This window comes from Hemiscyllium ocellatum, chromosome 11, assembly GCF_020745735.1.
Source record: "Hemiscyllium ocellatum isolate sHemOce1 chromosome 11, sHemOce1.pat.X.cur, whole genome shotgun sequence".
NCBI lineage: Eukaryota > Metazoa > Chordata > Chondrichthyes > Orectolobiformes > Hemiscylliidae > Hemiscyllium > Hemiscyllium ocellatum.
This window is the reverse complement of record NC_083411.1, coordinates 66626391-66770569: the sequence shown is the minus strand read 5'-3', so window position 1 is coordinate 66770569 and position 144179 is coordinate 66626391. Positions and strand designations below refer to the sequence as shown.

At 42.0% G+C, this 144179-nt stretch overlaps 2 protein-coding genes across 2 annotated transcripts; one reads left to right on the top strand and one right to left on the bottom strand.

Moving 5' to 3' along the window:
- The first annotated feature begins 17193 nt into the window (after positions 1 to 17193).
- Positions 17194 to 53993, top strand: LOC132820051 (sodium- and chloride-dependent neutral and basic amino acid transporter B(0+)-like). The gene is made up of 13 exons (XM_060831969.1): positions 17194 to 17326; positions 30529 to 30660; positions 32111 to 32278; positions 37824 to 37962; positions 41186 to 41318; positions 41885 to 42025; positions 43880 to 44108; positions 44981 to 45106; positions 47179 to 47297; positions 51775 to 51874; positions 52592 to 52701; positions 52799 to 52969; positions 53856 to 53993. The coding sequence occupies exons 1-13, from the start codon at positions 17212 to 17214 to the stop codon at positions 53991 to 53993; spliced, it is 1821 nt and encodes a 606-aa protein (XP_060687952.1). The 5' UTR covers positions 17194 to 17211.
- A 7305-nt stretch (positions 53994 to 61298) lies between these two features.
- On the bottom strand, positions 61299 to 114790 carry LOC132820049 (sodium- and chloride-dependent neutral and basic amino acid transporter B(0+)-like). Its single transcript, XM_060831968.1, has 13 exons — positions 114670 to 114790; positions 113836 to 113967; positions 108742 to 108909; positions 93990 to 94128; positions 93073 to 93205; positions 91125 to 91265; positions 89231 to 89459; positions 87321 to 87446; positions 80572 to 80732; positions 75871 to 75970; positions 70289 to 70398; positions 70030 to 70200; positions 61299 to 61436 (listed from the first exon to the last, which is right to left on the bottom strand). The coding sequence occupies exons 1-13, from the start codon at positions 114737 to 114739 to the stop codon at positions 61299 to 61301; spliced, it is 1818 nt and encodes a 605-aa protein (XP_060687951.1). The 5' UTR covers positions 114740 to 114790.
- Positions 114791 to 144179: the final 29389 nt, after the last annotated feature.

Here is a 144179-nt window from a genome sequence, read left to right as displayed (position 1 = left end):
AAGGGGAACTGACAAAAAAAAATACAAAGAAGGCATGTCAAATGTATATATCATTTCCATGGCTGACATTGCGCCATTTACACCTCTGGTTATTGAAGGCCTCAAGTGAGTCAGCAGATACTGTATGCCCCCCTTTGAAGGACACCTGGCCACGATGTAACCACAGAAGAGATGCAGGCTGTCGGTCCGGGAACAAAGACTCAAGAAGCAGGTGGGAATCAGGCAAATGGCAGACTTTTATTCAAGCAAAAACTGGTTAATGCAGGGAGAGGGCCAAAGGATCTTCCCCGAATCTGACCTTGGTATGAGAATACGATTATTCTCTTAATCGTTGACTCAGATTGGAAAGTAGATCAATGACACACTTTGATTTTTACAGGGAAATACAGCATTTTTATACATTTTGTGTTACAGTAATCACATTTGGTGGTCCGCTGTGTTCTTCCCCTCTATTCCATGCACCCAATCCTGAAAAACACGTAATCAACGATGGACATTCCTATGGATGACCTCACGTTCCCATGATCTCATGGAGTTTAACAGGCATTGTAATCTTCAGGCCTTGGGATCTTTATATGCATCCTATTAATTCACATTCCAAAGTTATTGGTCATATGCCTTCAGGTCTGTCCCAGACTTGCTTATCTTTCGGACTGCTTGAATTCTGTTTTTCAATATATTCCACGTCCTATCTTTATCAAATTCTGTTATTCCTCTTATATTTTCCACGATCCCAAGTATGCATGTAAAAATACAAAAGACAGCTGGATTTATCTAACTGCTATACGATTCATAATATTAATTTCTGTTGTAAGGTTATTTAAAAAGTGTAACACTTTCCAGCTACTTGTTTGACAATGCTCCTGTTCACTTGATCGGACAACATCCTTTCATTAATGAGGCTGGAATCAATCACTTGTCTATCCTTAGGCATCTTCTTATTAAACTGTCATGGATGGTTGCTTGCAGGGCCACTCATTGACCTTAGAGTAGCCCCGTTCAAAGGTACCATTATCTTTCACTTAGATGTCTCATCCTGTTTAACCATTGTCAGCCATTTTGCATTTCTCAAACATAAGCCGCCCTTACAGAATGCCTGGACTTGTTAATGGCCAGTTTGGCTGGACCTGGACAGAGGCAGGAGGAATTTTTCTGACACTCGATGGCTTATGATCAGGAGAAGGAAGAAGATATTGAAGTGCAAACAAACCCTAAAATGGCTGCGCCCAATGTACACCTGAAACATGGACCCATCAAGGTGACAGAAAATATAATTGAGCTGAGAGCTCATGAGCCAGGTTGGAGTCCTATTGCAGGACAAGGGGAAGATCCAGTGCAAAGATAGCCTTCTACAAGAGGGTCCTGTCATCTCCAGATAGTAAGATGGAATGCAAGACATGTCTGGAAGGTCAATAAGGACAAGAAAATGAAGAGTCTTTAGCGACAGCTCATGCATAATATTCTGTGCACATTGAATGGCACAGAAGGAATTTCTATGCAACGGCTCCGATTGCAGGACTGGGTTCCTAAGGGAGAATTTGGGAGCAGAGATCTGTTAGAAACTGATTATATATGTTGATATACACAGATATAAAATTTATGGATTATGAGAATTGGAGAATGGCAGATGTAGACAATTCCTCGATTGCAAATGATTTATCATGTGATTTTTTGAAATACTAAAACCTAAAAGACAAAAAGAATAGTATAAGAGATTTAAACCGTAAGGATTTGTGCTGTTTTTTTGCCTAGCAGTACCATCTGGAGTGAGGTGTACTTTCAAATAGAGTTGGAAGCTGTGGTTAATTGGAATAAGTTGGTGAGAGGGAAATTAGATCCCTCTTCTCTTTCTGTGAGTAGTACCATCACCCTCAAAGAAAACCAGTTGAATAACTATCTCAGTGAAATATTTCTTGAGAATTAGAGAGAGCTCCAGGAATCAATACCTGTGATCTGTTCATAGAATTAAGGAGCTGCAGTTGGTTAAAAAAAACAAAGAACCGTGAATCCTGGAAATCTGAAAGAAAAACAGAAATTGCAAGAAAATCTCAGCAGGTCTGGCAGCACCAGTGGAGAGAAAACAGAGTGAATGTTTTGAATTCAGTGACACTTGGTCATATGTGGTTAGTCATTTGTTTCTGTCTTTGTGTGGATGTGCTGAAGTAAACTTGAGACACAATGATTGATTGTGTGAACCCATGAAGGAGGGAATTGGTGAAGGTTTACCATGAAGATTACATTTACAGGCACTTCTGTGCAAGTGGAGAATATTCCATCAAACTCCCACTTGTGCTCTGCAGATGGTAGACAGATTTTGTAAATTTAAGAGAATTGGAGTATATATGTGCTCTTATTGTTTTGTGTGGTGAGGGGGAAAGGTAGGTGGAACTTGAAACTAGGCCTTTAACAATTCAGAGATAACAAACACTACCACTATGCAAGAGGAGCTTTCTCTGGTAATGTATGTGCTATCTTAAATTTGAACTCTCAGTGGATCGGCTCTCATTATCTGTTATTCATATAATCGTTCAACATCACAGGAAGTGATGCAGCATCACATGAAAGTGCAAGCAGCAAGATGCGTTCTGATGTGTCTCTCCTCACTCAACCAAACATTTGTAATCAGACATTTAGCTGTAGTTACTGACCTGAGAGCGGTTGATATCAGCCACAAAAAGTCAGTGAAATCCCTTAGAATAAAGGTAAACATTCTTACGTGTAATGAAAATTATTTTACACAGAGAAGCTGAAAGAAAGCTTAAATTGCTTTATTTGTCATCATTGTAATGATTCAAAACTGGTGTTCACTGAAAAAGTACTGTCATTAACAAAATCCTCAATATAATTTGATTAGTTGTGAGTATTTTTATAAAATCTGGATGTCTAAATGATCATGTAGATGATACAACACAACATACAAGAGGTAAGCAGCTCTGACAACATTCTAAGAGCAATTAACAAATACTTCACCCCAAGTACCAACCATAATGTAGGAAGCAAGGTTTATCAGTAAAATACAAATTCCATGAGAACTTGTTGACAATATGATTAATAATCTTTATAAGTTATTAGAATTTTCTGACCATCATGACTTACAAGCACAGTGATTCGGGAAATGTTTCTCTTTGGCACTTTGGATACATTTATTTCCTTCTATCTCATTAAGCTCCTTGTGAGTGTACCTATTTGATGTCTTGCATTTCTGAAGCAGTGCCCAAATTCCAACTGTCCAACTCTAAAATGTGACAGGTAAGTAATCACTTCTAACAGCTGGGCCCAACTCTACTTGAGGTTTCTCTGCTCTGTAATGCAGATGAGGAATTTTGGTGCTCAATGCCTGCCCTCATTGCTGCCAAGGTCATCCAAAATGTGCCCAATGTTGTTTTGTACCTTCAAACAAAGGTTCTGCCAATCTCCAATGTCAGACTTGATTGTCCCCTCTTAAGACTGATCTGTATCGCTTCTGAATGGTCTGCTCTGGAGTCTCGTCTTCTTTAGGTTGTCATAAAATTGTGAACCCTATTCACTACATATCAACAAGTGGAAACAGAGTATCCTCATTTATCCTATCGAAATTGTTCACAATTTTGAACAGTTTAATAAAGTTCCCCCTTATTTTTTTTCTGCTCCAAGTTGAATAAGCCCAACTTTTCAAACCTTTCTTGAGTCAAAAATCCCTCATTCCTGGTACCATTTGAGTAAATCTCCTTTGAACTTGAGATCTCCAGAGCTTTAGCAAGGTGCCTAGAACTTAATACAATACTCTAAATATCGTCTGATCAATGATTTGTAGAGATTGAGCATCATTCCTTGGTTTTATACTCTGTGCCTCTACTTATGTACCCAAGGATCCTATATGCCTCTTAACTGTTTCAACTTGCCTGACCACCTTCAGCGAATTGTGCACTTGAACCCTGAGGTCCCTCTGCTCCTGTATTCTCCTCAAAGTTACGCCTTATGCCTGCATTGTCTGTGATTCTTCTACCAAAATATATTCCCTCACATTTCTTTGCATTGAATTTCATCCGCCAGGTGTGTGCCCATTTGGCCAACTCGTAATTTGTCATGTAATGTGTTATTAGATATTGAGTTTTTAGTGTGCTAATTGTAATTGTTCTGTATACTAACCAAATACAGGAAATGATGCAAATTCACATAATTTGGTTTCTTATACTGAAAGGCTTCAGAAAAGATTTTGCCAGTGTTGGAGGGTTTGACCTATAGGGAGAGGATGAATAGTCTGTGGCTATTTTCCCTGGAGTGTTGGGGACTCAGGTGACCTTAAAGAGGTTTATAAAATCATGGGGGTTATGGATAGGGCGAATAGTTAAGGTCTTTACCCTGGAATGGGGGAGTCCAAAACTAGAGGGCATAGGTTTAAAGGTGAGAAGGAAAAGAGTTATAGAGAACCTAAGGGGCAACCTTTTCATGTAGAGAATGGTGCATGTATGGAACAAACTGCCAGAGCAAGTGGTGAAGGCTGGTGCAATGACAACATTTAAAAGGCATCTGGATAGGTGAATGAATAGAAAGGGTTTAGAGGGATATGGGCCAAATGCTGGCAAATGGGACTAGATTCAATTCGGATATCTGGTCAGCATGGATGAGTTGAACCAAAGGGTCTATTTTTCTGCTGTACATCTGAGTCTATAACTCTTAAGACTTTGCAGACTCATGAAATATTTTGTAGCAATTCAAAAAGTATTGTACTGAACTGCTCTTGTAACCACAGTGTTTAAGTAACTGGCCCAACTAAGTTTTTGATCAATGGTAACCCTGAGGATGGTAATGCTGACTGCAGTGTAGAGATTGGGAATAAGTTATGCAAATGCATAGTGGCATAACAATTATAGTCCAAAAACAAAACGCAAACTATTTAACTTTGCAGTTTTCTTTCAGCAGAGCATGAATGCAGCTCTCATGACTGAGGGGGTTCCAGAAATCAATAAAATTTTAAACAGCAATTTAGAAATGTACAACTTCCTCTGAATTATTCACTGCTGTTTAAACATTCTGAAAGTCTTTTTGTCTCAGCTATCTTTCACTTGTAAATCCTTGTGCAAACAGGAGAAAAATCAATGAAAGGACTCAACAGCAAAGGAAAGTTTCTTGTTACTTTACTTTTATGAAATTTGTATAACACAGCTGTTTGCATATTGCAAACCAGTGAAGTACTGGTCACAGATGGTGCAGAGACTTTGGTATAGAAATGAAAGATGATCTTGCATGATGTCAGTGTAGAGTAATGGGATTAACATCAGCAGCACATAAACTGATGGTATAGCTGTGATGAAAGCCACATGTTTAAGTATTGAGCACTAGGAGGAAGCAGAAGTTTGAACCTAGCATGAAGATAACTATGTATGGGGAAGCTTTCTCGTAGGTTGAGAAGGCTAATAGTAAAGGTACAGTGAACATAGTCCTATCAGACCATTTGGCTGCTTTCTGGTGATGGCTTAACCTGAGGCTGACCATGCCTCAGGTGAGGGGAGAGGTTGAGAAGGAGAATCATTGAATTCCTATTGCATGAAAGCAAGTGCACACTGACCCTCTGAAGAACATCCCACCCAAACCCACCTCGCTACCCTATCCCTGTAACCACATTTCCCATGGTTAACCCACCTGACCTGCACATTCCTGGACATGAAGGGACAATTTAGCATGGAGAAAGTGAGAACTGTAGATGCTGGAGATCAGAGTCGAAAAGTGTGGTGCTGAAAAATCACAGCAGCCGAGGAGCAGGAGAGTCAACATTTCGAGCATAAGCTCTTCATCTGGAATGAGGGGATGGTCCAAGGGGGCTGACAGATAAATGGGAAGGGGTGGGGCTAGGGGGAAGGTAGCTGGGAATGCGATAGATAAGTGGAGGTGGGGGCGTGATGGAAAGGAGGGTGGACCTGATAGGTAGGAAGGAAGAAAAACAGGTAGGACAGTTCAAGAGGGTGGTGCCAAGTTGGAAAGTTGGCTCTGGGATAAGGTGGGGGGAGGGGAGATGAAGAAACTGGTAAAATCTACATTGATCCCATGTGGTTGGACGGTGCCGAGGTGGAAGATAAGGCATTCTTCCTCCAGGCATTGGGTGGCTAGAGTTTGGCAGTGGAGAAGGCCCAGGACTTGCATGTCCTTGGCAGAGTGGTAGAGAGAGTTAAAGTGTTCAGCCACAGCGCATTGGGTTGTTTAGTGTGTGTGTGTTCAGGAGATGCTCTCTGAAACATTCCCCAAGTTGGTGTCCTATTGCCGCAATGTAGAGGAGACCACACCGAGAACAATGGACAGAGTAGATGATGTGTGTGGAAGTATAGGTAAATCTCTGATGGATGTGGAAGGATCCTTTTGGGCCTTGGATGGAGGTGAAGGAGGAGGTGTGGGTACACATTTTGTAATTCTTGTGGTGGCAAGGGAAGGCGCCAGGAGTGGAGGGTGGGTAGGTGGGGGCCGTGGACCTAACAAGGGACTCGTGGAGGTATTGGTCTCTGCGGAATGCAAATAAGTTTGGGGAGGCAAGTATAGCCCTAGTGGTGGGTTATGTTTATCAGTGGCGGAAGACTAGAGGTTGGCTCACGTGATGCCACTGTTTAAGAAGGGTGGTCAGGACAAACCAGGGAACAATAGATCAGTGAGCCTGACGTTGGTGGTAAGTTGTTGGAGGGAATCCTGAGGGACAGGATACACATGTATTTGGAAAGGCAAGGACTGATTATGGACAGTCAACATGGCTTTGTGCATGGGAAATCATGTCTCACAAACTTGATTGAGTTTTTTGAGGAAGTAACAAAGAGGATAAATGAGGGCAGATTGGTAGATGTGATCTATATGGATTTCAGTAAGGCGTTCGACAATGTTCCCCATGGGAGACTGATTAGCAAGGTTAGATCTTATGGAATACAGGGAGAATTAGCCATTTGGATTCAGAACTGGCTCAAAATTAGAAGACAGTGGGTGGTGGTGGAGGGTTGTTTTTCAGACTGGAGGCCTGTGATCAGTGGAATGCCACAAGGATCGGTGCCGGGCCCTCTACTTTTTGTCATTTACATAAATGATTTGGATGCGAGCATAAGAGGTACAGTTAGTAAGTTTGCAGATGACACCAAAATTGGAGGTGTAGTGGACAACGAAGAGGGTTACCTTAGATTACAACAGGATCTTGACTAGATGGGCCAATGGGCTGAGAAGTGGCAGATGGTGTTTTATTCAGATAAATGCGAAGTGCTGCATTTTGGGAAAGCAAATCTTAGCAGGACTTATACACTTAATGGTAAGGTCCTAGGGAGTGTTGCTGAACAATGAGACCTTGGAGTGCAGGTTCATAGCTATTTGAAAGTGGAGCTGCAGGTAGATGGGATAGTGAAGAAGGCGTTTGCTATGCTTTCCTTTATTGGTCAGAATATTGAGTACAGAAGTTGGGAGGTCATGTTGCGGCTGTACAGGACATTGGTTAGGCCACTGTTGGAATATTGCTTGCAATTCTGGTCTCCTTTCTATCAGAAAGATGTTGTGAAACTTGAAAGGGTTCAGAAGTGATTTACAAGGATGTTGCCAGGGTTGTAGGATTTGAGCTATAGGGAGAGGCTGAACAGGCTAGGGCTGTTTTCCCTGGAGCGCGGAGGCTGAAGGGTGACCTTATAGAGGTTTACAAAATTATGAGGGACTTGGATAGGGTAAATAGGCAAGATCTTTTCCCGGGGTGGGAGACCAGAACTAGAGGGCAAAGGTTTAGGATGAGAGGGGAAAGATATAAGAGACCTATGGGGTAACTTTTTCACACAGAGGGTAGTATGTGTATGGAATGAGCTGCCAGAGGAAGTGTTGAAGGCTGGTATAATTGTAACATTTAAGAGGCATTTGGATGGGTATATGAATAGGAAGGGTTTGGAGGGTGATGGCAGGTGCTGGCTGGGTGCTGGGTGCTGGCAGGTGGGACTAGATTGGGTTGGGATATCTGATCAGCATGGACGGATTGGACCGAAGGGTCTGTTTCCATGCTGCACATCTCTGTCACTCTATGACTCTAAATGTCGGAGGATGATGCGTTCTATCCAGAGGTTGGTGGGTTGAAGGTGAGGACCAGGAGAGTTGTGTCCTTGTTGCGATGGGGTTCAAGGGCGGAGGTGTGGAAAGTGGAGGACATGCGCTGGAGGGCATCATCGACCATGTGGGAGGGGAATTTGCCGGCTTTGAAGAAGAAGGTCGTCTGGGATGTTCTCTGGTGGAAGTGGTCATCCCGGGAGCAGATGCGGTGACAGTGGAGGAATTATGAGTAAGGGATACCATTTCTACATGAGATAGGATTGGAGAAAGTGTAGCCCAGGTAGCTGTGGGAGTCAGTAGGTTTGTAGTGGATGTCCATGTTGAGTCAGTTGCCAGAAATGGAGATGGAGAGGTCCAGGAAGGGGAGGGAGGTGTTCAAGGTGGTCCAGGTAAACTTGAGGTCAGGGTGGAAGGTATTGGTGAAGTTGATGAACTGTTCAACCTGCTTTTGGGAGCACGAGGTCACGCCAATACAGTCATCGTTGTAGCAGAGGAAAACGTAGGGAATGGTGCTGGTGTAGCTGTGGAAGATGGACTGTTCCATGTATCCAATGAAGAGGCAGGCACAGCTGGGTCCCATTCGAGTGCCCATGGCTACCCCTTTTGTCTGGAGGAAGTGGGAGGATTCGAAGGAGAAATTGGCTGAACTGGTCTTCACCATGAACAATCAGATGAATGTGTCAGTTGGCGGGAGAGGGAGAAACGGAGGGCTTGGAGGCCTTCGTTATGGTGGATGGGTGTGTACAGGTTCTGGATGTCCACAGTGAAGATGAGGCATTGGAGGCCAGGGAAACGAAAGTCATGAGGAGGTGAAGGACATATCTTGAACATATATCCCAAACAATTTAGCATGGCTAATCCACCTAAATGACTGCTGGAGGAAACCAAAGCACCCAAAAAAGACCCATGCAAACACAGGGAGAGTGTGCAAACTCCACCCAGTCATCCGAGGGTGGAATCAAACACGGCTCCCTGGCAATGTGAGGCAGTGAGCCACTGCACCACCTTTCATGGTAACTTCAGCTGGTGTGGGAATTGAACCCATCACTTTGCTTCAGAAACTAGCCATCCAGCCAATTTCCTGTATAGCCCCCTAGTACGCACCACTCTGATGCCAGTCTTCAAAAAGAGGGAGTATGATGGAGGTGGTCAGTAATGATGTAGAGGTAGAAGGTGTAGTAAAGTGCTCTCATTGAATGAGAGGAAGTGTAGTGGGCAGATAGGGAGAATAGACTGGGCGGATAAAATCACATGTGGAATATTGTGAACAGTAGAAGTCATTTATTTAAAAAAAATATAATTGTATCGGAAGCAGTTTAGAAAAGGTAAATTCAACGAATTTCTAGATTGAGTAGATTGCCTTATGACAAATGGTTGTTAAAGCTGAACTTTGATGGAAACATTAGGTCCTGAGTGGACTTGATAAGGTAGATATAAAGACAGAGCTCCATTTATGGGAGAATCGAGAACTAGGTGCCACTGCTTAAGGATTCTCCATTTAAAAAGAAATGAGGCAAGTTTTCGAAAGTGTTGAAAGCACAATTCCTTATTTCTTTTTAAAGGCAGATGTAGAAAGATTCTTGTCTAACAAGGGATGAGAGGTTATCCAAGTAGCTTGGAATGTAGATTTGGGGGTAAAATCATATCAACCATGAATGGTGGAGCAGTCTTAAAGCATTGAATGACCAATTCCTGCTCTTTTTCTATGTCTTTATGTATCTTAAGTACAAAAGAGCAGAAAGTGTGCTATGACTCTGTAATGAGACCATCAGCAGGCTGATGAGCCAATGTTGAAGGGCATGAAGCAAGGGAGCTGAGCAGTTCATCGGGACCTCCATTAGTAGGTGGCAATGATGATGGAGATCAGCTGGGATAGTAGTGTGGACTCTCTCAGGAAATAAGGGTATCCTTGGTGGAGGGAAGGCTGATTAGAAGGTAGAGCAGACAAGTAAATGATTTCCTTAGCCTGATGAAATGTATTGTCTCTTTCCATGTAAATACTTGTAAACAGTTCTCCACTTTCCCTTAATTTTCTTTTTACTTTGTAATGACCTGATGTCAGTGGAAGAAAGAGTCTCTGCTTCATGATCTTTGGGCAGTCTGTGTTGAAACAACATGTTACAACTGTGGATCTCACAACCAATCACCTTCAGCTGCTTCATCAACAATCTTCACTCTATCCAAAGGCCAGAGTTTGGGATATTCAATGATGATTCCACAATGTTCAGCACTATTTGTGACATCTCCAACACTGCAACAGTCATTGTGCAAACGTAGAGGGACCTGGACAGCATACAGCTTCAGGCTGATACGTGGCAAGTAACATTTCTGTCATACAAGTGCCAGATGCTGATGATCTCCAAGAGAGAATGTAATCACTGCCCTTGACCAATTGCATTACCTTTGCTCACAAAATTCTTAGACTTCACTTTGACTAGAAAATCTACTGAACCAGTTGTATAAATAATATGGTTGCAAGAGCAAATTAAAGTCCAGCAATTATACTGCAAGCAACTCTCCTTTCTGTCGGTCCACCAGGCACAAGTCAGAAGTGAGTTGAAAAATACTCCATTTACTTGGATGAGTACAGCCCTAAAAAAGATCAACATCACCCAGTACAAAACAGCTCACTTGATTGGCCTCTCAGCTACCATCTTTAGCATTCGGTACTTTCACCAGCCAATGCACAGTAACAGCAGTGTGAACTCCAAAAAAAGATACTCTGCAGTAACTCTCCAAGGCTGCTTTTCCTCACCTTTCATTCCAACAAACTCAACCATCTCGAAGGGAAAGGTTAGCAGGTGCATGGGAATACCACCATCTGAAAATTTCACTCCAAGCCGCACACCAGCCTGACTTGGAATTACATCACTGTTCCTCATTGTCATGGGGTCAAATCCTGGGACTCCTGCCCCAACAGCATCACATGTGTCTCTGCACCCTGAGGAGTTCTGTGCTTCAAGAACACAGTTCACCATCACCTCTCCTCAAGACAATTAGAGTGCGTCAATAAATTCTGGCCTTGCCAACGATGCCCACTTGCACAAATGAACAAGAAAAAGGAATATCTGTCATTTTAAAACAGACTGTGTGGAAACGGTTACAACTAATAGCTGATCTGGAATGTTTGGATCGGTAGTAGAAATCACCTGGGACCTTGCATCTAATCCTGATGTGTGTAAACAGGACTATTTTCCTTTTAACAAACTGAGCACCAACTGCAGGGTCATTGGACCTTGTACTGCTCTCAGCCCTGATTCAGAGATGAAATTGTTACCCAATGCTGTTAACAATCCATGTGAGAACAGTTTACACAAAAGCTGCACAAGAGGAAGGCCTAAAGTGTGATAAAGAATGGAGGAGAATGAATTGACTTTACCTCCGAGTGACCGTCAAAAACACCCTCCTGAGGGCACTGTGATATTTGAGCAACGCAAGGCTGTAAATGTATGTGAAACTCTGTATGTAGAGATTGATGCTGTCGGGATTCAGCTTGTGATTTTCTGTCTGTGGGGTTTTAGTGGAGGGGGTGCTAATGGCTTGTTGGGAACCAAGGGATTGGATCAGTGTAATCATCAGTGAAATTTTTAACTGAGCCACTTTATTTCCGTCTGACTTGTAGGTTTGCAGACTGGCTTGAGTGGGTGGGTGGATGGAATGCCATTTTGTTTTAACTCCATTATTTATATTGACTATTTGTTCAGGTCAGGATCGAAACACTGCTGAAGGGTCATGGAGAGAGTTAGGGACGGAAGCTGAATGTGGAGGGCAGCTACAAAATTTTTCAATGTATCCCTGAGCAACCTGCTGCTGGCTGGAAGGTCTGTAAGGTTATCCTGTCCCTGTGTTTCAAGGATGGAAGCAGCCTAAGAATACACAGGCATGATTATGGAGCAGCAGTGTGTTGGATACAATGACATAAGTTACTTGATCAGAGCAGTAAAGGTGATTGTTATAGTATGTACAAGTGCAAACCCACTTATTCTGCCTTCCCCAGTCACATTGTGCACAAGACTTCCCTTAGCAATACAGCCTGCTGGGGCACAGTGTTGAAGCAACTCCCCCATATCAGTTTCCTTTCAATGCACTGCTGAGTGTAGGCCAGCATTTATTGTAAAGGACATTGGTGAGACCTGTTCTGGAGAACTGCGTGCAGTTGTGGTCACCCTGTTATAGGAAAGATGCTACTAAACAGCAGAGGATTGAGGAAGATTTACCAGAATGTTGCTGGGAATGGAGGATTTGAGTTATGAGGATATCCTGAGACTTCTTTTACTAGAGAAAAAGAGGTTGAGGGGTGACCTTATTGAGGTTCAGAAAATCATGAAGGGCATAGATAAGGTGAATGACAAGAGTCTTTTTCAAAGGGTGTGCAGGTTCAAAACTCGGGTACATATTTCTAAGATGAGAGGAGAAAGATTTAAAAGGACATGGGGCAACTTTTTTACACAGAGGGTGGTTCATGTGTGGAATGAACTGCCAGCGAAAATGATGGATGCAGGTACAGGTGCAACATTTAACATACATTTGGGTAAGTTCATGAATAGGAAAGATTTAGATGGATGTGGGCCAGGCATAGGCAGGTGTGATAAGTTCAGTTTGGGAACATGATTGGTATGGACTGGTTGGACTGAAGGGTCTGTTTCCATGTTGCATGACTCTGTTGCCCATTCCTAATTGCCCAGAGGCTGTGGGTCTAGAGTCCAGAGCAGCTGAAGGTAACAGATTTCCTTCCCTAAAAGACATTAGTGAAAGAATTGGGATTTTCTGACAATCAACAATCGATTAATGGTCATTATCAGACTCTTAATTCCCAATTCTTTATTGAGTTCAATTCCACTCTCTGCCATGGTGGGGTTTGAACCTGGGTTAGGTTTCTGGGTTAATATTCTGGTGATAATACCACCAGGTTATTAATCCCCCAGGTGATCAGTTTTCAGTGACAGTTATTGCAATGTCAATCCTGTCCCTTACAGTCACTCTCTATCACACACAACAGTTCGTTTTTTGATCTCTCCTGACAGCAGAAAAGAGCACAAAACATCAGAAGAAAACAGAGAAGATGATGTGCTCAAAGATCTTAAAATGTCACAGTGCAGAAGGAGGCTATTTGGCCCATTGTGTCTGCACTGATTCTATCACCTAGTGCTAACCTCCCATATTTTCCCCATATCCCTGGATGCCATTCCTATTCAAATAATCATCTAACATCCTCTTCAATGCCTCAAATGAACCTTTGCCTTCAAAGTTCCAGGCAGTGAATTCCATTCCCTAACTACTCATGTGAAAAAGAGATTCCCAAAGTCCCCTTGCTTTATTGCACATTATCCATTCTGATAATGGCAGAGTGGTTTCCAGGTCAGAACAAAAGTATTTGATGAAGCAGTCACCCAGTCTGCCTTGTCTCTCCCACCACACAGGAGGTCACGTTGTGAACAGTGAGTACAGTCGGCTTGATTAAGTGAACTGCAGATCAATCACTGCCCTCTGAGAGAAGAAATGTCTCCTTGTTTCTGTTCTAAATGTGCAATCCCTTATTCCGAGATTATGCCCCCTGGTCCTAAACCCTTGCACAAAGGGAAAAGCACCTATATTAGATACAGTATAAAAGTAATACTTCATGTGCAATAAGTATTTGGGACAGAACTGACAGCGCAATATTCATGGCTCGAGATGTTACAGAAAGGATAGTATGAAAAGCAAGAGAGGAGGGAGAGAGGTGTTTTTGATTCAGGAAAACATCACCTGAGTATAAGAATATTCCTGGGGGATCATCCGATGAAGTTATGTGATTGGAACTGAGAAATAAGAAATTTGGAGGGGGTTGATCACATTGATAGATTGTACTGTAGGCCTTCCAACAGTCAGGGGGAAATGGAGAAGCAAATATGTAGGGAGCTGTGAGAATAATAGGGTTGTAATCGGGGATTTTAACTTTCCAAATATAGACTGGAAGCTGCCATAATGTTAAGGACTTAGACAGGGAGGAATTTAAGTGTTTACAAAAATACTTTCTCAATCAAAATGTGGATGGACCTACTAAATGTGGGGCAAAACTCGACCTCGTCTTGGGAAATAAGGCAGGGAAAATGACTGAGGTGTGAGTGGGGAAGCACTTTGACCATAACTTGATTAGTTTTACAATGGTTATAGAAAAGACTAGGCCTGGTCCACCAGTTAAAATTCTAAACTGAAGCAAAGCCAATTTTGACAGTTTTAGACAGGAACTTTCATAAGTTGTTTTGGGGGTGCTGTTCTTAGTTAAAGGGATGCCTGGTGAGTGAGAGGCTTTCTAAAGTGAGATAACGTGAGTTCAGGGCCAGCATGATCTTGTCAATGTGAAGGGTAAGGCTGTGGTGAGAGTAAGGAACACTGGATGACTGGAGAAATTGAGGCTCTGGTCAAGAAAATGAAGAAGTCATATGCCAGGTATAGATAGCTGAGCAGTATGGGCGGTGTAGGAGTACACTTAAGAGGGAAATCTGAGGACAAAATAGGAATGTGAGACACTTTTGGTCGACAGGGTAAAGAAGGATACAAAGAGATTCTGCAAGTATACTAGAAGAAAAGAGTAACTGGGAAGAGAACGGTGGGTGGCACGGTGGCACAGTGGTTAGCACTGCTGCCTCACAGCGCCTGAGACCCGGGTTCAATTCCTGACTCAGGCGACTGACTGTGTGGAGTTTGCACGTTCTCCCTGTGTCTGCGTGGGTTTCCTCCGGGTGCTCCGGTTTCCTCCCACAGTCCAAAGATGTGCGGGTCAGGTGAATTGGCCATGCTAAATTGCCCGTAGTGTTAGGTAAGGGGTGTATGTAGGGGTATGGGTGGGTTGCGCTTCGGCGGGTCGGTGTGGACTTGTTGGGCCGAAGGGCCTGTTTCCACACTGTAAGTAATCTAAGTAATCTAATCTAAGAATAGGGCCCCTTAAAGATCAATGAGGCCATCTTTGTGTGGAACCACAGGAGATGGATGGGATCCTAAATGGATAGTTCATGTCAATATTCATTGTGGAGAAAGAAGGAAGCTAGGAAAATGGGGAAATAAATAGTGATGTCTTGAAAAGAGTCCACATTAAAGAAGAGGAAATACTGGGGGTCTTAAAATGCCAAAAGGTTAATAAATCCCTGGGAGCTGATCTTGTGTACCCCAGGACATTGTGGGAAGTAGGGAAGAAGTTGCAGGCCATCTTGTAGAGATATTTGTATCATCAACAACCATGGGTGAGGTGCCAAAAGACTGAAGGTGGGCTAATGTTCGGTCATTTAAGAAAGTGATAAGGAAAAGTCAGGGAACTATAGACAAGGGAGCCTGATATCAGTGATAGGTAAGTTGTTGGAGGGAATTCTGAGGGTCAGGATTTACATGCATTTGGAAATACAAGAACTGATGAGGGATAGTCAGCCTGAAATTGTGCAGAGGAAATCATTCCTGAAGAAGGGCTTATGCCCGAAACGTCAATTCTCATGCTCCTTGGATGCTGCCTGACCTGTTGCGCTTTTCCAGCAACACATTTTCAGCACAGGAAATCATGTCTCACAAACTTTATTGTGTCATTTTGAAGGGGTGACCAAGAAGATAGATGAAGGCAGAGCAGTAGCTGTCTATGTGGACTTTTGCAAGGTTCCACATGGTAGACTGGCAAGTAAAGTGATCTCACATGAGTTCCAAGGAGAGCCAGCCAACTGGATTTTAAAAATTAAAAATTAGCTGGATGGTCAGAAACAGAGGTGGTGGTGTAGGGTTGTTGTTGAGATTGGAAGCATATTGCTAATGGTGTGCCACAAGGATCGGTGGTGGGTCCAGTGTATTTTGTCATTTATATAAACGATTTGGAGGAAAATATAGGATGTATGGTTAGTAAGTTTGTGATGATACCAAAATTGGTGGCACAGTGGACAGTGAGAAAGGTTATCTAGGTGTACAATGGGATCTTGATCAGTTGGGTCTATAAGCTGAGGAATGGCAGTTGGAAGTTTAATTTAGATAAAGTCGGGCTGTTGCATTTTGGTAAGAGAAACTAGGGCAGGATTTACACAATTAATGGTCAGACTTTCGGGACTTTTGTTGAATAGAGAGACCCCGAGGTGCAGGGACATAGTTCCTTGAAAGTGGCATCATAGGTAGACAGGGTGGTGAAGAAGGCATTTCACACACTTGTCTTCATTGGTCAGAGCGTTGAGAACAGAAGTTGAAATGTCATGTTATGGCTGTAAAAGACATTGTTAAGGTCGCATTTGGAGTACTGTGTACGATTCTTGTCACCCTGCTATAAGAAGGATGTTATTAAACAGATAAGGTACAAAAAAGATTTACAAGGATGTTATTGGAACTGGAAGGTTTGAGTTACAAAGAGAGGCTGGATAGGCTGGGGCTTTTTTTCCTTGGGTGTCGGGGCTGAGTGGACATTATGACCTTATGGACATTTTTAAGATCTTGAGGGACATAAATAAAATAGCTAAGATCTTATCCTCAGAGTGGGGGAATCCACAACTGGAAGGTATAGGTTTTAGGTGAGAGGGGAAAGATTTAAAAGGGACCTGAGGGGCAACTTTTTCACACAGAGGGTGGTGTGTGTATGAAATGTGCTGCCAGAGGAAGTGGTAGAGGCGAGTACATTTACAACGTTTAAAAGACATTTAGACAGGTACATTGATAGGAAAGGTTTAAAGGGATATCAGCTAAAGGCAGGCAAATGGGATGAGTTCAGTTTTGGAAACCTGGTCAGAATAGAGAAGTTGGGCTGAAGGGCCTGTTTCCCTGCTGTATGCTCTATGACTTTATCTCTGAGCAAATTTGTTTGTCCCACAGGATTGGTGTCCTCAATTCTACCTTCCTGCCCATCTCTGGCAGCTGTTGACACAATTGTCCATTGAAAATCGTAGAGCCTTGAATGAATTCACTGACTCAACTCCCACTGTTTTCTGAGGATGAGAATCTAAGACATTGTTTCTCGATTGGTTCTGCTAGTTTTCTGAGACACCAGTAGTTTGAGCTGTTCAAATCTGCTTAGAAATGTACCCACCTTGGTAAGATGAATCTCCTTGCTGTATTTCTGTTGGCAGATGTATATAAGAGTTCTGGTCAAGGAAGTCTGATTTCTGAATCAGTCTTAAGCTCCCTCTTTCTTTCTCACCTCTCCTCCAGGCAGCCCCCAGTAAACATGTGGGTGAAGCTGATGAGAACATGGAACGAGGTAACTGGTCCTCCAAGACTGACTACTTTCTATCGGTGATCGGCTGTGCTGTGGGTCTGAGCAATGTCTGGAGATTCCCGTACCTGGCTTTCAGAAATGGAGGAGGTACTGTAAAGAAATCCAAAAAAATATAGCACTATAGAAAGCATTGAATTAATAAGAATATTGAGTCCAATGCATTGTCCGTGACAAACAATGCAGGCTCAAAATTTCAAACACCAGTGACAACAAATTACATGACAAATGGTGCCAGTTATAACATATTTATCCTGGAAAGTGGGCGATCTTACAGCATGAGGTGTTCTTGAGAAAAGGAAGAGTTAATTACATGATGCAACACTGGAGGCATACATCAACCAGACAGGTTAGGGATGGCATTGACCTGTTTAGTTGATAATGTTTGCGAAACAGTTGAAGTTTTATAACATTGTTATTTTCATTTTTGTTCCAGTCTGTAAGCTGTCAGATGTAATGAATTCAATTCATTAATTCATCTTGATTGGATTTGAATTTGGGAACTGATCAGTAAAGGCCAGTGGAATACTGATCTTTGTTTCAAGAGGGCTAGAACCAGAGGAGAAAGAAATGCTCATTTTCTTTTAGGGTATCTCATTTTAGCCCTGTTTGAGGTGCTAAATTCAATTAGGAGCATGGAGCAAGATAAGGCTGAAATTGTGTTGCTGGAAAAGCGCAGCAGGTCAGGCAGCATCCAAGGAACAGGAAATTTGACGTTTCGGGCATAAGCCCTTCTTCAGGAATGAGGAAAGTGTGTCCAGCAGGCTAAGATAAAAGGTAGGGAGGAGGGACTTGGGGGAGGGGTGATGAAGATGCGATAGGTGGAAGGAGGTCAAGGTGAGGGTGATAGGCCGGAGTGGGGTGGGTGCGAAGAGGTCAGGAAGAAGATTGCAGGTTAGCAAGGTGGTGCTGAGTTCGAGGGATTCGACTGAGACAAGGTGGGGGGAGGGGAAATGAGGAAACTGGAGAAATCTGAGTTCATCCCTTGTGGTTGGAGGGTTCCCAGGCGGAAGATGAGGCGCTCTTCCTCCAACCGTCGTGTTGTTATGTTCTGGCGATGGAGGAGTCCAAGGACCTGCATGTCCTTGGTGGAGTGGAAGGGGGAGTTAAAGTGTTGAGCCACGGGGTGGTTGGGTTGGTTGGTCCGGGTGTCCCAGAGGTGTTCTCTGAAATGTTCCGTAAGTAGGCGGCCTGTCTCCCCAATATAGAGGAGGCCACATCGGGTGCAGCGGATGCAATAGATGATGTATGTGGAGGTGCAGGTGAATTTGTGGTGGATATGGAAGGATCCCTTGGGGCTTTGGAGAGAAGTGAGGGAGGAGGTGTGGGTGCAAGTTTTGCATTTCTTGCGGTTGCAGGGGAAGGTGCTGGGAGTGGAGGTTGGGTTGCTGGGCCTGACGAGGGGGTCACGGAGGGAGTGGTCTTTTCGGAATGCTGATAGGGGAAGGGAGGGAAATGTATCCCTGGTGGTGGGGTCCGTTTGGAGGTGGCGGAAATGACGGCGGATGATACGCTGTATATGGAGGTTGGTGGGGTAGTAGGTGAGAACCAGTGGGGTTCTGTCCTGGTGGCGGTTGGAGGGGTGGGGCTCAAGGGCGGAAGAGCGGGAAGTGGAGGAGATGCAGTGGAGCGCATAGTCGATCACGTCTGGGGGTAATCTGCGGTCCTTGAAGAAGGAGGCCATTTGGGCTGTACGGTATTAGAACTGGTCCTCCTGGGAGCAGATGCGGCAGAGACGAAGGAATTGGGAATATGGGATGGCGTTTTTACAGGGGGCAGGGTGGGAGGAGGTGTGGTCCAGGTAGCTGTGGGAGTCAGTCGGTTTACCAGTTCCCAAGAGGACCAGTTCCAATACCGTACAGCCCAGATGGCCTCCTTCTTCAAGGACCGCAGATTCCCCCCAGACGTCATCGACCATGCCCTCCACTGCATCTCCTCCACTTCCCGCTCCTCCGCCCTTGAGCCGCGCCCCTCCAACCGCCACCAGGACAAAAGCCCACTGGTTCTCACCTACCACCCCACCAACCTCCATATACAGCGTATCATCCGCTGTCATTTCCGCCACCTCCAAACGGACCCCAACACCAGGGATATATTTCCCTCCCCTCCCCTATCAGCGTTCCGAAAAGACCACTCTCTCCGTGACTCCCTCGTCAGGTCCATACCCCACACCAACCCAACCTCCACTCCCGGCACCTTCCCCTGCAACCGCAAGAAATGCAAAACTTGCGCCCACACCTCCTCCCATACTTCTCTCCAAGGCCCCAAGGGATACTTCCATATCCACCACAAATTCACCTGCACCTCCACATACATCATCTATTGCATCCTCTGCACCCAATGTGGCCTCCTCTATATTGGGGAGACAGGCCGCCTACTTGCGGAACGTTTCAGAGAACACCTCTGGGACACCCGGACCAACCAACCCAACCACCCCGTGGCTCAACACTTTAACTCCCCCTCCCACTCCACCAAGGATATGCAGGTTCTTGGACTCCTCCATCGCCAGAACATAACAACACGACGGTTGGAGGAAGAGCGCCTCATCTTCTGCCTGGGAACCATCCAACCACAAGGGATGAACTCAGATTTCTCCAGTTTCCTTGTTTCCCCTCCCCCAACCTTGTCTCAGTCGAATCCCTCGAACTCAGCACCGCCTTCCTAACCTGCAATCTTCTTCCTGACCTCTCCGCCCCCACCGCACTCCGGCCTATCACCCTCACCTTGACTTCCTTCCACCTATTGCATCTCCATCGCCCCTCCCCCAAGTCTGCTGGACACACTTTCCTCATTCCTGAAGAAGGGCTTATGCCCAAAACGTCGAATTTCCTGTTCCTTGGATGCTGCCTGACCTGCTGCGCTTTTCCAGCAACACATTTTCAGCTCTGATCTCCAGCATCTGCAGTCCTCACTTTCTCCAGCAAGATAAGGCTGTTTGGCCCGCGTGCTTGCTCTGCCATTTAATGAGGTGATGACCTATCTATGGTGTCCTCAGTTCTACTTTCCTGCATATCTATGACAGATGTTGACTCAGTTGTCCATTGACAATCTAAGACACTTGAATGAATTCAGTGACTCAACCCCCACTGTTTTCTGAGGATGAACATTTCGCAGGATAATAACTCACGGAGAGATAAAACAAACTCTTCTGTCTGGCATCTTAGAAACAAGACTTATTATTCATTACTTTGTGTCCCCTAACCTAGTCTCTACCACAAGAGGAAACATCCTCCCAATATCCACCCAATCAAGTTCCTTCAAGACCTATAAAAAATTCACTACTCATTCTGAACTCCATTGTGTAAAGGCCTAACCTGTTCAATGTTTCTTCATGAGATAAACCCTCTTCCCTGGAATGTGTCAAGTGAACCTTCTCTGAACTGCTTCGATAACATTAATATCAGATAAGGAGATCAAAACTATACACAGTAGACCAGATGTGATCTTACCAAGGCCCTGTACAACTACAGTAAAATTTCTCTACATTTCTGTTCCACTTCCCTTTAAGTAAGCAACATTTCTTTTTGCCTTTGTAATCTTTTCCAGAACCTGTGTAATTAATATTTTGTGATTCATGATGCCAGGATATCTAGATCCCTCTATACTGCAGAGTATCATGCCTCTCCACATATAAATAGGGAGTAGTTGATTAGCTCAGTTGGCTGAATGGCTGGCGAGTGATGCCAACAGTGTGGGTTCAATTCCTGCACAGGTGAAGGTACCATGAAGGACTCTCCTTCTCAACCTCTCCCTTCACGTGAGTCTTGGTGGCCCTCAGGTTAAACACTAATGAGAGAACAGCCCTTTGACTTGGTAAGACTATAATGACTTTCCTTTTACATATAAATACGATGTCATTATTCTCCTCTTCCTGTCAAAGTAAACAAGCTCACACTTTCCCACCTTATACTCCATCTGCCACATTTTTGCCCACTCCGTTAATCTATCTGTGGCCTTTTGTAAAGAATTGTCATCCTCTCAACAATTTATTTTCTGACCTTATGTCATTAGCAAATTTAGTGACAAGATGTTTGATCCCCTCATTGAAGTCTTTGGTATAGATTGTAAGTATTTGAGTCCTCAGCACTGATCCTTGTGGCACTCCCACTAGTTACAGTTTGCCAACCCAACTTTTGCTCAGCTGACCAATTCTTTATCCATCTTAATGTATTAACACTTCCATTATGAGTTTTTTTTGTACAGTAGCCTTTCATGTGTCAAAAGCCTTTCGGAACTCCGCGTGCACCATATCTACAAGTTCTCCTTTATTCACTTTGCTTGTTACTTGCTGAATGAGCTGTCTTAACACATTAAAATAATTTCACTTTTACAAAGCCATGTTGACCTTAAGGGATTCCAAGAACTTCCCTATGAGATAAGTTAGGCCCAAAGTGTCCTGCTTTCTGCATCCCTTCTATTTAGAGCACGGGTGTTATTCGCTAACTTCCAATCACTTTGTATCTTTCGAAAATGTAGAAGTTTTGGGACATTACAACCCCCGTGTTTGCTGTCTCTATAGTTTGGAAAAACTATAGGTTATAGGTTATGAGATCCTTGGGGTTTTTATTAGTCGTTCACAGGCTGTGGACATTACTGGCTAAGTCACCATTTATTGCCCATCTCTAACTGACCAGAGGGAAGTTAAGACGCAATCACATTGCTGTTATTCTGGAGTTACATGCAGGCCAGACTGCTGGGTATGGATGCTTGATTTCTTTCTTAAAGGGCCATTTGTGAACCTTGTGTGTTTTTATGATGATCAACCATGAGGTGACATTTTAATTTCAAAACTTTTATTGTATTTTAGTTTTTCCATGGCGAGATTCGTAGACTCATACATCATGGAAACAGACTCTTTGAACCAACTTGTCCATGCTGACTAGGTTTCCCAAACTAAACTAAAACAATTTGCCAGCGTTTCACCTATATCCCTTTAGACCTTTCCATTCATGCACCTGTCCAAATGTCTTTTAAATGTTAAGACAGCACCTACCACACTCTCTGGCAGTTTATACCATATACGCACAACATCTGTGTGAAAAAGTTGCCCCTCAGGTTCCTTTTAAGTCTTTCCCTCTCATCTCAAACCAATGCCCACTCGGGAAAAGTCCTTTTTTATCCACATTATTAATGATTGGTAACATCCTTATAAATCTTTTCTGCCCCCTTTCTAATTTAATAACATCCTTCCTATAGTAGGGTGACCAGAACCATACACAGTACTCCAAAGGCAGCCTCACCAATGTCCTATACAGACGCAACATGATGTCCCAACTCCTATACTCAGTGTTCTGAGCAATGAAGGCAACTGTGCTAATTGCTTTCTTCACCGTCCTGTCTACCTGTGATGCCACTTTCAAGGAACTATATATCTGTATCCCGAGGTCTCTGTTTCACAGCACTCTCCAGGGCCCTACCATTAACTGTGTAAGTCCTGCCCTGGCTTGGCTTCTCCTGATGAAGGGCTTTTGACCGAAGTGTCGATTTGCCTGCTCCTTGGATGCTGCCTGACCTGCTGTGCTTTTCCAGCATCACTCTAATCTAGACTCTGATCTCCAGCATCTGCTGTCCTCACTTTCGCTTTGTCTTACCAAAATGCAGCATCTCGTGTTTACTTAAATTAAACTCCATCTGCCACTCCTCAGCCCATTGGACCAGCTGATCAAGATCCCATTGTGCATTCAGATAACTTTCTTCACCGATCACTGTCCCACCAATTTTGGTGTTATCTGCAAACCTACAAACCATGCTTTCTATATCCTCATCCAAATCGTGTATTTATAAATGACAACCAACAGTGACCCACCAATCCTTTTTTGAACTCATTTCTCCAAACATTATTCAGTTTTTTTTGGATTACTCATTCAATATTATTATCACTTTGTCATCATCTCACATACTTGTCCATTTTAGATTTAATAGTTTTCCCAACATGTTTTCATGATGATCACACTTGCTTTACTTTTTTCCCTTCCTTTTGCCCTGACTTTCAAATATCTTTGGAAGGTTTTTGTGGGGTTTAACAGTGAAGACAGACCTAAAAATGCTATTCAATGCCTCTACATCCTTGTTTTATATTATTAGTTCCCTAGACTCCTCCTCCAGAAGTCCAACATTGGTTTAAGATACTTGTTTCCTTTTAAGCACTGTAGAAACCCTTAAAATCTAATTTTATATTCCAAGCTAACTTTCTCTTATATTTAATTTCTTTACCTTCACTAATTTTTAGTCATTCTTGATGAAGGGCTTATGCCCGAAATATCGATTCTCCTGCTGCTCGGGTGCTGCCTGACCTACTGTGCTTTTCCAGCACCACACCCTTCGACTCCTTTGCGTATGTTCTAAAATCTGTCCAATCATCTGACCTGCCTGTAATATTCAGAGAATCGTTTAACAATTCTTTCAATTTAATACTATTCTTTACTTACTTATTTAGCAATGGATTTTTCTCACTTCATCCTTGCTAAGAATTATCAAGTAAATCCTTAAATGTCTGCCAATACACCTCTCCTATCCTAACTTTAAACCTTCTTTATCAATTAACTTTATCCAACTTTGCCTTCATGTCCTTTTAATTACCTCCAGCTGGATTTGCCATACCAGTCTCACATCCATACTTAGCTTAAAAACTGTATGTGAAGTACGATCTTTTGTGATCATATTACAGTCCCTTGCTATGCGCTGATTTGTCAATCCTATATCATTTGGTAAAAATGAGCAGAAACTGGAAATCCGGGTCTGGATTAGAGTGGAGCTGAAAAAGCACAGCAGGTCAGGCAGCATCCAAGGAGCAGGAAAATCGATGTTTCGGTCAAAAGCCCTTAATGAGGAATAGAGGCAGGAAGCCTGCAAGGTGGAGAGACACCACTCTAATCCTATTTCATTGCACATTGAGTCTAGAAGGGAACCTGGGACTTGAACCTGCGGATTCTGGTCAAGTTTTGGGGATGTTCCCGCTGCAGTTCAGGGCTCCAAAAGTACTTATTTTACTTAATAGGATCATAAAATCCCTGTAGTGGGGAAGCAGGCCATTTGGTCCATCGAGTGAAAACTGTCCCTCCAAAGAACATCCTGCACATATCCCATACCCCTCCCCATCCCCATTCCCAGAAACCCTGTATTTCCCATGGCTACTCCATCTAACCTGTACATCCCTGCACACTATAGACAATTTAGCATGGCCAATCAGCCTAACCTGTGCATCTTTGGACAGTAGGATGGAACTGGTGCACCTGGAGAATGTGAAAACTCTAATCAGACAGTTGCCCGAGACTGGAAATGAATCTAGGTCCCTGGCATTATGAAGCAGCAGTGCTATCCACTGAGCCACCATGCTGCCCCTTAACTCCATCTTTTATGATTTTGCAATCTCTGCCCTTGTCAGTTGGTGTAATCTTGTTTTTACATGTTTTGTATTGTTTGGTCACAAGCTGAATCTTCAAGTTGTTACTTTGCTCTAGTGCCCTGTCATTTCCCTTTAGTTTACCACATCTCCCCTCACATTCTGCTGCCCAACTATTTGTGTAAAACCCAGCACTCTCTCACTAGTGTTTGAGCCACACATTCATGTCTCTGTAATGGCTCTCTCTAATGAATTCACTGCCACAGAAGGCTGTGGAGGTCAGGTTATTGAATATATTTAAGATGGAGATAGATAGGTTCTTGATTGTCAAGGGGATCAAGTGTTAAAGTGGTAGAATAGGGTTGAGAAAATTATCAGCAGTGATTGAAAAGTGGAGCAAACTCAACTGAATGGGCTAATTTCTGCTCCGATGTCTCATGGAGATCACAGCTGTTCAGGCAACATCCATGGAGAGAAAGCAAGCTAATGTTTGGAGTCTAAATGACTCTTCATCGAAGCTGATGTGAAATGTGGAAGGGCAGCATTTACACAATAATGTTGGGGTTGGAATGCTGGGGGGGAGAAAGGATGTTGATAGGTCAGATTAAATGATTGGAATGGCAGAACCATGGTTTATTTTTACAATTCATTTTGTGTGGTGTGGGCTGGGGCAGTATTTATTGCCCATCCCTAGTTGCCCTTGAGAAGGTGATGGTGAGCTGCCTTCTTGATCGACTGCAGTTCGTCTGAAGTTTGAAGTTTGCAGTTGACCCACAAAGCCATTAGGGAGGGAATTCCAGGATTTTGACCCAGTGACAATGAGGGAACAACAATATATTTCCAAGACCTGATGACGAGTTGCTTGGAGGGGAACTTGAAGGTGCTAGTGTTCCCAATTATTTGCTTTGTCCTTCTGGATGGAAGTGGTCATGGGTTTGAAAGGTGCTGCCTGAGGATCTTTGATGAACTTACACAATGCATCTTGTTGATAGTACATACTGCTGCTGAGTGTTGTTGGTGGAGGGAGTGGATGCTTGTGGATATAATGCCAGTCAAGCTTCTTGAGTATTGGTGGAGCTGCACTCATCCAGGCAAGTGGGGAGTATTCCATCACATTCCTGACTTGTGCCTTGTGGACGATGGACAGGCTTTGTGGAGTCAGGAGGTGAGTTGATCACTGCAGTATTCCTAGCTTCTGACCTGCTCTTGTAGCCACTGTGTTTATGTGGTGAGTCCAGTTAAGTTTCTAGTCAATGAGAGCCCCCAGGGTGCTGATCGTGGGGAATTCGGTAATATAATGCCATTGAATGCCAAAGGGAGGTAGCTAGATCACCTCTTATTGGTGATGGTCATAGCCTGGCATTTGTATGGCACAAATGTTACTTGCCATTTGTCAGCCCAAGCCTGGATATTATCCAGTTCTTGTTGCATTTGAACATGGACTGCTTCAGTGTCTGAGGGTCGTGAATACTGTTGAACATTGTAAAATCAATGGCAAATATCCCAGTTCTGATCTTGTGACGGAGGGAAAGTAATTGATGAAGCAGCTGAAGATGGTTGGGCCTAGAACATTGCCCTGAGGAACCCCTTCAGAGATGTCCTGGAGCTGAGATGACTGACCTCCAACAAACACAATCATCTTCCCCCTGTTACCCATTGATTCCAGTTTTTCTAGGACTCCTTGATGCCATACTCTGTCGAATGCAGATTGATGTCAAGGGCAGTCCCTCTCACCTCACTTCTGGAATTCAACTCTTTTTGTCCATACTTGGACCAAGACTGTAATGAGGTCCAGAGCTGAGTGGCCCTGGTGAATCCAAACTGGGCATCAGTGAGCAGTGCTGCTTGATAGCACTGTTGATGACACCTTCCATCACTTTACTGATGATCGAGACTTAGACTGATGGGGTGGTAATTGGTTGGGTTGGATTGGCCCTGCTTTTTATGTACAGGACATACCTAGGCAATTTTCCACATTGTCAGGTCGATACCAGTGTTGTAACTGTACTGGAACAACTTGGTTAGGGAAGTGCCAAGTTCTGGAGCACAAGTCTTTCGTACTTTTGTCAGCATGTTGTGAGGACCCATAGACATTTTGGGGGAGAATATGACTGGAAGGAACAGATGACCTTTATATGCTTACCAAATCTCCTCGTGTTACTGGCAAGTCTTCCAGTGTCGTCTTAGGCAGTGACTGTGAACCCTTTTGGGATCCTCATCTCTTCTTCAAAGGCTCTTTTCTGTTCAGTCAGACCCTCACTTGCATGACAGAACAGATAGATTGAAGGCCAATGGTTACTGTGTTCCAGTCCCACTAGGTATTCCGTGGGCACTGTGCCTCCTCGTGTTGTCAGATAAATTTTCATGCCCTCTGAGCAAAATCATCTCATCCTGTTGAGTGAGCACTCCTTCCTCATCATCAGTGAAGAAGTGGCTTCCATGGTGTCTTGTGTGTTATCCATGTTCTCCACTGGGGTCAGGCTGGACTGTATGCTGCATCTCCTTGTCTCATACTTTTATGATATAGCTTTCCCTTACAAGTGATAGACAATGACCACAAGTAGTTTCCCCTTGGTGTCAAGCACAGAGCCTATGCCTGAGGCAGCACACAGTCCATACTGGGACACATGAATGCCTCGAGCAAGTTGCCATTCTTGAGGCTGTTCATGTCAACCTCCACACCCTCACTGGTTGAGCTCCACTCCTTTCTACTTTTCATTGCCGGCTCATGAAAGATTGTGAATAGTCAGCTAATCTCTGTCCAAACCTCTTCAGTTCCCAATCCTAGGATGTTTATTGTGTTACTGAGCATTTGTTTCATTTAACAGAGGCAGGTCCTGGGCTTTAGAATCAGGATGTAACTCTGTCAATATTGTTACTGAAGGAATATTTTCTGAACAGACTGCTTCATCGACCCTCCTCTAGATCAGCTCTCAGCAATCAAATCCTGGCTTGTTATCCATGACACCATGGGTGGACTGTCCTCCCCTTGGGTCTGTCAATGATGGAATCTGACGATTCCTTTTCTGTGTTTTTGCCAAGGTTCCAAGTTACGGTGTCAGCATCTCAGTGGCAAACCAGGAAGGTGGATGGGGAAGTCACACCCATTCTGTCAAACACAGCGTTTCTATTTAAGGAACTTGGACGAAGTTTGGAATGGCTCTGCTGGCTTTGGGGTTTGAGGCTGCTACCACCATAAGGAATGGGGGGAAGACCCAGGATGGCTATGTTTCTCACTCCTTGCTGAATATCCTGTTGCAGGATCTGAGGAATGACAGTGTGGAGTGTTCTCCCAACCACCAGAGGAACAAGACAGTGTCTTTGAGTAAGAATAGAAATCGGCAGCCAACAGTGTGCTCTCACCAGTTACCAAGGAGATCTGGGATCTCAGAAGGGAGAGAGACGTCAGTGGGACAACTCTTTCAGGTGCCATGCCTCTCTCACTTAATCATATTCCCCTGAGCAGTGATGTACTGAATAACACACCTTCCAGCTTCATCAATTCCTCTCTTGAGGTGCCTCACAGCTCCATTGAATCACTCTCTCCTTCATCTCATTGTCTTCTCATGCCCATGCCTCCCTCAGTCCTCTCTGTGCAAGTAGAGTACGTGATTACACAGTGGTTAGCGCTGTTGCCTGAACATCAGGGACCCAGGTTGGATGACTCTCTATGGCATTTGCACTTCCTTTCTGTGCATCTATGAGTTTCCTCTGGGTGATCTGATTTCCTCCCACAGCCTAAAAGTTAGGTGGATGGGCCTTGTTAAATTGCCCATAGTGTCTAGGGTTCTGCAGGCTAGGTGAGTCAGCTATGGGAAGTATGGTGTGGAGCAGTTGTGGAGAGAAGGCAGAGTTACAACTTCAGGACCAGTGACCCGTCCTCAGAATGCTAGATCCAAAATGTTAACTTCAGTTTCTCTCCACAGATACTGCCAGATTTGCTGAGCTTTTCCAGCAATTTCTGTCTTTGCTTCAGATTTCCAGCATCCGCCATTCTGTTTGCTTTGTGCTGGGAAATAATAGTTGGAGTGAGATGCTTTTGCTGTTCATGTTGACTGGATTGGACATGCCTTTACACAGTGAAATGTTTGTACAGTGGAAAATGACTCATGTGGATTCCAAGATGTACAGTAGAACAACAGCAAAAGCGTCAGCACCAAATAGTTTCTGCTCCCCTCGGCACTTCCTCTAAGTAGTGTTCGTCGGGGGAAACACTAATTTATCAGCTGGGCGATTAATAAACCGCAATTTCCTTGTCAAAATCATGAGGCTTGATGGGAACTGGCATCAATATTGGGTGAGGACTTCCTGGGCCACAGGTTGTATTTTCGGCTGCAAGGAAGACCAGATAATAAATTCCCTGACAGACACATGCCTGTGTTACACTAGAGCACCTCCTTTGTGTAAGATGAAATCTGAAGGTCTCAGATGAATTGGTATGCTGGGAATCTAACATTAGGATAATGGCTCAAACATTTATCTTGTACAAGGTTGAAGACAGAGGGTGGTGGTGGAGAGTTGTTTTTCAGACTGTGACTAGTGGAGTGACACAAGGATCAGTGCTGGGTCCTCTACCTTTTGTCATTTACATAAATGATTTGAGTGCAAGCATAAGAGGTACAGCCAGTAAGTTTGCAGATGACACCAAAATTGGAGGTGTAGTGGACAGTAAAGAGGGTTACATCAAATTACAACAGGATCTGGACCAGATGGGCCAATGGGCTGAGAAGTGGCAGATGGAGTTTAATTCAGATAAATGTGAGGTGCTGTGTTTTGGGAAAGCAAGTCTTACCAAGACTTATATACTTAATGATAAGGTCCTAGGGAGTGTTGCTGAACAAAGAGACCTTGGAGTGCAGGTTCATAGCTCCTTGAAAATGGAGTCGCAGGTAGATAGGATAGTGAAGAAGGCGTTTGGTATGCTTTCCTTTATTGGTCAGAGTATTGCACACAGGAGTTGGGAGGTCATGTTGCGGCTGTACAGGATATTGGTTAGGCACTGTTGGAATATTGCATGCAATTCTGGTCTCCTTCCTATCGGAAAGATGTTGTGAAACTTGAAAAGGTTCAGAAAAGATTTACAAGAATGTTGCCAGGGTTGGAGGCTGAACAGGCTGGGGCTCTTTTCCTTGGAGCGTCGGAGGCTGAGGGGTGACCTTACAGAGGTTTACAAAATTATGAGGGGCATGGATAGGATAAATAGACAAAGTCTTTTCCCTGGGGTCGGGAGGGTCCAGAACTAGAGGGCATAGGTTTAGGATGAGAGGGGAAAGATATAAAAGAGACCTAAGGGGCAACTTTTTAATGCAGACGGTGGTATGTGTATGGAATGAGCTGCCAGAGAAGTGGAGGCTGGTACAATTGCAACATTTAAGAGGCATTTGAATGGGTATATAAATAGAAAGGGTTTGGAGGGATATGGGCATGGTGCTGGCAGGTGGGACTGTTGCCTCACAGCACCAGAGACCCGGTTGCACATTCTCCCCGTGTCTGCGTAGGTTTCCTCCGGGTGATCAAGTTTCCTCCCACAGTCCAAAGATGTGCAGGTTAGGTGAATTGGCCATGCTAAATTACCCATAGTGTTAGGTGAAGGGGTAAATGTAGGAGAATGGGTCTGGGTGGGTTGCTCTTCGGAGGGTTGGTGTAGACTTGTTGGGCCGAAGGGCCTGTTTCATCACTGTAAGTAATCTAATAGATTGGTTTGGGATATCTGGTCGGTATGGACGGGTTGGATGGAAGGGTCTGTTTCCATGCTGTACATCTCTATGAATGTCTATGACTCTCAGTAAAGTTGCAATTTGAAGTCACACTGTTCTGTCAATTATGGTATTTATTTTCACTGGAGTCATATGAACTGAAATGTTCTGTGGTTTTAACTTGCAAGTCAAAAATGTATGATTAATCCTGATGTGTGTGCAATGTATTTCAGCTTTCCCTTGCTATTTTCCAGGTGTGTTTCTAATTCCCTACACCCTGATGCTCGCTTTCATCGCAATGCCAATGTTTTACTTGGAATGTTCCTTTGGGCAGTTTGCCAGTCTCGGACCTGTTGCAGTGTGGAAAGCTGTGCCCATGTTACAAGGTTAATGTTTATCCAGCACCGTGAGCTTGTTAAAGGTTTAAATATTGTGTTTAATTCATGTTAGTAAGTGAAGCTTGATGCCAGCCTTGCTTGACATCCTTGATGCAATCTGGTCTGGATTTGGTTTTGCAAAGACTGATAAAATGAACAGAGAGACGCAACAAATATAATGTTTTCTTCCCTCCCAGTTTATTGAGCGATCGAACCAAGATCTGGGGAATGTTAGTGGGAAAAGTTAACAAGTTAGAAGTTTTTAGAGCAAGAAGGGTACCTGGTATGCTACTTTGCATTTTAACAAATAAACTCCAAATCTCACAGGTCATTGACACAGTAGTCCCTGAAGAATCAAGATGGAAAATAACACGTAAAGATCCTGTCACTGATTGCCAACTCTTCCGACACTAGTGCATATATTGGTACATTGGGTAAGGACTGGACAGTCTCCAGCTAGGATGTCCCTCTGGGTTAATGATTAATGACGTTTTAAGGGTTGGAATCTTGGTTGTAAAAATTTAACTTGGACCAGCGACCAGTGGATGTACAACTTAGCTGGAAAAAATCCCGAAATTGGGTTCAAATTACAGGAAAATCAGAAAAAGGGCTAGAAGTGAATTTGCATCATTTCACTAATTCATTATTTGCTTTGAGGTTCAGAAAGTGATAAGGAATTCAGTTTTTTGTTTTAATTCATTCATGGGATGCAGGTGTTCCTGGCTAGGCCTGCATTTATTGTCCTTGCCTAGTTGGTCAGAGGGCAGTTTAGAATCAAACACATTGCTGTGCATAGGGTTTCCCATGTAGATCAGACCAGGGAAAGATGGCCATTTCTCACCCTAAAAGACATCCATGGATGAGATGGGTCTTTACAATTGACAATGGATTCATGGTCACTCTGACTTTGGACTGAGGTAAGGAGGAATTTCTTCACTCACAAGATGAGGAATGTTTGCAATTCTGTGCTTTAGAGGTCCACAGAGTCTGAGTTGCTGAGTACATTCAATACTGAAATTGTTAGAATTGTACATTTAAAAACATCAAGTGATATGGAAATAAATCAGGTAAAAGATGTTCAAATCGAAGATCAGTCATGATCTTGTTTCATGGAGCAGAATTGAGGGAATGAATGGCCTACTTCTGTTCCTGTTTTCTAAGTTCTCATATTCTTCATATGTTTTCCTTAGAAGTCTGATTTCTTACTAAGATATAAATGAAGCTTTCTTATTTTAAAATTAATAATTACAGATTTTAATCATTGTATTAAAATACTTGCCAATGTTCTTGATCTCGAAAATAATTTGAAAGCAGCATGGGGATGCCCCAGGAATACTTCGAATAACTAATTGCAACTAAACACAGTTGGTTTCTCTGACTAGCAGAATGCATTTGTACTAAATTGATTCAATTGTAAATAGTTTCAAATCAATATTCCTGCTTCTATTTCAAATTCAAGGTGTGGGGATTACGATGGTCCTGTTCAGTACCATTATAGACATCACTTACAATTGCATCATTGGCTACAGTCTGTACTACCTGTTTGCTTCCTTCCAATCACCCCTGCCGTGGGCAGACTGCTTCAGTTGGTGGGGAGCAGATGAAACATGCAGCAGGACTCCCAAAGGTACAGTGTTCACTTCTATTGGGAAAAGTATAGACATTTTAGGCTGATGGCTCCTTGCAGCTGTTTGTACTGTAACATGATCGCGTGTCATCAAACATTAGAGGCTTTCACTATTCATCTACCTGTTCACTGGCCTCCCAGCCAGGAACATATTTTCTTATTATTGAACTTTGATTGAAGAAAGTGACGCAACAGGATCTTTAGGCAGGAATAGCAGTCTGTCTGCACATTGAGGGACTTCTGACATGAGTTTCTCTCAGATCTGCTGCAGCAATTGTTCTGTGCAGTCTGAGGAAGCCAGCAAAGCTATTGTTCAAAGTGCTTGTCATTTCACCCATAACAGTCAAATCTTCCAGCCATTGCGTTGTCTGATGTACATGAGAATTGCACTTATGATGGTGATAAGGAACTGATGAATTGCTCATTGTATTGTCAGCTTTTGCAATATCTCAGACAATCTCAGTGTTTCTCACCACTGTCTCACAACACCAGGGACTCAGATTTAATTCTAGCCTTGAGTAAATTTCTAGCCTGTGTGGAGTTTACACATTCTCCCTGTGTCTGTGTGAGATTCCCCTGGGTGCTCTGGTTTCCTTCCACAGTCCAAAGATGTGCAGATTAGATGGATTGGCCATGCTAAACTGCCCAGAGTGTCCAGGGATGTGCAGGCTCGGAGGGCTAGTCATGGGAAATGCAGAGTTATAAGGATAGAGTAGGGGGCATGGGTCTGGTTGGATGCTCTTTGGAGGCCGGTGTAGACCTAATGGGCCAAATGGCCTCTTTCAGCACTGTAGGGATTTTATGAATCTATGTTTCTACGTCAAACACACCCGACTCCAACTATCCTGCCTCAAATATCCTCTCTGACCACTCTGTCTGGCTATCTAATACACCAGGAGAAAGTGAGGTCTGCAGATGGTGGAGGTCAGAGCTGAAAATGTGTTGCTGGAAAAGCGCAGCAGGTCAGGCAGCATCCAAGGAACAGGAAATTCGACGTTTCGGGCATAAGCCCTTCTTCAGGAAGGGCTTATGCCCGAAACGTCGAATTTCCTGTTCCTTGGATGCTGCCTGACCTGCTGCGCTTATCTAATACACCAAGCTCCAACAGCATGACTACCCCTGACCCAGCCTCTCTACCCCTCCTAACTACCAGACTAACCTCTCACCAGGTATAACTACATTCCCAAACTACCCTGACTCCCTGCGTGATCTGACCTAACTAATCACCTGGCACAACCAGGTGTGAGGCAAAAGTGAAGACTGCAGATGCTGGAGATTATAGTCGAGAGTGTGGTGCTGGAAAAGCACAGCAGGTCAGGCAGCATTCGAGGAGCAGGAAAATTGACATTTCAGGCAAAAGCTGATGAAGGGAGTGAATCTATATACCCATCCCTCTACCTATCCTCCTGACCGACTAGTCAAGTTACACACCTCACCCTCTACTCACTGCACCTACTCACTTAACTAATTACCCAATTCTATCCACCAATCCACTGACCTAGGTCGTCCATGTAACCACTTCCTCACTCAATACGCACCAATCCAACCAAATCTATTAACCAACCCACATACACCCCCTTACATATCAACCTACTTACCGAGATCACCTGACTACTCACCTTCATAGTTAATTTACTTATCCAGGTTGTCCACTGTCCACTTGGTCAGCTCTCACATCTACCCATAGCACTCACCAACCTATTGACTGAACTAGTTGGCAACTAATAGGATAGACAGCAGAAAAGCTATCTTCCATAAGGTTCAGTTGGGGCGATTGAGAGTTATAAGGTAGCCAGGAAGGAGCTAAAGAGGGAGCTAAGAGAAGCGAGAAGGGGACATGAAAAGTCTTTAGCTGGTAGGATTAGGGAAAACCCAAAGGCTTTCTATAGGTATGTCAAGAATAAAAGGATGACTAGTGTAGGTATCGGTCCAGTCAAGGATAGTAGTGGGAAGTTGTGTGTGGAGGCGGAGGAGATTGGAGAGACATTAAATCAGTACTTTTCATCAGTATTCACTCAGGAACAGGACACTGTTGCTGATGTGAATATGGAATCACAAATAATTAGAATGGATGCCCTGGAAATATGCAGGGAGGAGGTTTTGGGAATATTGGAAAGGATGAATATAGATAAGTCTCCTGGGCCTGATGGCATTTACCCCAGGATCCTATGGGAAGCTAGGGAGGAGATAGCAGAGCCATTGGCCTGGATTTTTATGTCGTCATTGTCTACGGGAATAGTACCAGAGGACTGGAGGATAGCGAATGTGGTCCCATTGTTCAAGAAAGGGAGTAGGGATAGCCCTAGTAACTATAGGCCAGTGAGTCTGACTTCAGTGGTGGGCAAAGTCTTAGAGAGAATGGTAAGGGATAAGATTTATGAACATCTGGGTAGGAATAACGTGATCAGGGATAGCCAGCATGGTTTTGTGAAGGGCAGGTCGTGCCTCACAAACCTTATTGAGTTCTTTGAGAAGGTGACTAAGGAAGTGGACGAGGGTAAAGCAGTAGATGTTGTGTATCTGGATTTTAGTAAGGCGTTCGATAAGGTTCCCCATGGTAGGCTAATGCTAAAACTTCGGAGGTATGGCATTGAGGATACATTAGAGGTTTGGATTAGGAATTGGCTGGCTGGAAGGAGACAGAGGGTAGTAGTTGATGGATTATGTTCATCTTGGAGCGCAGTTACTAGCGGTGTACCACAAGGATCTGTTTTGGGACCATTGCTTTTTGTTATCTTTATAAATGATCTAGAGGAAGGACTTGAAAGCTGGGTAAGCAAGTTTGCGGATGACACAAAAGTCGGTGGAGTTGTGGATAGTGAGGAAGGAAGTGGTAGGTTACAGCGGGATATAGATAAGTTGCAGAGCTGGGCGGAAATGTGGCAAATGGAATTCAATGTAGCTAAGTGCGAAGTCGTTCACTTTGGTAGGAATAACAAGATGATGGATTACTGGGCTAATGGTAGGCTACTTGGTAGTGTGGATGAGCAGAGGGATCTTGGTGTCCATGTACACAGATCTCTGAAAGTTGCCACCCAGGTAAATAGTGCTGTGAGGAAGGCATATGGTGTACTGGGCTTTATTGGCAGAGGAATTGAGTTCCGGAGTCCTGAGGTCATGTTGCAGTTGTATAAGACTCTGGTGAGGCCTCATCTGGAGTATTGTGTGCAGTTTTGGTCGCCTTACTATAGGAAGGATGTGGAAGCTTTAGAACGAGTGCAGAGGAGGTTTACCAGGATGTTGCCTGGAATGGTAGGAAAATCTTATGAGGAAAGGCTGAGGCACTTGGGGCTGTTCTCATTGGAGAAGAGAAGGTTTAGGGGAGATCTGATAGAAGTGTATAAGATGATTAGGGGTTTAGATAGGGTAGATACTAAGAACCTTTTACCGCTAATGGAGTCAGGTGTTACTAGGGGACATAGCTTTAAATTAAGGGGTGGTAGGTATAGGACAGATGTTAGGGGTAGATTCTTCACACAGCGGGTTGTGAGTTCATGGAATGCCCTGCCCGTATCAGTGGTGAACTCTTCTTCTTTATGGTCATTTAAGCGGGCATTGGATAGGCATTTGGAAGTTATTGGGCTAGTATAGGTTAGGTAGGATTCGGTCGGCGCAACATCGAGGGCCGAAGGGCCTGTACTGCGCTGTATCCTTCTATATTCTATGTTCTATAACTCCCCACATGATTAAAAGTGCGACATTGTCTATATATGTGACAGTACTAGATGCATGATATTCTGAAATCAGTACAAAATTACTCCCGGTTTACGACATGTTCTGTTCTCCCCATTTTGTTGAGTCATAAAGTCCAGTGTGCATCAGAAGTAATTTCAAACTGTCCTTCTTGAGAATCCTTGAATTGGCTTCCAGTAGCAAGGCACAAGTTAACAATTCCATCTCCCGGTCATGGCAAGGTGACTTGTCCATCATCTTTACATTTTTATCAGTTCTTTCTTTTTGAAAGAAAGTGCTACTGCATGCATCCTGCCTGATGGCTAATGGGAATAGGCTTTTTCCTCAGTGGCCACTGGAACTCCTGTATCTATCTGGCTCACTGTCTGTGTCTCTGTCTGTTTGTTTACTGCCTGCCTCACTGCTTGTATCTCTGCTTTTCTGGCTGCCTATCCATGCCTGCCGTCTCGATGCTTGTCTCTCTGCCTACCTGTCTGTACCCCCTGCAGTCTCTGTCGAGAGGTTCCAAGTCAGTAAGTCTGCAATAGCAATAACAGCTGCCTCTCCCTTTGTGTTCAACCATTAAATCTGGCACTTTCATTTCGAAATGACATTACCCAGATCCCCTCTTCCCAATAGCAACTAGATCACATCTGATTATGGATAACATAAGTAATAGGAGATGACATGCATCATTTGGCCTTGAGTTAACAGAAACAGTTTACATGACCATCTTCCAAATCCTCGCACGCAGGACAACTTGCTTTTCAATTGGACATTTAGATTAGATTCCCTACAGTAGGGAAACAGGCCCTTTGGCCCAACAAGTCCACACCGACCCTCCGAAGAGCAACCCACCCAGACCCATTCCCCTACATTCACCCCTGACTAACACTACGGGCAATTTAGTATGGCCAATTCACTTGATCTGTACATCTTTGGATTGTGGGAGGTAACCGGAGCATCTGGAGGAAACCCACGCAGACACGGGGAGAATGTGCAAATTCCACACAGACAGTTGTCCGAGGGGGCATTGAACCTGGGTCTCTGGTGCTGTAAGGCAGCAGTGCTAGCTACTGAGCCACTGTGCCACCCAGAATACTGTGGAGTCTTTGTTATAATGGATATATGAATTGCAATGGGATATGTGAAATTTCTAGTTTCGCTTCTAATCTTTAATTCAACTTACAACACAAAACCAGCGACCCTTCCATGAAATTCTACATCCATATTTCTTAGATTAGATTATTTACAGTGTGGAAACAAGCCCTTCGGCCCAAGAAGTCCACACCGACCCGTCGAAGCGCAACCCACCCAGGCCCATTCCCTACATTTACCTCTGCACCTAACACTACGGGCAATTTAGCATGGCCAATTCACCTAACCTGCACATTTTTGGACTGTGGGAGGAAACCGGAGCAAACCCATGCAGACACGGGGAGAATGTGTAAACTCCGCACAGTCAGTCGCCTGAGGCGGGAATTGAACCTAGGTCTCTGGCGCTGTGAGGCAGCAGTGCTAACCACTGTGCCACCGTGCCACCCACTTTAAATATATATTGATGACTCAATATAATCAGATTTGATAATTTGATAATCAGATTAAAGGAACTCTTTTTACTTTAATGTTGGGCTATGTGATTAAAGTATGTATCAAATAAGCTTTGCACTTACATGTAGGGAACAAACCAAAGCTGGACTGTGCTGTGTGTGCAGTGTATTGACTGTACTTCTCTGTCTGCCTCATCTGTTACCTTACTCATATGAGTGGAATGATTCAGTCAGAGTGAAACAGTGACCTTGATTATATCACTAGAAATGACAGCATTGTTCCTAGTGAAGTGTAATTCTAAAACACAGTCCACATTTTCCAGGCCCACTCTGCAATCTCACTCTGAATGATGGATGTTTTGAAATCGTTAATACAACATGGCTGCAGACAAACAATGAAACTTGTCCAAATGGATCAGAAATCTCCATTTCTCACCAGGGTCCGAGTGAGCAATACTGGGAGTAAGTACATTGTTGCAGAGAGCTACACCTATAACCTGCACAGCTGGGCCAGTAACTCCTATTGGGAAGGTCAGTTGGTGAACATTCTGTTCATTGAGATCAAAACTGTTTGATTTCGATAGAGATATTATTTACATTGTGCATCTCTTTAAAACAAATAGCAATGGTCGTTTCTTTAGGTAACTGCTTCCTGGTTTACTGCAGGTTTACATTAACAACGTTTGTACAGGCAAACAATTATTTTTGTGTTCTTCAAAGAAAACAATTACCACTAAAATTCCTAAATACTGAATAGTTGGAATTATCTATAACTGATACACCTTTTTCTGTGTTTTTATTTGAATGCAGTTTTATGTTTAACCCATTGTCCTGGGAAATGAATTGTGTTTAACAGTATGAAAAAGTTGAAATCATTAGGAGATACAGTGGGGATAACTGAACTGTTCTTCACAGGGATTAAGGGAAGGTTGCTGCTTATAGTAGATGGGGAACACAAGTAATGCAGCAATGAACTTTCTCATTGTTGTTTAATATACTACCTCTGGGTTTCATGACTGATCACTGAATGTGGGTACAACAATGAATTACCAGCCAACTGATTTATTTTCTTGTTAAAATGAAGGGGAATACATTGGGGTCCTTGTGATTTTAGCAGTTATGCCAATGAAAAAGAGAGTTTGCAAGGTTGCTCCATTTCTGCATCACACACACACACACACACACACACACACACACACACACACACACACACACACACACACACACACACACACTCTGACGGAGTATGAAGATATATTGCTTACTGTGGAAGAGGCCAGCTCTTAGACCAAGCATGTGGATCAAGTGGACAGAAGGAGCATTGTTACTTGAAACTAGATTCAGAGTCTTAAGAGATTCATAAATTTCATGGGGGTCACGGAGAGGTGAGCTCCATTACACTTTCAGTTGTTGACCTTTGCACACCAATTCCCAAAGTGTTCTGTCTCAAAGCATTCCCTCTCTCTCAAAGAACTTCATCACATTCTCTGACGTTTGCACTCACTGTGAGGTTTATGCCATCTCCCAAGCATGTTTCTTTGTCGTTTAGCACTTTGCTAAAATATCACCACGTTCTCCAGCTTTTGGCTTGTGTGGTAGTTACATGTGCACCATAAGAATTGAAATGGAGAAATGTAACATGGAAATTCGGCCTCTGCTGATGCTCTCACTTCCCCACCTCTGCTCCTACTCTGAGGTCACCATTGATACTACATACCTCGGAAAATGAACAAAGGTAATGTTTTGGAAAGGGTTATTGTTGGAGGTTGCAGGATACTCACTCCAATTTGATGATGCCATAAAGAAATAATTGGGGCAAAGCCAGAACGTCTTTGGACCTTGTTGTGTGAAGATCTGAACAACAATGTCTAAACATTAATCTAACTTTGGCCCGATTGTTATTAAGTAATAAATTGCATCTTGTTAAAAGGAAACCTCATTAATGTCTTTTATTTATCACTGTAAGCCAAGTAGGCCCTAGACCCTAGGAAAGAGGATGGACACATGAAACTATCACAAACACAAGCTGGTAATGGTTGACACTGCAGTCCATACAGAAACTCCAAAACCCCTGCCCTCTTGTCCAGTTAATGGTCTCTGGGTGGGGTGAGTGGAAGTCCCACAACTGAGGCAACAAATACAGAAAATTTCATTTTCTAAAATGTGGGGCTGACCAGACTGACTAAGTGCAGTAGATGCTGGGACAGTGAGTAAATTTAAAGAGGGGGTTAGACAGATTTTTAATTGGTAACGGGTTGAAGGGCAGTGGGGAAAAGGCAGGAAAATGGAGGTGAGGAGCATATCAGCCATGATCAAATAACAGAGCAGGCTCGATGGGCCAAATGGCCTAATCCTGCTCCTATATCTCATGAACTTATGAACTAAGGTTCAACTGAAACCACAGAGGTAACATCCCATAGGGTAATTGGAAAAAGGAAGGAGGGTCTTTTAGTTACACAAAAGAATCCATTTGGATGATTATTGAAAACCCTGTATTCATTTATTACAAAATGTAAATGAATCATGTCAGTTCAGGTTTCTATTGTCCAGTTGCCTTGATGCTATCAAATGTACATTTGCCTTCAAGAGAATGGTATGATCAGAGTGGAAGCAAAGGGTGTGAGTGAATTGGAGAGCTTACTGTCTGTGAGAATGGTTTGAGTTTGAGCTGTCTTGGTGACTATTGTCCTGAGTTTGATTTTGTTCATCTATTCATTTGAATGAGTTTGAGATTTTCCTGGCAGCTAGTTGACTGGGTATTGGAATCGGCCTCATCTGTAGCCTGACCATTACATTGCCCATATACATTGATTGACAACTGGAACTGTCCAGGCAACCCAGTCACTTGCTCATTGATTGTCCCTGTGCCCATGTGGCCATGGTACTGTCTCTCCAAAGTGCCAGTCATGGGGATTCTCAAGGCTGAATTGAACTACATTCTCAGTGGATAACCCTTATCACCAATGAGCTACACACTCCCAGCAAATAACTGAGGCACAGCCTGTAGGCCTCCATGGCATCTTTCAGAATATCTTGAACAAACATGATGAAAATGGTGACAGACCAGCTGAACACTGAGGGAGTGGAATCCATTTTGGATTATAAATACTCCTGAGGATGCCTTGATTGCTACACTTTTTCAGTCCAGTGACTGCACCAAGAGCTCTCTATGTCTGATTTGCCTCAGCTTCCTCAAAGTAGTCGCCTTGGTAAACATGTCTCCCAGGAGATACACTTGTGGGCTGTGGGATTGTGAAGTACTACGGATGCCATCAGCACATTCTTGGAAGGAGCTGGAGGTGATCCCATAGTTGTAGCTACGTGCAAAAGGCAGTGTTTTAGATCTATCTCAAACTTGAAACCTGCCCACTGTATGATAGGAGAGTGAACTTTGAGGTTCCATTCGGCTAGATGTGGCTTTCTGATGTCCAGTACTGAGATTTCGTGTTTGCTGACCCATTGATTTTCATTTTGTTAGTTTCTTCATAACATTTGGGACAAATGAGGAGTTTGTGATCACATCTCAGTAAAGAGGCAGCCACTTTGCTGTATAGAGTCACCTATTTGCCAGGCTGCATGAAGACAAATTTTTCTCTTAAAATACATTACCAAGCCAGATGAACCTTTGATGGCTGTCTAATGAAAATAATCCTAATAATACATTTCCTATTGTCATATTCTTCAGGAAAGTAGTTTTACGCCGTTCCAGTTCAATTGAAGAGACTGGGGAGATTGTGTGGTATTTAGCTCTTTGTCTGCTTTTGGCCTGGCTGATAGTTGGAGCAGCCTTATCTAAAGGAATCAAATCTTCAGGCAAGGTACATGATTGGTGATCAATCGAATTAAAACTGGTGACAAAATACAATTTTCTGTGACAATAAAACTAGAAATTATAAAACATTTGTGAAGTGTCTGGTTTATCTCCCAGGTGATGTTAATTGTGTCTCTTTGGGGAGTGGGAGATCCATAATTCATCAGTATTCAGGTCTGAGGGAGATCTGAAGATTTTTTTCCCTGACAGAAAGGACAGCACCAATTCCCCCAAACCCCTATAATGTCTCCCTCATTCTAAGGGTTTCAGTCACTGATACAGGAACTCTGGGGGAAGCTGCGTAGATCTGGAAAAGTGATTGAGAGCATTAATGTGTGCAATTTCTTTCAGTGTGAATGGGAAAGAGATCTGCAGATGTGAGGACTGAAATATCTTCATCTCACCCTATTCTAATCTCCTATTAAAATGAGTTTTGACCCCAAAGATTAGAAATAAATAGAACACTTCTGTCCTATTTAAATTCACTGTTATGCTTTACTGGGGTAGCTCACTTGAAATCAATTTCTCCTATTCCTAGAGTCTAAAATCTGACAAGCTTCTCTCCATGGTCAGGCTGTTTATTTTACTGCAACATTCCCATATGTGGTTCTGACCATACTCCTGATCCGAGGAATTACCCTGGAAGGAGCCTATAAAGGGATTGAATTCTACATCGGAAAGCAGTTGGACCTCTCAAAACTGACTAATGCTGAGGTAAACACATCTGAACAATCCATATGGTATCAACTGGAATTTTGTGTTAAAATGTCTGTTTATTTACCTCTTGGTGCTCAAGATAATTGAGAAAGGATTTTTGTTCACAGTCACAATTTCAGTCATTGCTTTTTGATGCAGGAAGTGAACTGGAGATGGTTATTGTCCTCCAGTTCAAGAAATTTAGATTAGATTAGATTTACAGTGTGGAAACAGGCCCTTCGGCCCAAAAAGTCCACACCGACCCGCCGAAGCGAAACCCACCCATACCCTACATTTACCCCTTACCTAACACTACGGGCAATTTAGCATGGCCAATTCACCTGACCCGCACATCTTTGGACTGTGGGAGGAAACCGGAGCACCCGGAGGAAACCCACGCTGACACGGGGAGAACGTGCAAACTCCACACAGTCAGTCACCTGAGTCGGGAATTGAACCCGGGTCTTCAGGCGCTGTGAGGCAGCAGTGCTAACCACTGTGCCACCGTGCCGCCCACCATATAGCCTTATTTCTTACTTAATGTTCATAGTCATTTGTCAGTTCCTCTATTTTCCAGCCCTGGATCCAACCATCCAAACCTTTGTCATATCTTATCAAAGGTCTTTGAAAGTCTTCACAGGCACTACTCTTGACTACTCTTTTAACAAGACCATCCTTTAAGAAGGATGGTCATGTTAAAAACATGACCAACTCTCAAACCTTCAGGCTCTCTGCCTTTATTCCTGATGAAGGACTTTTGCCCGAAATGTCGATTTTACTGCTCCTTAGATGCTGCCTGAACTGCTGTGCTCTTCCAGCACCACTAATCCAGAATCTGGTTTCCAGCATCTACAGTCATTGTTTTTACCATCCTTTAAGAAATCCTTACTAGCTATTTACATCATGTTTTCTTGTGCACAGATGTTCAATTAGTTCAACTTTCAGCAAATTGCCTTATATTCTTCTTTACACTCATCATGTGACCTGGGTAGCTATCTCCCTGATAGTTCTGTTTCCCTTTCCGGAAGACATTTGCTATTCACCATTTCTCAATGTGTTTTTCTTTGAAATTTATATATAAGTAAAAGTACCTCTCCTCTCTCCTGCTTTGTTTCTTTCATTATTTGATGATATTCCATCTAAACCTGGGATCTAAACTGTCTAAATTTGATCAGCTTCTCTTGTATATTATTCCTTGATATCTTAATATTTCTGAAATGGCTCTTCTCTTCAACTGTTGTCATTTCTTTTTTGTTTTCTTTTCAGTAAAAACCTTAGGCAAAGGCAAAGTTATTCCATACTATCATCCTCTCTTCTGTGTGTTCATTTGTTTCTGTAAATATCATCTAGCTTTGTTTTATCTCTAGGTCAGTATAGCTTCTTGTCTACCGCCACCCTTTCCCTTCATAGTTTCTTAAAATACCCACATTGCATGATCTTCATTTGTTACTCATTACCTTAATCCTTATTATAACACAATTGTTGTTCCGCACATTTTCTCAAATGCTTTCTCCCATCTTTGCTGCATCATTTATTTTAAAAAGATCCTTTTTGGTGATAGCAGCCTTCCATCCCATAAGATGATGGCACCATGTTGGTCAATCTCTCTCCCTGAATAAAGTTATTTTCTAAAAAAAATCACTTGTGGATTTTTGTTTTGTATTAAAAACCTGTTCTTAATTCCTGATTTAAAAAAAAAATAGAATGGGAGTTACCAGGTGTCCGTGCACACGTGGCTAGTAACGAGGTGAGTCATTCACTAGAAAGCATGGCTGATATTGATAACATCATATTGGGAAAATGAACAATTAGTTCACGGTATCAATTGAAATCTTTTTCCTGTGCTGATGATTTCTCCCTTCTATTTGCCAGGTCTGGAAAGATGCTGCAACACAGATTTTCTATTCTCTTGCAGTGGGTTGGGGCAGTTTAATAACACTATCATCCTACAATAAGTTCCACAACAATTGTTACACAGATACCATTGTTGTCTGTGTTGTTAATTGTGCTACCAGTGTGTTTGCTGGATTTGTCATCTTCTCCATCCTTGGACATATGGCTCATAAACAAGACAAGCTTGTTTCAGAGGTTGTCCAGTCAGGTAACTGCAGTCACACTTACTGTCTTCTGTTAAAATATTTCTGATCCATGATGTAATTTTTTGAGTTTCTCAACCTCGTATTATCTACTCTCTGAAAGGAAACACAAAGTCAATGTGTTTTTTTGTATTGCACTCATCAGGACTGATGTACTAGAAACCAAACTTGGAAAGTGAGCATTAATCTATATAGCATGAGAAGAGATTGATGGTAATGTTGTTGACAGCAAGAACTGTTAGCTGTCAATCTCAGCTGGAAATACTTGAACCAGATAGATAGACTGGTTAGGGTGTTGTCATAGGAAATTCTGTGGGGATTGGCAGTCTCCACCACCCTTTCCTCACTGGAAAGGTTACAATGTATGGCTATATTCCTTTTGGTGATATAAAAGAGGGTCACAAATTTCAGTTTAATATTCCATGCATTCCCCATAGGACTATTTTGCATGATATCAACTTGAACAATTAGGGTCGACCTGCATGATTGGCAGTTAACAGTTTCTGGTGTATCTCCATGCTGTACATTGGCCAACCAAACAGTAATATTTTCTCATGTGATAGAAAACTGGTGTTGTCTAACCCAACTTTGATTTCTTGCATTTCAGTCCTGATCTGGGCAAGACAAAAACCTTCCAATTTGAGTCCCTTTTAGATTCCATATTTAATTTCTGTATCGCAGAGGTGAAACTTCTGTCAAGAAACAATAATACTTTGAAAAGAACATTCTTTCAGTTCCATTACACATATACTGTGCAAAATGTGATATATTTCAACAAAACAATTTCTTAATTAATTATTATGTTAAACTTTAAAAAAAAGTAGTTTGTGAATTACTGTTTTAAGTACAATTAGTTAACTATTTCAATTGTACCTAGGTTTTGGTTTGGCTTTCATTGCCTACCCAGAGGCCCTTGCACAGTTGCCATGGGCACCTTTATGGGCCACATTATTTTTCTTCATGCTGATCACTCTAGGACTCAGCAGTCAATTTGTAGCTGTTGGTAAGAGCAATATTACTTTACATCCTTTCCACTTTGATTAAAAGGGAGCTATTGCAGTCTAGCCTTTGAGTCTGCACAGGAACACAATGCTGCACATATCACGCAGGGTTAGTATCAGGACTAAGGGAGTTTGGCCCAGATAAGAATGTTGCTTACAGCAAAATGGCACATTGCCAGGGAATCACTGTCAACATTAACAAAGGGGACTTGTAATAAACTTAATATAACCTCAACTGGGGTTATACCTATTTCAGACCCAGGTTCTGAAGCTCCGTATACAAGATTCACTGATATGGAAGGTGTCTCACTTCTCTCCTACAGTATGCCAATTCAGTACATACTTTACTGGCTGTTTGCACATTTACAAATAAGTTCAGAGGCAAAAACATTTTTAGGCCGGTGGAAGAACCAAGATCTTGCATTTCTCATATTTGCATATCGCAAGGCATTTGAAATGCCTGTGAACTGTAATGTAGGAAATAGCATTGGTGTAATGTAGGATATATGACAGCTAACTCGCATAATGCAAAACACAACAGCAATGTGGAAAAAGACCAGATGATGTATTTTTTTCATGTTGATTGACAGGTATCTCCCATGTCCATTTTCCAAATAGGATAATGAAATCTTTGACATTCACCCAAACAGGCAAATGTGGACTTGATCTTGACATCACATTAGAAGATGGTATTTCCTAAAGTGCAGCCCTACTGCAGTATTGTATTGAAGTAATTTTTGTGTTCCAGCCCTGTGTGAGAAACACTGGTTAGTGATTGTTGCTGACAGACTTATGGTGCAGTGGGTAATAAACCTATCGCTGTGCCACAGGCTCCAGATTTAAATGCCACATTGGGAGCTGTTGGTATTATTACCCTTAATGTGCTTAGAAACTTTGTACATATTAGTCCACATAACACATACTACAGAGAAGACAGACAGGAGGCTGGAGGAGCACAGCAAGCCAGGCTGCATCAGGAGGTGGAAAAGTCGACATTTCAGATTGAGACTCTTCATCAGCATGGGGGAGAGGGAAGGGAGCTCAGAAATGTATAGAGGGAGGGGCATGGGTCTGGGGGAAAGGCAGATGGGATAGCGAAAGGTTGATGCTAGTAGGGGGTTATTGCGATAGGTTAGTGGGAAGGGTGGAGTGGATAGATGGGAATGAAGATGGACGGGCAAGGTCAGGTCAAGGAGACAGGGAAGAAAGTAGGGGCTGGATATGGGACGAGGTTGTCTCTAACCAAGTTTATACCTAATTTGCAGTTATTTTGTCTCTAAGTTTACACCTACCACCCTTTCTAGTCCTGCCTCTTCCCTTCCATTCTATTAATTTCTCTATCTCCCCACCCCCAATGTTATCCTATGTTCAGCCCTTACTCTTCAATCCTCCTCTTTGACCTGTCCCTCTTCCTTCCCACCTCACCACTCCACCCTTCCCACTGACCTATCACAATACTCCCCTACCTGCATCTACCTATCACTATCCCACCTACCTTTCCCCCAACCCCACTCCCCTCCCTCTATTTATTTCTGAGCTTACTTCCTCCTTCCCCCATCCTGATGAAGAGTTTCGATCCCAAATGTCGACTTCTCCACCTCCTGATGCTGCCTGGCTTGCTGTGCTCCTCCAGCCTCCTGTTTGTCTACATTGGATCCCAGCCTGTGCAGTTTTGTTTTGTCACATACCCCAGAGAGACAGGTTCTTGTTGAAACAGATGTCTTGAAGTTCATTAACAATGCTATCTGTTTATAAGCCTACAATTCCAAAGTTACATACATGATGGATATTACCGTGGGTTATATGCACATAACTGATTGAATGAACACATTACCCTCACTACACTGACTTCATGACACAGTAGCTGAAGATGAAGTGGGTCCCTTTATACTGAATATCACATATTGTGCAGATAGTTTAAAGTACATCTCTGTCAGGTCTGGAATTATGCCAGATTACAACAGTCCTATCTTTCTTTGGTCTGGGGAGTAATGGAGTTATTGGGTGAGAGGGAGGGGACATTTGTTCCCTGGGACCACAAAGCTGATTAATATTTGACTGTTAATCTTACCAGAAGCCATTATAACCTCATTGCTGGACCAGTTCCCTACATTTCTGCGATCAAAGCGTCTTTCTGTGACAGCTGGTGTATGCTTGGTGATGTATCTCCTCAGTGTCCCATGTGTGACACAGGTATGTCATCTTTCGGTATTTTAGCTTTGATTTCACATGCAGTTATCATTAGGTTGATGCCTTTCACGAAGTGAAGCCCTTGTATTTTAGTTGTCTTCTTTTCTCCACCCACTTCAATGTTATGAAGTGCTGTTAGAGGCTGATGATCCTTATTCAATACAGAGCCTGGGTAAAGAACTAAAACTCATCTCTAATGGTCCTTAAGAAGATAGCAGTGAGCTGAAACATTGCAGTCCTCATGGTGGAGGTGCCTCCAGAGTCTACAGAATGCCACAAAATTACAGAATATTGATCCAGTAACAATGAAGGAAGGGCAATATACTAAGAATATTTTTTTAAAAAGCTGCATTGGGCCATTCAATCATCCACCCTGTTCTAAAATGCAATAAAATTACAGTTGATGTAATTATGGCCTGCTCTCAATTTTACGGCTCTCAACTTTGTAACTTTAGTCTCCTTTTAGTGTTAAAATTCAACCTAATTTAGCCTTCAATATACTCAAATGACTCAGCTTACACTACTTTCTGGGGATAGTGAATGCCAAGGATTGATAGCCTTCTGGAGTGAAGAAATTTTCTTTTTATCCGTTCAAAGGGTGTCACTAGCTAGGCCAACAATTATGACCATCCCTAGTTGTCCTTGAGAAGGTGATGGGAAGCTAGGGAAGTGATTGTTGGGCCTCTTACTGATTTCAAAGACATCGGGATGGATGGGTAAATGAATAGGAAGGGATTGGAGGAATATGGGCCAAATGCTGGCAAATGGTCTTAGATTAATTTAGGATACCTGGTCAGCATGGACAAGTTGGACTGAAGGGTCTTTTTCCATGCTGTATATCTCTGTGATTCTGAGTGAGACAATGGTTGAGTGAGTTCACTGGGAATGTGATTCAAAGTGGGAATATAGTGTAAAGGGGGACAGAGCAGCTTGAAGTAAGGTCTATTGCGAGATTTAAAGCCTGAAGAGTGAGTGATTAATGGCAGAGGATAAAAGACACAGATCAAGAGGCCTACCTGCAGTAAGAGCAGAGGCAGAACACCGTAACAAAAAAAAGGGGGAAGTCAGATTGGTGATAATGCTTAGTCATTGGTAGTGTTGGGAAACAAAATAATGGCTAAGGAACTGAATAAGTACTTCACATCAGTCTTCATGGTGGAAAACATGAGTAATATCCCAAACATTCAATAGAGTTGAGGGGCAGAGATGAGTACAGTGTCCATCTCCAAGGCGATGGTGCTAGAAAAATTGAAAGCTCTGAAGGTAGATAAATCACCTGAACCAGATGGACTATACTCGAGTTCTGAAGGAGATAGCTGAAGAATTAGTGAAGGCTTTAATAGTGACGTGAGGTATCACTGGAGTCAGGGAGGATCCCAGAGGACTGGAACATTGCTAATAAATTGCTAATTGCCCCCCATTTAAGAAAGGAGTAAAGCAAACAATAGGAAATTAAATGCCAATTAGCCTGACCTCAGTCATTGGTAAGATATTGGAGTCCAATGTAAAGGATGATATTTCTGAATATTTGAAAGTGCATGATCAAATAGGTCAAAGTCAGCATGGTTTTTCATCAAAGGGAGGTCATGCCTGAAAAATCTGTTAGAATTTGTTGAGGAGGTAATGAGCAAATTAGACACAGGAGAACTAGGGACATGAACTATTTGGATTTCCAGAAGGCCTTTGACTACCTCACTGACCTCTTATTTTATAAGGTGCTGCATAGGAGGCTGCTGAGTAAGATAAGGGCCCATGGTGTTAGAGGCAAGGTGCTAGCATGGATAGAAGATTGGCTGTCTGGCAGAAGGCAGAGACTGGGGATGGAAGGGTCCTTCTCAAGATGGCAGCCAGTGACTAGTGGTGTTCCACAAGGGTCAGTGTTGGAACCACAACTTTTCACTTTTGTACATTAATCATCTGGATGAAGGAACTGAGGACATTCTGGCTACGTTTGCAGATGATACACACATAGGTGTAGCAAGTGGTATTGAGGAGGCAGGGAAGCTGCAGTAAGACTGAGACAGGTTAGGAGAATGGGCAAACAAGTGGCAGATGAAATACAATGTGGCAAACTGTAAGGTCATGCACTTTGCTGGGAAGAATAGTGTCATGGACTATTTTCTAAATGGGAAGAAAATTCAGAAATCTGAAGTGCAAACGGACTTTGGAGTCCTAGTGCAGGTTTTCCTTGAGGTAAACTTATAGGTTTGAGTCGATAGTTAGGAAGGGAAATATAATATTGTCATTCCTCTGAAGAGGACTAGAATATAAAAACAGGGATGCAGTCCTGAGGCACTCTAAGGCTCTAGTCAGATCACGTTTAGAATATTGTAAGCAGTTTTGGGGCCCATACCTCAGGAAGGATGCATCGGCCCTAGAGCGGGCCCAGAGGAGATTCACGAGAATGATTCCAGGAATGAAAAGCTTAACACATGAGGAATGATTGAGAACTCTAGGTCTATACTCAATCAAGTTTAGAAGAATGATGGGGGAATCTGACTGGAACTTACAGAATACTGAAAGGCATGGACAGAGTAGATGTTGGGAAGATCTTTCCATTGGCAGGAGAGAGGAGGACCTGAGGGCACAGCTTTAGAGTAAAGGGAAGACCCTTTTGAACAGAGTTTAGGAGAAACTTCTTGAGCCAGAGAGTGGTGAATCTGTGGAATTCATTTCCACAGAAGGCTGTGGAGGCCAGGTCATTGAGTATATTTAAGACAGAGTTGGATAAGTTCTTGATTACCAAGGGGATCAAAGGTTATGGGGAGAAGGTGAGAAAATGGGGTTGAAAAATCAATCAGCCATGATTGAATGGTGGAGCAGACTCGATGGGCCGAATGGCCTAATTTCTGCTCCTATGTCGCATGGTCTTGTTAAACTTTAAATAAAGTCTTCCATTTGAGTTTAGGTCTCCTAAATTTCCTGAAAAATAGCTCAGAATCAGATTGATACTGGTGCTTTATTTCCAAAAGTGGGGGATTCTATAATAATTAATTAATAACTTAACTAAAATAGAGTGGTGATGGAGGGGACGGGTGATGTTTTGTTGCTGCAGTATGTGGAAAATGCTGGATACCAAGAGTTTTTTTGTAGCTAATATTTACAGCTCATGGAAATTCAGATCCATGTTAATGAGCTGGAGTCCAAGCTATATTAGAGATGGGAAAGCTACCTGAATATTGGTCCCAGATGGCAATCACACTGCTCAGAGACATTGAAACAGTCACGCTAAGAGACAGTGTAATTTGAGACCTCCTCCTTCCAAATCTATGACTTCCATCACCCCGAATGACAAGAGCAGGAAATACAGCAGCAGCAGCTGCAAGTTCCCCTGAAAGGCCCACACCATCCTGACATGGAATTGTATTCACTTTCCTTCAGTGTTACTGGCTCACGGTCCTGGAACTCCCTCCCTAACAGCACTTTCTTCCACAGTACAGACTCCAGTGATTTGAAAGGGCAGCTCAGCGCCTTTTCCAGGGCAATCAAAGACGGGCATTCAATGCTGACCCAGCCTGTGATGACAACATTCCATGAATGAATAAAAAAAATTGGTGATTTATTGCAGCATCTTCCTTTCCCCTGTCTCCATGAGCAGAGTGCAGAAGAGGATTGACCTTTTTTTCCATCCCATTTTACACAGCTCTCACTCCTGCTGCTATCTGGGTCTGGCCTGGCAGGGACTGGTGGAATGGTCTGTTTCTTTGATGATCACTTTATCTACTAGAATCTCAAGATCCTTTCCTAGGAAGTGATGACTGAGCTTGGCTTCCTTCTGCACCATATTTAGGGGTTAGCACGACACTATGAGGCATTATTCTTGGCTTTCAGCATCCAGCTGGCCTTTAAATATGGTGCCAGAGGTTTGGAAGCTGGAACATCACAGCAGTGGTGAGCACTTCCATCTCACTCGCTGCCAGATTCACCGAGTGAATCAAGGTGGCTGAGGGGTTCGCACTGCTGCCTCACCGTGCCAGGGAGTTGGGTTTGATTCCAGCCTGTGGAGTTTTCACATTCTCTCCCTGTGTCTGCGCTGGATTCCTCTGGATGCTGCAGTTTCCTCCCACAGTCCAAAGATGTGCAGGTTAGGTGGATTGGCAATGCTAAATTACCCACAGGATCCAGGGATGTGCAGGCTAGGTGGGTTAGCCATGAGGAATGAAGGGTTACAGGCATAGGGTGGGGCATGGGTCTGGGTGGATTGCTCTTCAGAGGGTCAGTGCAGACTTGATGGGCCAAATGGCCTGCTTCCACATTATAGGGATTGTAAGACTCCAATTGGTTATGAATATCCAGAGAAGTGGAAGATTGCGCAAAATAACTTCCTCTAAACCATGCCACCATGAAACTCCCTTCCACCACTCTCTGTTAATGGGAATTTCCTGACCTTAGTGTCCCAGGCATTGCTTATTTTGGATGAAGTGTATTTTTTTCCTTTTTCACATACAACTCATTTTCAACTATTTCTTTCTTAATCCAGGCTGGGATCTACTGGATCAATTTAATTGATCATTTCTGTGCTGGATGGGGACTTCTGGCAACTGCTCTGTTGGAACTGATTACTTTAAACTGGATCTATGGTTAGTAGAATCTGTGTTTCTAAAAGGAATTCAGACAGGCAGTGCTTTCTGCCCATCTTTTACTGGTCTAGCCCGCTTGGTCTGACTGAGTTGTCATTAGGGTCAGTTTGGCCACAGCCATTTTCCAGCTGGTTGCTGATAGGGATGTTGTATGACCCAAATGGAATGAAATGAGACAATGATCAATCCCTATCAAGGCAAATGAACCAACAGGCAGGTTCTGCTTCAGTTGTCTGCAGGATTTCTTAAGATGGTCAAGGGCCCATTTGCTTTTCTTCACATTAGGACAGTGGATTTACTTTGTCGTCCATCATGCCCCCGTTCTGATAACAGAGGCCTGTCCATCTCAGGTCAGGCAGCATCCAAGGAACAGGAAATTCGACATTTCGGGCATAAGCCCTTCTTCAGGAAAGAAGGACTGAAGAAGGGCTTATGCCCGAAACGTCGAATTTCCTGTTCCTTGGATGCTGCCTGACCTGCTGTGCTTTTCCAGCAACACACTCCTGACTCTGATCTCCAGCATTTGCAGTCCTCTCTTTCTCCAGATTGGTGACAGGGAAATCTCTGCTCATCTTATTTGAAACCTGGAGTGATCCCTTCTCTGGTTTAACCTGTTCATTAGTGCTGCCCAGAACAAGATGAACTTTGACAATTAACAAACTGCTCTGAAGACAGAACAAAGTGGCTGATGGTGTCTCTCTGCTTCCTTGTTCACAGGGCTGAACAGATTCATCAAGGACATTGAGATGATGATTGGGGAAAGGAATTGGCTCTTCTGGCTGTGGTGGAGAGCATGCTGGTTTTTAATCTCACCAAGTTTGCTCGCAGTAAGGAGATGTTACTTCTTTTAATGTTTTAAACAGAAAATGAAGTGCAGATAATCATTCTGTTTTTGATATGATTTTATACCTTCATTTTAAACAGATCATCTTGGTCTGGTCATTAGTAACGTTTGCTCCACCAACATATGGACCTGTTGAATACCCTGTCTGGACAGTAGCACTGGGCTGGTGTATGACCACCTTCTGTATTATGTGGATCCCCATTGTGGCCGTAGTGAGAGTTGTCCAAGCTGAGGGCTCCACCTTGTGGCAGGTAAGGAAATACTAAAATAAAACAAGAAACTGCAGATACTGGAAATCTGAAACAAAAACAGAAATTGTTGGAGAAACTCAACAGGTCTGACAGCATCTGTAGAAAGAAAGTGCAGTTACCATTTCAAGTCCAGTTCTGAAGAAGAGTCACTGAAGTTGAAATGTTAACTCTGATTTCTCTCCACAAATGCTGCCAGAACTGCTGAGTTTCACCTGCAATTTCTGTTCTTTGAAAGAGAATCTGAACTGGATCTTCAATGGGATAACACTGGAAGGTTGAAGAGATGCCATAAATAATGATTTCTTGTTGTGGTTCTGTTCGCCGAGCTGGGAGTTTTTGTTGCAAACGTTTCGTCCCCTTTCTAGGTGACATCTTCAGTGCTTGGGAGCCTCCTGTGAAGCGCTTCTGTGCTGATTCCTCTGGCATTTATAGTGGTTTGAATCTGCCGCTTCTGGTTGTCAGTTGCTGTCCGCTGCAGTGGCCGGTATATAGGGTCTAGGTCGATGTGCCTGTTGATAGAATTTGTGGATGAGTGCCATGCCTCTAGGAATTCCCTGGCTGTTCTCTGTTTGGCCTGCCCTATAATAGTGGTGTTGTCCCAATCGAATTCATGTTGTTTGTCATCTGAGTGTATGGCTACTAGGGATAGCTGGTCGTGTCGTTTCGTGGCTAGTTGGTGAACACCAACTAGAAATTTCCTGAGTGAGATCATTCCTTCTTATGAAATTTTGGGACTGCCCAATCCTCCCTCCACAACATATCTTTTTTTATATCTGTTCCAACTGCAGGATGACCAGATTCGGATCTGGATTTTCTGTCAGTGAAAGTTCAATGATGGATAGAAATCAGACAGAAATGATTAAACCTTTCAATTTTTCTTTCCCAGAAAATTTCTGCTGCTTGCACATCAGCTCCTGATTGGGGTCCGTACCTGGAAGAGCACAGAGGGGAACGATATAGAAGCAAGCTTGATTCTACGGAAGCCCCAAATTGTCTACAACTTCTGGCACCTCCTGAGATCTGAAAACTTCTCATATAATTGTAGTTCAAATCACTTTGATGATGTACCACTGATCCGGTGTACTCCCTCTGTCACATCAATGTGAGTTTTTCAAGGATAGTCAGCAAGTCAGCTGTGATAATCCAGATATGCTGTATGTCAGTTACTTCCTTGTAACTTGGCATTCCTTTGCCATATGTTTTATTTCAGTTTCTTTTTAAATCACTTGGATGCTGTTGAACTATTCTTCTTTTCTTCAGGGTTACGCTTGGATTCTCTTGTTAATTTGTCCCAATGTCGTCTTCATAATTACTGAGCTCCTTTCAGTTCTTGTTGGCATTGATCAATTGCTTTCGAGTTTATTTCTCAACTTTGACTAAATTCTTGGTGGAAACTTCATAGACTTGGGAATTTATTTCAAATTATTTGGAATAACAACACTTTGCAAGGCTGTCTTTGTTTAATAAACCATACGAGATTAAAATATAAACGAAAAAAGCAACAAGATCATGTTGAACTTTTGTAAATTATCAAGTTGTAAGTTTTCTCGCTGAGCTGGTAGATTTGTTCTCAGACGTTTTGTCATCACGCTAGGTAACATCATCAGTGAGCGCTGGTGTTCTGTCCCACTTTCTATTTGTGTGTCTTGGTCTGTTGTGATGGATGATATCATTTCCAGTTCTTTTTCTGAGAGGTTGGTAAATGGGGTCCAAATCAATGTGTTTATTGATGGAGTTCTGGTTTGAATGCCAGGCCTTGAGGAATTCCGATGGTGTCTCTGTTTAGCCTGTCCTAGGATGGATGTGTTGTCCCAGCCAACGTGATGTCCTTCTTCGTCTGTGTGTAAGGATACGAGTAATAGTGGGCCATGTCTTTTGGTGGCTGGTTGCTGCTCATGAATCCTGGTGGCTTGTTTCCTGCCTGTCTGTCCAATGTAGTGTTTGTTACTGTCCTTGCAGGGTATTTTGTATATGACATTCGGTTTGCTGGCTGTTGGTACAGGGTCCTTTAGGTTCATCAGTAGCTATTTCAGTGTGTTGGTAGTTTTGTGGGCTATCATGATGCCAAGGGGTCAGAGTAGTCTGGTTGTTATCTCTGAGATGTCTTTGGTGTATGGTAGTATGGCTAGAGTCTCTGGGCGTGTTGTATCTTCTTGTTTAGGCTTATTGTTTAGGAATCAGCAGACTGTGCTTATTGGGAAAGGAAAGCCCGAGAAGGACTCAGGAAAGACAGAAATATTGTAATCTTACTGGCAGATAAAGGGCACATGACCATCATCCCAAACAGAACACAATACATTGAAAAGGCAAACTTACTACTCACAGATACCAACACCTACCAACAGATGGCAATGTACCCAACTCCACAGCTAGAAAACCATATCACAGCATTGCTGAAGAGACTCCACAAAACAGGCAAAATTAACAAGACAGATCTCCAAAGAATGAAATCTGATGGATCCAACTCAACTCATTTCTACAGATTACCTAAGGTACACAAGCCAGTGTCCCCCCTCAGGCCCATAGTCTCATTTGCCAGCACATCGATGTATAGACTAACAAAGGAACATCACTGTAAACTTAAATACCCAGTAGAAAACTCATGCCACTCTATCCACTCCACCCAAGAATTCCTGAACATCATCAAAGATACCAAGATAGAAGCGGATGAAGTCATGGTCTCCTTCAACATAATGGTCCTATTCACATCAATTAATATCAGCCTGGCTAAAGAAGCACTGACCTCACTACTAGAGGTACCAAGGATACAAACACCAGACAGCACCAACTCCATCAGCATCCTCAAGCTGGTAGACCTGTGCCACACTACCTAATTCACCTTCAACAAGAAGACCTACAAATAAATCAACGGTACACCCATTGATCACCAATATCAGGACTCTTAGCAGAAGCAGCTTTGCAGAGAGTAGAACAAACAGCCTTCCCCATGATCCAACCCAAGCTTTGGGTCCATTATGCAGATGACATCTTTATTGTCACGAAATGGAACCAATTAGAAGAAACCTACAATATCGTCATCAACATCCTTGCTGGCATAAACAACAGACTCCCCTTCCTAGAGGTCACAGGAGAATGAACAGTCAACGGAGAACTGCAGACCAGCGTCTACAGGAAAGCAAAAAACACAGACCAGATGCTCAACTACAGGAGCAATCATCCCAACACCCACAAAGGGAGCTGCATCAGGACATTATTTAAATGAACTACAACACACTGCAGCATCTCGGAACTACGGGCAGCAGAAGAAAAACACCCATACAATCTATTCAAGAAAAACGGGTACCCGATAAGTACAGTTGGCCAGTTCTCAAAATACAAGTCTAAACAAGAAGGCACAATGTGCACAGAGACTCTAGCCACACTACCATACATCAAAGACATCTCGGAGATGACAACCACAAAACTACCAACACACTGAAATAGCTACTGATGGACCAACAGCCACCAAAATGAATGTCATATACAAAATATTGTGTAAGGTCTGCAACAAACACTACGTTGGACAGAGATGCAGGAAACTAGTCAACAGGATACATGAACACCAACTAGCCACCAAAAGACATGACACACTGTATCCTTACACACAGACGATGAAGGACACTGCTTTGACTGGGACAACACATCCAACCTAGGACAGGCTAACCAGACACACCAAGGGAATTCCTAGAGGCCTGGCATTCAAACCAGAACTCCATCAGTAAACTCATTGATTTAGACCCCCTTTACCAACCTCTGAGAAAAAGAACCGGAAGTGATATGACTCACCAGAATAGACCAAGACACACAAATAGAAAGTGGGACAGAACACCGGCTCACTGATGATGTTACCTAGCAAAATGTCTGAGAACAAATCTTCCAGCTCAGCAAGAAAACTTACAACCTGAACCTCAACCTGAGCTACACATAGAGTCATAGAGATATACAGCGCAGAAACAGACCCTTCGGTCCAACCTGTCCATGCCAACTAGATTCCCAACCCAATCCAGTCCCACCTGCCAGCACCTGGCCCATATCTCTCCAAACCCTTTCCATTCATATACCCATCCAGATGCTTTTTAAATGCTATAACTGTATTTGCTCACCACTTCCTCTGGCAGCTCATTCCATACACACATCACCCTCTGTGTGAAAAAGTTGCCCCTTAGGTCTCTTTTATATGTTTCCCCTCTCACCCTAAATCTATGCCCTCTCTTTGTAGGCTCCCTCACCCCAGGGAAAAGACCTTGTCTATTTATCCTATCCATTTCCCTCATGATTTTATAAAGCTCTATAAGGTCACCCCTCAGCCTCTGACGCTCTAGGAAAAGCAGCCCCAGCCTGTTCAGCCTCTCTCTATAGCTCAAATCCTCCAACCTTGGCCACATCCTTGTAAATCTTGCCTGACCCCTTTCAAGCGTTGATAAATCAATCCATTTGCATCAGTGCCAGAATAAATAATGGAATCCTTAGTAGAGAGAGAAGAGCAGGATATATGGAGTAGCTGTGAATCATTGGCATGAATGTCAAAGGGAAAATTTTGTTTGAGGAGGTCATAGAGTAAATGGGCAGTAACATAAGGGCTCCTGATATAGAACAGAAGAAGTAACAAGGTTGCTTGTGAACAGCCTGTTTTTGTACTGTGTCCCCCAGCAGGGATACGCCAGAGTGATTAACTCTATAGGAATAAATTGGCAAGGAATGGGGAGGTGGTCAGAGGGTGCAATGCGATCCAGTCCAATGATCCAAGGAGAGCAGGATCCAAGCTTGTGAGAATGGGGTGAGTGAGCTGTCAGAAGAGGCAGTTGGGAGGAGTATGCTGTGTGCATGTGTGAATGCACACTAAATAAATGGAAAACTTGAAGATCAAAAGGATATAGAGGATTGGGGATGAAATAAAATTATGGTCGCTTTTCCGTTCTTGATTTGGAGACAGTGAGGTATCGTTTGAGGTAACATTTTCCCTTTTTGTCCTGTTGTGAAGTAGGCCACAATGGGTTGCCCAAGCTGTACCTTTATTTTTTTGAGTTTCAATCTTGGAAATAAACCCATAGCAAAATCCTTAAAGATGAAAATAAAGATGGGGCTTGTTAACAGAATGTGCAAAACATGGAGGAACAAACTCTGCTACTTCGTTCACACACACAAATACAGTGAAGAAGGACAGAGAAAGGGAAAAAAGAAGTTGCAACTTGAATTTCTTAAAAAGTCATTACATTGGTATTAGTTCACATGGCTTAGAGTCCAATTGGTCAAGAATCAAATTGGGAGTTTTTCATTTGGTTAATCTTACTGCAATTCTTTTTCTGGGAAACAAGAGGATGGCAGTTAAGAGTGCAGTGGCATTTTGCATGCTCAGAGAATTAGTCCACCATGGCCAACTGAGTCTGCAATGTTTTTGTTTTCTGAAGAAGAGATTTTTGGGAGAGATAGAGATGGAGACAAGGCTTTCTCACTGCTAATGTTTGGAATTACTGTTCTTGTAAGATAACAATTGATATCAGAAGTCAAAACTGCATATGTAAAAAGGGCTCAAACAGCCCGGTTTCAGTTGTGTGATAGGGTGGTTTCTGCTAAGCCAGTCAGGTAGTTTGACCGTCCACATCAAAACTGTATGGGATGAGGGATGGATTCATGGGTAGATTCATTGATGGATAGTGTCACAGATGAAGAGAGCGATGAATGAATTCACATACAGACAGAACAATGATGTGATGGATTTATGGGCAGATATACAGATGGAAAGATTCACAAAGGTGTGGATGGATAGGCAGCTAGATTCATGGAGGGAAACACAGATTTAAGGATGGATTCACAGATAGGTGCATGAAATGAGGTACTGATTGATTCTCAGAAATTTCCAGACAGATGGACTTGATTCCTTGATGGACACTTAGTTGGATTCATGATCAGATGGTCAGATTCACTGACAGATGAATTCATTGACATATTCATAGATGGATGGGTTCATAAACTGATTCATGGATTGCTGGAATAATTATGGAGGGACTGCAACAAAGACTGCAACTAGACTATTCCTGGGATGACAGGACTGATATATGAAGAGAAAGTGGATTGCTTAGGACTATATTCACCATCGTTTAGAAGGCTGAGAGGATATCTGATAGAAACCTATAAAATGCTAACAGGATTAGACAGGGTAAATTCAGGAAGGATGTTCCCAATGACCAAGAAACCAGAACCAGGGCTCACAATCTGAGAATACAGACGAGGTCATTTAGGAATTAGATGAAGAGAAACTTCTTCACTCAGAGAGTGGTGAGCCTGTGGAATTCTTTGCCACTGACAGTGATTGAAATCAAACCATTCAGTGTATTCAAGAAGAAGTCAGATATAGTTCTTAGGACTCAAATGCTCAAAGGGAAAAGTAGGAAGAGGATACTGTCTGTGCCTGTGAAGTTTGCTTTCTCCAATGCATTGACATTCACTCCTAGTATCTGCTGTCTGGCCAAATCTCTCTACTGGTTATTCTACTGTCGCTTGGATTTTTGTACCACAGGAGCTGAAGAGAATCTGCTGACGTCTTGTGGTAAGGTTGATCCTCCTGTCTTATGTTGATCTGTTTTGCTTCCAGATTTTTGCTTCTCTCACCATCTAAATGGCTTTCTCTAAATTTTTCTTTGGACACAACAAAACTGAAAAAGACTTACCAGTAATCCATCAATAATTCTATCTCCAATGAAGGGTGATTTTGTGGCTTCACAATCACATTTTTCCACTAATATGTAGAGATCATTAAATAAATTACTCATACATTTCTCTGGATGCTGAACACATGATAAATATTGTGCTTTCAAGAATTTAATTTGTTAAACAGTGATTTTTAAAACCTTGCAGAATTTCATCAAATGTATCTGATGCAACTTTTATGAGCAACTTGGTGCAGTAGATCATTGAATATAAAAGTGTATTTGTTCAGTTTCTGATTCAGTGTCTAGTTTGGAGGCAAAAGCAATATCTTAAGAACGGTTATTGGCAAGGTGTCCAATTTTATGTACTATTTGGTCCATTTCTGAAATGACATCTTGCTGACAGTACTATTACTGCTGCCTTGTCTTCCTCATATGATTTTAATTTAATGATGCAGCACCTCAATGTCTCCTTAACTTAAAGGATTTCTATGTTGCTGTATAACAATGCTGTTATTCTGTATAGCTGTACAGGAGGATTTTCTCATGTTTATGTTATCAAAATAGATTATTCCCACCTTGTTTGCAAGTGCAATGAATGGGTCCCACTTCTTTGTGGCCTAATAAACGTTTCCCATTCTTTCCAGTGCTGCATGTGGGGTTAAAGACAAACCCACTCATTTTAATGTGTTCTACCAGATGAACCTCACTCTGTTGATTCCATCTTGTCAAAAATTGCCATAAGTTTATCTTCTTAAAGCTGTGTCTGAAGATACCTTCAAAACTCACCGGAACCTGCACCACTGCTCACCATGTTAGAGATTGCTTATACTATCAGACCTGAAAATGTGTTGCTGGAAAAGGAGGTCAGGCAGCATCCAAGGAGCAGGAGAATCGACGTTTCGGGCATGAGCCCTTCTTCAGGCCATACTATCAGACCGTCAAGGCAGGTTCACTGCCAACATATCCTTCCTGGCAGGGATTTGCAGGGCTCATTTTATCAAGTGTGGTCGATGAAAAACACTTGTTCCTCCAACAAGCACAGGCCCTTGTTGTAACCAATGTGTCATTCATTACATGTTAGCAATAAGCATGTATTCCACTGATATGGTAGACATTGTCACAGAGACTGTAAAGAGGATTTCAATGTTAGGTTTTATTAATCAAGCTCCTTTTCTTCCATCCAAATCAGAATGATGATATTGATATGGCCATTCTTAATGCAATCCTCAGCATTAACCCTTTCTGCACCTTCTATGACTAATACCATTTTGAATCAGATCCCTCTGCAACATACCTCCCCTCATCCTGTAGTTAATTGTTGGGAGCCCAGGCAGTACAGACTGTAAGTGGGGGCTGTGAGAGCAGGAGCTAATGTCCACAATGTACAGAGACTGGAATCCTGTGTATTATCACCAGGACGCAGGGAGGAACATGACTGAACACTCATGATGCAGGAACTTGAATGTTCAGTAATTCTCACCAGCCTCATCCTGCCCCAAATTGATGCCCATGTTTATAGTGGGCACAGGAAATTTCAGCAAACCTTATACCTGGGTCTTGGCTGAGGTGCTGCCTGACCAAGGGAGCACTCAATGAAGTTACACTGATTGTATTCCAGAATGGCTATGGAATTTCAGGACCATTGCTTATCAATTGAACAGGAATTTTCCTTTGAGTTGTCACTTCTCAGGAATGACCAGAAGGTGCACACAGTTTGGGTCTTCTGTAGAGTCAGGCTTCTTCCTGTATCTTTCCCCTCTGTGTTGCTCCAAGTAGGGACCCCAATCAGGAGCTGATGTGCAAGCAGCAGATATTTTCTGTGAATGGAAAAGTAAAATGTTTGATCATTTCTGTTGGATTTTCACCCACTGTTAAGTGGAAAAGAAATCTGGTTCCCAATCAGATTGTTCTGCAGTTTGTTCTAACACCTGGTAATTCACATTCTAGCAAACAATATTTCACATCTGTGTTCATGACAAAGATTATACTCTCATCCAGACACTTCAGTTGATCCTGTAATGCACTGGCAGTGAGACAGACTGAAAGAAATGGACATTGCATCAAAATGATTGCCTGTGAAATGACCTTAGTGCAATTCATTACATTTTAAAGGTCAGAGACATGGTGAGATGAAGAGGTTTAGGGAGGCAATTCCAACGTTTAGGGTTAACCCTGCTGAATGCACAGTTACCAATGGGGGAGTGAGTGAAATGGTGAGTGTTGCAACAAATGTCAGAATTGTAGGAGTGCAGGTATTTTAATGGTTCATACAGTTGGGGAGGGTGCAAGATAGGGACGATTTGCTCGATGATGCAGGGGTGAAAATTTTATAAGTGTGATGTTGGATTAGCATCTTATAGTGATCAGCAAGGACAGGGCTGACAGATGAACAAGGCCTGGTGTGGTTTAAGACACAGGCAGCCGTGCTGTGGAGGAGCCTGGGTTCACTTAAGGTGGAAGTTGGGAAACATGAGCCACCGGTAGCCAGGCATGTAACCTACAGATTACAAAGACAATGACCAGGATTTTTCCGATAGCAAGGTTTCCTGTCCCACAACCCGAAGACTTGGTGGGGAATATATCCCTGCAGATTATGGCTATGCCAGAGTCACTTCAAGCTGTTTAGAGCATCAAATGGCTGGAGATGGGATTTTTATCCTCCATTTCGTGCATTTTCCTTAAACAAAACTGCCTGTCAATCTGATTGACCAACTCTTTTGCCCCATCAGTGCCACAGGGAGTAATGGTCACTGGTGGCACCAGAAGCAACCCCCAGTGTCAGTGTTGGAGCTCCACAGGGGGAGCCAGTAGTGAGGTCACATGACAGGAAATGGGAGCTGAGGTCCAGGGAGAGTAGGGAGACTCAACAGCAAGGTCAGGAATGCAATGAATATCTGGATAGGCTGGGACTTTGAGCTGGCAGCTGATCTGGTCTCATTGATACAGGAAGCCATCTCCCTTTCCCAGCCTCCCTGTTCTCCCCTTACCACGAAAGCCCACAATTGCAGGGGAATATTAACTCATGCTCTCAGCTTTGCCCACACCTTATAAATATTGTAGACCGGATATGAGCAGGTGGGAGAGCAGCGGGACGGTATTCAAGGGGACGTTACGGGCCTTCCTGCCTGCAAAGCTGCTAGTGCAGGACTGTTAAGAACCTGCTGTTTACAACTTCCTAACTATTGCATTAGGGTTTTAATACCCTGTATTTAGGTCACAGAGCAGCTCTTCATTGGGAAGAGATGCCACAGTGTGAGCTGAATTAAAAGAAAGACAGAAATGCTTAGTAACTTAGGCAGAACCCCAAAATCTAATGTTGTCGATGTTAGAAACACTTGCAGAGAAGCATATGGAGTAGACTGACTAACATTAATGATACGGATTACAGAATAGTCTATCAAATAATCCTTTGGAAGTATTGTTGAGAAAAGACACATTTTCTCAAATCCTTTTGTCCTGTATTCATTGGGATATTTTGCAAGAATTCCAAATAATTCAAGATGAAAAGCAAAATTTGTACTACCTAAAAGGAGACTGTTGATTGGTTGCGAAATGAAGTCTGATTGGCAGAGGTGTTGCCATGGACAATGTACCGAGTAATGCTGATTGATAGTTAACTACTAGGTTTTGATTAAGGAATTTGAAATTTCACTCCATGGAGAGGAGAAGGCTGAGAGAGATTTCATTAAAGTTCACAAAATAATGGGAGGTCTGGGCAGAGCAAACAGGAACAATTAGCTCATACTCATTAAATCTGTGGTTTTCAGTTCTTGATCTTTTGAGTGATTTGTAAAAGTAGTAAATGGAGTCATAGAGATCCACAGAATGAAAACAGACCCTTCAGTCCAACTCGTACATGCTGACCAGATGTTCTAACCTAATCTAGTCCCATTTGCCAGCATGTGGCCCATCGAAACCCTTCCTATTCATATATAAGTGCAGATGCCTTGGAAATGTTGTAATTGGACTAGCCTCCACCACTTCTTCTGTCAGCTCATTCCACACACGCAACATCCTCTGTGTGAAAAAGTTGCCCCTTAGGCCACTTTTAATTTTTTCCCCTCTCATGCTGAACCTATGCCCTCTAGTTCTGGACTCCCTCCACCCCAGGGAAAAGACCTTGTCTATTTATCCTATCCATGCTCCTCATGATTTTATAACTCTCTATAAGGTCACCCCTCAGCCTCAAACGCTCCATGTTAAACAGCCCCAGCCTATTCAGCCTCTCCCTATAGCTCAAATCTTCCAACATCCTTGTAAATCTTTTCTGAACTCTTTCAAGTTTCATAGCATCCTTCCGATAGGAAGAAGACCACAATTCATGCAATATTCCAAAAATGGTCTAATGAATGTCCTGTACAGCAGCAACATGACCTCAAAACTCCTATACTCAATGCTCTGACCAATAAAGGAAAGCATACCAAATGCAAACTTCACTATCCTGACTCCACTTTCAAGGAATTATGAACCTGCACTCTAAAGTCTCTTTGTTCAGCAACAGATCCCACAATCTTCCCATTAAGTGGAAAGTCCTGCTCCACTTTCCAACATGCAGCACCTCACATTTATCTAAATTAAACTCCATCTGCCATTCTTCAGCCCATTGGCCCATCTGATCAAGATCCCATTGTACTCTAAGGTAACTTTCTTCGCTGTCCACTACACCTCCAAATTTTAGTGCCATCTGCAAACTTACTAACTATACCTCCTATGTTCACATGCAAATCATTTATAGAAATAACAAAAAGCAATGGACCCAGCACCAATCCTTGTGGCACTCCACTGGTCACAGGCCTCCAGTCTGAAAAGCAACCCTCCACTACCAACCTCTGTCTTTTACCTTTGAGCCAGTTCTATATCTAAATGGTTAGTTCTCCCTGTATTCCATGAGATCTAACCTTGCCAACCAGTGGGGAGCCTTGTTGAACACCTTACTGAAGTTTATATAGATCACGTCCACCACTCTTTCCTCATCAATCCTCTTTGTTACTTCAAAAAACTCAAATCTATTTAGTGAGACAGGATTTCCCATGCACAAAGCCATGTTGACTATCTCTAATCTGTCCTTGCCTTTCCAGATATGTGAGGGGCCCAGTAATCACTTCCCTGGCTTCCCATAAGTTTAGGGTACTGAATCCCACCTCCTAATGCCACAACCTTGTCACAACCAGACAAAAGCAAAAAATCTGCAATGTAGAAGACACCATTCTGAAACTGAGAGATATATTTTGAGACAGTCTGAACTCTTACTTTGTAAGGTATATAAATAGTGTGTGAATTAATTGAGAATTTAATGAACTCAACCTAACAATCTGTGATCCATGAACTGTAATACAAAACACAGAGTTTAGTGGACCTCTTGCTTATATTTGCTAAATTAAGGTGACCTGCATTTTCCAAGGTGTTGCAACCAGTTGCAGACTGATGTGTTCATATTTGTGCAATCCTTTTTTATTATTTTCAAACCTATCTTTGTTTTAATTGTGTCAATGTTATGAATTATGTTTTTTTTGTAACACTGAAGTCTCCATAGTCCTATCAGATCTGGGTCTATAGATTGTGAAGGAGCAAAAATGACCTTCAGTAGAGTGATATGTGCTTCTTGTCAGATGTGGGAGTTTAAAGGGAGTTTAAGGGTTACTACAGATTATATCTGTCATAAATGCTGTTAGTTGCGAATCTTATCAGATCGAATGGATCGGTTGGAGAGACAGTTAGAAGCAATGAGGAATTTGCAACAGCAACAGTATGTGATGGATGACAGTTATCAGGTGGGAAAGTCTCAGATACAGTCACATAAGATGGGTTAACGCCAGGAAAGGTAAGACAGGTAGGCAGTTAGTGTAGGAGATCTTTTGTGGCTATACCCATTTTAAACAGGTATGTTGTTTTGGAAAATGTAGGGGGTGATGGATTCTCAGGGGAACGTAGCACGAACAGCCAAGTTTCTGGTATTGAGACTGGTTCTAATGGAATGAGGGGTATGCCAGGTTCCAAGAGATCAATAGTGTTAGGGGATTCTCTAATCCAAGATACAGACAGACGTTTCTGTTGCCACCAGCGAAAAATCAGAATGGTGTGTTGCTTCCCTGGTGCTAGGATCCAGGATGTCTCAGAGAGGGTGCAGAAAGTTCTCACGGGGGAGAGGGGCCAGCAAGAGGTCATTGTCCACATTGGAATCAACAATAAAGGAAGGGAAAAGGTTAAGATTCTGAAAGGAGATTACAGAGAGTTAGGCAGGAATTTAAAAAGATTCTCGAGAGTAGTAATATCTGGAATACTCCTGGTGCTACAAGCTAGTGAGGGCAGGAATAGGAGGATAGAGCAGATGAATGTATGGCTGAGGAGTTGGTCTATGGGAAAGGATTCACATTTTTGGATTATTGGAATCTCTTTTGGTGTCGAGGTGACCTGTACAAGAAGGACCGATTGCACCTAAATTGGAAGGGGACTAATATACTGGCAGGGAGATTTGCTCGAGCTGCTCGGAAACTAGTAAGGTGGGCGAGGGGTGCGGGGGGGGGGCGGCGGAGGTGGAAGCCAGGGGGATAGTAAAGAGAGAGGTCAATCTGACACTTGTACAGTTAAGAACAGAAATGAGTCAAGCAGTTGGGGCAGCCGGGGACAAGGTAGGACTGATAAATTAAACTGCATTTATTTCAATGCAAGGAGCCTAAAAGGGAAGGCAGTTGAATTCAGGGCATGGTTAGGAACATGGGACTGGGATATCACAGCACTTACAGAAACATGGTTCAAGAATGGGCAGGACTGGCAGCTTGATGTTCCAGGGTACAAATGCTACAGGAAGGATAGAAAGGAAGGCAAAAGAGGAGGGGGAGTGGCGTTTTTGATAAGGGACAGCTTTACAGCTGCGCTGAGGGAGTATATTCCTGGAAATACAACCAGGGAGGTTATTTGTGTGGAACTGAAAAATAAGAAAGGGATGATCACCTGATTGGGATTGTATTATGGACTTCCTAATAGTCAGAGGAAAATTGAGAAACAAACTTGTAAGGAGATCTCAGCTATCTGTAAGAATAATAAGGTGGTTTTGGTAGGAGATTTTAACTTTCTAAACATAGAATGGGACTGCCATAATGTTAAGGGTTTAGATGGAGAGGAATTTGTTAAGTGTGTAGAAGAAAATTTTCTGATTCAGTGGATGTACCTAATAGAGAATGTGCAAAACTTGACCTACTCTTGGGAAATAAGGCATGCCAGGTGACTGAGGTGTCAGTGGGGGAGCACTTTGGGGCCAGTGACCATAGTTCTATTAGATTTAAAATAGTGATGGAAAAAGATAGGGAGAAAGTGAGGATTGCAGATGCTGGAGACCAGAGTTGAACAGTGTGGTGCTGGAAAACCGCAGCAGGCCATGCAGCATCCGAGGAGCAGCAGAATCAACGTTTCGGGCATAAGCCCTTCTTCAGGAATGAGGCGGGTGTGCCAAGCGGGCTGAGATAAAAGGTGGGGGGGGCGTGGAATTTGGGGGAGGAGCGCTGGGAATACGATAGGTGGAAGGAGGTGAGGGTGATTGGCCGGAGAGGGGTTGGGAGCGGAGAGGTCGGGAAGAAGATTGCAGGTCAAGAGGGTTCCAACCACACGGAAAAAGATAGATCAAATCTAAAAGCTGAAGTTCTAAATTGGAGAAATTTTGATGGTATTAGGCAAGAACTTTCGAAAGCTGATTGGGGCAGATGTTCGCAGGTAAAGGGATGGCTGGAAAATGGGAAGCCTTCAGAAATGAGATAACAAGAATCCAGAGAAAGCATATTCATGTTAGGGTGGAAGGAAAGACTATTACGTATAGGAAATACTGGATGACTAAAGAAAGTGCGGGTTTGATTAAGAAAAAGAAGGAAGCATGTGTCAGGTATAGATGGAATAGATTGAGTGAATCCTTAAAAGAGTATAAAGGCAGTTGGAGTATACTTAAGAGGGAAATCAGGAGGGCAAAGCAGGGACATGAGATAGCTTTGGCAAATAGAATTAGGTAGAATCCAAAGGGTTTTTACAAATCCATTAAGGACGAGAGGATAAATAGGGAGAGAATAGGGCCCCTCAAAGATCAGCAAGGCAGCCTTTGTGTGGAGCCGCAGAAAATTGGGGAGATAGTAAACGAGTATTTTGTATCAGTATTTATTGTGGAAAAGGACATGGAAGATATAGACTTGTAGGGAAATGAATGGTGACACTTTGAAAAATGTCCGTATTACAGAGGAGAAAGTGTTGGATGTCTTGAAACGCATAAAAGTGGATAAATCCCCAGGACCTGATCAGGTGCACCCTGGAACTCTGTGGAAAGCTAGAGAAGTGATTGCTGGGCCTCATCGATTGTCACAGGTGAGGTGCAGGAAGACTTGAGGTTGGCTAATGTGGTGCCACTGTTTATGAAGGGTGGTAAGGACAGGCCAAAGAACTATAGACCAGTGAGCCTGACTTCGGTGGTGGGCAAGTTGTTGGAGGGAAGCCTGAGGGAAAGGATATACATGTATTTGGAAAGGCAAGGACTGATTAGGGATAGTCAACATGGCTTTGTGTGTGAGAAATCATGTCTCACAAACTTGATTGAGTTTTTTGAAAAAGTAACAAAGAGGATTGATGAGGGCAAAACGGTAGATGTGATCTATATGGGCTTCATTAAGGCGTTCGACAAGGTTCCCCATGGGAGACTGATTAGTAAGGTTAGAACTCATGGAATACAGGGAGAACTAGCCATTTGGATACAGAACTGGCTCAAAGTTAGAAGACAGTGGGTGATGGTGGAGGGTTGTTTTTCAGACTGGAGGCCTGTGACCAGTGGAGCGTCATAAGGATTGGTGTTAGGTCCTCTACTTTCTGTCATTTACATAAATGATTTGTAGGCGATAATAAGAGGTACAGTTACTAAGTTTGCACATGACACCAAAATTGGAGGTGTAATGGACAGCAAAGAAAGTTACCTCAGATTACAGCAGGATCTGGACCAGATGGGCCAATGGGCTGAGAGGTGGCAGATGGAGTTTAATTCAGATAAATGCGAGGTGCTGCATTTTGGGAAAGTAAATCTTAACAGGATTTACACACTGAATGGTAAGGTCCTAGGGAGTGTTGCTGAACAAAGAGACTTTGGAGTGCAAGTTCATAGCTCATTGAAAGTGGAGTTACAGGTAGATAGGATAGTGAAGATAGCATTTGGTGTGCTTTCCTTTATTGGTCAGAGTATTGAGTACAGGAGTTGGGAGGTCATGTTGCAGCTGTACAGGATATTGGTTAGGCCACGTTGGAATATTGCATGCAATTCTGGTCTCCTTCCTATTGGAAAGATGTTGTGAAACCTGAAAGGATTCAGAAAAGATTTACAGGGATGTTGCCAGGGTTGGAGGATTCGAGCTATAGGGAGAGTTTGAAACTGTTTTCCCGGGAGCATCGGAGGCTGAGGGGTGACCTTATGGAGGTTTACAAAATTATGAGGGGCATGGATAGGATAAATAAACAAAGTCTTTTCCCTGGGTTCGGAGAGTCCAGAACTAGAGGGCACAGGTTTAGGGTGAGAGCAGAAAGATATAAAAGAGACCTAAGGGGCAACATTTTCCCACAGAGGATGATACGTGTATGGAATGAGCTGCCAGAGGATGTGGTGGAGGCTGGTACAATTGCAACATTTAAAAGGCATTTGGATGGGTATATGAATAGGAAGGGTTTGGAGGGATGTGGGCCAGGTGCTGGCATGTGGGACTAGATTGGGTCGGGATATCTGGTCGGCATGGACAGGTTGGACCGAAGGGGCTGTTTCCACGTTGTACATCTCTGTGACTCTATGACTCTATAGTGGTGATTTACCCCAGGGTCACCGTGCCTCAGACAAGGGGAGAATTCCGGGAGGAGAGTTCTTCATGGTAACCTCAGCTGGTACAAGAATTGGCATCACTCAGCATCACCAACTCACCATCCTACCAACCGAACTAACCACCCACCTTGTTTTAGTTGTTTTATCTGTCTTGTAACAAACTCATGATACCCTCAGATAAAGAGCCTTTGTAATTTTACTGTTTTTCCTCACTCTGACCCTAACTGGTGTGCATTCTTATGGTTATACGTTCTGTCTCTCACTGTCACACTTTGCAGTCATCCTTACCTGATCCTTACATGATCCAGGATCAATGGTGTGTCTTTTCTCTTTAACATTGTGAAATATACCTCAGTGAAATTTTCACACACACAAATCCCAGTGCACACCCATTACTCCAGCTTCAATCCCTAACCAAGATGGTATTCACAGTGAACTGAACTGAGCATGAGTGGAAGTAGAACAAAAGGATATCTTGACTTTGAAAGGATATGCTGTGTGTTGAATCTATTGGAACTCCACAGCCTAATTTTGTGTTCTCTGTTCCTTAATCTTTAAAATATTTCAAAGCTGTCCCTCACCTGCCACAAGGTGGGGCCCTCAGCTTGGACAACTCTCACCACGGCCACAATGGGGATCCACATAATACAGAAGATGGCCATACACCAGCCCAGTGCTACTGACCAGACAGGGTATTCAACAGGTCCATATGTTGGAGGGGTGAGTGTTGCTAAGGACCAGATTAAGACTGCCTGAATGAAAAAATACAAAACTAGATCAGAAACAGAATGAGAGATCGACTATTTTCAGTTTAAATCATAATGTGTAACAGCTCCTTACCACCAGCAAACACGGAGAGATCAGAATCCAACACATTCTCCACCAGAGCCAAAAGAGCCAAGTCCTTTCCCCAATCATCATCTCAATGTCCTTGATGAATCTGTTTGTCCCTGTACACAACAAGGAAGAAGAGAGACACCATCACTCACTCTGTCCTGTCTTTAGGGCAGCTTGTTTACTGTTGAAGTTCATCTTGTACAGGGTGGCACTGATGAACAGGTTAACCCAGAGAAGGGATTGCTCCAGATTTCAAACAGGATAAGGAAATTGATTCCTGTCACCAAATGATCGATCTTTCTCTCCCATTTTTGGGAACAAGGGTCTGTCCATACCAATACAAATCGGAAACATGAGCTTTTCCTGGAATGAGTTATTCTTGGGCGAAGAAGGTAACGTGGAATTTGAAACACAAACAGATCAATCATGACCGTATTGATGGTGGAGCAGGCTTGAGGGGCTGAATGGCTCTATTTCTGCTAAGGACTTGTAAAATATGAAAGTGAAGTGTTCATAACAAACCCTAAATATAGAAACATGTGAACAACAGCAAAAATAGGCTAATTTTCTTGGATTTGATTACAAATCACTTGCTAGGGATACGATTAATACTGATAGAAACCAATGAAATGTAAAGAGTTGGGTGTTTCCAATGTAAACAGCAGGGATATGAGTGTTATTAATTAATAACTTATAAAATACAACATTGAAATCAAATACAGTAGAGATGGCTACTTAGGCGATGGGTTGAGCTGTTGCATATGGGTGCTGCTGGACTCTTTACGAAATCCAGTTATATTGGATCAGCTCAAACGTTTGCTATAATTGAGTCGAAGAGTGTGGTGTTCGAAAAGCTTACCTGGTTAGGCAGCATCCAAGGAGAGGCTCCTCGAATGCTGCCTGACTGGCTGTGCTTTTCCAGCACCCCATCCTTCGACTCTGATCGCCAGTACCTGCAATCCTCACTTTCTCCTAAACAATTGATATAGTATCACACATGAGGATCCTTAATAACCTGAGAGCCCATTGTGCTGGGTGTACAGTATGACCATGGATAGTGGATTGGTGAGCTGATGGAAGACCAACAGCAATATCTTGTAGGGATTTGGGTGATATGGGCTTAGCAAGGTTTATTCTAGAATTGGATGAGAACTCTAGCCAGGGCCATCCTGATGTCAGGAGGATCATGTGTTTTTTTTATTCATTCAGTAAACAGTGAGCTGGGTCTGTTACTTGGCAGTGAGGAGTTCCTAATTAATGGGGTTATTGCCTGTTAAGCAGCTTGCTAATGGCACTACACACCTAATTAATATTCAGCTTCGGATCTTAAGCAAAAATCATCAAACATGCTCAACATTGAGAAAGCTTGACCTGGAGATTAGAGTGGGGCTCTCATGAATTCAGCTTGTTACCTGCTCCAAATGACCTAAATATTGGGCACTGAGGTCTCAGAGAATACTCCAAGGACACCAGTCACATACACTTCACATCTATGGGTATTGGATTTGTTATGTGCCAGCCTCTAAAACCCTGTTGGGCCATCTAGGAACATTCTTACACTTCAGTACTGCACCAGTCTGCCCAGTAACTATCATTGTAACGCTGCGGCCAGCACAGGGGCATGAACCCAGCTCATGGAATGGCTCAGGCTGAATCTTCGGGCTGGTCACTTGCTGTCCCAGTTCTCACTCATTCTGAGCTGGCCTGGATGCTCACAACACCTCTCCCTTGCCTTGCCTTTTGCCTTTGTGTGTTTGCTACCTCAGCCAGGGATATTATTCCAGTCGCTCCTTGCCATTTAGTGCAGACACAAAGGAAGGAATCTTGTTGTGGTTGTCAGCAGGACTCCATCAAATCAAGAGGTGATACATTACTGAAGGTATCACAGTAAGTCATGGGCAGCCTGGTACCAATCCCATGGGCTTACACATGGACAGCCAGCATCAGGATTTTGTCCACATAAGGGGTTAAGAACTGAATGTAGGTCAGCCTGGCTTGAGTCTCCCTTCTCTAGTGTGGGCTGTTTTTTTCCTGGAATGAGACAGAAGCAGGTATTAATGGAGATGAAAGGACATGTCCCAATTGTTACTGTTGGTGCAAGTGGGAGGTATCCTGAGTGAACAGGCAGTGCAGAGGGACTGCAGGATTAACGGTGTCTGGGATTGGGGTAGGTGCGAGTGAACGGGGGAGAGATTGTAAGCTGTAGTGAGACTGGTAGGGCATGAGTCTCAATGAAAGGTGGGTATAGCAAGAGAATTACACTGAGGGTGAGATATCGGAGAGAACATGGTAGCATCTGGACTGGCAAAGTGGAGAAGATCATTGACTTTCTTCTTTCACTGCTGGGTATTCCTCCAGATGGCTGAGATTGCACTGATCCAGATGGCAACCTTGGACCAGGTTGGCATGTCATGCCCTGATCTTACCAATCCAGGGGTAAGAAGAAATCCCGCCTCAACACCACACTATGCGTAGAACCTTTAGATCCCTACCCATCAGGCAGAACACTCCTTCTTCCTGCCTGCCTGCCATGTCTGGGATCAATATAAGTAACACTGTAGGGTTGTTCTAGACTGACAGTGTTTGCATGGATACTTAACGGGCTTTTAATGATGTTGTAACCACAACATGTGGAGCTGCCAGTGTTGCCCTGGGTGGACAAGGTCGGAAGTCACATGGCACCATGTTATAGTCCAACAGGTATATTTGAAATCAAAAGCTTTTGGAGCGCTGGCCCTTTGTCAGGTGAGGTGAAGCACACAGACACAGAGTTTATAATCAGAGAGATCAAAAGATCATACAAGTGGTGTGAGTGGAGTGTTGACAGGCTGAATAATAGGTCTCTGTATGTGATCAAGAGTGTCAGATGGTGTGAGTAAAGTGTCAATAGCTGAATATAATCTGATTTATTAAGGAAGAGAGATAATTACAAAACATTAAAAATAAGGTGGTTCTGGAGACAAACCAAATAACTGAAATAACATGGTAGGTGTAAGTGTCACATGCCAAGGGTCTAACCAAAGTAATCTAAAACTGGACAAACTAAATAAGGTAGAGAGATCATAATAAGTTGTCAATGTGATGGTGTCAAAACTGGACAGTAAGGAAGATACAGAACAGTGTAATGGGGTCACATGCAGTGCAACATATAACCAAGATTGTGGTTGAGGCCATCTTCATGGCTACAGGACTCAGCTATTGGTTTCAGCTCAGTAATTCTGTGCTATTGTGGTCCTCAAGATACAAAACAACGCAGAATTATTATGAGGTAGCAGTGCTAACCACTGAGCCACTGTGCTACCCAAGTGGGGGCATTTTCAGGATGGCAACCTGTAACTGTATCACAGGGATTACAGCTAGGGCCTCAATTGTTGACAATATATAGTTATGCATGAATGAGGAAAGTGAATATACAATCACCAAGTTTCCAGATTGCACAAAAATAGGTGGGAGGGCAAGTGTTGAGGATGACACAAAGATTCTACTGAGTGATACAGACAGGTTATGTGAATGAACAAAAACTTGGCAGGCAGAATTTAATGTGGGAAAATGTGAGTAATACACTTTGGCAGGAGGAATAGAGGGGTTGAATATTATTTGACAGGAAAGACTGCAGAAAGCTGCAGCACAGAAGGATTTGGGGTTCCTTGTGCATAAATCCGAAAAGCATGGTCTTTAAATTCTATGGGTAATAGGGAAGGCAATTGGACAATTGGCCTTTATTTCAAAGTAAACACAATACAGAACAACCTCGATTATCTCAACGAGATGGGCAGGGAATATTTTGTTTGGATAACTGAGAATTCAGATAATGAATAGTTTGGATAATGGATAACGTTTTTACGGGACTCGAGGTCTTATTTGAATAATCTGAAATTCAGATAATCGATGTTCAGTAATTGAGGTTGTACTGTACAAAAATTGGTAAACCTTGTTATGACTGTTCAAGGCACTAGTGAGACCATGGCTGGAATACTAGGAACAGTGTTCTATTCCTCCATGGGATGAGGATGCTGCTGTCTCGGTATCTTTTATTGCCCATCCCAGAGAGTAGTTAAGAGTCAACTATATACTGCTGTTGTCCAGAGTCACATGTAGTCCAGACCAGGTAAAGTTAGTGGTTTCTTTCCCTAAAGGACATTAGCAAACCAGATGGGTTTTCTTGACTATTGACATTGGATTCATGGTCATTATTAGAAATCTTAATTCCAGATTTTTCTTGAATTCAGTAAAATGGGGTGGGGGGTGAGGGGGGGGGCGGGTGGAATGGTGGTAGGCGTGGTAGTTCAGTGGTTAGCAATGTTGCCTCACAGCACCAGGGACCCAGGTTTGATTCCAGCCTCTGGTGGCTGTCTGTATGGAGTTTGTACATTCTCCCCGTGTCTGCATTGGTGCTCTGGCTTTCTCCACAGTACAAAGATGTGCAGCTTGGATGGACTGGCCATGCTAAGTTCCCCCATAATGTCCATGGATGTGCAGGCTAGGTGGGTTAAGCATGGAAAATACACGATTACAGGATTTATATCATCAGGCCGTTGTCTCCCCCTCAGGAAAAATATACTGGCTTTGGAGGCAGTCCAAAGAAGGTTCATGAGATTGATCTTGGATATGGAGAGATTTTCTTTTCAGGAGTGTTCGAGTAGTTTGGGATTGAACTCTTTGGAATTTAGTGGAATTCTATTCCTCCATGGGATGAGGATGCTGCTGTCTTGGTATCATTTTGAAAAGTATACAATTGTTAAGGTGCTTGATCAAGTAAAGGAATAGAGACTGTTTTCACTTGTGCTAGAGTCCCTGAGAACCAAGAGGTTACACATTTAAGACAGAGATGAGGAAGACATTTTGCTCTTATTGCGGTGATTCTGTGGAATTCTTTACCACAGAGTGCTGTCGAGGCTGGGTGTGTAAGTCTATTCAAATAAGATAGACAGATTATAATCAGTAAAGGAATCATAGGAAAATGGAGTTAAGGATAGTCAAATCAGCCATGACCTGGTTGAATGGTGGAGCAGACTCAATGGGACTGAATGGCCTACTTCAGCTCCTTTGGCTTATGGTCTCATTGTCTTAAGTACTTACATTGCTATAAAAACTCATACTTACACAGGCTGGGCTCTGTGCTGTGTCACTAACACACAGTAACTGCAAGCTGACTGCTAATATTATCACTGCTACTGAAGGTCAGTCAGGAACCTTTGTACATCATACATTTGTGAAGCAATCTAACAGCAGAAAGATAAACTGCCTATGTGATCTTGGATTTGTGCAATAATACAAGTATCAGCAATTAACAAGACAATGACTGCAGTAAGATTGACTCCAAGTCCAAACAGCTGAAATCCAGCAAATACACAGTAGATCCTGAGTGAAGGATGCAAAAAAAATGGTGCTACATGTTTCATGTTGGTTTCTGGAACCAATTAGGTTTAATAGTCAGGAAGAACAAGTGAATTCATATCACCTTCTGACACACTCAGCCAGCATCTGATTCATTTAGTCTGATTTTATTAAAGAAACCTTAATTTCCACAAAGTACTTAAATTTAATATGTTTATTTGTTTTGATATCTTTCATGATTGACTGACCATAGATCCAGCTGAGACCGATGAGTTGCAGGAGAGCTGTTATAACGAGAATCCAGTTCATAGCGTAATGATCCATAAAATTTAACCAGTAAATTCCAGCCTAAAATTAAATGGAAAATTAAAAAATGGTACGTAGGAAAATGATAATATTCTTCCTTTCAAATTCAGACTTTGATGAGATTTTAAAAATGTCTACCTGTGAGTGCGTATAAAAAAACACAAGTCTAACTAAAGAGGCAGTGCTTCGAAAGCTTCTGATTTCAAATAAACCTGTTGAACTATAACCTGGCATCGTGTGACTTCTGACAGTCCAACACAATCACCTCCACATCATAACAAAAGCAAAATACAGTGGATGTTGGAAGTCTGAAACCAACACAAACATTCCTGGAAAATTTCAGCAGGTCTGGCACCATCCATGGAGAAAGAAACTGATTTACTGATTCGAGTCTGGCACAACTCATCTTCAGAACCGTTCCAACACAATTCTAACTCAATGCTCAATAGCCCCTCATTCATTTATGTTATGGCACCAATTACGTTGCTGTGCTGTCTTCTCCATTCTCACCTGAATGTCATTTTTGAACTGAGGAGATCAGCATTTACCTGCAGTGTTCCAAATGTGATCTCACTTGATCAAATAAGTGAAGAAGCGAAGAAGGTTACCTCAGAGTAGAATTGGACCTTGATCAGCTGGGCCAGTGGGCTGAGTCATGACAGATGGAGTTTAATTTAGATAAATGTGAGGTGCCGTATTTTGGAAAGGTGAATCAAGGCAGGATTTATATACTTAATGGTAAGGTCCTGGGGAGTTTTGTTGAACAAAAAGACCTTAGTGTGCAGGTTCATAATTCCTTGAAAGTGGAGTCACAGGTAGATAGGATAGTGAAGAAGGTGTTGGGTATGCATGCCTTTATTGGTCAGTGCATTGAGTACAGGAGTTGAGAGGTTATATTGTAGCTGTATTGGTTAGGCCACTTTTGGAATACTGCATTCAATTCTGGTCTCCCTGCTACAGGAAGAATGTTGTGAAATTTGAAAGGGTTCAGAAAAGATTTACAAGGATGTTGTCAGGATTGAAGGGTGTGAGCTACAGAGAGAGCAGAATAGACTGGGGCTGTTTTCCTGGAAGTGTCAGAGTCTGAGGGGTGACCTTATAGAGTTTTATAAAATCATGACGGGCAAGGTTTAAGGTGAAGGGGAAAGATTTAGAATGAACTTTGGGGCAGATTTTCCACGCAGAAGGTAGTGTGTATATGGAGGCTGGTATAATTGCAACATCCAAAAGGCTTCAGGCTGAGTATATGAATAGGAAGGGTTTAGAGCGATATGGGCCAAATGCTGGCAAATGGGATATCTGGTCAGCATGGATGAAGGGTCTGTTTCTGTACGTCTTAATGGCTCTATGATTATTAAATACTTTTGAGATGTCAACATTGTGACCCCTCATGTACATCTTAACCCTTTGTCTCCAGTTTTAACTGCCTGGGAACATTGCGTTAATGGGATTTGTGAAATTACTAACTCTCCCCACTCAGTATCTGAACTACATTCCCATTAAACAGAAACATATGAATAAATGCACATAGCTCAGGAGTAGGCCATCCTGTCCCAGGGGCTTGCTCCATCATTTAATAAGGTTACTGCTGTTATGAATTGCTTTGAATATATTTGCATCCTTCTTTTCATAATACAAGCAATACTGTACACAGACTCTCTCAATATGGAACCACCAATGTCCTGTATAAGTGAAGCTTAACATCTCTACTTTTGTATCCACTCAGCCTTGCAGCAAGTGATACAATAAGATTAACTTTCCTAAATATATGCTGCAGCTGGACACTAACTTTTGATTGTCAGGCACTAGGACACCCATATCCTTCTGTCTCTCAGAGTTCTGCAATCTCTAACAATTTTGATATGATGTTTTCTTTTTATTCTTTCTGCTAAAAGGGAAACACTTCACATTTTCCTACATTGTACTCCATTTGCTACATCTTTGCCCACTTACTTAAACCATCTTTATCTTTTTATAGTCCCCTTATATCTTCCCGTGTCTTCTATTCCTTCATCTATGTCATTAATGTAAATTGTAAATCATTCAAATGCCAGAATTGACCCAGAGGCACGTCACTTGTTACATCATGAGAACCCTGAAAAAAAAACACATTTGAGTTTCTCTGTGCTGACTCTCTGTTTACTATTAGCCAGCTAATTTTCTGTCCATGTCAATATGCTAACGCCTGTACTATGAGCTCCTATGTTCTACAATAAATATTAATGTGACACTTTGTCAGATGCCTCTGGAAATCTAAGTACTGTACATTCACCATTTCCCCATTACCAAAAGTTCATATTACTTCTGAAATAATTCAAACAAATTGGTGAAATATGTTCTCTCCCTTCACAAAACTGTGCTGACTCTATCTGACTACTTCAAAACCTACCATTGTCATGCCACAAATTCCTTAATAATAATTGCTAGCATTTTAATTATGATCGATGTTAAGCTAACTGCTCTGTATTTCTTTCTTTTTGAATAAAAAAATTATATTTTCTAACCCAGTCATAGAGTCATTCAGCATGGAAACAGATCCTTCGGTGCAACCGTTCCATGCTGAACATAATCTCAAACTAAACTGGTTCCACCTGCCCGTGCTTGGCTTATATCCCTCCAAACATTTCCTATTCTTGTATTTATTTAAATGTCTTTCAAACATTGTAAGTGTACTCACATCCACCACTTCCTCTGGAAGCTCATTCTACACATGAACCACTGTGTGTGAAAAAAAATGCTCCACGTGTCTTTCATAAAATCCTCCTCCTCTCACCTGAAAAATATGTACCTTGGTCTTGAAATTCCCCACCTCAGGGAAAAGACATCACATCTGTACCCCTCAATTTTATAATGCCTCTATAAGGTCATCCCTGAACCTCCGATGTTCCGGTGAAAACAAATCCCAGCCAATCCAGCCTCTCCTTATAATTCAAATCCTCTATTCATGGCAACATCTTGGTAAATCTCTTCTGAACCCTCTCCAGCTTAATAATATTCTTCCCATAACAGGGAAACCAGAACTGAATACAATACTTTAGAAGACTTTCCAAAACCAAAGGACGTTTGATAGATTCAAACCAATGTATCAACTATCTGACTAACCATTTCTTTAAACACTATAAGATGAATTCCGTCAAGCTCCAGGCACTTCTCAGCTCCAACATTCCCTCAGTCCCACATCTTTGGTGATTGTACTTTTCCTGAGTTCCTTGTTCCCTTCTATTTTATGATTCTGAGATGTTACTTGTATCATCTAGAATGAAGAGTATGATTATAGCCCCTGGCTTTGGACAATCAGTCATATGAAGACATTACTGGATATGGCATGACATTTTGAAGGAACAGCAGCAAGCTTTGTTTTTAATTCATTGCCAGGATGAGGACAGCGCTGACCAGGTCAACATTTATTGCCCATCCCTAATTGCCCAGAGAGTAGTTAAGAGTCAAACATATTGCTGTGGGTCTGGATTCACATGTAGGCCAGACTATTCCTTCCCTAAAAGACATTAGTGAACAAGAGAGCTGTTTCCAACAATGGATTCATGGTCATCATTAGACCCTTAATTCCAGAGTTTATTGAATTCAAATTAAACCATCTGCCGTGACAGGATTAGAACCTGGGTCCCCAGAACATTCCCTGGATCTCTGGATTAACAGTCTACCGTTAATACCAGTAGGCCACTGTCTCCCCTAAGGCTAGGCCAAACATGTTCGCAGACAGTGAGGGAGAAACCTCTGATTCCAATAATTGCGTCATGATGCTGAGTTGCAGCAGCCAACATCAAGGCAACTGAGTTACCAGTTGAGAGCAACTGAGAATAACACATCTCTCTCCAAATAGGTATACAATACCAGGTCAGAATGAGTTGTGAAACCTTGAAAATGTTTTATTGATGGTTGGATTATCAAACTTCTTAATTCACATCTTTGTTGTTTGTTGTTAACCTCAGTCAGTGCAGAAGTTGAACCTGTGTTTTTGTGTCACTCTACATTGTAATCCAGCCATCCAGGAGACAGTGAGGATGCAGATGCTGGAGATCAGAGTCAAAGAGTGTGGTGCTGGAAAAGAATTATCGTCTTGCTAAAGAACTTATGGTCAAACCCTCGACTCTCCTGCTCCTCAGATGTTGCCTGACCAGCAGTGCTTTTCTAGCATCACGCTCTTTGAAATCAGTCATCCAGCCAACTGAGCCAAAAGATACCAGTGTGGTGGTGGTGGATAAGCAGGAATATCATAGGGGATAGTGGAGGAGCTGATCATCACAGGAGGAGACTGAAGAGAAACAGAAGGAACATCGGTGAAAAGGGAGAAGGCTAGGAGAGGTGGGGAGGGTATATAATGTAGAGGAGGAGGGTAGAGTGTGAACAAATCAAAGGAAACATTAACAACTAGCATCTTTCTCTTAACTGGCTCATACAGAGGGTTAGCAGAGAATGTGCACTATAATGGGAAGGGTTCAAGATCTCTTCCTGCACAACACAATTATACCCAACAGAAACAGAAATTGAAGAATATGATTGCACAAGGTCTTATTTGAAGGCTTGGCAATGAAGGGAAGCTTTTGCTACAGATTAAAGGTGAATGAACAATTCCGTGTCTCAAACATAATTTCTCTCAGAGAGAAGCACTCGGATGAACCAACAGTGACAATCGTGGTGGAGCTGATGGGAAGCAGAGAGTATTCCACATGCAGCCGTGCATGAGCGTTCACAGGTACATGTATCTGAAAGTTAAAGGCATAGGGATCAGGCTGTTCTGCCACCTGCGGAATTCTAAAAGCAAAGGAATGTGGATGCTGGAAATCTGAAATAAGAACAAAATTTGCCAGAGAAACTCAGCAGGTCAGACAGCTTCTGTGGAGAGAAAGCAGAGTCAACATTTCAGCACCAGTGATCCTTCTTCAGAACTCATTGTAGCTAGGAAAAGATGGGATATACACTGAAGACAGGGATTGGGAGAACGGAGTGAACAACAGGTGGAGATGGAGCCCATACAGAGAGAGAACACTTGTTGGGCAGACAAAGGAATGGATACTGTTGAGCCTGGGCGAAAGAAAAGTTGCTTATGGAGACCATTAGTGAGTGAAAATGGGTTAGCTGCAATCAAAGCAGCCCATGTGGTGACAAGGTTATCAGGAAACCCTGGCCAATATCTCCGTCACGGGCTTGATGTGAGACTTAATGTTAGCTGGAAGGACTGCATTTCATTCCATTTGGGGTCCCTGCAGTCTTCAGGACTCAATATCTAGTTCAATCATTTTAGGGCCTGAGCACCTTCATCCATGTCCTCACTCCCACTGGACCAGACCTTGTCAAAACAGTGTTAGGGGTATACATAATGCAAAATGGTAAATTCATTGCTTTTTGGATCCAATATTCTATGGTAATAACAATCTAACTATTTGAACATAGACCAGAAAACATTCACTCTGGTATGCACTGTCACAAGGTTCCATATGTAACTGTTTAGCATAATGATTCAGGAATATAACTTTGATATCCGTTATAGACTGGGCTACTTCAGACACAATGAGAGGGGTGTACCAAAGCCAAATTAGACCAAGGCTGTTTTGCTAGACATACAAAACGTTACATTAGGAAATATAATCAATATCAATCAGATAAGTGTTTGTCAACAGTAATGCAATCACTTTAAGAAAAAAGACAATGAATGATCCACAACTGAAGGCATTTTGGAAAGTTATTATAGAAGTCTGGCTTGATGTGATACAAGAGGTGCCAGAGACATTTCAAGATTTTGGCCATACAGAGATGAAGCAGATGCCTCTCAAGAGGCAAACAGATGCTTGTAGCTGAAGCTCTTTACCAAGATCAATTGTCTCATTATATCAGGGGCATATGGGCATAGGGTGAAAAAGGACCCTGGACAGCTCACTGTGTATTGCTCAGGTCACAACAGAAAAATCGAGACGACAGTGAGGGTGTATCAGGCATGTCAAAGTCAGACACCACATCAACAGAAAAAATCTCTCTACCCTCACAAGATTCTATTATATCTTTGGTTGAAGCTTGTAACAGATTTACTTACCAGCCACGGTGACATATTCTTCAAGTCACTGAGTAATTTTCCAATTTGGAGAAAGTGAGGACTGCAGATGCTGGAGACCAGAGTTGAAAAAGGTGGTGCTGGAAAAACACAGCAGGCCAGGCAGCATCCAAGGAGCAGGAGAATTGACGTTTCAGGCATAAGCCCTTCTTCAGGAATGAGGCTGGTGTGCTGATACCCGAAACATCAATTCTCCTGCTCCTTGGATGCTGCCTGGCCTGCTGTGTTTTTCCAGCACCACATTTTTCAACCCTAATTTTCCAATTTTCCAACCACTAGACATTGGAAGAATAGTTCAACTACACCCGTGGTAGTCACCACGAGTACAAAGTGCATTCCATTTGAAAACATCTGAAATTGTACCATACTGCACCGATAGATCCTTTATGGACCTGGGCCACGTCCTTGCATGTGTACTAAAAGGGGCCTAAATCATGTGACAGCCTCACCACACTATCCCAGACCCAATAGTTTTGCTGAATGAAATGGTTCACACTAACCAGGCATCTGACATGAAATGCAAGGCAACGAAACACCATCTCCATATTGCTATGTCACACTTCAGCACAATACCTCCAGGTATAGGCTATCCATCGCCAGCAACAATCATGTTAAAAAGCAAGTCAAGGCACCTTTGCCAAGTCATTATCAGTCCAGAATCCCATAAATATGGGATAAACATCTTGAACATCAAGGGAGTATTAAAAACAGCTCACAGTCGACATCTGGGTTTGGAATTGGTTCATTTATGCGAATGATAAAAGGTTTGAATCATACATCCCATCCAGGGAACATGGTCACCCACAGAAGAATCCGGAAAGTGCAATGAACCTTAAACCCGAGGAGTTGCAATATCCAATTGAACAATGAAAAAGAGGAATAGAAAATAATTTAGGGAATTGTACAATATTCTAACATTGAGCATTCTGACTGTGCATTGAACAACACCAGAGGTAAACTCAGGGAATGAAAATGTTGAACTCCATCATTAAAATAACCCCCCCTTTAACAAAAGGAAAGTCTCCAAAATATCAGTGAGCCAAGAACAGTCAGTTGATAAATCTAGACCTCAGGACGGAAAAACGATCATGAGATCTGGAAGGATTATTAAATCATTGATTCATTACACAACCACTTAAAGTCTTAAACTGTTCAGTTCTTAAACTCTTAAGCACAGTGACTTATTTTTGGAGTGTTGTTCTCACAACCAGCCTGAGATATATTTATTTTCATTCATGTATGTTATAGAATCTTGGAGAGAAAATGGAATATGGTATTATCACTTTAAGACAAGGGCGGCACGGTGGCACAGTGGTTAGCACTGCTGCTTCACAGCACCAGAGACCTGGGTTCAATTCCTGCCTCAGGCGACTGACTGTGTGGAGTTTGCACGTTCTCCCCATGTCTGCGTGGGTTTCCTCCGGGTGCTCCGGTTTCCTCCCACAGTCCAAAGATGTGCAGGCCAGGTGAATTGGCCATGCTAAATTGTCCGTAGTGTTAGGTAAGGGGTAAATGTAGGGGTATGGGTGGGTTGCGCTTCGGCGGGTCGGTGTGGACTTGTTGGGCTGAAGGGCCTGTTTCCACACTGTAAGTAATCTAATGTTGATGAGCAAGTAGCCTTGATGTAATATATGTCACAGACTCGTTCAGTTGCGAAGGGAGAGCAGCTATGCTTCCCTGTAACAACTAACCGTGATAACAAATGTGTCTGCTGAGCAATTTTATGACATAATGAACCAAATCATGGTCATGTTTCCCAGCCCTAGTGTGAGATTGAATTGTCTGAGAATGAACTCAGAATCATAACTTGCACAATGACAGGACAAAACACCACTGGACACACCAAAGCCCTGGAGTTTGGGGCAAAAGGTTTCTGTATCCATTTCTCTAGACCTGAGACATTTTTTTTCCCCCAATTGTGTTCCTGTTGCTCTGATGCAGAGGAAAACTGCATCATCGTTATCCTCAAATATCATGTAGGGTGTTTCAACATGAGTGAGTTTCAACATGAGTGAATAAGTTTGCTGACCATCCTGCTCCCTGTAAGGCAGTTAATAAAAATTCCCATCTCTTGAGCAGCAAGATCTGTCTCAAACAAATGTGATGGGATAAATTCTAGGCATGAGAGCAAAGAAAAGATATAGAACATGAACATCGAGATTGAAAATCACCATAATAAACATTGGGCAGAAGAACATCAGAATTAGGAGCATGAGTAGATAATTCAGCCCTTCAAACCCACTCCACCATTTGACATGTTCATGGCTGTTCTTAATCTGGTCGCAACTCTGGTCACCATTCCTGCCTGCTTCCCCTAGCTCTTTGTCCCATTTTTCATCAGAAACAACTCTATTTCTTTCTTGAATCTGTTGATTGATTCTGCCTCCTGTGCACTCTGGGGCAGTGAGTTCCACAGATTCACAACCCTCTCAGAGAAATAGTTTCTCCTCATCTGAGTTTTGAACCTACCTCCTCTCAGGCTATATCTATGAGCTCTGTTCGAGACTGTCCCACAAGGAGGAATATCTGTTCCACATCTACCTTATCAATCCCATTTTATGTATCTCAATCAGATATATTCTTCTGAACTCCAGCGAGTACAGGCCCAAGGTATTCAACTGTTCCTCATATGCCCTTTCATCCCTTGAATCAACCTGGAGACTAACGTTGGAACTGCCTTTAGTGCCACCACATCCTTCCTCAAGTAAAGAGACCAGAACTGGACACAATACTTCAGGTATGATCTCAACAACATCTTATATAATTGTGACAACATTACTTTACTTTTTATAAACCAGTTCTTTTGCAATAAATGCCAAGATTCCATTTACCTTTCTTATTATATGCAGCACCTACATACCCATTTCCTGTGATTCATACTCATGAACACCCAGATTCCTCTGCACTGAGGTACTCTGAATCTGCTTCTGATTTAATTAATAATTTGCCCTTTTCTGGCCAAAATACGTAACCTCGCACCTATCCACATTAAATTCCATCTGTCAGATTCTAGTTCATTCTCTAGCTGTGGATTTTGCTTTGTTACATTCTGTCCCTCCTGGCAGCTCATTGATATAGATTGTCAACAGTTGATGTCAGAGGATTGAACCCTGTGCTACCCCAATAGTTACAGTTCGCCAGAAGGACCCATTTATCCCACCCCTCTGCTTTCTGTCAGTCAACCAATCCTCTATCCGAACCAATACTCTACCCCCAAACACCCTCCAGTCTAACCTTTCGTATCAGTCTTAATGCAGCACCTTATCAATGTCTTCTGGAGGTCTAGATATAACACATCCACTGTGTCCCCATTATCCAACTTGTAGTTACATCCTCAAAAATTCCAACAATTTTGTCAAGTTCAACTTGTCCTGTATGAAACCATGCTGCCACTGGGGAATTGAGCTTTGTTGTTCCAAGTGGTCAGTTCTCTCCCTTATTACTGACTCCAGCAACTTCCTCACAACCGAGGTCAAACTAATTGATCTACAATTTTCCACGTTTTGCCTATCTCTTTTTTCAAATACAGGCTTCACATTAAAGTGTTTCCAAAACACTGGCACCTTTCCAGAATCTAGGAAATTTTGGAATGTAGTAACTAATATATCCACTATCTCTGCTGCCTTAGGGTGCAGGCCATCAGGTCCTGGGGACTAATCTGCCTTTAATCCCATCAGTTTACTTAATACCTTTTCCCTAGTAATTTCATCAAGTTCCTCTATAGTAACTGCAGATTTTGGGAAGAAATTATAATCTTCCACTGTAAAAAGACACAAAATACTGGTTTAGTGCCTCTGCCATTTCTGAGTTTCCCATAATTACCTCACCATTTCCACCCTCTAAAGGGTCACCATTTACTTTCAGTACTCTCCTGTTTATATACTTATAGAAGCTTTTGGTGTCAGATCTTATGGTTTCTGTTAGTTTTCTTTTATAGTTCATCTTAGCTCTTTTGATTTTGTCTTTAGTAACCCTTTGCTAATGATTAAAGCTCTCCTGATCCTCCAGAATGTCTCTAACATTTGCAGTATGATATGCCCTAGTTTTTTTGTCTTTATGTTCTCCTTGACTTCTTTGTTAAGCCATGGATGATTTTTTTAATCTTTCTATAATTCCTCTTTCCCTCATGAATAGACTGTAATTGACAGGTATTTAGTATCTCCGTGAGCATTTGCCACCATTCTTCAAATGTCCTGCCCCTTTAATATTTTTCCTCAGTCCCCCAGGGCTAACTGTTTTCTCAGGCCTGTATAATTACCTTTGGCCAACATTAAAACTCCTGTATACGACTCTGTCTTCACTCTTTCCATCTGAATTTGAAACTATAGAAGGTTGTGATCACTGCTTCCAAGATGATCCTTAACTACATGATCATCAATTATTTATCAATTCTTCCTCATTACACAATACCAAATCCAAAGTAGCTAGTCCTCTGGTTGGCTCCATGACACATTGCCCAAAGAAACAATCCCTCAGACACTCTATGAATCTTCCTTCAAGGCTACCCTTGCCAAGTTGATGAATCCAATTAATGTGTATGTACAAATCACCCATAATTGCTGTTGTGGCTGTCTCATAAGCCCTCATTTATACTCAGCCCTACTTTGGAAGTACTGTTTGAGGGTCTGTAAATTATTCCTACCAAGGGGTTTCTTCCCTTGCTTTTTATTTCAGATTGATTCAACATCTTGGTTCGTAGTGCCAATATCATTTCTTAATGCAACCTTGATGTATCCCTTAACCATTAAACAACTCCACGTCCTGTTCCTACTTGCCTATCCCTTTGGAATACTCATTACCCTAGGACATTTCACTCCCAGTACTAATCTTCCTGCAACCACATTTAAATAATCTTCACCAGGTGGTGTGACTGGTCTCTATTTGTGTTGTCAGCTCATCAACTTAACTCTGAATGTTGCATGCTTTTGCTAATAAGTTCTACTGGTTTGTCTTTCTCTTTTAATATTTGCTCATGCACTCTCCATCCTTACCTACTAATAACACTGAACCTCATCTCTCTCATTTACTCCAACTCACATTTTGATCTTCTATGATGCCTTCCGTCACCATCGCTGTTAGTGCAAATTGTATTGTGAAATCATTTGGATGTTGATGCAACTTTTCCCCAATTTTTATTTTGATGCAGGTGCTAATCATTTAAGACAAATAGCTGCATTCTTCTTTCAGACAATGAGGGAACAATTGTTACAAAGAAATGTTATGCATTTGTCCACTAACATCACCAGCAGCACTTTTTTTTGTCCAACACTGTCATAATTTCTTCAACAGAAATCATTTGTTTAAGTGATGCAATGCCATTTTTACCTAAACCTGCAAACTGTGTGTCAACTCCCAGAGTGAGCAGCATGAAGAAAAATGAAACAGACCATAATGGTGCCCACGGTAACTGTGCAAGGGCCTCTGGGTAGGCAATGAAGACCAAACCAAAACCTGAACAGTGAATAGAATAGAAATGACACAATGAATGTTGCTGTCAACTGCTTGTTGACTTAAATCCATTTAATTGATTACAATTGTCAATATTAGCCAACATTTACCAAACTACTCATGTCACCAAAATTCAATGATGTGCTGATATGTGTTTCCAATACAAAATGCTAGCTATATGGTGTATTTATAATATTAATCACTCTCAATTAAGAAATTATATTATTTAGAAGCAGTGAACACTAAGTTCAGAGTGACATTTGCAATCTCGGCAAAAAAGAAATCTCTCTGATACATTGGTGAAACTGGCATTTTAAAGCAGGGAATAATGTTGGAGAGTAGGGAATGGGGAGAAATAATTGAATAGATAATTTAGAGTGTTTCTTAAATGGTTGGGGATTGTAAACTGTAGTTGTACAAAGGGACCACAGTCTCCTTGGTGCTAAGTCACTGAGGGTTAACATGTGTGTGCAGCAAGCTATTAGGAAGCCTCATGGAATGTCATCCTTTATTGCAAGAGGATTTGAGTACAGGGATAGTGAAGTCTTGTTTCAGTTGTATAGCAGTTTGGTTAGGCCACACCTGGAAACTGTGCACAGTTTGGTCACTTTTTCTCAGGAACAATGTCATTGCCATAGAGGGAGTGCAACAAATGTTCAGCAGACTTGCTCCTGGGATGGTAGAACTGTCCTATGAAAAAAGATAGGGAAAACTGGGCTTTTATTCTCTAGAGTTTCATAGAATGAGAGGCAATTGTATTGAAATTTACAACATAGTTAAAGAGAAAAACAGAGTAGCTGCAGGTAAGACATTTTCTATGTCTGCAGAATCTAAAACCAGGGGCCACAATTTAAAACTTAGGGCCAAGATGAGGAGAAATTATTTTATTCAGAGGGTTGTGAAACATTGGAATTGACCAGCACAGAGTGCTGTGGAGGTCAAGATTTGAGTAGATTTAAGGTTGAGATTGATATATTTCTGATTCTCAGTGGCGAACAAGGTCAGGGAATGGAATGAGTAAAAAACATTGAAATGTTTGATCCTTCATTATTACATGGAGTGGTGAGGCAAACTAGACAGACTGAGTGGCCTACCCCTGTTCCTATGTTCCTGCCTCGGTTCATGCTGTCAAACCACTCAGTGCTCAGACTATTGGAGTAATCAGACTGGTGTGTGAACTGTGTTTTATTGTAACTTTACCTGGTCATTAATTACTTCTCACAGCATCATCAACTGATACAAGTGGCTTAGCACAGAATATTTCCATGTCTCTTGCTCTTCATATTAAACATATTTTAAAATGTACTATCATCAAATTTACTATTTGAGTGCATAATATGACCAGTAACTAATGTCATAAATAAATAAAAGTTGTCTCTGATTCAACTAGAAACATGATATTGTGTAATTTTTTCAAAATTTTCTTCATAAAATATAAAATGTGGCTCATATGAAATGTAATTCTAAGATAAATAACAAATCTTACAGTGGATTATAATGTTAACTGAGTGCTTTGAGATTTACTATTCTGTGATTATTTCAAAAGCTCACTTTTAAGAATTAAGGTCCAACCCCAGGCATTCCATTGCATTATTCAGATCCAATGCCTGTTCAGTATAACCAAACATCATGGCAATGTGTCGTTCTTCAGAGCCTGGTTATCAGTTTGGATCTGAGGATTGATTACTGTGTCTAGACACTGGAATCACTGGAATGTTGTGTTGAATCACTTCAGAGAGAACATTAAAGCTGTCTGACCCTTGACAATTTTAACAGCTCTAGTTTACCTGACTGGGCAACCTCTGAAACGGGCTTATCTTGTATGTGAGCCATGTGTCCCAGGATGGAAAAGATGACAAATCCAGCAAACACACTCGTAGCACAATTAACAACACAGACAACGATGGTATCTCTGTAGCAGTTATTGTGGAACTTGTTGTAGGACGACAGTGTTACTAAACTTCCCCAACCCACTGAGATAGAAAAGAAAATTTGAGTCGCAGCATCTTTCCAGACCTGGTAAATACAAAATAGAATAGATGTCTGGAGAGAAATTAAACACAAACATGTATAACAGATAAACGACATTAATTGTGAAGATAATGAGAACTCGTGTGATTAATCCATGGTGAACTGAGCAAAGTAGCTCCCTCTGGTCAACAGTAATTCTTCTTAAACAGAACAGTCATCACTACTGTCGATCATTTAAGTCAAATTCCCTCTGAGATGTCTGATACATGTCTTTCTGGTATAACGTATGTTTCATCAACACAAATTAGTCGTGACATGATTGATGAATGGGGACGCTATTTCTAAAGCGCAAACTTCTAAAATGTGTGCTGGCTATAACGCAATTACATCGGCAACACTTTAAGTGCTATTTATGTTGCGCGATTCTTGCATAGCGCAAGGTCACACAGTACGTGACTATCGCTCTATCGAAGAAATGACAGTGTACTCTTCCACCGGCCATGGTTTTCAGTCACTGATTCACTTGCAGCATGAGACTGACCCCAGTTAACTCCATTCTTTTCATGAAATTAACAACAGGGGACACCTTTCATCACAAATAATTTTTCATTTTCAAATTGTAGTAATATGACAGCAACTTAACCATTTCAATCTCAACAGGAACCAGTAAAATTAGACTATAATCTCCAGGCATAGGATTAATTTGGATTATGTAAACAGCGGATAAATTAAATAAATAGAAATCAAAATCCACTTGCTGTCAGAATAATTGAGCGATAAATAGTGTTCATGATTATCTATTTGCAAATGCTGCAGTATCTATAGACTGAATACAAAATTCCAGCCATCATTATTAAGACACTGTCAGCTTCACAAAGGTGGTGTTGCCCAGTCTGCCTATTTGTATTCACTGGGAACAGTGAATGTTTCTGTCCGTACTCTGTAGACTGAATCACCTCAAAAATTTATTTCAAGGAACATTACATTGAAGGAGCCTTTAATGACGTGCCAAGCATTTACTTACTACCAGTCACAATCCCTGGCACTTAAACTACCTACTGGAAGAATGTAGTAACAGCATGGAAGTCACCCACTCAATTGTTATATTCCAAATACGATAATCTGACTGGTTCAGGATACAATCAGTTACTTTCCAATGTTCACTCCCATGTAGATTTCAGATGTAGACAATGTTCTTTCATTTCCATTTCCCACTTCCAGATACTTGCAGCACCAAATCTCATTGACATGGAATAGATAAGGACAAGCGTCATCCAGAGTGGCCCTTTCTATTGCCCTGATACCGCAAGATGTGGGTCAGTATTTGCTTTGTAGGTCAATGAGGCATTTCACCTAAAATTCTTAGACCTGAATCAGTTCCAAGATTTCAGAAAGAAGGAGGCATGAAGGAGGAATTCTATTGCATTCCAATCCCTATCACCATTCCTCATTAATTTCTGACCTCTTTTCCATCATAGCTGATGCCTGACCCTCTTTTCTGTTAATGGGAGGATGATAATGACCTTAAACTGACTCTTTGAATTCATCACAAGCTTTGTTAAAAATTTGCAAGAATTGAATTAAGGACTCAAAAGTGATACATTGATTTTAAACTGATGATGACAAGCTAACAAAGTAATTGTGCTGAGGCACGAATCGATTCAAATAAAAATACTAATGAGACTCAATCATTCATATTGCTGTCTTTACCTCAGCATCAGCCAGTCTGGAGAAGTCTGACTGGCTTCCGATGTAGAATTCAATTCCTTTAGAAGCTCCCTCCAGGGTCATCCCTCGGATTAGAAGTATGGTCAGAACCATGTAAGGGAATGTCGCAGTGAAATAAACCATCTGAGCATGGAGTGAAGCTTATTAGATTTTCCTGTATTACTGGTACAACAGAAGAAAATAAAATCTCAAAACAGTAAGAGGCCATGCGGCCCCACCATGCAGTAAGATTCTGGCTGATCAGGTGTTAACCATACATTTCCTTTCCTGCCTGATTGCCCTGACACTTGCCCTCTCCAGAACCTTTGACTCTCTTGTACGTCAATAATTTGTCAAACCCTGCCTTGAATATATTTAATGAACGAACCTCTACTGCTTTCGGAGGAAGAGTATTTGGAAGATTAAAAACACTCTGATAGAAAAGATTCCTCTTCATCTCTACCTCATTCGGTGACACCTTATTTTATAATTGTGCTCCCTGTTCGAGATTCTCTGAGAAGATAAAGCTTTCTAAGACCATTCAGAATCTTTGAAGATCATTTCTTGATGTCCTAAATTCCTGTGAGTACAGGCTCAAACTTATATTGTAATAAAATATTTTCAAAGGAATTAATTCAGGGAAGTTCACTGAACTTTCTCCAAAACAAATACACCCCTAATTAAGGAGATCTAAACAGTAGCTGTTGTACCTTTGTAGCAAGATTTGTCTACTTTTATACCTCATTCCCCTTGGAATAAAGACAATATTATCCAACCATATGGCAAACTACATGGATTCTCATCAATGCATGGAAGGGAGCAGGTGACAAACTGAAGAGGAATAGTGACATGAAGGATATACGCAGGGATCGCATTTTCATCTAGTTCACAGGGTTTGCGTCTTGAGACTTTGTTTTGTGATACCTTGATATAATGTGCCTATTTAAAGAGTGCTAAACCTATAGACATAATAACAGGAATTACACAATGAAAATAACCAATTGAAGGTAATTCTTACCCAAGAAACTCACCTCCTCACTGGGCAGGTACATAAAAGACACAGCAATTTGTTGCTGACATCGAGGTGGACCTTGTCAGATTTTTCACCTGATTCTGCATTAAATCTCACCATAGCATAGGCTGCTCATGTCCCTTAGAGTTTCCACCCATAGTAACTGCTGCTTTTTCCTTCAACATTAATAACTACTAAAGGCACATTAGACTGGAATGTCACATGTTTTGATATCTTCGAACAGTCTTAAAATTACATTTGCTCTTTGGTTTGGAAACTATCCAACAATAGAACGGGGATGAAGGTCAGAGCTTTATTAGTTAACCTCTGTTGTCCTCAACCCTATCACAGAATCTTCTTTTTGTTTACTGACCCATATTCCCCACGTTCATTGTCTTAAGAAACCTTTTAAACTGCTATTTATCTCTCTCGGTCAGATGAAAGTCCATGGAAGTGAAAGATTAGCTCGGTTTGTCTTGACAGGTGCTTCATAAGCTGTTGAGCATTACCAGCATTTTATTGTTTTCACCTAATGATTGTTTCTCAGGTCTCAGTCCCATCCTCATGTCAGATAAATCTCATTTCATAAAACTCTAACCCTAATCTGCTCAATCCCTTCCCTCAGTCCTGCATAGCCTTCCACTGCAATTAGAATTCCCCCAAAGTTCCTGTATCAGTGAGTAAACTCCTAGAATGAGGGACACATTGCAGTGGTTTGGGGAAGTTGCTGTTCTTTCCCCCAGGAAAAAAGTTTTCAGATCTCTCTCAGGCCTGAAGTGTTGATGGATTCTGAATCTCCCATTTCCCAGAGACACTGTTAACATCACCTGGGAGATAAACCAGACACTTTATGATTTCTTTTTATAATTTCTAGTTTCACTGTTACTGAAATCTGCACTTTGTCATTAGTTTTAACTCTGTTTATCACCAATCATTTACCTTTCCTGAAGATTTGATTCCTTTTGATAATGCTGCCCCAACTATTAGCCAGGCAAGAAGCAGACAGAGGGCTAAATACCAGATTACCTCCCCAGTCTCATCCATTGAACTGGAACGGCGTAAAACTACTTTACTACAGAAAATATGAACAAAAACATGTAGTAAGTTAGGACACTCTTCATTGCACACATGTTTTTAGACATAGTGCATCAGTGTATTTGTCAAACATAGAGTTGTGTAATATCTAAATTAATTTTTGTTTTATAGAAGCTTTGATTCTTGCACTCAGAAATAATTTTGAAGTTTGATATTCTGTATGACATTTGCTTCTACGTTTATTGATATTTTTCAGTGTAAAGCTTTGTTCAAACAAGTTGATGAGATTCCCTGCAGCTGATTTGATGTGAAAGAGTTTCTGACAATGTTTCACTGACTGCTTCACATTGCACTGTGAAACCTACCCGGTTTAGTCACTATGTCTTCCAATGAATCCAGCTAAACATGATATCTGCCTCCAGACAGTTAACCTAAATCCAGTTCTCAGGACTGTATGTTAAAGGAATAATTTATCACAAATAAAAACAGAGAAAGGAACATCAGTCACAGATTATTCTAACCATTACATGTTTAGGAATTCTGGTCATGAGTATTTTCCTTGATGAGCAAGAAAACAAAGAAAAATTATTGCTTTATAAATATTGTCAAAGTTACAATGCTTAGAAACCAGAGGGATGTTAAACAGTAAAAGTTTCCTTCCCATGATGTTATTTTGTAATGTACAATGTAAATAATACCTCAATCAAAATGAAACAACTTCTCTCTCATTAAACACATATAAACAAACTAACCATCCCAAGAGGAATTACTGGTCCAGCTGTGCAAGTTATCAGTGCAGCTATCTGCAGCATTGTACTTACTCCCAGTATTGCTCGCTCGGGCCCTGGTGAGGAATGGACATTTCTGATCCATTTGGACAAGATTCATTGTTTGCCTGCAGCCATGTTGTATTAACGATTTCAAAACATCCATCATTCAGAGTGAGATTGCAGAGTGGGTCTGGAAAATGTGTTTCAGTATTATACGTCAATTTTCCATTCCATTTCAATATAACCAGGGTCACTGTTTCACTTTTATTGAACCAGTTAATCCTTTTGATTACATGGGTAAGGTTATGCATGGATAAGAATGGAGATCTATGACCCCTCAAGAGGGGTCTCTTGGTTCTAGATTGGTCAAAAGAATCAACGAATATGGTCTGTTCAAAAAGCAAGGGTCATTAGTTTATTGAATTAAGGTACCTTGACGCAATTCTATCCAGCAACACAGAGGTTAAAGGTTCTGTGTTCTGTGGTGAAGTTGCGCAGTTACATTTGAAAATTATACATTATTTATTTTTTTTTAAGAGATAGGTCAGCTTTAATTACAAGAAAGACCAATCACAGGTGACATGATTGACACAAGTTAATCCAATGATATTTCCCAGGAAAGGGTTCTTAATTGCAAGAAAAGTACAATTAACTTTTGCAGGAAGTGCACCCATTCTTGCAGGAAGTGCACCCATCTTGCAGGAAGTGCACCCATCTTCAGCTCCTCCAAGACCATGTTAGGGAACTGGAGTTGGAGTTGGCTGAACTTAGGATCATTCGGGAGACAGAGGGGGTCATAGATTGGAGCTTTAGGGAAGTAGTAACTCCAAGGATTGCAGACAAATGGGTGACAGTGAGGGAACTGGGAGGAAGCAGCCAGTGCAGGGATCCCCTGTGGCCGTTCCTCTCAAGAACAAGTATACCATTTTTGATACTTGTGGGGGGATGACTTACCAGGGGTAAGCAATGGGGTTCAGGCTTCTGGCACGGAGCCTGTCCTCGTTGCTCAGAAGGGAAGGATGTAGAAGAGCAGAGCAGTAGTTATTGGAGACTCAATAGTTCAGGGCACAGATAGGCAGTTTTGTGGGGGTGAGAGAGACTCACGATTGATATGTTGCCTCCCAGGTGCAAGTGTACGTGACGTCTCTGATCGTGTTTTCCGGGTCCTTAAGGGGGAGGGGGAGCAGCCCGAAGTTGTGGTCCACATTGGCACCAACGACATAGGTAGGAAGAGTGATGAGGATGTTAGGCAGGCTTTCAGGGAGCTAGGTTGGAAGCTCAGAGTTAGAACAAACAGAGTTTTGTCTCTGGTTTGTTACCCGTGCGACGTGATGGAGAGTCAAGGAATAGGGAGAGAGGACAATTAAATGCATGGCTACAGGGATGGTGCAGGAGGGAGGGATTCCGGTATCTGGATAACTGGGGTTCTTTCTGGGGAAGATGGGACCTCTATAAACAGGATGGTCTACATCTGAACCTGAGGGGCACCAGTATCCGGGGTGGGGGGGGGTGGGAAGGTTTGCTAGTGCTCTTTGTGGGGGGCATGGGAAACTAGACTGTATCTTTAGGGTGCTGGACCTGGAGTGTAGGGAGGTTAGGAACATGGCATCAATCTCGAAGGAGGGTGCCTGTAAACAGGAAAGTGGCTTGAAGTTTGTATACTTCAATGCGAGACATGGGTAGAACAGGGACAGGATTGCCTGTTGCAGGTTCCAGGGTTTAAATGTTTTAGTAGGGTCAGAGGTGGGGGTAAAAGAGGGGGAGGTGTGGCATTGCTTGTCAAGGATAGTATTACAGCTGTGGAAAGGACGATGGATGAAGACTCACCATCTGAGGTAGTTTGGGCTGAGGTTAGAAATAGGAAAGGTGAGGTCACCCTGTTAGGAGTTTTCTACAGGCCTCCTAATAGTCCTAGAGATGTAGAAGAAAGGATTGCGAGGATGATTCAGGAGAAGAGTGAAAGTAATAGGGTGGTTGTTATGGGGGACTTTAACTTTCCAGATATTGACTGGGAAAGCTATAGCTCGAGTACGTTAGATGGATCAGTGTTTGTCCAATGTGTGCAGGAGGGTTTCCTGACACAATATGTAGACAGGCTAACAAGATGTGAGGCCATACTGGATTTGGTTCTGGGTAACGAACCAGGCCAGGTGTTAGAATTGGAGGTAAGTGAGCACTTTGGGAACAGTGACCACAATTCGGTGACTTTTACTCTAATGATGGAGAGGGATAAGTGTGCACTGCAGGGCAAGAGTTATAGCTGGGGGCAGGGAAATTATGATGCAGTGAGGCATGACTTAGGATGCGTGGCTTGGAAAAGTAGGCTTCAAGGGAAGGGCACAATCGATATGTGGAGCTTGTTCAAGGAGCAACTATTGAGTGTCCTTGATAAGTATGTACCTGTCAGGCAGGGAGGAAAGGGTCGTTTGAGGGAGCTGTGGTTTAATAAGGAATTGGAATCCCTTGTTAAAGGGAAGAGGGCGGCCTATGTAAAGATGAGGCGTGAAGGTTCAATTGGGGCAATTGAGAGTTATAAAGGTAGCCAGGAAGGATCTAAAGAGAGGTCCAAAACCCCTATCTCCCAAACCTGCACCTTCATTCATTTGGTTGACACAAGTGCGAATATTATCAGTATGTCTAGTAATGTTTCCGATAAGATCAGTGACCCCCATAATGCATTTTTCTCTAACTATAGCGCAAAATTCACCTTCCTTCACAAGTATGTAATCGGTTTTGTTGGGCAAATAGGCGCAATTCTGAATGCATGTCCCTAATTTCTATTAAGGCAGCATTTGTCTCATTTCCCAAAATCGTGAGTCTGCAAATGAAATGATTATGGTTTTGATGACTAATAATGCCTGAAGACCCTCCTAATGAAAGAACACTAAGAGCTGCATATGCTTGATATGGCCTTTGGATTCTTCCATTCTGCACAGAAGTCAGGAGAAACTGACTGTTTAAAAAGGGGAATTATGATCTTGTTGCCAGGTAATTGGACAGGGAACAGTAGTTGGAAATAATGTTCCTACAGCTACGGCACGAGGAGTATTGATCTATTTAGGACAAGGTAGTTAGATGCCTTATTATAACTGAAAAAAATAATATCCAGGTTTAGTATAGATAGTGGAGGGACCTTCCCAATAAGAAGTGGGCCTACCTTTGTGACTTCCTGGAGTATATGGATAATCCATGATTACCTAATTTGGTCCTGGGTGCTGAGAGTGAAAATCATCTAATCTAATGAGGCGAGTTTCTTGATAAGAAGCATGGTCAACATCCCAAAATCATTCTACCCATCCAATAATTGGGAAAATATTATGCCATTAGGGGTATCGTAGTGAAGGTAGGTGTTGGTACCCTCTCCATATAGAGTTTGAATTCCAGTGGTAACAGGGAGACATTTTTCATTAAGGCATACACATGAGATGTGAGGCCCTTCAGAAAAGCAGTGATGACTAATACATTTAATTACAGCACAGGGAATAATTTTTGGCACTCTTACATAAGTGCATCCCCATCCCTTACCATTGTAGCAATTTGGATAGGATATTGCGGATTTATTGGAGCAAGTCCATAAACAAGTAGCAGGTGGAGATAGATAATAACTAAAAGAGATGTTACTGCTGAAAATGTGTTGCTGGAAAAGCGCAGGTCAGGCAGCATCCAAGGAACAGGAGATTCAATGTTTTGGGTATAAGCCCTTCTTCAGGAATTCTTCAGAAAAGAGATATTACGTCCTGTAACTACTTTAGTACTATTCCATACCTCCATGTTAGGATTTGGAGATAAAAGGGGTCAGGGAGTCTCTTGCTGAAGTAAGGGCATAACAAACTACTTCATCCTCTACAAAAATGTAATTATGGGTTTCTAAAAATAAATTGTTAGTGAAGGATAACATCCCCCCTTTGTCTCTTTTACTATGTGATAATATCTGAAAGGGGACAAGGCTTGCCAGGGATGCCCATAGTATAAATGCAATCAAACTGGCACACAACACTTTTACAGGGTAAAGACCATTTAGACTTGTTCTGTAAATGAATTGTTAATCTTCTTAATGCAGTTGACCACTGCAATAGTCATCCTTGGTAACATTCAGTCTTTCGGCACACAAGGACATCTTCCTGGCATAGTTGGTACACAGTCTCTGTTTGCTCAGGATCGCACAGGTAAACTGTGCCTTCTTGTGCACCAATGCTGGCAATGGCAAGTCCACACAGCAGGTCAAGTTCGATCTTTGTCATCTGCCCCCCTTGCAAGGTTGCAGACCACAGAGTGCCCATTGTAATAAAGTATAAACCATTTACTCTTTGTATATAAGTAAATACAATATACATATAATCAATTAAAGTCGGGGGCAGCAAAAAAGTAACACAAACTAATCTAGTAATGATCACCCGTATTCTGGTTTGAGCATCGAGGGAGTACCCTATTTGAGGCCATAATTTGTGCTCTTCGGCAGGCTAGAAGCCAGAAGAAGAACGTTGAAATAAAAATTCTCAAATTAATCAAACTCAAATAGCCCACTGGTGTAAATATATTGCCCATACTGGCAAAAAGGTCGTCCATTTTAAACTCTGCACTAGAGATTCCCTTCCTATCCATTATTTTCTTACCTTATATGGAAAAACCCAGATGAATTAAGCAAACCTAGTTTTATAAATCTAGCTTTGTTAGGATGTAAAACTCTTTGAAGTTTTGTGACTAAAGTTATCGATCTTACCTAAAATATTATCTAAAATTTAGAATAGTTCTGCAATGTATTGTATTCAATTTAAATAAAAACATACATTAACTTTGTGCCTAATTAAATGACCTGATCTACAAGTGTAGTTGACAGTATTTAGAATGAAGTGCAGAAACCAGATGGTGATTTTGAGCAGAAAAGTTGGTAATGAATATTGGCTGGAGGGCAATGCTGTCCCCAAATTATGGAAACATGACACAAAGCTTTCAAGCCACACTGAATTTTACCTAATATTGAAAAACCCCAGAATTTAGATATTGGTACAGTCTTAAAATTATAAATCATCAATGTTCAGTATTAGGTATGGAAGTGAAGATAATAGCTCAGCACAACACTCCTTCCCTAAACTTACTACAAATATCGGAGGCCACCTGCCTCCCAAACACTTCAAATATCAGGGGCCACCTGCCTCCCTATTACTCCAAATATCGGGGACCACCTCCTCCCTAATTATTTCAAATATCAGGGGCCATCAGGCTCCCGAAATATTTCAAATATCAGGCGCACCTGCCTCCCTAATTACCTCACATCTCGAGGGCCACCTGCCTCCCTAATCACTTCAAATATCGGGGACCAGTTGCCTCCCGAAATCTTGAAATATCTGTGGCCATATGCCTCCCGAATTACTTCAAACATCGGGGGTCACCTGCCTCCCGAATTACTTCAAATATCGGGAGCCAACTGTTGCCCTGAAGACTTCAAGTATCAAGGGGCCATCAGTCTCCTGAAATATTTCAAGTATCAGGGGCCATCAGTCTCCCGAAATATTTCAAATATCAGAGGCCATCTGCCTCCCAAATTAGGGAGCCACCGGCCTCCCTAATTACTGCAAATATCTGGGGCTACCTGACTCCCTAATTACATCAAATATCGGGGACCACCTCCTCCCTAGTTATTTCAAATATCAGGGGCCATCAGCCTCCCGAAATATTTCAAATATCAGGCGCACCTGCCTCCCTAATTACCTGACATCTCAAGGGCCACCTGCCTCCCGAATTACATCAAATACCAAGGTCCAACTGCCTCCCTAATTACGTCAAAGAGCGGGAGCCACCTGCTTCCCTAATTACTTCAAATATCGGGGGCCAGTTGCCTCCCAAAATCTTGAAATATCTGTGGCCATATGCCTCCTGAATTACTTCAAATATCAGGGGACACCTGACTCCCTAATTACATCAAATATCTGGGGCTACCTGACTCCCTAATTACATCAAAATATCAGGGGCCATTGGCCTCCCTATTACTCCAAATATCGGGGACCACCTGCCTCCCTGAAGACTTCAAATATCAGGGGCCATCAGTCTCCTGAAATATTTCAAATATCAGGCGCACCTGCCTCCCTAATTACCTCACATCTCGAGGGCCACCTGCCTCCCTAATTACTTCAAATGTCGGGGACCTCCTGCCTCCCTAATTACATCAAATACCAAGGTCCACCTGCCTCCCTAATTACGTCAAAGAGCGGGAGCCACCTGCTTCCCTAATCACTTCAAATATCGGGGGCCAGTTGCCTCCCGAAATCGTGAAATATCTGTGGCCATATGCCTCCTGAATTACTTCAAATATCAGGGACCACCTGCCTCCATAATTACATCAAATATCGGAGCCTCCAGCCTCCCTAATTACTTTAAATATTCAGGGGCCATCAGCCTCCCGAAATATTTCAAATATCATGGCCCAGCTGCCTCGCTAATTGCTTCAAATATTGGAGACCACCTGCTTCCTTAATTATTTCAAATATCTGGGCCACCTCCCTCCCTAATTACTTCAAATATTAGAGGCCTCCTGCCTCCTTAATTACTTCAAATATTGGGGACCTCCTGCATCCCTAATTTCATCAAATACCGGGGTCCAACTGCCTCCCAAATTACGTCAAATATTGGTATCCACCTGCTTCCCTAATTACTTCAAATATCGGGGCCAGCTGCTTCCTTAATTACTTCAAATATTAGAGTCCACCTGCCTCCCTAATTACATCAAATATTGGGGGCCAGCTGCCTCCCTAAATCTTCAAATATCTGTGGCCATAAGCCTCCCTAACTACTTCAAGTATCAGGGTCCACCTGCATCCCTTATTATTTCAAATATTTGGGGCCACCTGTCTTCATAGAACATCAAATACTGGTGGCCACCTGCCTCCCCAATTACTTCAAACATCGGGGACCACCTGCATCCCTAATTACGTCACATGTCGGGGACCACCTGCATCCCTAATTACTTCAACTATCGGGGACCAACTGCCTCCCTAATTACTTCAAATATCGGGGGACATCTGCCTCCCTAATTATGTCAAACATTGGGGGACATCCGCCTCTCTAACTACATCAAATATCAGGGACCATCTGCCTCTCTAAATTCTTCAAATATTGAGGGACACCTGCCTCCCTAAATATTTCAAATATCAGGGACCATCTGCCTCCCTAAATTCTTCAAATATTGAGGGACACCTGCCTCCCTAAATATTTCAAATATCAGGGACCATCTGCCTCCCTAAATTCTTCAAATATTGAGGGACATCTGCCTCCCTAAATATTTCAAATAACAGGGACCATTTGCCTCCCTAAATTCTGCAAATATCAGGGGCCATCAGCCTCTCTAAATATTTCAAATATCAGAGGCCACCTGCCTCCCTAATAGCTTCAAATATTGGGGACCACCTAGCTCTCTGATTACTACAAATAACGGGGAAAACCTGCCTCCCTAATTACTTCAAATATCAGGGGCCATCAGCCTCTCTAAATATTTCAAATATCAGAGGCCACCTGCCTCCCTAATTACCTCAAATATCGGGGGCCACTTGCCTCCCTATTTATGTCAAACATCGGGGACCACCTGCCTCCCTAATAACTTCAAATATCGAGGGCCACCTGCCTCCCTAATTACTTCAAATATCGGGGATCACCTACCTCTCTGATTACTTCAAATATCTGGGTCCACCTGCCTCCCTAATTACTTCAAATATCGAGGTCCACCTGCCTCCCCAATTTCGTCAAGTATCGGGGGACATCTGCCTCCCTAATTTACTAATTTCCATGTATTAAATCTGTTGAGGCCACCAGCCTCCAAAAACTGGTCAAAATACAAAGATCCAATTTTAAAACCCATGAGTTAACAAAGCTCGAGAATTCAGAGTTCATTACTCCCCTCGGTTCAGCAATTTTGCGGAGACCACTGTTCGTTCATACCGAAGCACCCTCAACCTCAGTTAATCTCTACCCCCTCTTCTTTGTACATTTAAAGGTCCCCAGACCCACCCCTGGCTAAGACCAATCCTTTCGGACTGCATTGGAAAATAAACAGTGAGGGTCATGTCAGACACCATTTGAATGAGAGGAAAACCAAACGCTCTTAAAATACGCACGTCTGGTTGGCTGAATTCCTCAACTCTCAGTTGGGAAAGACAGTTAACTAGTACACTGCTGTTCACTTTCTCTCCTTGCCGAAACATGTCACGGCAACAAAATGAAGATCTATGACCCCTCAAGAGGGACCTCTTGTCTCACAATCGGTCAAAAAAAATCAACAAATATGATTTGTTCAAAAAGCAAGGATCATATGTTTATTGAATTAAGGTACCTTGACACAATTCTATCCAGTAACACAGAGGTTAAAGCTTCTGTGTTCCGTGGTGAAGTTGCACAATTACATTTGAAAATTACACATTATTTGTATGGTTTTTTTAAGAACAAGAAAGACCAATCACATATAATAAGGTGAAATGATTGACAGCAAGTTAATCCAATGATATTTCCTGGGAAAGGGTTTTTAATTACAGGAAAAGTCCAAATCAACTGTAATATGGTGACATGATTGACAACAGGCTAATCCAATGGTCATTCCTTGGAAAAGAAATCTTATTTATGAAAATTCTCATGCCATGTATCAGTTCAAGGTCAGTTCAAATGATCAAATAATGTGTCAGTATTCATTTTATGAAAACTGTACTGACCCCTTTGAATTTCAGCTTAATTCTGTAAATCAGCAGTACAGGTTCATAGGGTTCAATCACCATTCTCAGGCATTTTTATAGTATTCTTTTAAATTGAAAAACCATTTTGTGGTTAGTAAAAATCCACATATACTTTTTGCTTCTAGTAATAGCCTATATTCAAATTTTAGATCCTCAAGAACACAGAGGTACAGTCAGTACACTCACTCTCAGCACAGTCCATCTCTGGTGCTCAATCTGCTTATTCTCTTGTTTGACAAAATGTGTCATCTGAGCAATCATAAACCCAAATTAAAATGTTATAGTGTAAAAAGTTAGTACCAAAAGTATTTGGTAGTAGTTATTGTAGAAAACTTTAAGGATTATAATAGGTTGGAATTTCCAGGAAAGGGAAATCTTATACACCTGGCTACACCAGTCCTGTTTTTTAATGAATGAATGGAGCTCCACATTTCTAAACGGGAGATTCAACTCAGGGTTCTCTCAGAAATGGGAGGCCACATTTCCACTGTGACTGTTCTTTCAGTGCACAGAGCCTGCCAGAGGAAGGCAGAACATGACCCATTTTCACAGCAGGCAGCTGCTAGTTTCTCACATTTTAATGTTCCTGACAGCCACTTTAACAGCTGCGGTCAAATGGTAAGTTCATAAGGTAGATGTGTGTTAGGGTGCAGGGAGGGAAGGGTGCTAGACTGATAGGAGAAAGGTGCCAGCTAAATGGGGTGCATGTGGGTAGGGTGCAGATATGCAAACCACCTTATGTAGATAAGGTGCCGTGTGGATAGGGTGCCAACTGAGTAGAGGTATGGTGCCAAGTGAGTAAGATGCCATGGTACAGGGTAGCTGTTATGAAGTTGAAGGTGTGTGCTGTACCTTTAAGAGAGAGTGAATGCTGTTCTGAATTGAGAGCTTCAAGTACCTGTGCACATGACTAGATGGCAGTCTTAAAGTGCACTGATAATTAAAATATGGCACATTTGGCTATGAAATGAATACTTGAGCTGGTTGCTGTTTTGATAATAATTCAAATTTAACCAATCAGTTTAAATTATGCCCCAGGATAATAAAACCCAATCGAGTTTGAATTTCTTGTTTTGCCAAAATCAAACCAATGAGGGAATCTAATGTTTGGGATATAAAAATGTCAGCATTTTGAAAATGGGAGAAAGGGCAACTGCCATCAAGAGAGACACCCACAAAATTAGGAAACACTCTTTACGAAATGTACCTTTTCACATGAAACATATTCAGAGTGAAAAGAAAGAAGACAACCCAGGAAGACCTTTAGTCAGAAGAAGACAGACACTGAAGACGACAGTTGCTATTTGGTTTTGAAATTAAGTTGATGTAATTTTAATAAGTATCTTATTGGAACAGCATATTGTTGTAGAGTTGGAGGCAGGTAATAAGCAGTTATGAGAAAGTGAGGTTTAGATATATGAATAGTTGTTGTTTAATATTCAATTTTACAGTTAAAAAATAAATTGATGAGGAGAGAAGAGATCCATTGGTAATAGTGAATGGAAGAGTGGGGACACGTTTGATACTGGTAGAGAGCTGGGGGTGATGTCACATCTCGAAGGGAAGTTGGGGGCAGGGTGTCAGGTTAGGACTTGGACACTCTTAGGACTCTGGGGTAGATATGGCTAAGATTATGGTTTGGAATACATCCAGCCATGTAATTGGGCATACATGGTTTTACCAGCTTAACTGCCCATAATATCATATTACTTCTTAGTCAAGTTATCTCCAGTAATGTAGATGAGTTAATGTTTTTATTCTGTTAGTCTTTTTGTTTGTAAGCAATATACCTGAAAATCTGGTGGATTCCAACATAGCATATTTCATAGTCAAGGGACAGCTCAAAGAAGAATTGATTAGTTTTTGGTAAAGATGTTTATCTAGATCCCTGAAATGTTTTAAGGAGCTATTTGTTAACACTGGGAGACAGGAACATGTGTATTTTCCCTTCAGAATATGATAGGTGTTTTTGAACATTGTGGCTCACCTCAGCTGCTATGGTTTATCACAGCTGTGAAGCCATGTGCAGGGTTTTCAGAGCAGATTGTTAATTATTGATTGTACTGAAGCTTTCTTAGTGAGGTGGAGGATTTTCATAAAGAAGATCTCCTTCTCCAGCTTTGGTCAGACACAAAAAGAATGCATTTATATTTAGTTTGTGATGTGTTTGATTTTAAAAATCTTTCAGCTGATTGGTGACTGAAGCAGGATGTTGTTCAATAAGATAAGAGCACATGGCATTTGGGGCACAGTACTGGCATGGATAGAGGATTGGCTGCCTGGCAGAAGATAGAGAGTGATGATAAAGGGGCTTTTTTGGGTATTGCAGACGGTGACTAGTGGAGTTCTGCAGGTATCAATGTAGGGACCTTCACATTATACATTAACAATCTGGATGAAGGAGCTAAGGGCATTGTTGCTAAGTTTACAGATGAGACAAGCTAAGTGAAGGGACAGGTAGTGGTGAGGAAGTGAGGAGGTTATAGAAGGCCTTACAGAGGTTAGGAGAGTGGGCAAAGAAGTGGCAGATGGAATACAATGTGGAAAAGTGTGAGGATGTGCACTTTGGTAGGAAGAATAGAGACATAGACTATTTTCTAAATGGAGAAAGTCTTCAGAAATCTGAAGTACACATGGTCATGAGAGTCTTGGTTCAGGATTCCCTTAAAGTTAACATATAAGTTTCATTGGCAGTTATGAAGGCAAATGCAACATTAGCACTCACTTCAAGAGAGCTAGAATTCAAGAACAGGGATGTACTGCAGAGTCTGTGTAAAGCTTTGGTCAGGCCTCATTTGGAATATTGTGAGCAGTTTTGTGCCCTGTATCTAAGGAAGGATGTGCTGGCATTGGAAGAGATTCAGAGGAGGTTTACAAGAATGATCCTGTGGATGAAGGGCTTATCACATGATGAGCAGTTGAGGACTCTGTGGCTTTTCTTGAGGGTGTATCTCAGTGAAATTTTAAGAATACTGACAGGCCTGGATAGAGTAGATGTGGAGAAGTTGTTTCCATGCATAGGAGAGGCCAGGATCATAGGGCACAGTCTCAGAGTGGAGGGATAACCCTTTTGAACTGAGGTGAGGAGAAATTTCTTCAGCCAGAGAGTGATGAATCTATGGAACTCATTGCTACAGAGGGCTGTGGAGGCCAAGTCATTGGGTGAATTTAAGGCAGAGATAAAATAGTTCTTAATTGGTAAGGTGATCAAGCATTACAGGGAGAAGGCAGAAGAATGAGTTTGAGAAACATATCAGTGATGATCGAATAGTGGAGCATACCTGATGGGACAATTGGCTTAATTCTGCTCCTATATCTTATGGTCTTATGATCTTACGGACATCCATAATTACTCTGAGCCCAGATGAACCACTTTATTGAATGTACTCTTATCAATTCACTTTCAGAAACTAGCAATGTAGACATGAAATTTCAAATAACATAAATCTCAAGGATAAGATGAAGCAACTGTTTTCAAAAATTTCATCTCAAATTTAGCTAAAAAATAACTTCTTTATATCTGAGTAATTTTTGGTACAGATGTAACATTCCAAGCTTTGAAGCAGAAGATATAGAAATTTATCCCTACTTGAGTGAGTCCTAGCCTATAGAGATAAGGAATCCCATCACTAAATTCTGAGGGTGTATAATGGGAAATCCATGACTTCTGGGTGTTGATAGATGTCCCTTACTGTATGATATTAGACAGACTATTATTCTATTCTCTATAATTTAAAAATTAAAATGATGATTTGGTCACAGATTTTGAAATACTAAATGGAACAAACAAGTTAGACAGATATACAGCACAGAAACAGACCTTTCAGTCCAACTCATTCATGCCAACCAGTCTTGTTCCATTAGTCTTGTAAATTAGTCTTGTTCCATTTGCCAACATTGGGCCCATATCCATCTAAACCCTTCCTATTCATAAACCCATTCAGCTGACTTTTAAATGTTCTAATTGTACCAGCCTCCACCACTTCCTCTGAGACTGATTTCTATTCTTGTGGAATATTGGATTATAGAAATGTTCTAAAATTTAGAGAGGTGCTTTTTATTTTGGAATAACGATATGAAGCTCTTCATTGCAAATAATGGGATTGTACGAGGGTCCCTGACTGCATTGTACAGACTGGGACTATGGGTGATCCCTGACTGTATTGTATAGACTGGGACTATGGGTGATCCCTGACTGTATTGTACAGACTGGGACTTTGGGCGATCCCTGACTGTATTGTACAGACTGGGACTGTGGGTGATCTCTGACTGTAATGTACAGGCTGGGACTGTGGGTGATCCCTGACCGTATTGTACAGACTGGGACTGTGGGTGATCTCTGACTCTATGGTACAGACTGGGACTGTAGGTGATCCCTGACTGTGTTGTACAGACTGAAGGTGATTTCCAGGATCACCCACAGTCCCAGTCTGTACAATACTGTCAGAGATCACCCACAATACCAGTCTATTTAAAAGCAGTTTTTCTTTCAAAGTTGAAACATTTTGCCCTCTGCTTCAGAAATTTCAAATGTACTCATCTCAAGATTTCAAATTAAGTCTTGTCAATTCACACAACGTTAACCTTTGATAACAACATGCGACATCATGAGTTAAGTAATGTTAATGTGGGAGATGAGATGAAATTGCAGGAGACTAGACATTTAAATAAATGCAACAAAAACTGTGTGTGTCTTAGAGTCAGACAGTGTAAGAAATACATGTGAGATGATAGATATTTGGAAAAAGTCAGAAAAACAGAGTAAGTTAAGAAAATGATACCTGCACAAAGCACAGCGATAGACCGAGAAGGGAATCAGTATGAGACACAATTCAGGGATGGAGAGAAGTACAAACATTGAATGCAGTCAGAAACAAGGTCAGAACCCCTATGATCCTCACCTCCTACCCCACCAACAACTGTATACATTGCATCATCCACCACCATTTCTGCTACCTACACACGGACCCCACCACCAGAGATATATCCCTCCCTACCCCATCCAGTTTTCGTAAAGACCATTTCCTCTGCGACTACCTCATTGTGTCCACGTTCCCCCCCATACCCCCCTTCCCCCCGACCCCCATCAACCCACCCTCACCCTCCCTGCCCGCCACCTTCCTCTGTCACCACCGGAATTGCAAAACCTGTACACACACCTCTCCCCTCGCCTCTGTTCAAGGCCCCAAAGTTTCACCTGCACTTCCAAACATGTCACTTACTGTATCTGTTGCTCCCAATGTGGTCTCCTCTACATTGAAAGCAGAGCGTTTCAGAGTACATCTCCGGGATACCCGCACCATACAACCACACCGTCCCACTCTGCCGAGAGCATGCAGGTCCTGGGCCTCCTCCATCACCACTGCATAACCACCCGAGGCCTGGAGGAATAATGCCTCAGCTTCCGCATTGGGGCCTTTCAACCCCATGACATTAATGTGGATTTCATCAGTTTCCTCACTTCCCCACTCCCCACCTTATCCCAGTTCCAACCTTCCAGCTCAACACCGCCCTCATGAGCTGTCCCACCTGTCCAGCTTCCTTCCCACCTACCCACTCCACTCTCCTCTCTGACCTAACATCATCAATCCCATCTCCATCTATTTATTGACTCTCAGCTAACTTCATCCCAGCCCTCACCTCCCCACCCCCACCCGACACCCCCTACCTCTCCACCCCTCGAAGCTCCCAGCCCCATTCCAGATGAAGGGCTTTTGCTGGAAACGTCGATTCTCCTGCTCCTCAAATGCTGCCTGACCTGCTGTGCATTTCCAGCTCCACACTCTCGACTGCAGTCAGAAAGAAAACAAGACAGGGTTATTGAAAAGATGAAAGAAAAAAAACGAGACATATAAAAGCCTGATAAATTCTGATGTTTCACTATTTATTTCTGACTGACTGTCCTGCTATTCCAGTGACTCAGTGCCATGATTCCTGCTGCTGCTTTCTATCCGAGTCTTTCTGCTGTATGGCCACAATGAGGATGGTCACTGAAACTATTGTCCATCTCGCTCCCTCACTCAGACTGACAGAATGAACAATGAAACAGTTGGTGTGTACACTTTCCCCAGTAGAAGCTAACATTGTACCTTTGGGGGTCCTGCTGCATGTTTCATCTGCTCCCCACCAACTGAAGCAGTCTGCCCACGGCAGGGGCGATTGAAAGGAAGCAAACAGGTAGTATAGACTGTAGCCAACGATGCAGTTGTACGAAATGTTGGACATTGTAATCAGAAGCATCGAAGAAATCCCCACACCTGAAAACAGAAGAAAGAACAGGGGAGTCTGGTTTGTGAATTATTGATTTAAAATAATGTATTTGACATGCATTTGGCTGGTCATTCAACCAAATTGGATTTTCTTTCAGTGAGCATAGGACAGAACAGGGAGACTGCCCTGGCTGATCACACCTTTGGGGAAATATCACTTTTGTTTAATAGATTATGTTGGCTGCTTCAATATTCAGTGTCCAACAGTAAAGATTTCAAAGGCTCTTTGTATTAAATGGGAAATGTTAATTATGTTATAGTTCTATGTCTAGATTACAAGAATGATGCTCCTTGTCTTCATCTTTATACGCCCTCTCACTAATTCTTTAGGACACCATTATCATTGTGAGTGGTGATAATCACACATGCCCAGTCTTAGGCCATAAGGTCATAAGATATCAGAGCAGAATTAGGCCATTCATCCCACTGAGTCTGCTCTGCCATTCAGTCATGGCTGATATATTTTTGATCCTCATTCTCTTGAGTTCTCCCCATAACTCTTGCACCCCTGACCACCAAGAACTTATCTATCTCTGTCTTGAGTATACTCAATGACTTGGCCTCCACAACCTGCTGCATCAATGAGTTCCACAGAGTCACCACCCTCTGGCTGTGGACATTCCTCTTTATCTCAGTTCTGATGAGTTGTCCCTTCAGCTTGAGGCTGTTCCCTCATGTCTCAGTCTCTCCTACGAGTGGAAACACCTTCTCCAGGTTTACTCTATTCAGACTTTTCATTTTTCTGCAAATTTCATTATTTTGGAAATCCTCCTAGGCTCTATTGAGTCGTTAACTGTTCCTCATTTGACAATCCCTTCATCCCTGGGATCATTCTTGTAAACCTCCTCTGGACCCCTCCAAGGCCAGAACATCCTCTCTGAGACATGGGGTCCAAACATTTTCACATATTTCAAATGCCGTCTGACCAGAGCCTTACACAACCTCAGTAGCACATCTCTGTTCTTATATCCTAACCCTCTTGAAATGAATGTTAACGCTGTATTTGTCTTCCTACCTGCCAACTGAACCTGCGTGTTAACTTTAAGGGAATCCTAAACTCCTACCCTTTGTATTTTGGTTTTCCAAAGCCTTTCCACATTTTGAAAATAGTCTTTATTTCTATTCTTCTTACCAAATTGCATGACCTTCACACTTTCCCACCCTGTATTCCATCTGCCACTTCTTTGCCCACTCTCCTCACTTCTGTAAGTACTTCTGCAGTCTTCCCACTTCCTCAGCCCTTCCAATCCCTCTACCAATCTTCGTGACAACTGCAAACGTAACAACGATGCCCCCAAGCCCTTTATCCAGATTGTTAATGTATAATGTTGTGTTCCCAACAGTGACCCCTGTGGAACTGCACTAGTCACAGGCTGCCAGCCTGAAAAATACTCATTTATCCCCAATCTCTGCCCTCTGCCAGTCAGCCAATTCTCTATCAATGTCAGGACCTTGCCCCTAATACCAATGGCTCTGATCATATTTAGCGGCTTCATACATAACTCCTGATTAAAGGCCTTCTGGAAACTCAAATAGATCGCACCCATTGGTTCTCCTTCGTCTAACCTGCTCATTCGCTGCTTGAAGAATTTTAACAGATATGTTAGACATGACCTCCCCTTGATGAAGCTGTGCTGACTTAGCCTATTTTACCTTGCACTTCCAAACCCTCCACAGTCTCATTCTTAATAATAGATGCTAAAATCTTATAAATGATCAAGGTCAGACTAACCGGCTTATAGTTTCCTCCTTTTTGCATCCTTACCTTCCTAAATAGGGATGTTACATTTTCCAGTTCTCAGGTACCTTCCCTGACTCCAGTGATTCCTGACTGATTGCCACCAGTCCCCTCCAATCTCCTTAGCTATCACCTTCAGAACTCTGGAGTGTAGTCCATCTGACCCAGCTGAATTATCCACCTACAGACCTTGCAGCTTCCTCAGCATCTACCCCACAGGGATGGCCCCTACACTCACCTCTGCCTCCTGACTCTTGACATCCTGGCACACTAATGGTGTCTTCCACCAGTGAAGACTGATGCAAAGTCCCTATTCACTTTCTTCACCATTTCTTTGTTCCCCATTACTACTTCCCCAGCCTCATTTTCTAATGGTCCAATGTCCACTCTCACCTCTTTCTGACCTTTTATGCATCTAAAGCAACTCTTCGCTGCTGGGCTCATCTCTTTTATATTACAACCTGCCTGCCATCATATTTCATCTTCTTCTGCCTTATTGCTTTTGTAAGTATCCTCTTCTAGTTTTTAACAGTTTCCAAATTTTCAGACTTCCCACTAATTTTCACCACATTGGATGCTTTTCCTTTTGATTTTATGCTATTCCTGACTTCCCTTGTCTGCCGTGGTTGCCTCATCCTCCCTTTACTATGTTTCTTCTTCCTTGGGATGAATTTCTGTTTTGCCCCTCAAACTACCTCCAGAAACTCCTGCTATTGCTGCTCTACCGTCCTCCCTGTTATGGTCCCCTTCCAATCAACTCAGGTCAGCCCCTCCCTCATGGCTTTCTGGTTACATTGACTCAATTGTAAAGATCTTACACCAGATTCCTGCTCTTCCATTTCAAACTGAAGGGTGAATTTTATCATATTATGGCCACTGCCCCCGAGGGATCCTTCACCTTAAGCTCCTTAATCAGGTTTACTTCATTACACAGCACCAAATCCAGAAGTGCCTATCCCCTGGAGGGCTCTATCACAAGTTGCTCGAACAAACCACCTCGTAGGCATTCAGAAAATCCCTTTTCTTGGGATCCCCTACCAATTTGATTTTCCTCGTCCACTTGTATATTGAAGACTCCCATGATTATTGTAATTGTACATAGTTTTTTACATGCTTTTCCATCTCCTGATTTATTTTCTCTCCCACATCCTGATTACTGCTGTGAAGCCTGGACATAACTCTCGTCAGGGTCATTTTTCCTTTTACCGAACACCCAATTGTCCAACTCCACGACAATTTCAGCTTTCCTTTTGTCCCTGGTTAAACCCAATTCTAATTTAGTTGCTTTTAATTCTAAAAGTGTATCCTTCCTCTGTCTTTACAAAATTTCTTGGTAAATTTGGGAAGTATCTGCAAACCCCAGAACCACTTTAGCAATCTTAAGAGCTATTTCTTGCACTTTTAATTTAACCAATCACAAGTAACCAAAATTAAACAAATTGTCTCACCTATCTTTTATTTAAAGAACTAGGACACTAATTGGCAAGTGTTTGAATCTGCTGGGATCTTTCATACCCCAAGTCTGTCTAAATCTCAGACTGGACCTGTCCAAACCTGTCCAAATCTCAAACCTGAGCCCCCAAACTGGTACAATACAGCAGTGAATCCTTCTGTTAATTAAACCAAACACACAGAAAAGCTCACCTCACCTTGTAATCTTAAAATATGAGTGACAGAGATATGATTGCAGTAGGCCCAGAGCGGGGACTCCTGGTGTTACTAAGGCAGCAGCGGAGCAGGAGACTACTGGTTGGAATACATGGGAGGCCCAGCGTGGGAACTCCTGGTGGTGGGGTTAGTGTGAGTTCAGCTCGGGACCCAGCATTGGAGGCAGTGGTGAGATGAACCCAGCAGCGAAGAGATGGCGCTTGAAGAATGGTGACTCCTATAACAGCGGGTCCAGGGCAGACAGCTGCAAGGCAGTGGAGATGGGCGAGTGATACAGTTGTGGCATCTTAGTCCAGTCTCTCTTTGCAAAGGCATATTCCAGCAGCAGATGCGAGACAGTCACAAACTCCCCCTCCTTAAACCACTTTGTAGGCAGCATATGGTGGCGCAGACAATCCAGGCGTACGAGAAGAATCTCACAGGTACTGCCCTTCTCACCATGAGCCAAGTGATGTCATGGTGCTTGTTGGAAAATTCTGGCAATGCGGCATTCTGCCAAATGACTTTGACAATCTGCTGACTAACCTGTCCTTTTCCCACAGGGTCTTGAGGATGTTACATACTGACCTCTTCCTGACAGACATATGCTGAAAAGTGTTTTCCCTTTGTAAATTTCTTCACAAAGGACAGGTGATATGGAACAGTCTAATTCCTTGGATCAGTCTGCAGCAACAAGACCAGTTCCATCCTTCACAACACCAGGGACAAGTAGAACTTCAGTACATAGTCAGACTTAGTGTTTGTGTACTAAGGAGCTACACACAGCTTGATGTAGCTGCACACAAAGAAGGACAGGTCATACACAAGAGTAACCAACACTTGTCACAGATGTGGTCACATTGAACTTCAGTTGGGTCCATCAACTCTCATTTCATGCAGTTTTCAGGTCACTTTACGCAGTTATGTTGTGACATTTCTTATACGTTTGCCCTTGGTTTCCATCAATCCAATGGTGTGGGTTGTGAAGAGCCCTGATTTGAGCAGTTTTGATGATAATGTACAATATACTGCCTGGCTCCGCATCTCGATTTTATTTACTAAATTCTTAATTTGATTTTGTTTTTAGAATTCCAACTGATCTTTTAATTTGTAACCTGTAAATATTTCCCTTATTGACCTTCAACCTGAAAGTAACCAATAATAGCCATAGAGTCATAGAGATGTACAGCATGGAAACAGACCCTCCGGTCCAACCCATCCATGCCGACCAGATATCGTTAAGTTAGTAGCTATTACCAACCAATGAACTTTTATCTTACCAGTGATGTCATAATCCTGGGTTTCAATTCATCCTTTTTATAAAAAACCTTACAAACTATATGCCAAAACGCCAATAGACAGCATGTACCACACCTAATAATGTTCATGGCAGATCAGAGTGCAACATTACTACGCAAGTTCAGCTTAAACCTTTGTCAGATAAGGAAAGTTTTTTATTATTATTTATTAAATCAACACTATTACTTTTCTGAATTTGCTGTGACTGTATCGATAAAATAAACATTCACCTTGTAACATAGGCACAGCCCTCCACACTGCAACAGGCCCGAGGCTGGCAAACTGACCAAAGGAACACTCCAAGAAAAACAATGGTATCCCAACAAGGGCCAGCATGACAGAGTAAGGAATAAGGAATGCACCTGGAAAATAGCAGAAAGGATTTCAATGTGGATAAATCAAGTTTCAAACTGAAACTCCATGTTTACACTGTGCGGGTTGGATTAAATTTACCCTGAAATCTCTACAAATGCCCAAATTCCCGTTTTGTGAATTTCACTCTCTAACACAATCAGATATCTTTTCAGGTCACTTTACACAGTCATATTATGACATTTCTTATACGTTTGCCCTTGGTTTCCATCAATCTAATGGTGCGGGTTGTGAAGAGCCCTGATTTGAGCAGGTTTGATGATAATGTACAAGAGCCTGACTGAGGAGCCTGCTATTCTGAGGATTTCACACACTGTGCAGTAAATATATTTGAAGTGGATGGCTCATGCAGTCTAAACAATATCACTTGAAAATACATTCCAAATTAATAAATGAACCATTTACTTTGGCTTATAAATACCATATATTTGATGCAGCACATTGCTAATTTTAAACTATTACCTTGACATATCTCCTTCTTCATAAGAAAATAGTATACAAACTTGTTAGCTGTGGGATTGAATTTACCAGTTCACATTGGAATTGTTTAACTCTGCATTATTTACTATATCATTTTTAGTGCAATAAACATTTGTTATTTACTGAACTACTATTTTCAGGATAAGTCAACAAATTGATCCATTTAGTTCTGCCTTTCTTACTTTCCAATATTTTTAATTTGTCTACCGTACCTCCTCCGTTTTTGTAAGCCAGGTAAGGAAATCTCCAAACGTTGCCAAATCCCACTGCATTACCAATCATTGAGAGCAGGTAATCAGTCTTCGAAGACCAATTACCCCGTTCCACATTCTCATCACCCACAGCACCATGTTCATTGGCGGTATCCTGAGAAAAAGAATTGAAATGGCAAGCTCAGACATTAATCTTTCTCAGACTAGATCTCAAGTGAAATGTATAGTCACCACTCCCACAACTATCGGAAAATGGTGCAGTTCTCTGTTTAGCAGCAATGTCTGTCAGGTTAGAAACAGCCAGATGTCCACAGAGAGTCTACAATTCACAACGACCAAAATCTACAAATCAACAGTATCTCAAATTGTCTTACATGGGTTTTTACTGTTTTGTTTTGTTGAAATACTCACTGTATCCTGTGGAGGGTTTGGCCGATTGTCAGTTAGTAAGAACCAAGACAAAGGCTGATCCCTTCGGTCCATTTTCGGACATCAATGAACTATTCTTCCACTTGCACAAGAATTGGATGCAAAAGTCCTTTAACTTCTCATGAATGAATTATTCTTGCTGAGTCAAAAGTCAGCCTCTTACTGTGTTTCACAAGAGACGTAACTCTGTTTAAGGAGTCCGAGAATGTCTGCTTAGTTAATCATTTAATTTCTATTGAGTTAAATGATTTGTTTTCAGAGCATTTATGATCAAAGTGCATCCGTCCCCTGTCCTCAGAGTTTGGGCAAAGTGCTGGTTTTAAAAGGAATAGCTTTCAAGTGAATCTAAACCAAGCTGAACTTCAGTCAAAGCAAAACTATGTAAGATTTCATCTAAAAATGAATGGGTCTTCTCCCATATAATTAGAGTAGAGTAGAGTGACTTTATTTGTCATATACAGCTGGAACAATAAAAAAGATGCAGCATTCCTCCAGGACCAACTTGCTAAATGAACACACAGACTATACGAGAGTACTGTCACAGTATAAAGTGAGACAGCATAAAGTGGACAGAAGAGTGCAAAATATGCAAGTCAGCACAGTAATTCCTGACAAGACAAGGCAATAGGCACAGTGGTGGACAAATTACAATGTAACAGTGAATGGTCATTACTAAAACATTGTTTTCACAGCAATTTAAGAAGTTTCCAAGAATTGCAAATGGAATAGTGTCCAATCATACTCTGTTAAGGAGCCTGATGGCTTGGGAGAAGAAACTGTTGCACAATTGGGCCATGGGAGACCAAATGCTCTGGTATCTTCTGCCAGATGGCAAGAGGGAGCAGAGTTTTAATGATGGATGTGTGGGGTTGTCCACAATGCTGTCCATCTTGTGGATGCAGCATGTGGTGTAAATGTCTGTAATGGAGGGGAGAGAGACCCCGAGGATCTTCTCAGCTGGCCTCACTATTCATTGTAGGGTCTTATGATCTGAGACGGTGCAATTCCTGAACTAGGCAGTAATGCAGCAGCTCAGGGTACTCTCAATGAACCCTCTGTAGAATGTGATAAGGATGGGTTGGTGGGAAGTGGGCTTCCCTCAGCCTGCACAGAAAGTAGAAACGCACTGGGCTTTCTTGGCTATGGAGCTGTTGTTAACGGTCCAGGATAGACTCTCCGTCAGATGGACGCCAAGAAATTTTGTGTTCTTCATGATCTCCATAGGGGAGCTGTCGATGTCCAGCGGAGAGTGATCGAAATAAGAAATATAATTACTATCTCCTGCTGCCCAAGTTCACTTTACACACTGAAATTTGACTTAGTTTTGAATGTGTGGCTGTAGTTTTGTAATCCCTATACAAGGTGAAATGTACATGGATTTGGGAAAAACATGATTGCCTATTCATTGATCTGGCAGTCTCACCTCTAACCAAATGTTTAAAGTTGGAAGATTATAAGAGAAATGTAAATCTGTGTTGCTTTCTTAGCATTCCATCATGAAATGTTATCACCTGAATTGTAACTATGCTTACTAAAGTGAGGTGTAATAGTTCTATCGTTGGAAAAGTTAAGCAATCATTAAATAATATGGTTCCTATGCTATTACCTCTGATTATCGTCAAGTCACCAATTGAAAGAGCATCAGTTTAAAGTCCTCATGTGTATTAGAGTAGGTTATTGATAGGATAAAGCAATATTCTGAATTGTACAGTTATATAGGACTCTCTCAGTGTGAGATCCAGAGCTAATTACTGAAATACTTCCATTGCTTTCAAATGTTATTTACTGATCGGCTCAGCCATCTGGCTCTTTGGAAGCTTTGCTAGGTGCATGATTTTTTGGCAGTCTCGCAAACACCAGTGGGTTTGGAAGTGTGATGATTGCACATAAAAATACAACAAAAAGTGTCTTTTCTTGTACAAAATGCAAAGTGTCACCACATTTCGGCACCAGCTTGAAAGACTGAGTTTAATGCAAGATTTTACTGCAATGGAGTTCATTTTTCCCTCTTCTTCTTGAAACCCTCCGCTCCTCCTCCATTCACTGCTTGACATCAGCCAGGGTCTTTGTAACGGGCTCCGGGCTCACAGCACCGCGTTCTGGGTCTTGATTTAAACTCATGCCCCACATCATTAACCTAATGTTCTGGATTACTAATCCAGTCACAATATCATTACATCAGTACCTCTCTCTCTCTCAATGTCACTAGGCATATCCAAATATTGCAAATATATGTTACATGTGAAATGAACATTAGCATCAGTGGATCACCTTTAGTTTTCTGATATTAACACGGACTGTCCCATTTTTAAACAAATAAGTTCAAACAGGTTTCTGCTTTGCCTGAGCTCCCACTTGGAGTAAATTCATTTTGTCCCGTTCCCTTCAGAACGATTGCAGCACTCAAACCTGTCCATGCAAAATAGCCACACTTGACCTGGAGTGTTCTAGAAGATATGCTGCATTAGAAATGTTAAAATGGAAATCGACCAATCAACAGGAGAAATATGCGGGGATTTTCATCAAGAACTGACTGAGAGCAGTCGGGCCACACCCCTTTCAGACAGTCTAAGGGACTGGCTTCTGATTGTGGAAGTGTCACCATCAATGGAGAAACTGCATCAGCTTTAACTCCAGCCACAATTATTAGGGAGCTTCAGACAAAAGTGCCCTCCTTGAGGCTTCTATCCAACAAGTGGAAGAATCATTCATCCTTGTCCAAAAATGGAACAATGTCAATGGATTGTATTTAGGATCCTACAGAATAACCACCAAACACATCCTCCAAAGGACAGGGTGAGTATTTTCTCAAAACATGACATTCAACCCACGTAAAACCCTGAGAGATACTATGGGTTTTGAGATTTTCATTGTTGTGAACTGCAAAGTCTCTCTTCAGGGTCTGAGTATGTTTCCAATCTACCGACAGATTGCCGCTAAACAGAAAACAATAGAATACAGCGGGGGAAAGATAGGGTTCTTGATTAGTAAAGGGATCATGGTTTACCAGGTGAAAGTAGGAGAATAGGATTGAGAAAAATAACAGCCACGATGGAACGGCAGAGCAGACTTGATGGGCTGAATGGCTGAATTCTGCTCATTTATCTGATAATCTAATGGAAAATTGTGCTTTTAACAGAAAGGCTAGTGATGTGAGATAAGGAAATAGCTGAAGAACTTAATAAGTACTTTGTGTCAGTCTTCACAGTGGAAGACATGAGTAATATCCCAACAATTAAGGAGATTCAGGAGGCATAGTTGAGTATGCTAGCCATTACAAACAAGAAAGCACTAGAAAAACTAAAAGGTCTAAAAATTGATAAATCTCCTGGCCCCGATGGGCTACATCCTAGAGTTCAGAGGGAAGTGGCTAAGGAAATAGTGGAGGGGTTGGTTGTGATCTTTCAAAAATCGCTGGAGTCAGGGAAAGTCCCAGACAATTGAAAATTGCTGTTATAACCCCCTTGTTTCATAAAGGGTCAAGACAAAAGATGGAAAATTATACGGCAATTTGCCTAACCTTGGTTGTAGGTAAAATTTGAGAATCCATCATGAGACCTCTAAATTTTTGGAAGTGCAAGGTTGGATTAGAACAAGTCTGCATGGATTTTGTAAAGGGAGGTCATGTCTGAGTAACCTGATAGAATTCTTTGAAGAGGTAACATGTAGGTTAGACCAAGGAAACCCAGTGGATGTTATCGATCTAGACTTCCAAAAGGCCTTTGATCAGGTGCCTCACTGGAGGCTGCTGAGTAAAGTGAGGGTCCATGGGTGTTTGAGGTGAGCTACTGGCATAGATTGAGGATTGGCTGTCTGACTGAAGGCAGAGAGTTGGGATAAAATGTTCTTTTTCAAATGGCAGCTCATGATAAGTGGTGTCAATGTTGGGGCCGCAGCTGTTCACTTTCTATATTAATGATCTGGACGAAGGGACTGGATTCATTCTGGCGAAGTTCGCCGATCTTACTAAGTTAAGTTGACAGGCAGGTAGTAGTGAGGAGGTGGGGAGGCTGCAGAAAGATTTAGACATTTTAGGAGAGTGATCTAGAAATGGCTGATGAAATTCAACGTGAACAAATGCGAGGTCTTGCAATTTAGAAAAAAGAATACAGGCATGGACTATTTTCTAAACGATGAGAAAATTCACAAAACCAAAGTACAAAGGAATCTCAGGGTGCTAGTCCAGGATTTTCTAAAGGTTAACTTGCAGGGTGAGTCCATGGTTAAAAAAGCAAATATAATGATGTCATTTATCTCAAAAGAGTTGGAATATAAAAGCAGCGATGTGCTTCTGAGACTTTATAAAGCTCTGGTTAGGCCCTATTTGGAATACTGTGTCCAATTTTGGGCCTCACATGTCAGGAAGGAGCGTATCCAGCGGAGATTCACATGGATGATCCCTTTAATGGTGGTCCTAACATATGATGAATGGCTGAGGATCCTGGGATTGTATTCATTAGAGTTTAGAAGGTTGGGGGAGGTCTAATAGAAACTTACAAGATAATGCATGGCTTAGAAAGGGTGGACGCTGGGAAGTTGTTCCTGTTAGGTGGGGAGACTAGGACCCATGGGCACAGCCTTAGAATAGGAGGGGGTCAATTTAAAATGGAAATGAGGAGACATTTCTTTAACTAGAGAGTGGTGGGCCTGTGGAATTCATTGCCATGGAGCGTAGTGAAGACTGGGATGTTAAATGTCTTCAAAGCAGAGATTGATAAATTCTTGATCTCACAAGGAATTAAGGGCTACGGGGAGAGTGTCAGTAAGTGAGTTGAAATGCCCATCAGCCATGATCAAATGGAGGAGTGGACTTGATGGGCCAAATGGCCTTACTCCCACTCCTGTGTTTTATGGTCTTATGGTCTTACCATGAGTTTTAGTCTGTGAAATTCTCATTTCTGAACTCACCATTTCCTTTCTTTCCCTCAGATCATTACTAATGAAAGTGTGGCTGAAGGTGATGAGAATGTGGAGGGAGGGAGCTGGTCCTCAGAGACTGATTGCCTGCTCTCAGTGATTGGTTACGCTGTGGGTCTGAGCAACATCTGGAGATTCCCATACCTGGTTTACAGAAACAGAAGAGGAACTGTAATGGATCCTAAATGCATCCAAAGAAAAGTAAAATTCAGTGAATTATTTCATCTCTTTAGAAAGAATATTCAAGTCAACAAGAAAAGGGAAATGTTTCATTTCATTCAGAATTTGGTTATAATGAATTCAATCCCGTGGGTTTTTAGCTGTATAGTGTTTTGGAGTTTGGGTTCGAATCAGGGAAACAACAAGATTCATCTAATAGATGGCTTTCAAAATGAAACATCTGAGCCCTGGCAGTTGTGTAGAACTGTTAATCTATGAATTTTGAATATCCTTTAATGTGTTATTGTTTGAAATGCTTGCAATATCTACGTCAGGTATATTTACAGCAGCGTATCTGAAATCCTCAGTTACTGGTCTTCTCAGTCAGCCTCTGGAACTCAGAGTTACATTATAACTTGCTTATTTCAAGTGCTCTTCAAAACCCCCAGAACCCTAGGTAAATGAAGGCTGTGTTCTAACAGCATGAGGCCTTGAGATCAGGATGTCATGAAAAATGATGATCATATGAAGAACGAATGCATAAAAGTGTTGTAACACAATTTTGTAAGAAAACGAAAAATATTTTAATTCCAGGAGAAAGAGAACTTGAGAATATTTTTGTAATTAACTCTAACTTTAGCAGCTGCATCAGAGAACTCATCATCTCCTGTATATTAACGTAATTTATACTCCCCAAATCAGACAGCAATCATAGGTAATGAATTGGGAATGAGCACCTTGAATAGTTGTATTGGGATAGATAGAATGATAGATTCAGAGATGAAAGGACACATGGATCAATGGATTGCTAGACTAGCAGATACATCAATCGATATTTGGCATAACCACGAGCTGCCGGTCTCTGGATAGTCAAGAACATACAATTGACCTGTGCCCACTGGATAGCTGACCCATTCTCTCTCTGTGAACATCTAATACCTGTGTCCACAATCCACTGACTCACTAAACCCCTTTCCCATCTGTCACATTCCCCTCAACCAACAACCTGCTGTGTTACCACCTTACTCTTCTGACAACCACCTGCTCACTACCCACTTACATCACAACTCCCTCATCTAACACCCTAGTCCCTTACCGACTCGCTTACCAATATTTCCTTACTAATTACTTTATATACTTACCTTCCCTCAGTTCTGAAATACAACAAGTATTTCTCTAAAATATGGCCACAATTCTCTGTGACAATCCACTCCAATGCCAAATATGAGATTTTCCAGACTGATGTATTGGAAGCAGGGCCAGTGAAGTTCTGAGATATATAGTGACAATCTTAGATCTTGGTCCACACAAGAAATCTGAACCTAGGTTAGGTAAGGAGGAGATTCAGCTTGAACAGATGATTGTATCCTCCATTAGAATCCTTTCCTAGATTTTCCACGGTGGCACAGTGGTTAGCACTGCTGCCTCACAGCGCCTGTAGACCCGGGTTCAATTCCCGCCTCAGGCGACTGACTGTGGAGTTTGCACGTTCTCCCCGTGTCTGCGTGGGTTTCCTCCGGGTGCTCCGGTTTCCTCCCACAGTCCAAAGATGTGCGGGTCAGGTGAATTGGCCATGCTAAATTGCCCGTAGTGCTAGGTAAGGGGTAATGTAAGGGTGTGGGTGGGTTGCGCTTCGGCGGGTCGGTGTGGACTTGTTGGGCCGAAGGGCCTGTTTCCACACTGTAAGTAATCTAAAAAAAAATTCCTTATTCCCTGCACGCTCATGCTGGCTCTTGTTGGGACACCATTGTTTTCCCTGGAATGTTCCTTTGGCCAGTTTGCCAGCCTCAGATTTGTTGGAGTGTGAAAAGTTGTGCCCATGTTAAAGGTTGGTATTTGTTGAATAACTCATGCTTAGTAACAGCTTAAGCAAGTAACATTGTTTAATTTAAGGGGCTGAATGGCCTCCTCCTGTTCCAGTGTTCTGATGTTCTTTCTGTAATTTCAGGTTGTTTCCAAACTACCATTCAATTGATGCTAAGTAGAGAACAACACAGTGTTTCTGGACTGGGAGAAATCTGAAATAAATCAAAAAAAGAGTAACTTAGCACATTAGTACGACTCTTTCATACTGAAGAGAGGTGGAAAACAGACAAGTGCTGTGCTGCTGACAAACGGTGATGAGAAGTGGGTTCCAAAGAGGAATAATTTGTGACTGGATATCTTAACTCTGCACAATTCTCCACTGACAGAGACTTGCTGAGTTTCTCCAGTATACCTCTGTTTTTATTTAATTACTAAACATGTAAAAATTAGTAATACAAAATCATCCATGTAGAATGGAAATAAAAGGTGAGATGAAAAGGAAAAAAGATTATTCAAATTAGTCTCTGAATTGTTCATGATTGAAGCCTTTTCAATATATTTTAGGAAAAGGCAGGATAGCTTTTTGGGTTGTACCTGTACAATTTAACATTTGCAGTTCAACAGTCAATTTTTGAGATTCTTGATTTAGAAAGCTGAAATTCCTTTGTCCCAATTCAGCTTTCAACACTTGTGCAGCATTAAAAGTAAGAGATTATCATGATTTCTTTACCTCTGGCAGAGAGACGCATATTGGCTGCTCTTATGCTGTGAATTCCACAGCATGCTAGAGACTCTCCAGTCTATAGTACCCAAATAATAACATACTGAACACTGTTAAAATGTTAATTTTTAACCTCTCTTTTGTGTATTCTTTACATGGCATTCCACAAAAATGCCTGAAAGACGATGTTCCCTTCCAAGAACAGGAAGGATAATCAGCCATCTCACTACTTCATTAAAATAAACAGCATTAGGTGTTCATCCTTTAATACGACACAAAACATTGCCAGCTATCACTGAATATACACCTGCAGTTAGTTTGTCTTGCTAGCAGCCCTATTTTAAAAGCACATTTTGGTATGAAAGGTTATAATCATCTGTAACAGTTTGAGTTTCTGACCCTTTGTTGTAACATAGTCCTGAAACAGTTGCCATAACATAATTACAGTTTGATAATGGAAGTTCTCAAAACTGATGCAATAAAGCTGCAAAACAAATGTTTCGCAATATATTGAATAATGAACACTAAAAAAGAAACTCAGAGACTGATTAAAACTGTGTTACACCCTTTAGGGACATTTACTGGTGAAAGCTGAATCAATTTTCACCCATGTTTGGCCAAGTGAAAGATTAAATGTGTTGAAACAAAAGTATCTTCCTCGAAGTCTGCCTTCAACCCTTGAGCAGGTAAAAGATTCATTGGTCATTGTCCAGAAAAAGATCAGACATAATCAGTTTTAACTGGGCTTTTGACAGAATGACAATCTGCCATGCAAAGGACTCATGAGTGTATTATCAAAACAGGGCAGTAAATCTATATGCAGCTTTGAATACGCTAATCATTTGGAGAATTTGGTTGCTGGGAATTGCAGAGTCTCTATGTGAGGTTCAGAATGTTTTGAAATTACCAACCAATGAAATTTCTGCTAAATATAGAAGACATTGTTTCTGTTGTGAGGAAATGTTTTATTTTTGGCATGAACCGTTTAATCTGAGAAAGTTTAACTTCTGATTTGTCCATTTGTCCAGGCAGTCCTGATGAAGGGTCTCAACCCGAAATGTTGAATTCTCCACCTCCTGATGCTGCCAGGCTTGTTGTGTTCTTCCAGCCTCCTGTCTGTCAACTATCAGTGAACATGAGGGTGAAGGTGATGAGAATGTGGAGCGAGGTAACTAGTTCTCGAAGACTGACTACTTGCTCTTGGTGATTGGCTCTGCTGTGGGTCTTGGTAATGTCTGGAGATTCCCTTACCTGGTTTACAGAAATGCAGGAGGTACTGCAGAGAAATCCAGAATACAGAGTAGAGAAAGGCAGAAATAACTTATTAGATTTGTAAAGATATTACATTCAATGTATTGTACTTGTAACATGTCAAGGTTTGAACATTGTTGGGAAAAATGGGGACAAATTATAGCAGCCTTAATATTTTATTATTGCAGCCATATTCCAGCCTTAAACTGTTATTTTTATCAAAAACTTTTGTGAAATATGGATGATGTGGCAATAAGGTGATTAAATACAATAATGCAATAAAGTGACAATAAAGGGTGGTACTTAAATGCACTTCTGTATTTACTGTGGTGACAGTAAAAGATAAACAATTGTGTGGGACTGAAGACATGTTTAAATCAGACCAGATAAGTCTGCCTGTGATCTTTTCAGCTGATAGCATGAGGAATCCAGTTGGCTTCTTACAACCCTCTATTTTCTCTGATAGTTTTTATTTTCAATTCTAAAATTTCCTAAATTTATTGACTTCAATTTTGCCATTTGTCTTGATGGGATTTGAACCTGAAAACTACTGATACCTTCACCAGTGCCAGGATGATTACACTTAAAGGATGTCTCCCTGATTCCCTTCCCTGGTTTACAAAATTGGAGGAAATTCTGTTTACCACAATGTGACTGACAATGGGTAACTTCAGTTACATGGAGAGGTTGGAAAAGTTTGAATGGATTCCATTGTAAAAGGAACAATTGAGAAGTGACCTAATACAGGTTTTCAAGAGAGTGAGGTTTTTCTTCAGCAGGAGATAGAGAGAAATTATTGGCTCTGGTGAATAGGTTAACCAATAGACATGAGAGATTTACAATCATCAGCAAATAATTTGAAGGCAGGGTGAAGAGAAATGATTCCATTCAAAGTGGTGGTGTGATTTGGAACACAGAATCTTAAAAGGAAGCCGATTTCATGAATAATTTTAAAAGCAAGCTGTGTCGGTACATGTGATTCAGACACATGCAGACCCACAAACAAAGAACGGGAATGTCCAATGAAGCATGACTGTTCTTTCAAAAAGAAATCACCAATACAATGAACCAAATGCTTCCCATTATGGTGACAATTTCCATGTTTTTGATTTTTTGATCAGCTGAAGAACAGGAAATGAAGTGAATATTCCATTAATCCCTTCTAAATGGGAAAGGCCGTGAATGTGATCTGCAATAATTGCAATATGATGCAATCCCTCAGTACGACCTGTTGCTTTCATCTTTGACCTTGAATGACCTCAGGGACCCATTTTCTTCATTTGTCCATGGGATGTCGATGGCTCAGCCGGCAATTGTTGCCCATCCTTATTGGTCAGAGGACAATTAAGAGTCAACAGCATTGTGGGTCTGGACTCACATGTGACCACACCAGTAAGGATTGCAGAATTTCTTCACCAAAGGGCATTCGTCAGCCAAATTTATTTTTAATGATAACCAGCAAGGTTGCCGCTGGGCTAGCTTTTGATTCAAGATATTTTCTGAATTTAAATATAATCATCTGCCATAGTAGAGTTCAAGCCTCTGCTTCTCGAATATTAAGCTGTGTTTCTTGATTACTCGCCCGTTGACCTTCCCTTTATGGCCTCCATTACTGAGATAGCTTATTACTACTATAATAATATCATCAAATAAACTCATCTGTTGCCGAACCTCTTATCCATTGTTACTATTGGCCAATCCCTCATGTTCTACGCTTTATAATCTGTATACAAACTGATGGAAGATGTGTTCACTCACCAACTCTGGGATCACTGACATACATCAGTTATATAATGTCTAATTTTTAAATTCTGATACTTATTTTCAAATCCAACCATAGTCTCGCTCATCCCTACCTCCACAATCCCATGCCACCCCTCAACTCCCTGGGAAATATGCACTCTTCTAGCATTGGTCTTTTAAGCGTCCCCGATTGTAATCACACTTCTTTCAGTGCTGTGCACTAAGCCACCTGCACAAAGTTCAGAATTTCCTCCTTAAACTCCGTCTCCTCCTCCCATTTCCTATTACCTCTTTTCATTTAACATCATCCTGTATCAAATACTGAGATCTTCGGAACTTTTCACCAACTAACTATTGAGATGGCTAAGACGTTGACATTGATCTCTGTGACAAACTCTATCACTCATTAACAGTAGTCTGAGGGTGAACCTTGGGAACCTTGGTATGATATTTGACTCTAAAATGAGAGTCCTATCGTATCCCTGTACCATCAATAAGACACGTTTTTTCCCACCTGTGTAACATCACCAGATTTTGTACTTGACTCAATTTCTCTTTGCTAAAACTCCCACATGATTGTTACTTATAGACCAACTATTGGCTTTGGTTGTCCTGTAGCCTGCTCAAATGTGAATTAATTGAAACCACTACAGCCCATGCCCTAACTCACATAAAATCATTATCTGCTTCCTGTGTGTTCTTGGCCACCTTCATTGACTGATACCTCAGTAACATCTCAACTTTAAATTTCTCATTGTGGTTTCCAAATTTCTCCATGGAATATTTCCTCTCTATCTTTGTAGTATCCTCTTGCTAAACAAAACTTTTGATCTCTTTATTCCTCTTACTTTATTCATTTGAACATCACCAATTTAAACATCTCCATCATTGGTGTACCTGTCTTCAGCTGTCTATACCCCACACTCCAGGATTCTATCCCAAATATTGTTGTCTAACTCTCTTTAACACATTTCCTTCCCTCTTTAACATTTATCTTTAATAATGACCTCTTCTACTAACTTTTAAAGTCAGCTGTCCTTGTATGACCTTAAATGGGCACAGTGTTAAGTTTTGTTTGACTTTTTTTTTGTTAGTCATCTTGGGACTTTCTATTAGGTGATTGAACACAATAATTAATAATCACTTGAACACGTGACTAACCTATTTTTTTCGAATCAATCAGAAATGTTATTACACATCTCTAGAGCAGATGAGACAAACCCACATGCCCTGGTTCTGGGGTAAGGATACTACCATTTGAACCACAAGAGCCTTAATTAAGGAAGACAAGGATGGATTCTTTTAACTGGAAAACTTGTAAATGTTTGTAGGTTCCTAATGTGAGACCGGATGAGTATCATAGGTGTGCTGCATATAAACTTTCAAAATCTATTTAATAATGGGCATATTCTTGATGAAGGGCTTATGCCCAAAACATTGCCTGTCGTGTTTCTCGGAGTTGCCTGACCTTCTGTGCTTTTCCAGCGCCACACTTTTTGACTACAAAATTAACAAAACAACATTAATAGAGAAGATGTGATTTTTTTTCCTTTGGTCTGGAGAAAACTAAAATGTCAGGTGACCCAGGGATTAGTAATAGAACCACTCTTCCTGATATACTGTACATCAATAGTATGGACTTAGATGTAGAGGACACAATTTTAAAATTTGTACAAAGTTGACCAAGGTGTGCGGAGGATGATGGTAGATGTCAGGAGGGGATATAAGGTTGATGAAGTGGGCAGACATGTTCGAGATGAAACTTAATCTAAGAAAATGTGAAGTGACTCATTTTATTCTGATGAAGAAAATTAAGCATGTTAAAAGGGCTTCAGGAACAGAAGTGTACATGCTCGATTCAGTGAAGGTACTAGGTTAAGTTGAGACAATGGTTTACACAGCATGTGGACTTCCTGTTGGATGGACACAAAGAGTACAAAGGAAAGGAAGGTAACCTGAATCTTTATCAAACACTGGCTTGGCATAATCTAGAGCATTGTATCCAATTCTGAGCAACTGTTTAATGGTGGAATGTAGATATGAAAGATGGTGCAGAAAAGATTCCCAAGAATGACTTCAGGGCTGAGGAGGTTCAGATCCATGGATGCATTGGAAATTCTGGGGCTTTCATCCTTAGAGAAAGAATCATTGAAAAGACATTGATGAAATTGTTCAAACTAATGGGAAGATCAGGATCAGCAAACAGAGAGACAATTTCTCGAGAAGAGTGGTAAAACAAAAAGGTCACAGATAGAAAGATGAACCAAAGGCAAGTTGAAAAAAACATTTCCTACACAGTGAGTGGTTATCGTTGAATTCCCACAGTGTGAAAACAGGCCATTTGGCCCATCTAGTCCACACTGCCCCTCCGAAGAGCAACCCAACTCCCCCACCACAATGCATTTGCAGTTCTCATGGCTAACCCACCTAGGTAATATCCATGGACACTATGGGCAATTTAGCATGACCAATCCATCTAACCTGCACATGTTTAAAACTATGGGAGGAAACCAGAATACCAAGATGAAGCCTACACAGACATAGGGAGACCATGCAATTTACAGACAGTCACCAAAGGTGCAATTGAACTCCAGTCCCTGGCACTGTGATGCAGCAGTGCTAGCAACATGCCTCCCAGAATCTGGAAAGCAGTGCCTGGGAATATGGTGGAGATTTCACAGGATAATTTGATTGTTATCTTAAGAGAAAAAGAAACAGAGCAATAGAAACAATGTGAGGAGTTTATTTGAGCTGAATTACCGAGAGCAAGCATATTATCAAAGGCCAAGTGGTTTCCTTCTGTGCTTACTCACACTCTTGTATTCAACAGTATTCTTGGAGCAGCCTTTCAATGTTACTTGTCACTCTGCCATGTAATGCAGGTCTCAATTTCCTAAACATCCTGTAAGTGGGTCAAAGATGTCTATGAGGATCATGAGGTATTAGCAAATGTTGGATGGCTAGAACCTGTAGGCAAACATTATGAGTGGCTGTTTCCCATCGATTGTGCCCTGAGATACTGTTTTGTGCTGGGCAACAAGGAGACTCCTTGCAGCCAACAACATCCACAAGGACCTGCTCTGATGTCAATGCTGAGAATTCTGAATGCCGAGTTAATTTGGCTCATTTGATAAGACAGGAAGTTGAATGTTAATGAAGTGAGTTGAATCGATAATAATCTGTTCAACAATCGGGTGGCATGGTGGCACAGTGGTTAGCACTGTTGCCTCACAGCGCCTGAGACCTGGGTTCAATTCCCGACTCAGGCGATTGACTGTGTGGAGTTTGCACGTTCTCCCCGTGTCTATGTGGGTTTCCTCCGGGTGCTCCGGTTTCCTCCCACAGTCACAAAGATGTGCGGGTCAGGTGAATTGGCGGGTCAGGTAAGGGGTAAATGTAGGGGTATGGGTGGGTTGCTCTTCGGCGGGTCGGTGTGGACTTGTTGGGCCGAAGGGCCTGTTTCCACACTGTAGGTAATCTAATCTAATCCCTCATAAAACACAATTCACCTCAGCCTAGTGAATAACTCACGAAGCCATCAGGCAAATGGATCAAAGACATAGGGGGTTGCTTCTCATGTCGAGTGAGACCTCATTCGACTTCTTGTCTTACTCTGCCACAAATCTTGCTATAGCCAATCTCATTCTGACCTTTGTACGATTCCACACATGATGCATATTTTATCAAGGGGAAAGGTAATCCCTCTCCCTCAAATGGTACAGCTATACCCCTAGCTACATTAAGGTATACAACAAATACATGAACTTCTTTTCTGCCCAAAAACTAGTTTTTCCTACAGGGAATGAATTAGGTTTAATTAATGGAATTAGTGAAGAAATGTATGCATGTTTGTTTGTATGATGTGCATTTAGTATGTAACAATATCTGGAACAGTGAAAGTCAAAGTTGTTCAGAATTTATTTCAGAGCTTCCCTTCATTTGATGGTAATGATTTGACAAGAGTGAAAGTGATAGCTTTGGCCTTAATCACAGCATGTCTAGGTAATCTTAAAGGGAGGGAAAAGTTTCAGGAATGGTGACCACAGCAATGGCTGAACAACGTCTAACACCAGAACACAAAGTGATATGCTTGTAATTTTTAGACTTTTTGAAAGATGTTGCGAGATTGTTAAATGTCTGTGTTTCTCATTGATTTGTTCTCAATGTAACAGATGATCTGATGTTGTTTCCATATTGTCAAGAAGTGAGTTAACCTGTTCTGCCTTTGGTTTGGTGTCAAATCCTGAAGTTCCTTAAAATCTTTGGAACTGTATTTTCTTTGTATATAGGACATAGGAATATAACAGCAGGAGTAGGCCGTTCAGCCCATCAAGTCTGTTCCACCATTCAATGAGATCATGGTTGATCTGCAGTCTAACTCCATACATGTTCCTTTGGCCCATATACCTTAATAGCTTTGCTTAACAAAAAAAAGTATGTATCTCAGACTTAAAACTAACAATTGATCAAGTTCCAAACATCAAGATCAAGAAACGCTTCCTCACATTTCTTCTGAGTGGCCTTTCCCTAATACTCCCTAGTTCTAGAATCCCCAGTGAGTGGAAATAGTTTATTTTTATCAACCCTGACTTTTCTTATTAATATCTTGAAGACTTCTATTAATTCTCTGATCTATCAAATGGATCTGACAGTTTTTCTTTATCTGGTAGGAAGATTGGTGAATATAATGCATTGGCTGATCGTTGAAATTGTTGAAAATATTCTTAATCTGGATAATCATCAGGCTTATGATCTTGTATTTCACTTGTTTGATTGATATTTTTGTTGATTAAAGTTGATGCTGAATTTTTGTCATTGTCAGATTGTTGCTGTAATACAAAAACTGAAAGTTGTTGATGTTTATGCTGTTGTAAATGCTCTCTGCAATGTAAAGTTCAATTTACTTTTAGTATTCTAGCACCTTCATAGAAATTAATGAAGTTATTCCTTTTCAGAGGCAGCTGAAAGGTTTCCAAAGATCTGCAGGAAAAACATTGTCAAAATACCTTCACTTAATAAGAGTCTATGACTGTATCAAACATGGCTGCCATCATATCGTTCACACTGATTTCTTGCACCAAATTTGACACCATGCAACTGTATTTGCATTGCTTTTCTTCATCCAACATTTCATATTTAAATGAATAAAATCATTAAACCATATTAGTCTCTAAATAAAACTTCACATTTGTTATTCAAACAATTTTAATCATGATGATTTCATGAACTTCACTGACAGAGCTTTGATATTTCAAACTGCAACATTTTTATCCCTTCCCTTAACAGAAACCAAATTGTTGTCTGAAAATCAGCTTTTTCTTATATGTCCTCACTTTAGATTTATTCCTTTATAAAAGCTAATGCTTTTATTGCTCTCAATACTCTGTTTTCAAAAACTTATATGGAGGATGGAAGAAAAATGTGGTTGTAAGAGTGCCTCCTTTTCTCAGGTTTTTTTCAGTGTTGGAGTGGATTTCCTTGAATTCTTAGAGCAGTAATTACTGTTTTGTAAGCTGTTGCATTGTTCTGGAACTTTTTGAAAAACAAGACCAAAACAAGGATATTTTTAAAATGGGAGGAATGGAGAGAGCAGCTGCAACATTGGAGGTGAAAAAGGAAGCAGTGACCTGAACAACTGTCTACCTCTGCAATTTAGTTTCTAATATCTCTCGACATTAGAGTTTGGTCTGACAAAACTAAAGAAACATTGAAATTCACAGCTGGCCTTGGAGGAACCTCTAGAGAACTGCTCACAGCAGGGGAACAGCCAAGTATTTCTTTTAAAGACTAACCTGTTTTCCTTCGTAAATTTACAATAGTTTGTTTATATGTTTATTGAGATCTGTCTCTTGATTAAACCTTCTGAAAATATAAAATGCAAGTACTAAGTTACCCTGGAGCAGTGCTTTCAGAGCACTCAGACTGCTATTTTCTAGGTCTGCAGTCTGTTAAGGTGCAAAGATGGCCTTTAGTAGAGTGATGTGCTCTTCCTGTCAGATGTAGGAGATTAGGGAGAATTTTAATATTACTCATGACGAAGTTTGCAGGAAATGTGTTTGGTTGTAAAACCTATTGTATCACATGGATAGGTCGGAGAGGTAGTTAGAAGCAATGAGGAATTTACAGGAGCAAGGAGGTGTGAGAGATGGCAGTTTCCAGGAAGATAGAAAAACCCTAGATACAGTCAGGTAGACAGGTTATCTCTCGGAAAGCAGGAGGGAGTAGGCAGGTAATGAAGGGTCTCCTATGGCTATCTCCATCTCAAACAAGTATGCTGTTTTGGAAAACATAGGGAGTGATGGACTCTCGGGGGAATGTGCACTGACAGCCAAGATTCTGATATCAAAACTGGCTATAATGTAATGAGGGGTATGTCAGGTTCCAAGCAATCGATGTGACAGGGGACTCTCTAGTCAGAGGCACAGACAGGCATTTCTGCAGCTGACAACGAGAAATCAGAATGGTGTGTTGTATCCCTGGTGAAAGGGTCAAGGATATCTCGGAGACGATGCAGAATATTCTTAAAGGGGACAGGAACCAGCAGGTAGATGTTGTATACATTGGGACAAATGACATAGGAAGAAAAAAGGATGAGGTTCTGAGGATAGAGCATAGGAGATTAGACAGGAGGTTAAAATGTAGCTCCTCGAGAGTAGTAATATCTGGATTACTCCCAGTGCTACATGCTAGTGAGAGTAGGAATAGGAGGATAGAGCAGATGGTTGTGTTGCTGAGGAGCTGGTGCAGGGGAGGATTCATATTTTTGAGTAATAGGAATCGCTTCTGGGGGAGAATTGACCTGTTTAAAAAGGAAGGATTGCACTTAACTAAAAGAGGACTAATATACTGGTGGGGAGATTAGCTAGAGCCACACAGGAAGATTTAAATTAGTGAGTGGGTGGGACCCAGGGAGATCATGAGGAAACAGATCAGTCTGAAGCTGACACAGTTGGGAAAAGGAACAAGTCAAACAGTCAAGGCAGGCAGGAACAAAGTAGAGTATTTCAATGTGAGGGGCCTGTCAGGTAGGGCAGATGAATTCAGGATATGGTTGGGTTTGTGAGACTGGGATACTATAGATATTACAGAGACAGAGCTGAGGGATGGACAGGACTGGCAGTTATATGTTCCAGGGCATAGATGATACTGGAAGGATACAAGGGGAGCAAGAGAGGAAAGGTAGTTTTTGGTTAGGGATAACATTATGGCTGTACTTAGGGAGGATATTCCAGGGAGTACGTCCAGTGAAGTTATCTGAGTGGAACTGAGAAATGAGAAAGGGATGATCACCTTATTGGGATTGTACTATCGACTCCCGAGGAGTCAGCAGGAAATTGAGAAGAAAACTTGTAAGGAGATCTCCATTATTTATTATAAGGTGGTAATGGTAGGGGATTTTAACTTTCCAAACATAGATTGGGATTGTCACTATGTTAAGGGTTTGGATGGAGGGGAATTTGTTAAGTGTGATCAAGAAATTTTTCTGATTCAGTATGTGGATATACCTACTAAAGAAGGTGCAAAACTTGATTTTTTCTTGGGGGATAAGATAAGTGACTGAGGTGTCAGTGGGGGAGCACTTTGGGGCCAGTAAGCATTATTCTATTAGTTTTAAAATAGTGATGGAAAAGAATGGGCTTAATCTAAAAGTTAAAATTCTAAATTGGAGGAAGGTAAGTTTTGATGGTGTTCGGCAAGAACTTTCTAAAGTTGATTGGGGACGGCTATTCACAGATGAAGGGACATCTGGAAAATTGGAAGCCTTCAAACATGAAATAACAAGAGTTCAGTTACACCACGTTCCTTCTGGGTGAAGGATAAGACTAGTTGGTGTAGGGAGTGTTGGGTGATGAGAGAAATTGAAAAAAACAAGGAAGCATATGTCAGGTATAAAAAGCAGGGATTGAGTGAATCCCCAGAAAACTATCAGGACAGTAGGAGTATGCTCAAGTAGCAAATCAGAAGGGCAAAAAGGGGACATAAGATAGCTTGTGGCAGGTAGGGAAATACCTCAGTACCTTTCTAGGAGTAAGAAATGCGGAACTCAAAATGGGCCTCTTCAATGGCAATAATTTCAATGCTACCAGTGTCACTGTAGAACTAAATTGCATTCCCTGCTGTCCCCATCCATTTACAATGGCTGAAGGCCATCTTGGTGAGGACTTTAGTAAAAGAGTGATGAGTGTGGTAAAATTGCGTGAAGGATGAAGGTTCAAGTGAGGGTAAATTTAACATGTTAAATACAAAACATAAAGTAATATTGCAGAATAGTGATGTGGGTGACAAAGTGTAACAGAGAGGGCCAAAGAGTACAATGTAAGAGTGTATCAACAAATGGGGTCAGAATGTGGAAAACAGAAAACAAAGTAATAGAGTTATAGACTATTTTGGTGAACGTTGAAAGCATTAATAACTAGGTAAATGAATAAATGAGATGAATATTGACTTCACAGCTTCAAAATCTCTCAACTCCTATCCTTATCCCATCTCTATCACCTCCCCCTGCTCCTCACCTTCCTGACCTACCTAACCTGTCCATCTTCCTACTCACCTATCCGCTCCACCTTTCCTACTGACTAATCACAATAACTCCCTACCTGCATCCACCTAATCACTATCCTATCTACCTTTCCCTAGTCCACCCCTTCCGTCTATTTACTCTGGGCATCAACACCCACCACACACACACACACACACACACACAGAAGGGTTTCGGTCCGCATGACTTTCCTGCTCCTCGGTTGCTGTCTGATCTGCTGTGCCTTTCCAGCTTCACATCTATTGGCTCTGGATTCCAGCATCTGCAGACTGTACTGTCTCCAATGGATGAGTATGATTTGGTTACTATTACAAAGGCATGGCTGGAAGCCAGTCAAGGCTGGGAAGTGAATTTAAAGAGCACTTGATATTTTTGAAGGATAGGCAGAAAGAATATGGAGATGTGATAGCTCTGTAAATGCATAATGAGCTCAAACAACTGTGAGGGTCTGTGACAAGATCATTTCTCAAGGCATAGGATCAGTCTGGGTGGAGATAAGAAGTAGCGAGAAAATTAACTCTTCAGTGGGAGTAATCTTTAGTTTTAATAAGAAATAGTGCAGACTGGTAAGACATACTACAATATCTATGAGTAACATTAATCCGCATAACAAATTGCCAATGTTGACAAGGAGTTCATGGAGTGTGTTTAAGACAGTTTCTTGGGACACTACATTGTGGAAGCAACTGCCCACAGGATAATTTTAGATCTGGTAATTTGCAACAAAACCTGATTGAGATATGATCCCATTGTAAATGATTGTTGAAGGAAGAATGATTCGAGACTAGTAGGTTGAAGGTGGAGATGAGAGCCTTAAACTTTAAAAATGACCATTCAGACTGATGGAGGACAGGTTTGTTCAAAGTGGACTGGGAAATAAAGACTAAAGGTTAGGAGGTATTTCATTACTCCCAGCAAAGATATATTCCATTGAGAAAAAGTTACTTTTAAATAGAATAATTCATCTGTAACTAACTAAGAAAGATATGGGAGGAAACACAGCCTTTAAACTCAGTCAGTATTGATGATGGGAAGGACCTTCATTGTATTGCACTGAGACTCACAGCTATAGGGCTGAGTCATGTGTTTTACTTGGTTCTGTGTTAGGGACATAATGCAGTGAAAGCATACTCTCAGCACTAAAACCCCTCAGGCTATTGAACAATGCAAAAGGCAGCTATGGTAACACACCACAAATTACTGTTCATATTTAACAGCTTCTCTGTTCATACGTCTCCCATAGAAATTTTACACTTTAAATGTTACGAAAGCAAACTTCAGTTGTACAAACAAAAAGATGAATAAAAATAGCTGATACAGAAAGACTAGTATAATGTGCTGTAATACTTGTTGAGGTTCTCCAGTTTGATAAAAGATGACCATGAGCAGCCTGTGTAAGATAATAAGACGTGTACCTAGCTCCCAAGCTTGTTCATTGAGCTAATGAGCCATACAAAGCATTAGTTAAGACACTGGAACAGAAGGGAAATACTGCCGATGCTGGAATTCTGAAATAAAAACAGTTATTGATGGGAAAACTGAGCAGGTCAACATTGTTTCTTCCTGTACAGACAGAGTTACTGTTTTGAGTCAACTTTGACTCTTCTGAACTGCTGTTCTAAAGGTCCCATTCGTGAAGGCGAATTGTAAAGCACTTTCTGCTTTAGGTTTCGATCTGACACTGACATGGGCCTCATTCTTCCTGCACAAGACAAAAGGATTGACTGAAAACACCCAGTGTGTCTGTTCCTGAATGCTGTACATCTAACACTGTTGGAAAGTTGAGTGCAAACGGCTCAGGGTGAAAGGGTTATGAACCCCTGAGCAATCATTCTCTGTCTTCACAAATTATCGACAATTTAGGAAAGGTAACTGAGAGGAGCTGGGGCAATGATCAGGAAAAGCACAACTTAAAGTGGGTTGGAAAATTACACAGCGATTCTTATGACAGGATTATACAATCAGTTTAAGGAGACAATATTGATCAGAACAGGTCAAAAAACGAGAGGGGAGATGAGGAACCTTCAGACGTTGCCAGTTGCCAGACACACAAACAGGCAAGATACAGACCATGTGCAGGAAGACAGGATTAGTTTAAAATGGCATTGTGATTGGAATGGATTTGGTGGGCTGAAGGGCCTGTTCCTGTGGCTGTATTGTTCTACGCTTTGCCATGTCTAACCAGAAACAGTGATATCACAAATCAAATCCAAGCATTAAAAAAGAGAATGGGATAAATATTGGACACGGTGAAAGTCAGAGAGTTGCATGGAAAAGGGCACCTTGGATTGGGATTTTTTTACCTCTTACCAAGAGTTGGCACAATTCCAAAGGCTGAAAGGCGACTTGCTTCGGAGGAATTTATACTTCCAATTGAGTCGACTCCAATTATTCATGTTAATTCAGGCACTTAACAATTTGTATCCCAGGATATTTGATCATATTCACTAATTCCATTCTGAATTTAGTCTGAGTCAGGGTATAAAACAATGTGTTTGTACAGAAGTTCAAAAGCTGAAGCATAAATCCAACTTCTGCGAAAATAGTTGCAGGGCTATTGAAACCATTCGGTGTTTTAAGAGATAAAAACCGACTAATCAGAAAATGTAAAACAAACATTATCCACTACAATAGAAAGGTGCCTGAAACAGCCAGGAGTGAAATGATGGATTTTCTTCGGCTCTCCATCTCTGGATCAGTGTGCTTCTCGTTGTTGCTAACACCCCGAAGCCTCCTGCGAACTTTACCAGCCACTAAAATGTGTTTGATGATCAGAGAATTGAGCAGAGGAATCAACAAAAGTGGAAGGCATGGGGTTAAAACAGAATCCAGCCACTCAAAAACCCGCCATCGGAGATCAAAATTATTGTTTGGAAATACAGCACAAAACCATGACACATACGTGTCTAGAGATGTGTAGACGAAATACACAGGAATATGTTTTACACAGAACTGAGTGCATACAATTGTTATAACTGTAGCTGCTGTTTTCCCTGTACAGTATGTTAATCTCAGTTTCTGGGAACTAATAGCCACAAAGCGATCAAAGGTGAAAGCGACGGTTAACCAGAGAGAGCTGTCAGTGGATATAAACAACAGGACAGATTTGAGACTACACACAACAGTTGTATCCAGAAGTAATATGGAAAATAAATGTTCATAATCTAGGTCAATATCACATCAAAGATAACCACCATTAGATCCGCCGCTGCCACTGTAATCATATAATAAGTGATACAGTTGGAGAGACCACAGTTCCCTCGAGACTGGATGATAATAGCCACCAGGTTGACGAGTGGGAAAGAGAAACAAAGGGATTTAATGATCAAGCTTACTGCTGGCTGGTTGATGTGACAGTGCTGCTGCATCAGACATCGAATCACATTGTGCAATCCTCACGCACAGTGGAGAACAAGTGTTTGCAGGAACAATAATGACTAATATTCTTTTTTCTCTCTCTTTTCCTTTAATAGCCCTGACAATGTGAATCAATATCGCAACACGAAAGAAGGGAGTGTTCTTGAAGGAAATGTGAAACTCAGACACTCTCAACTAGCTGATCTTAGGCTTGTTTGGGAACGAGAAATTTCAGAGTGTGTGAAAGAGGTCAGAGAGCTCAACCTTACTGACACAGATGAACAGAGCAGACTGCAAACTCAACACAATCTGGTCAGTAATACACAATGGGAGGCATTGGATAAAACTATAACATGACTTTTCATATCTAGCCACTGTTTTAATATCAGGAACAAAGCAGAAAATGCACAAAAGATTCACAAACAACAAGGAGATCATGTGCAGGTACTGTGTCCCAGTAAGGTTTTGAGTGGGGAATAAAGATTAGCAAAGGCAATGGATGGAACTGCTGCACTATTCTTCAGAACAGGACTCTAGGATCTTTGCAACGCTCCTGACAGTGCTTCAGTTTGGCATCTCTTCTGAAAGACAGTGCCTCAGGCAGGGCAGCTTTCTGTCAGGTTTGTGTTGGGAGGGCCAGCCTGCGTGAAATGTTGATGGGGATTCGAACGTACAACCTTTAGGCTCAGAGCACAGCATGTGCTATCTGAGTCCCAGCTGACATCTTCCGTGAAATATCCTTCACTTGAAAAGAGGAATTGACGATCACAAGAAACTAGAGCAAGTTCCAAGATGAAACAACAACATGCATGATGTAAATCTGGAAGGAAGGAGCTGAAATTCTGGAAAGTCACAACAGTTCGATTAACACCTGAAGACAACAGGGACACACATTTTTCTGTGGAAAAGCCTATCACACATTTACTAACAAAGCCGCACGATCTGGGTAGTAAATGTCTTCTATCTGCAAAATGATCGGCCGTCTCATTTTATTTTGAGGAATGATGTCAACCTCAGCCACAGGCATTGACTCCGTCTGAAATAATGATCTCAATGCTGCAGAACTCTCCCTTAGCACCCCCATCACCTTCCCAGTGGGACTATTAGTTCTTGTTGCTGAAACAAACACCTTTAGTCAGGCATGTCGAATGCTCATTAGTTTGCTGCCAAGGTGCCCATGGGAGAAACATTTTTTTCTTCTTCACTTCTAATTTTTGATATAGTTGTATTGACCAAACCTGCTATTTATTGTACATCTCTCTTTGTCCAGCAGTGCTGGAGAAGTGGGCCATCTTCTGTGGTCTTTGGATAAAACTGAATTGCTTGCAGAGCAACAATGTTAACCACACTGGTGTGGGACTAGAATCACATCCAATCAGATCTCAAAACATCAGAATGCTGTTTGATTCTCTCATCACGTGTAAAATATCCGTTTATTAAGCAGGCCAATTGTTCACCATCTCAGTTAGTTTCATCACATCATTAATGTTGAGCCAAATAGTGATTTGCTGATCTGGTTGTAAATGTTGTCCGTGAATTTCCTACTTAAGCGTTTAACTGTGCAGCACACTATCTGACTATGGTCATTGCTTGGTGTGTGAAAATGGTAGTTGCTAATTCATCAGCCAAAACCTGAGTGTAGCCCATGTTTTACTGCCTGTAAGTGCAGACTGTTCTGGATTGCAAAAAAAGCAGTTTACCTGGTCATGATAAAATGGCTTTTGCTGGGGAGGTTTGCTGTGTGCACATGTTCGATGCTATGTTACTTAGGATGGTGACTACACAGAAAGAATTTTCATTGGCTGTGACAACCTTCAGACATCTATTGGTCGTGAAAATCACAACATCATTGTAAGTCTTCATTTCTAATTCTCAACCTGACCTGATGACAAGGTTTAGATACTTCTCTGCACGTTCTCCAGTGTGTCTCTGCCTTTTTATAATAAGCAGATTGGAACTGTGTTGGATGGATTAAGGGAATTTCCATAATGTTCATCTGATGACAACATGGAAAGCTGGAGAGGCAGGTAAAGCAGTGCAGGACTCTCCTGTGGCTATTTCCCTCTCTAGTAGGTATACTATTTTGGATAGTGTTGTAGGGGATAGCCTCTTAGGGCAGCATAACAGCAGCAGCTAGGCCTGTGGCACCACAACAAGCTCTACTGTAGACCAAGACCAGGCAAAGTCCAAGGGGGTGATCATAGCAGGGGACCCACTAGTCAGGGGCATAAACAGGTGTTTCTGTGGCCACAATCGAGATTCCAAGATGGTATGTTGGTTCCCTGGTGCTTTGGTCAAGTGCATGTCTCTGAGCAGTTGCATGAAGCTATTAAGTGGGAGGATGACCAGCCAGAGATCATTGTACACATTAGTACCAATGATATAGATAGGAAAAGGGATGGGCAGGAGTTAGGCAGAAGATTAACTTGCAGGATTGCAAGTGTAGTAACTTCTCAATTACTTCCAGTGCTATGTGTTAGGGAGAGTAGGAAACTAAGGATTTGGCAGATGAATGTGTAGCTTGAGAGCTGGTGCAGGGGGCAGGGATTCCAATTCTTCGACTATTGGGATCTCTTTTGGGGTAGAGGTGACCTGTACAAGGCAGACAGGCTGCACTTGAACTGGAGGGAGATCAATATCCTGACGGGAAGATTTGCTGGAGCCACTTGGGAGAGTTTAAACTAGTCTGGCAGGACGGTACGATCCAAAGCAGTGCAGAGATGAAAGAAAAGGTTAAGGACAATACAGAAGTTAATGAGAGCAAGTTAAATAGTAAAGGCAGTGTTGGTAATCCCAGTATTGATAACAGACAGGACAGGCAAGACCATGGCATGAAGCAAGGGAAGATTGGGTTAAATGCAAGATGTCTGACAAATGAACTCAGGGCATGGATGGGTACATGGGACTGGGATATTATAGCTATTACAGAAACATGGCTGTGTAAGGGACAGGATTGGCAGCTCAATGTCCTGGGGTACAGATGCTATATGAAGGATAGAAGGGGAGGCAAAAAAGGAGGGGAGTTTCATTATTGATTAGGGAGCACATCACTGCAATACTGAGAGGACATTCTTCAGGGTTTGTTCACTGAGTCTATAAGGGTACAACTGAATAATAAAAAGGAGAAGATCACTTTGATAGAATTGTACTATAGGCCCCTCGATAGTCAGCAGGAGATTGAGGATCAAATGTGTCAGGAAATTGCAGGTAACTGCAAGAATGATAGGGTTTTAATAGTCGGTGATTTTAACTTTCCTAACACTGACTGGCACGGCCATAATGTTGAGGAATTGGACAGAGAAAAGTTTGTTAAGTGTGTTCAGGAAGAATTTCTCATGCAATATGTAGATGGCCATACAAGAGAAGGGGCAAGAAAACTTGACTTCCCCTTGGGAAATCAGGCTCAATGGAAATGTTAGCAGAGGAGCATTTTAGGGCCAGTGATCACAATTCCATTAGTTTTAAAAGAGCAATGGAAAAGGATAGGTGGGGTCCACAAGTTAAAGTTCTAAACTGGGGCAAGGCCAATTTTGATGGTCTGAGACAGGAACTTTCAAAAGTTGATTGGAAGTGGCTGTTTGCAGAAAAAGGGTTCAGGGCCCAGCATCGAGCGGAGGGTAAGGTTGGCGGGTGCAGGGATTCCTGGATGATTAGAGTTGTTGAGGCCCTAGTCCACATGAAGGATGCATGCAACATGTAAAGGCAACTGGGTTCAAGTGAATTCTTTGAGGAGTGTAGAGGGTATTGGAGTATACTTAAGAGAGAAATCAGGAGTGCCATAGGAGGACACGAGATGGCTTTGGCAGGTAAGGTAAAGGAAAATCCAAAGAGATTCTACAGGTAAAGAGAGAATAGGTCCTCTTAAAGATCAACAAGGTAGTTTATGTGCGGAGCTACGCCAGATGAGTGAGATTCTAAATGAATATTTCTCGTACGGATTTACTGTCAAGAGGAGTATGGATGCTAGGGAATTTACAGAAATAAATAGTGATGTCTTGAAGAGTGTCCATATTACAGAAGAGGAGGTGCTGGAAGGCTTAAACACATTAAGGTAGATACATCCCCAGGACCTGATGAAGTGTATCCCAGTACTTTGTGGGAGACTGGGAAGAAAGTGTTGGGTCCCTAACAGAAATATTTCTATCACCTGCAGCCACAGGTAAAGTGCTTAAAGATTGGAGAGTGGCTAATATTGTGCCATTATTTAAAAAAGGTTGCAGGGAAATGCCTGAGAACTATAGACCGGTGAGCTGAACTTCAGTGGTAGCTAAGTTGTTGGAGAGAATTCTGAGAGACAGGATCTACAGCATTTGGAGAAGCAAGGACTCATTTGGAATATTCAGCAGGGCTCTGTGCATTGAAAATCATGTCTCATGAATTTGATTAAGATTTTTGAAGGGTTGACCAAGAAAGTAGATGAGGGCAGTGTCATAGACATTGTTTACGTGGACTTTAGGACAAGGTACTGCATGTTAGATTGTTGAGTAAGATTAAATCTCATTAGATACAGGGAGAACTGGCCAATTGGATACAAAATTGGCTTGATGGTAGAAGACATAAATTGGTGGTAGAGTGTTGTCTTTTAGATTGTCATTGACATAAATTTTTTCATTTTGTCATTTACATAAATGGTTTGGATGAGAATCTAGGAGGGATGGTTAGTACATTTGCGGATGACATCAGGACTGGTGGTACAGTAGACAGTGAAGGTTATCTGGGAATGCAGCAAGATCTTGATTAACTGAGTCAGTGAGCTGAGAAAGATAGATGGAGTTTAGTTTTGAGAAATGAAAAGTTAGATCAGCCATGATTTTAACCCTAAGGCCGTACAACCCAGTGTGCTCCTAGTTCTTATCTCCTTGTGTTCTTGTCTTACAATCCTTGTTGATACTTGCATTATTTTTATTCTTTTATCAATTTGGATTGAACCTGTGAACTGGGAATTAACACGTGGAAATGATTCATGGACTGGGCCACAGACAGCTTGTGGTATAAAGAAAAGATAAAGTGAGGACTGCAGATGCTGGAAAGTCAGTCGAAAAACGTGGTGCTGGATTGTTTGAGGAGGCCCAGGACTTGCATGTCCTTGGTGGCGCAGGAGGGAGAGTTGAAGTGGTTGGCCACAGGGCAGTGGGGTTGTTGGGTGCATGTATCCCAAAATTGTTCCCTGAAACACTCTGTAAGTTGGCATCCTTTCTCCTCGATGTAGAGGAGACCACATCAAAAGCAATGGACACAGAAGATGACACGGGTGGATGTGCAGGAAAATCTTTGAAAAGATCCTTTGGGGCCTTGGACGGAGGTGAAGGGGGGAGCAATGGGGTGCAGATTTTACACCTCTTGCGGCAGCAAGGGAAGGTGTTGGGAGTGGAGGGTGGTTTGGTGGGGGAGGTGGCACCTAATGAGGGAGTCGCAGAGGGAATGGTCTCTGCGGAACACAGATAGAGGTGGGGAGGGAAACATCTCTCAGTTGGTGGGGTCTGATTGTAGGTAGTGGAAATGGCGGAGGATAATGTGCTGAATCTGGAGATGAGTGGGGTGGAAGGTGAAGACGGGGGCGGGAAGGGGGTTCCACACTTGTTGCAGTTGGAGGAATGGGGTTCAAGGCCAGTGGTGTAGGACGTGGAGGAGTTGCGCTGGAGGTATTGTTGATCACGTAGGAAGACAAGTTGCAGTCCACGTCCCCACCAATCCATCCTCCACACATTGCACCTTCCCTTGCCGCCGCATGAGGTATAAAACCTGCACCCATACTCCCCCTCACCTCCATCCAACGCCCCAAAGGATCTTTTCACATCCGGCAGATGTTTTCCTGCACATCCACCCAGCTCATTTACTGCCTCCGTTGCTCTCGGTATGGTCTCCTCTACACTGGAGAGATAGGATGCCAACTCGTGGAGCATTTCAAGGAACATTTCTGGGACACACACCCAACAACCCACTGCCCTGTGGCTGACCACTTCAACAACCCCTCCCACTCCACCAAGGACATGCAAGTCCTAGGTCGTTTCCACCACCAACTCCAAGCCATCCAACAACTTCTGCCTTGGGACCCTTCAATCACATAGCATCAACATTGAATTCACTAGTTTCCAAATCCGGTGGCACACTCTTCGACCATATGGAAAATAACAGACTAAAAATTCTGTTGCTTATGAGGCCAGACCTGGAGGCAAATTCTTGGGTGATTCTTGATAACGACCCTAAGAAAAGCATTAAGCTTAAACAAATGGAAGTTGTCTGTTAATAGGAATTTGTTCCAGGACCTCTGGAAAAGATTCTATGATTGAACAAATGGCAGATGTGGCTTCAGGAAGAGACAGTCAGTCTATGAGGGCATAGCTAAGTTGCTGTTTTGAACTGTCTTTTCTGTGGAATTTGGCTGTTGGTGAAATAGCATGAAGATTTGAATGCTCCCTGCCTTATCTCAAACACCAGCTTCCAGAAGCCCGGAGAGTAGAAAGCTGAGGCAGAAGTAATACTCCTTTTACTTTCATAAACTGAAAAGATATCCTGATCAATGTTTCCAGAAAAGTGACCAAGGAGTTCACATCTTGGCCTGTGAAATAATGTAGTAAAAAGTGAGGT

Excerpts from the sequence above, each read along its gene's own strand:
- LOC132820051 (XM_060831969.1), top strand. The coding sequence starts at position 17,212 with ATGGAACGAGGTAACTGGTCCTCCAAGACTGACTACTTTCTATCGGTG. Across the intron at positions 32,279-37,823 it reads ATGCAGCAGGACTCCCAAAG|GCCCACTCTGCAATCTCACT; the intron begins GTACAGTGTTCA and ends CACATTTTCCAG. Across the intron at positions 41,319-41,884 it reads GAATCAAATCTTCAGGCAAG|GCTGTTTATTTTACTGCAAC; the intron begins GTACATGATTGG and ends CTCCATGGTCAG.
- LOC132820049 (XM_060831968.1), bottom strand. The coding sequence starts at position 114,739 with ATGATTGGTAATGCAGTGGGATTTGGCAACGTTTGGAGATTTCCTTAC. Across the intron at positions 108,910-113,835 it reads GGCTGTGCCTATGTTACAAG|GTGTGGGGATTTCTTCGATG; the intron begins GTGAATGTTTAT and ends TTCTGTTTTCAG. Across the intron at positions 61,437-70,029 it reads AGGGCCCCACCTTGTGGCAG|AAAATATCTGCTGCTTGCAC; the intron begins GTGAGGGACAGC and ends TTCCATTCACAG.